Below are 121896 nucleotides of genomic sequence, written 5' to 3' on the forward strand. Positions count from 1 at the left end.
TTATTTAAGTGCCCATTAAAGCGGGCAACTTTCCTTCCAAAACAGAACACACATTCAACTTTAAATTCCTTATTATGTCTTAACGTAACCTCCGCAAAGTAATCTACTTTTATTGCTCCCCGGATCTGTTTCTTATTTTGTACGCAAATTGTTTAATACTTAGCACACTTTTGTTCAAAAAATAATCAAGGATTGTTTAGAAAACTCTTTATTAATGTTCAACAATTACATTATGCGAGGTTATAGAATAGCTTTAACAAGCCGAATACAATCAATGCACCTACGTTAAACATCACATTATATCCAATAACTATCAACATACAGTTGCCAAACCCCGCTTTATTGAAGAGTGATACGTTCTTGACTACCTCCTCCTCGTAGTCGTCTGGTAAATCTATCCACTCACGTTCATCATTGACTTGTTCATCACGTTCACCATCTTCTACTTCATCGTGTTCACCGTGTTCATCGTCCTCATAATCTTCGTCATCCACAAGCTCCTCGTACTCATCTTTCTTGTAGACCATGGTACGGAAATACTTTGTCACAGCGTACATAGTTAAAACTTTTAGCAATACACCTGCATAAAAGAAACTGACAGGCAGACCAAAAGAACTTCGCTATTTATACCTGTGTGTTACTTACAAATAATAATCTAGGTAAAATTTCAAATTAGCATAAAACTTCGCATAAAAGATTTAGGTACACAACATATTATTCATGTTTTAAATGTGAAAATACAAATTTTAAAAATACGTTGTAATATTAAAAATGCAGATTATTATCAACTGCTACTTTATATAACGTGAATTAAATAATAACCAGACATTATTATTCTGTTAATTCAATATATAATTTATTATGTAGAATGAATTAATAAATACCTCTATTAAATAATTTTATTTTACTACTATAAACAAAATGAAAAATATTAATTTTCACTAATGATTTTTAGTATATATTGTATTGAAAACAACTTCTAGTTTTCATTTATTTTAAATTTGCCGTTGTTTGGAACAAGTTTTTATAATTTCTTCATGGGTTTCAGCGTATTTTTGAACTTCTGAATTTTCCCAAGAAATAGGGAAAGTTAAATACTCAGATTTTCACTAAATCCAGTGTCATTACACAATGTAACAATTTGAGACCCATAGAAAATATCTACTTAAATTTTATTTGTTAACAATTTCAGGTGATTGATTCTCCAGGTAGTTATTGAAATATGCATTCATGTTGTTGAAATTGTAGTTTTTCATCGGTTCATTCATTTCAATGCGGTAAATACAAATTGTTTCATCTTTCTGTCATAATAATCAAAGTAAATACAATAATCAATGGGACATCCTCTAATGATGTGTTAGTTTTCTAATTAAATTCGATAGAGTTTGCCTGTCAATGGACTGGGCAATCGAAATGGACAAATAAGATAAGTGTCGATTATACCTGCCCACACATTAGTAGAGAACACATACTGCTGATTCCGTATAACTGTATGACGAGTGTTTAATCGGTAAACATAATTAATAACAGAAAATTCTGCCCTTTATTTTTCAACCACTCGCAATATTGTATACGCGGTAAAAAATCCTGTTCCAATAGGTGATGAATTTTTTGGAATTGCAATGGATGAAGTTGTTCTTTGAGGACTTGCATAACTGAATCACAGTTAACATTCGTTACAGCAGCACTTAATCTTCTGATGCTTATTTTTGGATTGTTTTCTACTATTTGCAATAGAGGTTCTTCGTTTGCAACAATACGACGTGTTCTGGAAGCACCAATATCAATTTTTTACTTCCTTTAAAGCAAATGCCTAGACATGTCAATAAATATTGTAACATTAGGAACTTTTCTTAATGGATATCTCTTTCGATAAATACGTTGAGTTTCAAAACAATTTGACTGAGCTTCGCCTAATACATAATCATTTTTGTAACTTTTAAAAATGATGAATAAATAAATAGTTTGAAAGAAATTATTGTAATATTAGTTTGACAGATAAAATCATAGCCGTTTAATTAAATATGTAATAAATGGCTATTGTTAACTTGAGAAATCTGTAACTTGAAAACAAAAAGCGATCGGACATTAGTATATGGGAATTGTTTATTATTTATTGGTCTTCTATCGCGTGGTGCTGTGCATTGTAGTTGCATGTTGTATATTTCAGCGTTTTAATGTTTTCCATCAGAATCTGAGAAAAATTGTAATATAGTTATCACGTCTGTTTAATTTCAGCTCATCTACCGATTTGTGAAATATTATTGTTTACACATGTACATGTTCAGTTCTGTGAAATGTTTATATAATTCCAAGCCAGATAGGACCTTGCGATTTCACGGGATCGAACTAAGATTCAATACGTTTTGTTTAAATTAAGCCTACTTTGAAACATAGTATGTGCATAAACAAAAGCATTACGGTTTGTACGATTGTGGATAAATTATTTAACATTTACTTAAAATAATTTGGTTTATATTAAAAAAGTGTAAGCAATAATTGACAAATTATAAAATAAACTCGCACCAGTCGTAATCAGTTGATCGGCGAGCACATTACTCGGCGTTTCGCGAGGGGGGTGGTGTTACGAACTCGCCGCCGCCGACCTGAAATATGGCTCGGCTGCTCCTAATACACATCCACTTGATTCGTTTATCTTTTGTTTAACAAAAACAACGCAACTCGCTAAACCGAAGCGGCCCCACCAACTGGTATTAATCAAGCAATCCCTCGGGACGCTCCACGAAAAACCACCACCAAACGCACCGTTGTGTATTTCCTGAGAAATTTGCATTTATAAGTTAAATTAAAAATTTACAAGAATTTGTTTTTTACTGGTGACCATTGACGTTTACATTTTTATATCGTTAGTAACTATTATACTTGATACTAGTTAGCTGCTGTGTTCGTACAAATTGATTATAATTCATGTACACGGGTTGTTATTAATGCGTATTGGTTTTCTGTGCACATCTGACATTAAACTGTTCTTCCGCATCAAAAGTAAATAATTATTATTATTAATATATTGTTAAATTTATTAGGTAAACGTTCGAACACTGTGCGATGGGAAATGTGCCTGCGATATCTAAGCAACTGCCTGCATCCATACTAACACCCTCCTAATTAGGTGTATTAGTTATAGTTCGGTCCCGGAGCATAATTCAGATCTTATCTGGCTTTAATTGTGTACCGTATTTTGCGGTGAGCAATATATGGTCGGGTTTTTCTTCGCCAATTTCCCGAATTGTTTGGTTATCGGATACTCCTATCGAAGGGTTGGTTACCAATAAATCTGCTACTGAGGTAGAAAATAAATGAATCATAATGTAATTTAATGGTAACAACATAATATTTTTAAAAGTATAAACTAAGAGGACAAAGATACAAAATAAAAGAAGAAAAAAAATTCAACGTATATACAGTGAATTGGCCGTTTGAAGTAGGTTATAATAATTAGAATCCCTTGTCTCATCAAATTCGAGTCAGAGCTATCGTCAGACGTCACTGGAGGACAAACAACCTAATTAAACATCACGAAAAAAGTCAGCATATTTTCCTTTATTTTCCGGCTAGCTGAACAAATACATTCATAAAGAAGCATCTCAGGACGTTCGAGAGACGAAAAGGGCCGAGGATAAAAACCCAGCTGCGACCACGGAACACAGAATGCGAATAAACATTTCATTCAAAAAAAGGAAATAATTAAAAACGTTAGTTTTCTGGCCAATGCAGACATTCAACAAGCCTCAAGTAGAACGTTTCGGGGACAAGTAATGCAATTTGTATTCAGAAATTTATTTCTACTGAATGTGCAAGCGTTTCAGAGCCACTCGTCATTATGAATTTAGACAGAAAATAAATCGAGTGATCGAACTCATTTTAATGTATTTGCTAAGATGGAAATTTGATTATACTTTTAATTGTACACATTACATTGCAAACGTCGGTTTATGTGTTATAGATATTTCAGATATAAAATAGTTAAAATCAAATATTCGAACAGATAAAAATTCTTGAATAGTATAGCATATTTCCAAAAATATCTTACAGTTTTCGTTCGGCAATATTAATTCATTTAAGCGTTATTAAAATATTGATACTTTAAACGTAGCTTGAGGATTTAACATCGGAAAATTATATTACAAAATTCCGATTGTTAAGAGACAAATGAATTTACGAGTACAATATTTAAATTTGATTATGAAGTGCACTTTATGCCTTTTGGCACAAAGTTACTTTTATTATTCGCCAACGTGGAATCGCGTTCGGTTCACTGAGCCGTTCAATCAATAAAATCCCGAGAACTATCGACATAATTTAACGAACTTGCCAAACTACTTATTTCGAACTTAAGACCAGTGTTTTTCTTTCGTTTTACGCTACTAAACAAATGTTTCATTTTATCCATATTTACCCAACCACTCTTTGATAATGCTTTATTAAGATTACATGGAAAATACGCGAGTAACAAACGTTCTTTGTTCCTTTTTCTTTGAGCTTATTTTTCTTAGTCCGCATCGCAAGATGCAGAAATAATTCTCTAGAACTGCGCGTCTTTCAAAGCTTTCATCCAAAATTAGAGTAATCAATCTACAATCAAGCAAATAAATCAAAACATTGAATACTTATAGCATATATTATAAAACATCTGAAGCAGTCTTATAGTTTTAAAGTTTAAATAATCGAAACCGTGTTAGTTTGATCGTTTCAGAAACGATTTTCTTTTTTCCATATCGTGCTGTCGACAATTATTTTTATTACCAAAGTGACTCGTCTAAGTTGTGCTAGTTTTGTGGGATAGTTACTCCCCAGTGCTGGAAAGATATAAAATGTAGAATGCCCACCAGAGTGCAATATAAGGTTGGAACTGTCTAGCGAGAATTACTTAGCGAATTTTGTTTTTACTGCGAGCTTTTAAAAGTTTTTTATTATTCAGACGATAATAATAAAATGTTTGAAACGTGTAAGTTGATTAAACTGAGGAAGTTTTTAACTGAAACAAACTTAAAATTTTGTCTTCAGCGACATTTTCTTAAACGGACCACTATGCTGTCAGCAATAAAACACAAAAAGCAGCTGATAAGTCTTTAGTACTCGACCCAACTTGCTGCAATATCGCTTGAATATAACCTTGTACGTAGACATCAAAAACAAAACCACCCATTGTATGCGAAATACTCATATTACATCAATCTGGAATTACAAGTACTTATCATCCTTCAAATTTAACCAAATGAACTTAATCTGCTTTAATATCAACGTACAAAATCAATACAAGTTCTAACTACAACCCTTCAGAATTCTCATCGTGGCTTTGTTTGAGGAGTTAATACTAGACTGCTTATTACAACGTGATTTATTGTTTTTCTTCGGGGTTTATCATTATAGTAAATCACAGAACGCAGATCAGTACGAATGTTTGTTCAAGTACCAATAAATCATTTAATATTGACTTTGGCAGCTAACTGTAGTAGTGAATTAAATAAAGCCTAAAAACAAAACTAATTATGAAGTTTATTTGAAAATAAGTAACTCTAACTATTCAATTTCAATGATAATCTTTTGCTGGAGTATGTTTCAATAAATATAAATACTAGATATAAATAATAATAATAATAATAATAATAATAATAATAATAGATTGTTACCATATTAATAGAAATCATTTTCCTAACATTGTCGTTTGAAGGTTTATATTCTGAGAGTCTCATTAAAATATTGAACTTTGGAACGAAGCAAGTTGATAAAGATGTAAAGAATGTTAATTTTATCTCGAAGATGGTGCCCCATATTAATAATTCCTGAATACATTATCCATGATCATTTTTTCTTCATAAGCAAATATCCGGCGTTGTCTGTTAAATAAAAAATAACAGAGGGTGAAACGGGATTTAACATTGTGCCAGTTAGCATTCCGCCGTCCTCCGCATAATCTTAACCATATTTTCGGGCTTTAGCCTTTAAGTGAATTTACTGCGGGCCTGCCCCACATGAATTATTAATGTAAAAGTCAATTAAGGCCGCCGCTAGCCCGAACTGGGCCTTCATAACTAACTTTTTTACGGTTATTTTCTGTTCACTAATGATATTTTATTCATTCGAAATCATAACTGTTACTTTGTTTTTCGCGGTGCGCTCATCTTATTGACATTTCGAGATGATAAATTGAAAATATAACAATAATAATAATAAAGTTTAAACTAACTGACAATAATTTATGAAGATGTAAACTTGCACAATGGAACACAAGAGAGAATAAACTAACATTTTCATCCGAAATTTCAGCGCATTTGTCGCGCCCAATTAGAAAAACCGAGGGTCCCTCGCACGTTTCAGTGCGGCAGCACAACCGCACTCTTGGCGTGTAATGACTGGCGGGGCGGCGGAAGCGGAGGGACGGCACAGACACCGGGGGTAGTAAAACAGCGTAATGCACAAAGTGCAGCCCTGGGCTACAGACTCGCGTTCTAGTGTTCCGAATGACGCGTTCCCTTCACACTTAATGCCTTAAGTGAATTTTACATTTGGGCCCTCCGTTTTTTTTTCAATCCCAGCTGGCGTATGGGGATGTTACCGCTGTTGTTTTTTCGGTTTTCGACGCACACCCGCTGTTTTTATATGCGGATATGCGGGATGTAGGATGCGCTGCAAATGTGATATCTGTGTAATTTTTTTTGAAAGAATCTTATTAGAAACGAGTATTTCTGGTTGCGGTTTTCAACCATCAGAAATCTGAAATTATGACGGAATTTTATTCATTTACAAGTAGGATATTCCAAGTAGGTGAGACTGAGCTAAGCTATGCCTAATAAGGCATTGATATTCCACAGACTCAGCCAGGCAGAGATAGTGCGCGCCCATTCATACCTTTAACATGAGGGAGCCATCCCCGGATATTGTAAATAAAGCAGATAAATTACACATAAAAAATCACGACGGACTATGGCGAACGCTATCAAAGGCAGCGCCATAAAATTGTAGAATGGGGAGATCTTGAGAGAGCATCAGCAAACGTACGGACTAAAGAGGACAATAACCAGGCATTGCACGACCACAATTTTCCTTATAATGTCGGATCCGAATAGAAAAAGTCGAAGAGCCGAGCACACGATGGGGTTAGGTGGAAATCCCATCTTCTCGCTACAGTTAATAGTTTAATGTCATGAAAACAAATTGAATATGCTTGTTACGGCAACGTCTTTTATTGCCGTTTTATGCTAAGGCTACGGAAGTATGCAAGCAGGAGTCGGAAACAATTCCTGTAATAAGTATATATGTACTTCTTGTTGATCTTTCACAAAACTGATTATAATTCATAGCTCTATAAAGGAAGACCTACCAATCTACATAATGAACAAAGGCGATGCGGAGCACATCCTGATAGCTCCAGAATTCAAAATATTAATTAGTTTAATAGAAACATTCAAGCTGCAAAGTTGTAAAACACAGCAACTAAAAAAAATGTATGCGGCCACAATGCCGTGTTGATTTACTAAGCGCGAAGATGGCGGGATATCAAAGTTGCGGCTACTTTTTCATGCGCTAGGTCCCCAAAGTCCCGCAAATAACTCTGCGGGGAATTGTATCAACTTACCGCAAGTTTCCAGTTGATAATGCGACCGACACGCCACGGTCCAGTCGCAGGGACGGAGTCTTACAATCAAAAAGTTTCCGCCTCTTATTCCGGATCTCGTTCGTTTCCGGCCACAAGTTTCACTCCCTAATGGCGACAATTATCAAGTATATTTTGCAGTTTCCAATTCAATCGGGCCAAACGGCAAACTCGGAATTATACAATGGGGTAGTTCGTTAAAAATTTTCGGGAAACTAGAGTTTTCTGATCAACCAGATACAACCTTGTAACATTACGAAGCAAAAACAAAACAGTTCCTCCTTTATATACATTTAGTTTGATTTGATGTTTGATGATACCAGTTTTCAAAATAGATTTTTTGAGATTATAGACGATTAGAACACGTTTTGATACCTTGAACATTTGTGTGCTTTAGATATACCTAATAATGTAAATAAAGGTAACATTAAAACCGACTTGAACTCCATACAAAGAAGAAATTTGATCCCATGCCCCAGTATCCGATTATTTTGCCACTTTCCAACAAATTTCAACTTCCAAAAACCCTGGCTAACACAGTTTATGCGGCTGGTATATTGATACATCCCCCGCATATTGAAAGTAGATTGTCGTTGTACATAAACACGAGGAGGCAAAGTGTATCGGCCCATAATCGATATCGCAAAAAGTCGTGGTCTCGACAAAGAACCGACCGGGTCCATAATACCCCGTAAAAACCGATTATAGAGTCTGTGTGAAGTAAATGGTGTACCGGTTGCGGTTCGAAATGATCCTTCTTAGTGGCTTTGACGGTTAAAGTTGTTTTCGAAAAGAGGCCTAGACAATGTACTTTATTAACTCGATTTTAAATCGGAGAGACTCCATTAGATACCCTCTTTATTCTATTATGCTATAATTAACTTCGTCGTAAAAAAATAAGCCTATTATATAATACCATCCATACCAGCCTTACAAAAGAGTCATTGTCTGGCGACTTTTTCCTTAAAACGTATGAAACAAAAATAAAATAAATACTGTTCATTTTTATTATCAAGACTTTGGTTGTTCCATTTTGCTGTCGAAATTGTATTCATTCGAATAAAGACCAACAAAAACGGAATTGGAATCTCGCTTTAACTCGCCCAATTGTCCATATTGAAAATCTTTATTTATCCTGGCCGAGGCGAGTGTCAGAAGTCTAGCAATGAAACGGTTGAGATTGGACATTATTAGGGTGTCCTATCAAAAGGAAATCTGAATCCTGGGGAAGCCATTGGTGACGAGCTACATCATTATTTTCGGACAATGAACGGCACTGTATGAAATTTCTGACAGACATCATTACCCGACGCCAGCTCTCGATATTTTGCCACACAAAAATGTTGTCACATCTCCATGGAAATGGTTGCATAAAATGATGCTGCTGATGGAAATAAAACATTTCACATGCACATTATTAAATATTCATCAAGCATGAAAACTCACTTTAGGGCAACTTGACTACTTAATTTATGGCGTCGATATTTCAAAATTTTATCCAATCGTTCTCGCAACCGCTTTCCGACGAAATTTCCTGACACAAATGAGAACGGAATTTGCGTCCCCTCGGCTTAAAAAAAAAACCTCTCATCGAAAACTGCACAAAACGGAATCTGTGCTCCTTTGACCTCTTGTTATTAATTTTTCTCGCTCCGACCGCAGTCGCATGAATAAATCCTGAGCGACAAATCCTGACCGCTGTCCGCAGACTGAATATCAATCCCTATTTCGTCCTGTTTCCCAAGGATATGCCGCGACCCTTGTTATCGACAGATCGGGCATCTTTCCCGGACGAGATTCGGGATTTAATCATTTACGAGTGGACGGATTAATAGTGTATCCAAATCGGACGTCGATCGACGAACGAATTTATGATAAATAATTTTATCCGAGAGGATTGGAAATTTCTATTTTCAGAGATGGTTTCATCTTTTGTTAAACTGGATTTTGATAATTTTAGTTCTTTTCATTACAGTTTGATAGGAAGAATATATGTACATAAACGAAATTAGAAATATTACATTATCAACAGAAATAAATTTTAAAACTATATATATATATATACTATACTACTATATATATATATAAACTAAATTTGAAAATAAAAAGGTTGATTATTAGACGTACAAATATAAACGATACTTTTCCATTAATTACAACAGCAACATGTTATTCGGTTTTGAATTAATCTGAAAGGTTCATTTATTTGAACAATTAAACGTTGGAGTAATCGCAATTTATTGTCATTTTTAATGAAAGCAATTACTGTGATTTATTTTGTTTTTAAATGCTTTTAAAATATTAATGGCGTCCGCCATGTAATTCACATAATAAAAATTACTGCAATTATTTTTTCGATCGATAGAGTAATTACGATCGAGGTTTAACAACCATTCGGACGTTATTTAAATAAGCAGCCTCTGAATCTAATACGCCAATTATAATTGCAGTATCGATTTAAACGTTCGTTATTAATTTATCCCAATTCGTATTTAGTAACATTTTGATAATAAATTTATGCAATATATTTTAGTAGAAAAATAGACGTTTAAAATATAAATAAATAAATAAATTGTTTCAGCATAATATATTGATTTGTTAGTTGTAATGAATAAATTTTTAGGCCATCATATCAATATTATCAAGTAAAATTGAAAATGCTTGTGCAGAGTATCGCTTCAAGTAAAAGAGCAAGTTTCAATTGGTAATTTGAGTTGAAATGCAAATATTTCTCTTTGCCATTTGAATTTGCTTCAAGCAAGGAAACGAGTTCTCTTATTGATGTTTTGCAATGAGTCTTAAATTAACTTATCAATGCAAATAATATTGAATTTTTTAACACTCCAGTTGTTGCTTAAGGAAATATTAATAATTTCTCTGAAAAAATTCTATACATTTTTTAACTTTTTTTTTCAGTAATTTAAGAATTATTTAAATTAACACAAAATGAAACTATGTCATATATGATAATTGTGTATGACAAAAAATATATAAAATCTTAAATATAATATATATTATAATGCGGTGTTTAATGCAATTTTTATATATAAATATTTAATAATAGATTAAAAACAAAAAAAAAAACAAGATTTGCTAATACATTTATAAACTTTGTAATTTTTTTACTAAATCAAAATATAAATTTGAAAAGATTTTTTTTATAATAAAGCTTTCAAGGTTTTTGTGTCAGTTTCTTCTCAATTTAATGTTATTTTTATAACTTTAATTTATATGAAAAATACAAAAACTCTTTCTTACATATTTTAGAAAAATCATGATGAGCTAAATCTGTAAATCATATTATTTTTTTCTTATTTGAGCTATTCATCTAGATAAGAATATATTTCAGTTTTACAAATTATCTTTGTACTTAAACTAACATCCAAAATTAAGAGCAATCTCGATTGAGATAAGTGATATTAAAAAATATATAAATATCATAATTCTGTTATGCATCTAACTTAGATTCAATCAAATAAAGACTATGACAGAGTTAGAGTTGAGAAAATTTCCAGTTTCGAAATACAATTTCATCCGCTGTAATTCTGTTTTTGAATAGTAGGAAATTATTCTTAGTATTAAAATTTAAATTATTTTATTGAATCTCACACCACTTTTAGTGGAAAAAACGGATCATTGCACTCGAGGGAAGAGAAAAATAATAATTAATTAAAAAGTCTAAATATTGCTGGCGGCTAAAAACTTAAGATACTCCTAAAAAATGGTATATAACGTCATTAAAAAATATGAAGCAACACACGCAGTTGAAAATGCAATAAGAAAACGTTCTAACAAATAAAGAAATCCTTTTATAGACAGACAAACTGAATAGAATCATTAAAAGAAATATTTTCTTGACTTCTAGGTAAATAAAAATTTAATTGAGTCATACAATATCAGCGTGTCTAGTAGAACAAAACTTGTTAGGATGTATTTCAGTAATGAAACCATTCGTATAAAAAAGGAATATTCTAAAAGGACTGAAGTTTGCACAAAAATATATAAATTATTCTCCATAATTTTAACGAAAAGTACTTTGGAGTCATGAATCTAAGTTCAGTAGAATAGGATCAGATGGTGTACAATATGTGTGTCTTTCTCCAAATAATATTTCGACCCCAAATACAATAAAAAACTTTGATATACGGTAGACGAAACATTGGACTTCCTATTTTTGCATGGTATAGGATTATTATAGAAAATTATTGGTAAGACACCATTGTATAGATAAGTAATGGAACCATTTGCCAACGATAATTTACCAGTTACACAGATTTTTATGCATAATATTGATCAAATTATTTGTTCAAAGTTATTTAAAAGATAATCACATTGAGGTTCTCGGTTAACCAGCACAAAGTCCGGATCTAAATTCAATGGAAAATTTATGGAACTACATGAAGTCTCGATTAAAACACCAAAAACCTTCAAATTTAGATGGAGAGTAGTTAATTAATTTCAAAGAAATTGAAACACCAAGAAAGGGGTGTTCAACTTTAATAATGTTTTGGTAAAACATAGATGTATAGAGGAGTAAACTCATGTAAACTTATTTTTTACCTTACTCAAATAAATTTTGTTATTTTAAAAAATCAAGCTATTTGGTAATGCTAAAATACCTGGAGTCCAAGTTGCGAAATTTATCGCCAGCTAAGTTAATTTGAAATAAACTGAATTATAGAGGCGGATGTTTCATTTCGAAAAATCGGCTTATGATGGCCTTCAGACACAGATTTTCGACAACTAGATATTTGGCTGATGAGTAGTTAGGTGAACAAGGGCATGTTGTAACAGTTTACCGCCGGATAAGGTCATTTGGACTGCAGCATTATCGGCCCCATCTTTTGCTACCACTGACCGCTGAACATCTAAGACAACGACTACAGTGGAGTAAAGAGTCGCCTTCTCTGATGAATCCCGATCCTGTTTGGGTGGTCAAAACGGGCGAATAAGAGTCAGACGACGTCGGGGAGAAATACGTCAACCTCACTTTGATGTTGAGCGACATGTACACCGAACAATGAGCGTTATGGCATGGGATGTTATTGTTCTTTGAAGCAGGTCACCTTTAGTCTTTATCAGAGGCAACATGACAGCGCAACGTTATCTTCAGGAAATAGTGGAGCCGAATGTTCTTCCTTACCTTAATCGGCCCAGGGATCCAATATTTCAGTAATATAATGCTCTAACCCATCTTCCCAGTGTTCGTTTAAACTTTTTTGAAGAGACCCATGTAAATCTGATGTCATGGCTAGCCAGATCCCCCCACCCTTTCACCCATAGAACATGTTTGGGATATGATAAGTAGAAAGCTATGAAATTTACCCCAGTCCCCACGGACTTGGAGGATCTAAGACATGAAGTACAGGTAGCTTAGGATACTATACCTCAAGAGGAAACAGACTATCTCATTTAATCAATGCCAAAACTTGTTGAGAAGTGTTTAAATAGCATCGATAAACCAACACATAATTAACTAAATTATTAAACATAATCTTTGATATTTAGTTACCAAATTTTACTGATTTACTCCTTGCTATAACATCCATGTTTTATCAAAACAATACTAGATTTGAACACCAGGGAGGGGTGTTACAATTTCTTTGACACTGAGTATATATAAATTTCAGAAATGTTCCTTTGGTAGTTTTATCAAAATGCGGTTTGCGGTAATAATCGTTTTAAAAAAATTGAACTCAGAACACTTACTCTATATCAATTTTTCTCTATCTGGTCTGAAAATTCTTGTAATAGCAATTTGGAACACTCGGTACATATAAAAGTTTTAAAATTTTCAAAAAAACTTCAAAAAGACAAATAAAACTTTCGAATTTACTCAAACGATACAAAATCGAATTAGTTCCCATAAATACAGACGGCCGCTTAAAAACCATACATTAAACTTAATTAAAATATAAAGTGGAGGCCGGGTACTGAACAAGCGAAACAATCGCACATTGAACCATAAATATGTCTGGGACAGGGGGAATTGGGGTCCCAGTAAATTGTCCCATATATATGCAGGTCAGTTCCGCGTTGTCATCTGGCGGAATTAAAATAAATGCACAAGTATGTTGTAGGAACGCGCCGCTGTACAAATATTTAATAAACGCAGTTTAGCACTGTACATACACTGTGTACGGCGCAGCCAATTCGGAAGCCGGACACGAACCGGCAAACAACATCGATTGCACTCATGTGAAAATGATGCGCCCCTAATAGAAATCCATGCCTAATTTAATGCTGATACTTTTGTTACGAACGTTTCGATGTATTCAATTTTGATGTTTACCCTTTTTTTTTTCAATGTTTGCCAAACTGTTTTGGGAGCAAGCCGTTAAACTTTTACAGCGCGTTGATAAATGCTAAATTAGTTGTTTCGCTCACGGTTTTGTGTACATTGGAATTATTTCCTGACTGTTAATTTGTGATGGAATTTGCTGACGGGTTCTTTCGTTAATATTAAGCGCGCTAATTAATAAACACGAGTTAACCTTTAATTATAATCCGGCCTCGACTGATTGTAAGCCGAGTGTCGCACGTAATTCAAAAAACAGTCGCGTACAAGTTAACACTCGACAGTACAATTGAAAATCCACCTAAATTCGAGTTAATTATTCAGAAATATGGCCGTAATCACTACTTACAGCTACGCCACTAATGAAACGTCTTGTTCGTGGGAGATGTTCCCAACAATGCTCCCCAGTTATACTACTTCAACGGCGAAATATTTCTGTGAATGTGGGCACAAGTGGTTCAGTCGAGATAAAAACATACGGAGAGACGAGGCTTTGTCTATTGAGTATGTGTGGGGAGAGCTGTCGCCAAGATGAAATTATAACTGGAGGACACTCAAAAAATGGATGGAGATGCTCGTGCTGCTCATTATCCATTTATGTTTATTGTGATTTTGTACATTTTTAAAAATTATTCTAATGGTTATTATCACATATCGAAATTGTGTATGTATGAATTACTCGTCCAACTGTACTCTAATCGTTACAATCGGGTGAAAAATAGCATTACAGATGATGAAACTTCAAATTCCACGCTATTTCTAATAACAGTTCATTTCAGTATAGTTTATTCAACTATAAACATTTTTATAATTAAATAAACTATCGTCTAAAATTGAGACATTTGGGATATTGATTAACAATCATCAAAAATTGCATTGAAATTGAATCTCCACTCAACGATTTTTCGTACGTTCGAAACGAATTAATTGAATTCTACGGACATATTCATCTAAAGCAGGGGTCGGCAACCTTTTGACAGGCAAGGGCCTATATATAATATAATAATCGAGTCAACCATCGATTCGTAATCTAGTCAGTCGAACAATCAAGATGTTTTTGATTATTCGAATCAAATACGCACACACGCGAGTCGCAGTCGAGAAGATTTTACTCTATTGTATCATTTGGAACGTTTGCAAAAGAAAACCATTGAATACAATCGAGATGTTCGAACAATCGAAACAATCAACTAAAACTCTCGGACTCTTCCGTCACTAATTTTTTCCTTTAAAAACCACTGCTTCAAATATTTTAAAGTGTGCTTCGGGTCATTATTCTGTTGAAAATAATGTTTTAGTGGCATATTTTGATCTGAATATGGTACCATATTGTTCCTCAATATTCTTTTATTTCGATGGAGAGGATCTATTCCAAATCCCGATAAGTAGCCCTATACGATACTTTGGATTATCCCATCTCTACTAACCAGCCCAAACTGGGATTCATCACTCCATATCACTTGTTTCCAATGATTTAAAGTCTGAAGTTTATTTTCATTTAAGTTCTGAAAGAAACATTAATTCCAAAATGTGTCTCAAGTACACTTTTAATTTGCTGAAACACAGGAAAGGATCTTTTTTGGATAGGATAAAATTTGTTTATCCTGCAACCTATTGGTTTTATTTGTTCTTCCAGTTTTATTTTTTCCTTCCACATGACCAAACCTTGAAACTTGTTGTAAAACATGCGTTACAATCTATTTATTTAGACTCAATCGTCGACCGATACTGACTTTTCATTCACTGGATTGAAAGAACGATACAATCCGTGATTCTAATTCGGAAGATAATTTCGTTCCGCGAGGCTTTATATTAACACAGTTTACTTAGGTAATACTGTAAAACTAAAAATTATTGTAGATTTTATAGTGATTAGTGACACTTAGTTGTTCTACCTTTTGCCAGCCAAATATTTAGTTTTTTTGATTTGTAGCCACCATTTAATTTGGGAAACATTCACCGTTTGTATACAGTTGTATACAGTGTATATATAATTTATATATTTTTAAAGTTGAAACTTCTCATGTACGTATTTTTAAAGTTGCTCTACTTTCTGCCAATACAGTATTGTAGGTTGAACTTGCCTTTCATTCATTAATGTATTGTATAGTTAGAAGATTTTTTACATTATAACTATCTATCTGTACCTAACACATCTTAACTTATCCGAATTTAAAATAGTTGCTGATACCAAACTACTTAAACTTGATGTGTAAAATAAGATTGCAAATAATTGTAACCCAACATATCAGGATTAAACAGTTGGTCCCTTGGGTATATGCAGGAATACTAAACGTTTAAATCAAAATAATAAAACCCCGCCATTTACAAATCCAGTTAAGTCACGATACGCTAGTATACACACTAAGTTATACGGCATGTGTTCTATGGATTGACACGCTAGAAATCTGCGACAATCTGTCCCATGCGGGTCGTCGTATATCACGGGTTGAATAATTAAGAAATTAATTAATCTTAATTGAGTTACGGGACAAGAGACCGATTCTAATCGTGAAACGTAACACGTCACAGATCGTCTGCGACCCGATTTAATTCAAGAAATATCTCGACTGGATTGTGTGACTTTCATTAAAATCGTCTAATTAATTTAAATAATTTGGCTATATATCGCTCGGGTAAATGTTAAATTAATGCACAAGGTTCTCTTACAATTGTAAGATCTCAACTCAATCTCATTGTCTTCGTATTAGTTAATTTCTATTTCTACCTTATAACATCAGAACAAGCAATCTTTTCTATGTCATTTTAGAACTCTTTTTTTTGTTAATCATGTCCTTTTCTTCTGAGAAATTATACAATAAATATAAAAATCATCACGCAAACATTTATTGAATGCCATTTGGCTGTCCATATGAAATTGAGAAATTTTTCCTAGAATAAACTCATTAAAATACGATACGGCATTAGGCAAGGTCTCGAGCCACATATTTAGCAATTTTCCAGCACATTTGGCAGTATTACTTAAAACGCGTGTAATTCAACTTTTCACACAACATCAACGTTGCGAGAACGGCATCGTGTCGTGCACGTAACATGGCGTGAGAGCCGGCAATGACGCTCGGACCCAAAAAAGACCATACCAATTTGTAGAATTGGCTCAGGAAACATTGAATTGCTGACCATTGTGGCCGTTTCGAATAATTTATCATACCGCTGGAAATAATAAACCTAATTAGAGTGAATAGAGTGTTGGAATTTTATTACTGGAATCAACAACAATCGATTTTGAGATCTTGGTTACGTGATGAATAGGGTGGAAATAATATTGCAAATTCAAGGGTTGCTTCTCTTCATTTAATTGCATCTACAACAATCACATTTTTTGTCAAAATTAGTTGGCAAGTTTGAATACCATCTAAAATACAGTGTGACTCATTAAGATAATATGAGAAACATTGGTGCAACAGATGACATGACACGATGTAATCTAATAGTGGGTTATTTTTTAAAAATATACCCGAAAATATTTTTATGGTGTGAAAAGAAGATAAATTTATTCCTAATTATCTCACGTTTTTAATTTTTCAAAAAGTTCATTGACTAATAATCAATAACAAACTTTTCATATATTTACTAATTTTTATAATCTAACAATTTTTTCCACATATATATTTCACATCTACAATTTGTGTAAAAAATAAAAGAAAAAAAATTGTCTGTTACCTACCATAAAGAATTCGTTAATTCCTACTGCTACTGCATGATCTTTTTTTTAAATCATTTAAACACATGTCGCAACTTTAACACCTAAGAAAGACCTAATACTTCGTAAAATTCTGGAATATTTTTTTTTTCGTTTTCATTAGAGAATAGAACCTAACCCGGTTTGATAAAAATTGCGTTACCTATCCACGATTTACTTTATTTAATTGCAAAAGTCTATGACAAAATTCCGTATCATCTAAAGTTTGAAAGAAATATTTGTTGATATCAAATACTTAACTCATACCCCAATGAGCATAATTTACTATTGAGTTATACATTTCTAAACATATTTTAGAAGCAATAACATGATTATAAAAATGTAATACATTATTTCATTGTTTAGCTGATTAGAAGTAATAAATTCGTTAGAAAAATGTTATTTTTAAAACCGAGACTTATTAATATAAAATAATTTTTATAAAAAATACAATATCTGTCTGTTTACTGTCTCTATCTATCTTTATTATATGCTATTATTTATTAAAATCGAGTTGACAATAATGATAATTAAGATTAAATATTACAAAAAATTACAAAAATGCCTTTTTTTCAATAAAATCCTTTCGTGGGTTTCAAGAACATTTTCTGATCTATGCATGGACAATTTTTTAATTGAAGCGAAATTTTGATAAAATGTTATAGGTAATCGTGGATGGTGGTCTGCTTAGGAAATAGGACAGGACAGACGCTGAACAACAACGACGAGCGGCAACAAACACATCCATCCCATCCCATTACACATTTCCGAACGCATCCCCAACATCCTGATTAACTTTAATAACGACTCATCCGTGCCAATTGCCAGAAAATTAACAAAGCGAGCCCCTCTCCTACCCCCGGTCGTATCAGAGGTCGCTCTGACCACGAAATTTAGTTAAGCCAGTGGATGGATGTTGTGGATTATTTGCAACTGATTAACGTGTACGGTTGCCAGAACATATAAAATGGAGCGTTCAATATTATCCATGTATATGCGTAAAACATTAAAAAGAGATTAAGCGGCATCGTTATAATATTACATGGATTCCATCATGATTATCAGTTTCTAATTAACCGATTCCTGTAACCTATTTATTAGCGCATCAACAACCGGCCTTAGAAATTAGAAGACGGAGCTGCCTCCACCAAAAAGGTAATGGTAATCGGCGCCGGGAGATTCAATTCATTTCGTGCTCAATTTAAACCCAAATCCATTTAATTAAGACGACGTACTTTGTCCTGGACGGAAATAATGCTTTTTGCATCTTAATAATAAATTATTTTCCCTGTAAATTGCGCTTTCAGTTTTGCATCGGCTACTAAGGCTTTAATGACTATTTAATGCGGGCTTTAATTGCATTGCAGTTTTCAAGTTTTTCTGCTACAGGATTTAAACTTCTCCTAAATTTTATTTCGATTTCCATCGCTTGAGGAATTTTAGTCCTTGAATTACTTCTAGTCATATTTACTTTTAATGTAAAAAACTTTCTATAACATAAACACAACATATTTAAATTCATTTATACTAAACAAGTAATAATTTTGGTATAAGAACATTTAATTTTAATTTAAACAAAGCATGGAAACATATCAATTGTTGTGTTTCGACACAGAATCAATTTTCTAAAACAATATTTGTTACAACTTGCAAACACATTCAATATCTAATGTGGTCGATGAAACCACATATCAAGGATGCTGAACATAAATAATACACGATCAAACTCGTAAACTTTAATGAGACAATCAAAATGGCTATAATAATACCTCCGAAATCGACAAACCAGTAGGCATTAATTAATAGAATTATGATGAGATAACTTGATTTCAGTATAAAACAAACCGCAAATGAAAATCAAATTTACATAGTGCATGGTGAAACAGCATAATAAATAAATGTGGAGTTTAGTTCGTACATCGTGGAAAGTTCCCGCTCCCGAGTCGCTGGGGAAATAAGATTTTTAATAGGTACATTGGACTGGATATTAAAACAAATATTTTGCAATATGCAAATATAAAGGAAATTAGTGTTTAACGTCAAGACATTATTTCCTTTTAAGAATAGTTTAGCTAAAGGAAATAACTCGATCTCTGTAACAACACTTTCGAAAAGCAGGCTTTAAAAATTTAACAAAAATCAGTCGTCGAACAACGATCAGAATAAATAAAACGCTGCCAAAGGTAAATTCAACGTTTAGGTAGTAAAAGAACTTGAATGGAGAGACATCATTATTTTTCAAGAGTTGCATAAAGTCGATTGAAATGATTTTAGATTTCACAAAGCAACGGGTATCATTAGTTTTGACGAATGTTTATAGTTGAGTGGCTGCTGTAATTTGAGTGAACCCTCCTGAAATAAATAAATATAATGTAGGTACTAAACTCAATAAGTTTTGTTTAAAATTTCAGTGATAATTCACTTTGATTGCGATTTATATATTAATTCGTTTTCCATTTATGTCCGACGCATTCTCCATATTTAATTTGCTATTTTTTCTCATGGAAACATACATTTTAATTAATTTGAACAATGCTCATACAATAAATTTTCGAATACTAAACGCATACAAATATTATGAAACATTTCAATTATTTCATATTTGCCACTGTGAACTGCAACAATTATCTATCTGAGTCGTGCACAGAATGCTTTCAAATATATGTTTATATTATTTACATAGAGTGCAAATTTAAATTTGCACAGGCACAGGTCATATTTCATGCCCACAATGAAATTATATTCGTTCTATTACGTGACCAATAATGGTCAACGGCGGACAAGAGAATTAATATTAGTTCATTTGTGTCTGCTAGTTACAAAACTAACCACGAATTATCAAATTTATTTATTAATGAATTATTTTGTTTTATACAATTTTCACTTCATCTTATTGTAAAGTTATTATTTTAATATATTAAAAGCGTCATTAATCAATCATAATCCATGATAATTTATTTTTTATTATTTGTGATTTTTGAATATATCTTTAAAACTAAATGAAATAAGTAAAACTAACAATTATTTAAGGACTTTTAAAACATTTACTATTCTCTGCCTTCTTACTGACAAAAAATTGTATTTACATTTTGTCATTAACAGAACCTATTAAGTTTACAAAAATGTCAATTATGTCTGAAGTTTTTATACACTATTGAAAATAAGAGAACACTACACAATAAGAGAAATATTAAACGTAATGTTATCTGTCAAATATCTTGTAGAACTAATGAACTTAATAAAATTATAGAGTATAAGAATAGCAAGTCGGCATATAAGAGAGAGAGCCTTTTTAATGTGAAAATAATGATAAAATCAATTTTCCAGCAGCGGATGTAAGACAGACATAATTTCCTCGAGTTTATTTTTAACGTCTGCAAACTTATCTCAGATGCTAAATTTCCCTTTCTCTATTTTTATGCTAGATAGCGATAAGACAGGTCGGAATTCCTTCCAAACAAAGAAGATCAAGCGAAAATTTATAGTCTAATTAATATAAGAAATATAACCACTTTTTTAAAGTAGATAAATCTATTTCCTATAGATGTGATTTCATAAAGTTCAAAAGACAAAGAAAGCAAAAGATGAAATCAGTTATTACATAGTGGTTCAATACATCCTCCCGCAAATTATAACTACAAATCCATGCAAATTATACTGCATCCATTGTTTATGCATTTAAATTGAGTTAATCGTTATTCTCTTCCAATCCTAACTACCATTTGATTGAAGGATTATGTGGTAGCTCCGTTTTAATCATTTCTCTGTTATTTCAATTAATTGGCAATTCTGTACCAAAAATAAATCTAGGTTTTATTTACCGGTTAAGATTCCAAAAAAAAAAACACACTTAGCAGTATTATTAAATTAGTATAAAAGCAAACTTCAATGACGAAAGTTATAATATATTAGAGGATTATCTTAAAATCCTTAAGATTTGCACTTTATATTCAGCGCGTGTTCCAACATGTATTCCTTTCAAGTCACTTTCAGGCAATGTCTGAAACGCTTTCAGCCGAACTAGTGGATAACTGAAAGGAACACAACAGCACGATATAAAAAACACTTCCGAATATTATCCAGTAATATCCTTATTTATTCATTTTATACAGTCACCGCCTGCATTTTAACCATAGTTTTCATCTCAAGCCACGACAAAGGATGAATTTAATTGTCCTCACACCTCTAGTCGTTCGCCAGTTTCTTCCTGCACACACTTGTTACAAAGAGCCCGGGCGTGGCAATTAATTTCAGTCATAAATTCCGATTTCAGCGGCTGCGACCTCAAGTGCAATTAGAGCGGAGCATTCGTAAGTTTCCGGGGTGCGAAGAACTGAACACCAAATTCAACTGCTTAACGGGGGTTAACTGGTTAATTAACCACGTGGCGGCGCGCCGAATCACCGGGTCCGTCATAAAATCCGGTACGGTGCAAATCAATGTTATTAGAAATTTTGCCAACATATGAGAGCCATTGTTGGTGGTGGCAAACTTAAAATTCAACCTTTCTTTTATTAGATGCAACGTTGTTATTTTCAATCGTTTTTATTGGAAATTTAAATGGGTAAGTATTTGTATTGTTATTTCTATAATTTTTTTATATTTATTTACAGAACATCGTGTATAACATCGACTTATATTATTTTTTTAATTATATAAAAAACAATTTCAACTAAGTTTTAGCAAAAAATATGTGATGAGCAACGTGAATTTTATAATTTCACAACACAGTCTTTCTAAGTTATTCCTGGAATATCCATATATGGGAGTATGCATGTATATACTTTATAAAAAACCTTTATACATTTTATATTTTCAGAAGGTAATCTTTCAAAATAGTTATATAGGAATGTTCAAAAAATGAAAATATAGATTACTACACAGACATCTAATATTTATAATAGATATTAAAACATTAAAATTATTATTATATTTACGTCAGTAAATAGAGGAGGAGAGCGGGATTACACATATTTTTACACTCTTTACAACTTTACGCTATTTGTTTTTATATACATTATATGAATTTTATTTGACGAATATTTTACGAATTTTATTGAATATCTTTTCAGAACTCGACAAAAATGAGCTTATTTAAGAAATCTTATTGTATAGTTGAACGTACGAATGTTAAAGGTACGTATAATTAATTCTACAATAGATAAACTACAGATTGTAGTTGAAGTGTGAGTGAATCAATTTCCTAAATTCAAAGACAGTCTTTTATCAGTAGCAGTTTATTAAGGCAACAGCTGCGGAGTGTCTTGGCGGGTCTGTTGAGCCGGACTCATTAGCAGTAGTGCGCGAGTTTGTGGAACATTCGCAGAATACGTAACAAGTCTGCATATTTGACCCCCTCGCTTCTACACGGTTAAATGTTCAGATACTCTCCTTTGCGTCTATCAAATGTGAGCAATCGCATGTTGCGAATACTAAAAGCAAGAGCCGGGGAATTGAGGGCCGGCCGCCCACTTTTTTGCGGATTTTCCATGTGCCCAAAAAGTATGTGAACCTGATTTACATCTGCAGACAACGAAGTGAATATTAAATAGATTTAGATGGTTTCCAGTTGGAAAAATGGGATAAAATCCAGGACTTACGCACGTGCTCAATAAATATTGATTAGATTCCGGCGATGTTTCTTGTTTTTGGCTCATCGGCAACGCGTTATCGGGGATTGTCTGTGTTTACTGGCTGGATTGCGAGAAAAATTGTAACATTGCCCATATATTTACCTAACCACTTATTGGACGATAAAATTTAATCGTTTGAATTGGGAATATCCTTCAATCTCCTTTAAATCCTACAAGGCAAATTCCCAGTAAACTAGCCAAACAATTCGGTGGTAATTCGTATGCGGCCATGGCTATTAGGCAAATATGGCTTCAGAAATGTGTTCGATATAGGTCTGTTTGGCGAATAATTCATAATGAACAGATTTTGGCCCCTGTTACTCTGCCACGAACGATTAACCAGACATGAATTGTTTAACGAAACTTTCCCCCAACCGGTATGCCAATACACTCTTCATAAATTTATAAAGTGCAACGTAAGGACTACATAAAAATTTATAATAATATTGGGTGCCTATTACTTAGGGCAATAAAATCTCAACAAAACAATTATTTGTTGTCTAAAATTTGCAAACAAAATAATTTATATAGTATATTAAATAAAATTACATTTGTAAACATTTAGTTATCAGCTTCTTGTGGTTAAACTTAATCAACTACCATGTATAACAAAACACAAACGTTAGTTTTCGTTTGTATTTGCAATGAAATGGTTTAATATGCTCTCCTTAATATTTTTTAGTGTTATGTTAGGATCAGTTTTAGTACAAGATATGGATACTGACGGTAAGAGAAACATTTTATGAATTCGCCTCTAACGCATTGCTGCATATAGATTATCTACGTAAACAAAAAATATGGCTTGTATCTGAGGAATGTTTGGAATGTATTTGTAAACAAAGGACTGGCTGTAAACAATCAACTAATTTTACTAATCCTGAAGAAACAAGCCTTGGACCGTTTAAAATCACAAGAGAATTTTGGAAGGATGCCGGTTCTTATACACTAAATAATGAAGATCCAAACGACGACAAATCCTTTAAACATTGCGTGAACGATTTCTATTGTTCTGGCGTAACTGTACAAGGTTATATAAAAAGATACGAAAAAATGGTAAATATTGGTATTTCTTATTTAATTTTGATCTAGTTTGTACACTAAATTTTCAATTGTTTTAGCCTTGTTTTGGTAGAACAGAAAATAAAACGTGCTCTGACTTTTTAACAATGCACGTTCATGGACCATCAGGATGTAAGGATGAAAACAAACTTTATGATTGTGACTCTATAAAATAATATAAATATCTATTTTATTATGTATTGAATATTATTCTATAATAACATCTATACACAAAATAAAAATACATTTGAGTATCATTAAAAGTTGCATTACAGTTTGTCTCATTAGAAATTTTAGAAGAGAAGAGTAAGTATGTATGATAGACAGGAGTAAATAAAATATATTAACTTAAATGTTTTAATTAAGTTTACAAATAGTTTTTTTAAATAATTGTGATAATCATTATTTGAAATAACAATTTATTAATTCTTGGTGACATATTTCTCATATATTTTATAAACAAATTTAACTGATGAATAACGTGTTTTTTATAGGTCAGTTCAGAAGGGTTAGCTTCATATTTAAATTTTATCAGGAGCATTTTTAAAAATAAAATAGAAAAAAGTTGCTCCAAGATGGGGCATTAAACGTACTATGAAATTTGCAAAAATTTATTTTTTTAATCAAATGGATTACAGAAAAAATTGTCAAATATATTACAATTTGTTTTATTTTTCAACAATGTTGAAATACTATTCTATATAAATATAATAATAGTATACTTATACTAAAACTCGAAATTCACCGTTGAATTCAGCACATTTATCATATCATTTTCGTATATTCAAATCTTTTTTATAGTTTAGTAAAAAGAACTTGAACAATAACACAGGTAAATCTTGTAGTTTTATTATTATCTGTATGATAGAAATAGCAATCTTAAAATGAAACTATGTTTTTAACATTTATATAGTCCTTTCGAATTATCAAGTGTTTTGGAAAGGTTGCTAGCTCACCATTACCGTTATAACCAAAATTGTACAAGATTTTATAAAAGTGAAAATTAACTTTAAAATTATGTGACAATTTTTAATAATTGTTTTGTGCCTGGCATTGAAGGAGTTGATAAAAAGACTTGTTCAGAATTTTTAATGATTCATGGTTATGGATATAACCAGTGTAGTAACGATAACTTTTGAGGTTTTAAATATTAAAGAGTTATTTATTCTATAATATACAATCATAAATTGAAACTAAATTATAATAGTATACTAATTCATATATAAATTCTATAGGAAATTAAGTACCTTTTTACTCCCCAGGGAAACTTAAAATTACTAAGACAATTAGTAAGCTCCTACAAATTTTAAGGCTAGTGTAGGGGTTTATCGTTAAGCCAAACATGCGTATTATATTATTTAAAGTAAGCTTTGTAACTGAAAAAAGGCATTATAAAAAAGAAAAAACTTTCATACCTCTGAAATGGTTCATTTGCTTACCCACATTTATTAAGACTTTCCGATTTTTTCCTTGAAAGTACATTACATATAAAGATCATCTTGAAAATCATTTCAAAAATTTGTATCTCAGCTTCTATATAACTTCATATAATGGCATTATTCTCTGTGAACTCTCAACTTTCAAGACATATTATCGTTAAACTTCCTTCCGGCTTAGCTGCAAGCTTCCAACTAAACAACTGCATTAGCAAAATTTACCTGTCTTCAAAATGCTCTCAAATCTACAGCTTCCAAAGTATAGGATTAAATAACTGCTGATATTTTTGTGGAAGTGTATTTTATTGATTTTTTCCTTAATTGTCTCGATTTCGTTATTATACGGCCATCCAAAGCAGATCGCTTTTTCAAAAATCTTTTTTCTCGGAACTTTGATTTGTTTCAGATTTTCAAGGAAGTTAGTCCATTATGTTCCCAAAGAGCCCTGAAAACTATGGTATCAACTATGGTATCGAGCTTGGATCCGAGTTTCAAACATCCCGAAAATTGTGTTACATAAAATAATGTTTGCGAATAATTTTTCATTTGTCTAATGAATTATTTGTCTATTTTCTAGTCAGAAATCTAAAGCTGATTTAATTATTTCATATTACTGTTATTGCTGCTTATTTAAGTGGCGTATAAAGTAAATATTTCACGTTTAAAAGCACTGCAATCAAACCTACATTTTTTGAATTTCAAAAAATTTTCCAGTGGATCCGTATTTGATCAAATCAGGCTCAAATTTTCAGGATCATTTTTATTTCTGATAAAAATCGACGTTCAAATCGGTTACCCTCTCGCGCACATATATATTTATTTCAAAAATATATATTTATTTTCAAAAAATCATACATAAATATGTTAACAGTATAACATATTTTGCAAGATTAATTTGCGTTCTAGAAATTAAATGCGCCTTACACGTAGACGTTATGCGGCTGGCTTTCATTAATTAAATATTAATATCGGCCATAAAAGTCCCATTAGTTCGGAAATAGAAACACAACAGAATACTCTGTCTCCGGACTTTAATTAATTGTCGCTTTTGGAGGCGGACCTCGTGGAATTTATCACAGAATTAAAACATGAAATCGGGCGGGCGCCCGAATTATAATTGATGCCCGTTCGCAGCCATTAAACTGCCGAAATCAAAGTGTGTCCCATGCCGACTAATTAACTTATTAATTTATGGACGAACGGCGGCTAGTTTTTTAATTAAATTTAGATGTTTTCTTCGGATATTTCGCTGCCGAGTCGCAAACTTTAAAGCACTTTATAATCCCCACTAAGATTCGATGTTTATAAACCCGGCCCCTGCCTTTAAAAGCAAAGTTTTGTTATTTTAAAGGGCCCCCACTCCAATAATAGGCTCCACTGCCAACCAGTGATTTTTCCTAGATTACGTCTAAAACCACGTAATTTTCGTCAAGCACTCACGCAATATTTAAATGTTTCACTGAATAATTAGAGAAAATCAAATCGTACTTTAATATATTTAATTTTAATAGTTGTTTTAAAATTCGTGTATAAATATGAAGAAGTAAAAAATTGTGGGCAATGTTTTGAGTAAAATCTACATCACAAAATAGACACATCATATCTGTTCATCTTAATATTGAATATTTGGAAAGTAATGTGGTACAACCTTTGAACTTTATGACTATTAATATCCAAAGTATGAACGGCATCAACAACTATTACATGAGCAAAATGAGAGATAATATGACCTGTTATGACCCTTTCGTGGTCATTATGGTGCCGAGTTTATTCCGTATCTACACCATAATAGCAACTAGGACAAAACTAAGCTGGAATGTCTGATAAAGAGTGAAAATTGCTTGTTCCATAGATAAATATGTGCATAAAATGTAACATTTAGGTTTATTGAGGATTACTAGGAAAATGTTTATAGTATTTTCAAGAAATGTATATGCTCCATTAATGTTAAAAATGTTCAAGTTTCAGTGGACAAGTAATTAGAGCGGCTACTAAAGTTCCAGCAGATAAATTTGGTCTCCCATTCGAAAGACCCAGTGCCGGTAACAAGTTGTTACCGGGGTTGTTACTAACAACCCCCGTTCACCGCACATTAAAACCAAAACGTGCATAAAACATAACGTACCGCATCCCCGTAATCATGTTTCAATCAGGAGCCACCCCAGGTTCGTTGGACGGACGGCGCAACCCCCGATGAATCGGCGTGTGTGTAAATCCGCTCTGCGGCGTAGTACAAACGGCCGTTCATGCCCATTGAACACTTCGGTCTGGTCCGGGGCACAGCACCCTTGTTCCCTTTAACGATTTCGTCCCGACCCCGGGACGCTGGAACAATGGGGCCGTTTTGCTAATGTGTCTAAGTGATTTAGGTCCGCGCTAGTTAAGACGGTGGCTCCAACGTGTTAATTACAAGATTTATGGATGTTTGTTTCGGGCATTGCAATATGTTGATTAATCATCATTGCAAATGGTTTACGCTTGATCAACTTGTTACTTCGGATGCACGATCTGACACCGGCAACATCATGTACATGCCATACGAAAATAAACGTTGAAACTCCGAGAACAAGCAGAGACCAGATTCACAACAAGCCCAAAACAAACTTTCTCCCACTTGTATCTTATTTAGTATTTTAGTTTAATTAAATTTACGAACAAGTTTTCCAATCACTATCTAATCCCTTTGCAAAATAGGCAATCTTGTCCTTTGCCCATTCAGTTATCCCCCACGCTTCTTAGTTAGGCGCGCTCCTTGACTCGACTGTTGAGAAGGAAACTTCTGAAGAGTTGGCAGAGTTTACTGATAGTGGAGCGAAGTTCGCGGAGAATTTCCTCCTAACTACATTCAACAACATGTTAATTAACCTGTTAAACCCATCTAATCCACGACTGTAATCTTGGGTGGCATTTGTTCGTTTTTGCATGAATTATTACGGAAAGGCGACAAATTATACGTGAGCCTCGCATTAGAATTGACTGATGTAATAAGAATGAGAACGTTCAATTTTGTATTATACTTGGATAAATGATCAGAAAGGAATAAAGCAATATTTAATCGTAATTGGAAGAAATTATACTGAAAATTGTAAGTCAAGTAACATTTTCCAGGTTAATGTAATGTGTTGAAAAGCTTTTAGAAATAACAATAATATAGGTAACGTTTTCCCAAGTTTGTTTGAATATTTAAAACTCCACAGGAACTTTAGAAATAAAGATAATCATGCACAAATGGAAGTAACTGAACAATGTAACACTATTAATACTAATTTAAGTATTTTTATATGCACTAATATTGATATACTTTCATTTTTTTATAGTTTAAATCCTATAAGTAAAAATTATTCAGTGTACTTAACTGAAACTAAACTAAAAATTATACTACGATAGTTTATACTTATATTCTGTTATGTGGCTTTGTCTGGCAAAATAATTCCCAATCTGGATTTAACTCAACGTTGTAAGCCAAAGTATTGCGTTACGTATATATGAAATAGATTCTCGTATTTCTATACTAGGGTTTCTAAAAACTTTGCAGTGTTAACAGATTTTAAACAAATGAATATGATGGGAATTAAGGGATTTTCAATTTACAGATATAAAGCGGGAAAGTGACTATTTTAATTTATTTTCTTTGGGTCAGCAATTAAATATTCCCTACAGTAAGCAGGGTATTTTTTGTCCTGTCCTTAATTACAGGAATATTAATATCAAGACGTTAGAAGGACCGACAAGAAGAACACGGACGGACAGCGTCGTCATGCTGGTGGCATCACGACGATGAGGGATGTTTAGTGACAGTGTAATATCTCGAAATCAAGGACTCCCTCCCGATGGTGTGGCGTTGGTGCCTAAAAACAAAACTGGGTTTAATTAATGACTTTCTTAGATAGCCTCAATTAAGTGGTGTACGTCACGGCTTGCTGACTTATTGCTTAATTAAGCTGCACACCAGACCACAAATCACTAACCACCGACGGGGGTGAAAAATGAAGGAATAACGGCCATAATCACTTCTTGCCAGGCCGAGATCTTCGCATCCGTTACCACTATATTGTCCGTCAATATTTCTGAGAATTTAGACATATTTATTATTTCCTTATTATGATCAGGTTACAGAAATATATTTTAATTTTAATTAGGAATTTAGAAATATTTAGATAAAAATTATTACCTTAACTTCTTCAGTCTTACAATCTTCTGTTAACGCGGACAATGTGTAGTGAGTTGTAGGTCTATACGTTTTGAACGATGCTAGACTGAACTTGAAGATTTTTGTCGATATTATCGCGAGTTAATTAAACTTTAAGGTCTATTAATAAATAAAGTAAACTTTCTGATTTTAAATAGCAGCGCAAATTAAATAAAAAGATCTTGAATATAAAACACATTTCTATATTTTGCTGGTACACATAAAGCATATAAGATAAAACAAAAAGGAGCAAACAAAAGAGAATGACAAATGCAGTACATCGCCGTAAATCCAAACATGTATCTTGTTCCATTCTCTCATATGGTGCAAAGTTTAATACAGCGACGACATCATAAACGTGAATGTGTCCTGTGCAGGACGTTCTTCACCATGGCAAACGGCTCATATCAAAATCCATTCAAATATTAGTCCAGATTTGGGAATGTGTGGACGTTTAACCGCTTCAGTCTGATGTTTGTTGGGCTAGAACAAACACATAAGCGTCTTTGTATAAGGGATGTAATACCGATTTGAGTACTGATTTTGAGCTTGGTGTTTTGTTGTCGTCGTCGAAATAATTTCTTGTTACAATTTTCAGTGTTCTCAATATCTCGAATAGGTGTATCATTACCAAACCGGCTAATTCACGTTACTAAAACAATATTAAATACATTACTCGTTAACCACATATTGTTTATCTGATCTCACATGTCGGGCCCGCTAAAAACAGACGGACGCCGCGCCGTAATTAAATCGTCGTAAGAAAGAGAGGAACGCGAACGAGCTCAAAGGAAAACCAATTTAATATTAAACGGGTTCGTTTAAAAGTTGCGAGCAAAGCAAGTTAAACAGTTAGTTCACAATCGGATCCGTGAATGCGTCGTTATTAAATGAGGTCCGGCCGAACTACTAACACACGCGGTAAAAACAACGGCAACACGGCTACAAATCAAAATCCCTTTCCAATTAGTAAACGCCTGAGTAACGAGTATTCGAATTGTGGCACGGATGCCGGAGGATTAATTCACCGGATTAATTTAACAAGATATGTTATTCACGGCAAACAACGGTTTAATGACGCCATTTGTAAATATTCAAATATGTTTTTAATGCCGCACAAACGGTAAAAACAATGGGCAATGTATTCACTTGAGTCTGACACTTTTATTAAACCACAACGGAGATATATTATTGAAAATTTCTAATGATGTTATAAGATGTTCTTTTAATATAAAATTTCTGTTATACAAGTGATTCACAATAAATAGCCAATCTATCGGATTCATATAAATCCTTAAAATAACATACAAAATTCCTGCTGTTCTAAGTCTTTCTTAAAAAGGAGATACTACTATACTCTCCTTTACATGTACGTGACCTATAAAGTTTTGCGCTTTAACAAAGTAATCCTTAATTTTTCTAATCCTTTATTTAAAAATTAAAACAATTTACATATTTTTTTTTAATATAAAAGAGATACTAGATTAATTATTTATTGGGTATTGTTGCACTGTGCAAACGCCTACGTCTTATATCATTATAATAAAAAATATATCTTTAAATATTTAATAAAAAATTACAACAGTGCTCTTTCTTAGTTAAGAACAAACAATGCATGGCACCACACGATAGAGGACCAAAAAATAATAAAAAAATTCCCATACACTAACTTTAATGGGCTTTTATTAAATATTTAATTAAACATTTAAAAATGGCTATGATTTTATTCCAAACTAGATTATCGTATGTTTTTCTGATTACCTACGTGTTTAGTTTTTCATCGTTTTTAAAAGTTAACATAAATGGTTCGCTATACTTTTATATAATACAGGGACTTGACGACAGGGTCAAATTTTTGTATCTATCGAGAGAGATATCCATTAAGATAAGTTCTTAATGTCTGGACGAAGATGGCTGCTTTAAAAAAACAAAAGTACATACTGGCGCTCCCTGAACTCGTTGTACTGTTGCAAATGAAGAAACTATGTTGCAAATAGTAGAAAACAATCCAAAAATAAGCTCCAGAACATTAAGTAAATCATCACGTATTGGAAATATTTTTTACAAAATAATGGACAAAATTTTCTATCATTAATTATGTTTATTTATATTTATATTATGTAATATGAAGTATGGGTTTACTGTTTATGTGTGGGCAGATATAATCAACAATTATCCTAATGGTCCATTTCGATTTATATGCTATCGATTTTTTTTAGAAAACGGGCTGAACAATTTATCAGACCATGTACCATTGATTATTGTTAGAAGAATGTGGCACATGCATGACGGCGCATCAGTGCAAGAGCATTTTTACAAAGAAGATTTGAAAGTAGGTGGATTGGTCGTGGGGGACTTACACCATGGCCAGCTCGTAGTCCCGATCTTAATCCTTTCGAATTTTCATTTTGGGATTTTATGAAAATTGAAATATATGCCGTAGAAATAAATAGTGAAAAGAAATTATGTCTGCAGATTTTCGAACATATCTCAAAGATGTCGTCAATCATTAACATGAAAATGGGAAATATGTGTTCAAGAACAAGGTCACCAATTTGAACACCTTCTGTAGAAATGTTATTTAATTAAATATTTAATAAAAGCCTATTCAATTCATAAATAAAAAAAACTTCCATATTCTGAAACTTGAAAACAAAAAGCCATCGGACATTAGCGTAAACAAATTTTTTTATTATTTTTTGATCTCCTACCGCATTGTAGTTTGTTCTCTGTCACTCTGTATATTTTATTATATATTTTTATTCCTTTGGAGTGTAAAAAGTACTAAATTTTTATTATTATTGACTGTTATTAATATAATAATAGTCAGTCCATAAAAAAACTATATAAGTCAAATGTATATAAACTTCAATTCAACCAGTTATAACTAGATCCACTAAAAAAATATTATGTCAAATATTTTAAAAGTTATTTAAGAAAAACCTATTTTTAGCAACATGTTTCTGAGATGAAACTTCAGGAAAAATTTCATAGAAACTGCTTTATTATTTTGATACATTCTATACGAATTCACGAGATTTTTCACTCAATAGTTGGCTTATCAAATATAGTATAGTGTTCAAAAATGGACCGAAATAATTAAATAAATTAGTAGTAGATATGTGTTATATAAATGCTTTAAGCGTCAGAATTAATATTAAATTCAATTTAAATTAAGCGGAACACAGTGTTTTAATAAGACAGAGTATATCAAATACCTTTCAATAAACAAAATTCGCAATTAAAAATGAATACATTTAGAATGCAACATTGCGAAATGTTATTTTAATACATTTACACAACAACCAAAGTCTAAGTAAACTACATTTATGCGCATACAAGCAAACAACTGGCAAGGAAAAAATAGATGAAAGCAGGTCGACTTTGGATACGGTAACTCGGTGGGCTAATGTTACCACTAAAACATTTTATTGTCGCACAAGAGAACCAAGACAAATGAGATTCAACAGAGTTTTTCTCTAAAGTTTTTGTGTCTCGGCAGCGAGGTAAAAAAAGTAGAGCACTACTCTCTGGTCGCCGTCCCACTTAGGGACGCGGAGTGTGCTTAGGAAACAAAAGAGCGTGGCGAAACTGAGTTAGGGAATTTTCAGGAGATGTTTTTCGTGTAATACATCAATATGTTCCGCATTGTATCGTCGAAGTTCAAAATAAGTTTGCGCTGATTCCAATATGTCAGACAATAAGTTCATTGATTTGTTTGATGGTTTTCTTTCATATCGTAAAACTGATGCAAGAATTACAAATTTTTTATTAAGCTTAATAAGCAAATTAAACTTAAATGAATCATTCATGAGATTAAATAAAAGTTTGTTACAGAATTAAAAATCACATTTTTCTATATTAATATCTAACGATCAACCAGTTCACCAAATATTTGAAGATATCAGATAGTGAATCAATTAATTATTCACAATTTAGTGCTTGGTAAAATATCTTTTAAAGTGTCTAACTGAGTGAGCGTTAACTCACTATTTGATATTCTCCATTTTTCAAATAGAAGTTGAAATTCTAGGACATTGATATTGTATTTTATAGTTGACTTGATCAAGAGAAATATAATTTTTAATTTTTCCACAGACAGATAAGCAATACTTTTTTGTAAAATACTCAATTATTTGAACTATTAAACAAAAATATTACAGTAATGTGTTCAAATTCAGTGCGCCTCAGTATACCACATAATCATTCAAAAAAGTTAACTATTGTTATACTTAATAAAATAAAATATAAACGAATTTGGAAAGTTATGTAAATTTGTTAGAAATATCCCTTGTGTAACTTGATATTTGGAAAGTATAAAAGGTGTTGTTTACATTATCCTTTTGAAATTTTTTCTATATTGTCTAGAAAGTTTCACAAAATTAGTTAACGTCATAAAAGCTCGGGTTGCGTTCATAGGTATAAGCAGGGCCCATTAGGGCCCATAATGGCCGGACCGAAAACTTTTAAAATCGTTACACTGGAAGTTTCTTGCGTCGTTTTTAACTGCCTCTTTTTAAAAATTCAGTGACCTTAATAGTTGATCAATTATTCACAACCATTTCTTAGTACCCTTTACGTTTTATATTTATTCAACACTTAAAAAATATGTAAGTAGACTTTAACTTTAGTTAATGGATTAAAACTAAAATTTATGCGACAATTTACTTTTATTTTATTACTGAAATCTTGATTTTATGCCTATTCTATTTTAATAAAATGCATATTCTATTTTAATAAAACTTTCATGTGATTCTACCTTTTTGTACTTCATTAACTTTTTTACATTTTTATCAAGCGCAATAAATATATGTTTTTTGTGTAAATGTGTAAAATTGATTTAATTTGATTTAAAATAAAGCAAAGTGATTTTAGTGTTTGTCAAATAAATATTTCCGGTACACAACTCTAAGTAACCACCTATAACAAATTTATTAGACTGCTTACTGAGTTGCAGGCACTTGGAAACGATCAATCCAATGAATTGAAAATCGCATCTGCAGTGAGTGCAACAACAGAAGTTGTTCAAGCACATTTTTATGTCAAGACCGAAATGAAAAGAAAAATAAACCATCTAGATGCAATCCAGTTTAATGTGCTCGCAATATTTGTTGCCTGGAAATGCTGAAACAATAACACGAAGTTATAAGACCGCGCTTTTTTCTATTTTCAGTTTTCAATGCGGTGACGAATTTTATGCGAAAGTGTTAAGAACTCAGTACATCTCATATTTCATTTATATATGAACTCAATAAACATTTTAAGTACATATAAGATAAAAGTTTAGGAGAGTGTAGTGTGCAAAAGTTTCACGTACTTTAAAGTTCTTTGGTAGTTTACGTTAGCCAGAACTATTCTCTGAAAACTCTGTTACGGTTTCATGGAAAATCTACTTCGCCCTTTTCAGCATCTCTCAACATATTATTTTCAGAATATAAAATTTTATATATTATTAAGAGCTCAGCTGTACAACGTCAGGGAATATGGGAATGAAACACGGCTTTTGTTTTTCTACGTCGGGTTCCTATCCAAATATTTTGTTCCCATACAAAAAGTGCATCTACAAAAATGTATTTCAAAAATGTGTTCATCAAATCCGCCTTGTAGACATTAATCAGATCCATTGTTGAGACAAAACTAAAAATTACGCTCAATGAAAGATTCCCTTTGTTAGTTGCGAAACGTCATTAAATTCGAAACGAGTTTCGTATTATTTAACTAGTTTTTGTTTACGTGAGACAATAAATCCTCCGATAATAAATTAAAACGTCCAAGCACATAATTCCAAAACCGCAAAAGCGCGCTCTTCGTTCATTTTGTGATAAACTGTCAGAAAAGTTTTTCAATTTTATAAACCTGTTAGAGCTTCATCAGAAATTATAAATATTTGCTCCGTGATACAAATAGTTTATATATTTTAATGCGTGCTAGTCGATAAATTATACAAGTTCAGCATTTAAACTTTATTAAAATATAATACAACGAATTTAGAACTGGATTTTACGATAATGTGAAGAGCAGCGAATACCACACATTTTGAAATATTGTGAACAATGCGGTTTACATTAAACCATAATTATGTAGCAAGTTTTCAAACTAATGTGGAAATTTAATTTTACTTAGTACTTTAATTAAATTAAAATTAATTTCGGTCGGTTGTATTAAAGGCTGAAAGTTACACCATTTCGAATTACATAGCATTATTTATGTGTTTAATTATTAAATATCATGCCACTTATTTATACGGCGAGAACACTTTATATATCTATTTCTTGCCAAACTTACTTAATTTGTTATTTAAATTTTCATTATAATTATCTTGTTTGTAAAATTAAATATTTTTAATATCTTAATGCTTTTTGCTATAAATACTTTATTGAACATTTTAGATAAATATTATATATAACATATATTTAAATGCAAAGTATTTAAAGTTAACATTTTGATATAATTTTATAATTTCTTTGTATATGGCAATTTTTAAAATGTATTAAATTAATATGTAAACCAGAATTAAAATTTTATATAGAAACATTTTGTACGAAATTAGATCAATGAATTTCGCGTACGTCAAAAATTATTAGAGAAATTAAATATATTATGAAACAAACAGATGCAAAACTAATTTAACACAAAAGTTGTATTTTCAAATAGAAGAGCTTTTTTGTACAGCGTTTATGGCAATTTACTACAAAAATATATATTGGGCATTTTGTAATCATTAGCACATATCGCAAGCGACAAATCAAGTGATCCAAAAGCTACGGTAAGTTTTGGAAGATAACCTGCATTACTGTTTTCACGTTAGCGGATAATAACTTTTTTCACTAGGCGTATTGTTGGTATTTCAAAGCCCCATAATTTTTCAACTGAATCGATCGTGAAGTAAGAATGTATTTTTTTTTTTTTTTTTGGGGCAGAGAGGGGAAAGTGTAAACCCCGGGTGCCGATCCGGAGATCATGACCAATCGGGAACCATATGTGCAAGCACATATGGGGGAAAGGGCGTGTATATACATACACGGGTGAAGTTGAACCAGAAGACAGGACTGACAAAGATGCCAGCCCCCTGTCAACTGGTTCCCGGAAGAACAAGCCCAATCTGAGGAAGGTCCTAGAACCTCCCTGGGTGAGGATTGGGCTTGCAGTTGATCCGTCGGCCTCCCGCCACCACTGGCTTGTGTATATATATATATATATATATATATATATATATATATACACATAACTATCGGTGACATAGAAAACTTATTTATTATAGTTTTTTTATTGAGAATATCGTGTCTATATTACTTTCGATTTTAAAGGAGTTATCTATAAAAAAGTTCTTGAGATGTGTCCCTCTTAATGGACTATATTGTAGAATAAGATGTAGAATGTAAACCACGTCATTATAAGTGCATTTATTATTCGAAGTGTGGTATTTTATATTAAATTTAATTTTTAACCGAAAAATGAATAATAAATGTCACTGTATAAGGTTTTTAATCCGACAATCCTTGAATGTGAATAGAAGAGAAATTAAAGTGAAAACCAACATTTATTCTGTTTTCTTTGTAAATACGAAATGCAGTTTTGAAGTAAATTTAATTTTAAGTTTTTAAATAAGTTAACATTTTATGTTTATTTTAATTTTTTTCTTGATTATAGATTTGTTTATAAATATACAATTTTATAAAATTCAAAAGCATAAAATGTGTCATAAAATGTTTTATAGAAATATTTTATGATGTTAAACAGGCATTAACAGTTAAATGTTATTTTTATTACAATATTATGTTGAATTTAAATTTATTATTTCTTTACAATTTCCAAGTATGTAGTAAACAACGTAGCCGTTTGTTTTAATTATTCACACAACAAACCTCGCACATAAAACACGGCAGTGTCCTTCCGTTGTCCAATCTAAATAAAAATGACCTCAAACACTTTCTGCACATTTTTTATAATTGGAACACGTCTGTTATCATGTTTTTCATTATTTCCCAAATTAAATGGAAATGCCGCCAGCGCGACGCTTTTGAATGCAGATGAACATTTTAATTATTAAGTACTTATGTTTCGCTACGTGTCGTCTGTCTCTCTGTCTGGTCGTTCGTTTCGGCGAACCGACACTCTTGCTTCACTTTACAAAAGCTCCACACATATTTCTGTAATACACTGCGTTCCATTACAAAGTGTTGAAAACATTAATTTATATTACCGCCGGCAAGATTGATGATAAGCCTCCACAAGTTGAAACGTATGAATAACTTTATTCATACGCAACAGAATGGGACACTACACGCGACCCATAAATTTATTGAAACATGAAACATTGCTTCCAAAGTTAGTTTTTCGTAGTTTAAAAAGTTCCATTAAACTGTCTAAAATAGTTTGTTCAAGTTGAGAATTGTAGGGCATATACAGTTAACGACTTGTTAAACATAAATCCCCAGATTGAGAAAAAAAAACAAAAGCATCGATTCAGTAAACAGATTATTGGCGAAACGAGTTTAAACGCAATATGAGGCTCGGGACATCAATTACCAAGATCTATAGTCCGACTGAGCCTCTATTCAATTTAAGGAGATTTTCATCGGTACGTGCGGTGTGAAGGCGCCTTAAGTCCTGATTTATGGCACCGTGTTAGGACCAATTTACCTTAAATATTGATTGTGGACTCTGGAAGAAATTGGTTGTCTGGATGCGTGGCCTGTTTCACACGATAATGCTTACGTGACAAACCTGTAGCAAAATTAATTACGTAACACGGAACGCGACCGGTCAGACGAGCTTTCGCTTGTGTCAGGAATCGGGAAAGTTTCTTTTCGGTTTCGGTTCGATTGGCTGTTAAATTATTTATCGGCTTTGCGCCGGCTAATTGGTTAATTGTTTGGAACCGACCGGTCAGAATCCCGAAATGTTTACCAGCACGGTACTGAAAATTTATTAGTCCTAACTCACCGATCCAGTTCGTTACCGGACCTGTTAACAAGTTCGCCGTGACTGGGTGATTGAACTGTTAACCCGAATACGTCTCAGACACTGATAAACATTTTATGAACGACTCGTGCATGATTCTAATGCGTTATTAATAATATTATCGAGAAATTTCCGTTTGCATTGAAAGTTCTGCATGTCTACACTAAGGTGACCAAATAATGATTCAAGTCACGAAATATATAATGTTAAAAAATAATTTTATTTAAAATAATGCAATTTATGTGTATATAATTAAAATGTTTTTAAAGAGCTTTCAGCGGGATACATGTGTATATGAATAACATTTTAATTAAAAAGAAAACAGTTTATAAACTAGTACATACTTTTTTAAAAAATTGCAGTAAACGTATCTTAATTTAAGTTGTAATTTAAATAATTACCACATCCTAACCCTATTCGTCACAAGTTAAACACATTAACCGCAAGTACGTAACCGGTAGTGACACATCCGCCATAATTTTAAATATGTACATATCAACATTAGGTTTCGGTTTATCATGAATCAGAAGCTATCGTTGGTAAAATGAATGTTAAGTGGAATCTTGAGCTAAATTGAAATTTTATTATTTTACAATTTTCTGGTTAAATAGTGTTAAGAAACTTTTTTAGCGAATATGTCAGGACACCATAAGGAGAAGGCTAAAGAAAGACAATATAACACTGTACCGTGTCGTAACAGGTCTCTTATTGACTACAACATATCGAAGGGATCGACTGAATTTCGCTCGAGAATGCATTCATTGTGGAGTCATATATTGTTTAATGACGAGTCTAGATTTTCTTTAAATAGCGATCATCGTCGAAGAAGAGTATATTGACGACTAGGAGAACGATGCGCTCATTGTAATATATCTGAAACTCTTACTTTTGGGAGGATCGGTAATGGTTTGGAGAGGCATTATTTTGCACATACGGAGCTGGTTGTTATTGGTGGAGAACGGCTGATAGGTATATAAGGGAAATCATAGAACCTCATGAAGACTTTATTTTTATGCATGACAATGCTCGTGCTTCACACTGTGAGAATTGTCAGAGGCTACCTTGATGTATTGCCAAGCTATAAGTCTGATCTTAAATTCTATTCAACATCTATGGGACCATATAGCACTTCAACTACCATCAAACACTTTAAACCAACTAATGGAAAAGATCATAGAAGTATAAGGCGACAGTGTTACAAGATCATTAACGCACGTGGTGGAAATACTCCATATTAGTGTAAATTTAATTTTATTTAATTAACACAAAGAGGGTGCGGACACCGATCCGAAAATCATAACCAATGTCAGACATACATGAAAACTCATAAATGGATGACAAAAAGATATGTATGAGAGGCATACATGGGTTTACTTAACCAGAAGGCGAAAGGCAAACAAAGATGCCAGCCCCCTGACAACTGGGTTCGGAAGAACAAGACCAGAGGAAGATCGGAGTTATTCCTGGGAATGGATTGGAATTGCAGTTGAATCCGTTAGCTTACCGCTGCCATTGGTTTGTGGAGTGGTAGTGAGCCAAATTAAGAAAATAATATAAGAGAAAATAACATAATTATTTCAAATTTGTTAATTTTTAAAAGTATTCCATAACAGTTTAATTAAAAGGAAAACAATTTAAAAACGATTACATATTTTTTCATTCAAGTTCGTTTTAATTTGAGTCATAATGAAAATAATTATCACATCCTAATGTGATTCACTACAAGTTACACATTAACGCACGAAAAAAGTAATTGCGCATTCACCAAAATTTTAAACACACAAAATTTTATGCTTAAATAGTCTCATGGATTGAGTTTACCACTACCTAAGGTTTCAGTTAACTTAAATATGCTCTAAAGATTCACATTATGTCTTTTGAAGTGGATAATTTAAATTATTTTAACCAGTACTATTATTTGAATATTTGCAGCTTCCTGTGTCAATATTTTACATTTATTTTATTTTTTATGTATGTAATAGACATAAAAATGAAGGGCATTCCATTTTGATTTCGAGGAAACGCGTAATGTTGATCTGAACACATTTTATTCGGTGCATTTTATATAACATCGGAAAAAGGAAAAAAAATTGCTGCTATAATTGCAATTTTTGAACATGGCATCTGAATTAAAAATAAGTATCCTAATTGTACAGTGTTTCTTAATGAGTGATAAGTTGCGTGTGGAATCATTATCGAGAAACTGATAATGTCAATATACGACATGGAAGTGGTCGACAACGACCTACGACCAGAAGAGAGACTCAGTCACACATTCTTTATATCTAGGATTCGTGCAAATGTTGAAATCACTGTGTGTCTACCATCCCACAGAGCATTAGCCAACCACCACCGTGGATTGTCTGTTCACAGATGAGTTTAGGCACACACTCGGATATCTGTATTAGAACATGATGAGAAATATCATAAGTAAAACAGGCTTATGGAGGTGTTTCTGTAAGAGTGTTAGAAGAAATTTCTTTAGAACCCGAGAAACTATAAATACTTTCGTTTTTGTAGATGACATTACCCATCTTCATCGTGCGTTGAAAAAATATCTTCAAAGACAAATTTACACTCGAAACCACCATTTTGTTAATGATCTTAAAGAAGAGTGCATATATAATTTGTATTATATTTTTAATATAACATATGTATTTTTTATTGAAATTATTGTATACCATTTTCAGGGAGTGCTTAATCCAATGGTGAAGAAGATTTGCTATAAAAAATTTGCAACATTATGGGCCAAAATTATGACATTTTTTCTATAATTACATATTTTCATGCTTTATAACTGTAAAAAAGATTGTCAAAATCGACCACGTCATATAACTAAAATATATCCAATTCGCAATTGCATGTTTAAATAAATTTTAATGTTTTTAAACCTTTTTATTGAAATTTTAATTTGCGTTTTACCTAAAATATATATCATATTTACCATTTAGCTTTTTTATTTTTACTTCCTTGCCCTACAACTGAAGAAATAATTTTACGTATTTTTATATATGTGATCATATAATTAATAATTATTATTAATGTGTTCTATTAATGTAAATAGAATAAACTAGGTACGATATTTGTCAGCACACTTTTATATGTGAGTATATCTTTGTACAAACTATTATATACTGCGTGCAAAAAAATCAAAAAAATAAAAATTGGCAGTTATAGAGACAACCGATATAAGTAAAAACTTGGAACTTTTAGTATTAAAATTTGGTTTTCATATCTATTGACACTCCGAGCAACAATTTTATGCATGTTTATGTGTTTTTTTATTATTCAAATATATTACGGGCTGTACAAGATCATGACAAAATATAAATACAATACAATTCAATTGAAATAACAATTAATATACAATCATATTATTTATGGATAGTATTTGTATTTACTTATTATTTTAATTGTTTGCGTCATTGTCATCATTAATTTCAATAATACTTAGGATTTTTGTACATTCAATTATAGGCTTATGGCAACTATAGTAAGAAATGGAAATGTGTGATTAAAATAAAAATAAAAGTATCGCGTAAAAACGACATCGATTGTCGTTTTATATTTTGTAGTTTTCGATTATTGGATATGACCATTCAAATAATAATCAAACAAAAACACTATTTCAACAACGCACAGTATATACACATTGAACTTTTCACTAAATCTATTCAATTTCACTTATAAGTATACTAAGTGCCAGTCATGAGCATGTCGGTGACCTGAACTCATAAGATTTTCCCCTACCAAAAAGTACCCAACGCGGCTAAAGAAGTTTTCACTTCAAAAAGTTTCTTTTTGTTTATTTCGTCAGGTTTATGTTTTATTGATGACTTCATTATTTAATATCGAGGGTTTTCTTCAGCATTTACCTCACCTAATTTCACAAAACAGGTGCCTGATTAACATATAGGTCGGAATTATTCGGGCTCTGTTAAGTTTAAGTGATGAATAATACACAAATGTGTTGAGATAATAACTATTTAATGAGAAACATATATGAGAAACACAAATTGCGATAATGCAATGAAAGGGAAGTCTTAGCGATATATGCACGTGGATGCTCAGGCATGTGATAAAGGCGATAGTGATGATAGTGACGAGGAAGAAGTTGGGCAAATAATAAATATAAACATATAAATTGTTTCGAAAACAGTTGTTATTGAAAAATCATAATACAAAATAAAAGGAATTGGTAGGGGAAAATCTTATGGGTTCGCGTCACCGATATGTTCATGACAGGCGCACGTGCAGTGTGCTGTGCGCCTTAGACACTGTTTGGATGGTGAAATCTCGTGCGTTCGCGTCACCGACATGCTTATGCAACTGTAGCTATACAGTTGACGTATGGTGCTGTGTATATCTTATAAGTGAAATTGAATGGATTTAGTTAAAAATTCAATGTGTATGTGCATTGTTGAAATAGTGTTTTTGTTTGATTATTACTTGAATGACCATGTCCAATGATCAAAAACTCAGTACTACAAAATATAAAACGACTATCGATGCCGTTTTTACGCCATACATAGATAATTTGAATAAAACATTTTTATTTTTTACTTTAGTTACCATAAGCATATTGTATATTTTTTAGAAGAAAATGGAATAATTGAAAGTACAAAACGTATTGTTAAAAAGAAGTATTGTTAAAAGTATTGTTGAAATTAATGATGACAATGATGCAAACAATTAAAATAATGTTAAAAATCGAGTACATTGAAATTTACATAAATACAAATACTATCCCTAATTAAAATGATTGTATATTAATTGTTATTTCAATTGTATTGTATTTATATTTTGTCATGATCTTGTACATTCCGTAATATATTTGAATAATAAAAAAACACATAAACATGCATATAATTGTTGCGCGGAGTGTCAATAGATGTGAAAACCAGATTGATGTTGATAATTTTAATTCAAACATTATGAAATTTCAAATTTTAATACTAAAAGTTCTAAGTTTTTACTTTTATCGGCAGTCTCTATAACTGCCAATTTCAATTTTTTTTTGATATATCAGACCTACTAGAAACCCAAAAAAATAAATTCAGCACAATTTAGTGTGATCATCAATTCCCCATTATTTCAAATTCTTTCATATTTTAATATAATTATTACAATTATTCCATCTTTTTTAATAGTAAAATTAACGGTGATTCTAATTAATATGTTGAATTTAGATAACACAATATTTTATTCCGTTTTTGAGCATTGTAAAATAAACAATTCTGTTTATAAAACTTACCGCGAACACACAGAGAGATTAAACCATTCCCCTGACCATTTTGTGAAAAATATATAAATGTTACGCGACCGTGTCGCAAACCACCTACATAAATAATAAATCCTTTGTTAAACAATGGAGCCGTTAAAGCCTCCGAATCAAACTGGTAGCAGGGCCGAAAAAAAAATAAATCACGTTTAATTGCGGACAAAAGTAAAATCTTTATTTAGTGGCGGGGGCGGGCGTCCGTTTCATTAAAACCAACATCTGGTGTCGGGAGGCGGGTCGGCCGCAACAATAAATAAATCACTTGTGTATTACGTATCCGTTTACACGGGGAGTTAAAAATGAAACGGGGTTAAGGGCCACGTTCGGCTTAATTCCCCACGCCTAATGCCTGAATCCGCCGCCGCGACGGCCGGCAATTAAAACAAATTGCGCCGCCAAACCGCGCGTCCACTCTTCGTTCGCGTCCATATTTTTTATTAAATCAGACCCTGCAACGGATGCCGGATTCGGTTTTCCGGGTTTTTCTTCCTTGTTTTTTTTTTTTTATTTTTTGGTTTTGGTCGTTCGAGAGCGATTTTCATATTTTGTATATCGCTTATTTATGAGGTGTGGCGGATTAAAACGGTTTGTTCGGTCTGGATGTAAAAAATTCAGACATTTAAATGGGTGGTTTTAGGAACGTATACTATAATTTCCATTACTGTCCATTTTCTCATTTTTTTAATACCATTAAAAAAGGCCAAAATTATTTATCCAGCGATGGTGTAATATTCGGTTGAAATAAAATCTGATTCATTTGGAAAGTAAAATAAACCAAACATAGAGGTAAATTAATTATAATTATTTTGTACATGGATTTTGCAAACCTTGTTTTTCAATACCATTAAATATAAAATAGAATTTTTATCCAGAATGGAAATATTTTGTTAAAATATAATTTGATATTTATTTGAAAATTAAAATAAACCAAAAATAATCATAAATTAATTATAATCATATTGAACATTTAATGATAAGCAAGTTTTATGTTAATATTATTTATAAACGTGAACTGAAACAATAAAACAAAAATATCAAAAATGGAAACATACATAAATTCATATGTATTTATCGCAGCGAGACTATTTACGACCATTATTCGTAGATGCGGAACGTTTAATAAAACTCGCGTTACTATTCGAATCGCTTATAAATATTTAATACAGCGCGCTATAAAATTGCAAAATATCAGAAATATTTGTCAATAAATTCTAATAATCGGAGTGCAATAAAGTCGTCTGACCACGTAGTCCAATAATTCACAGTCGAGCACAGATTTTCAACGGTAACTTCTGAAATTCATAACCAATAATGCAGAATTCAAAAATTTATTGTCCGCCAGTATTTTTTTGCTCGTAGCGAACGCAGAGGATCAGACAGTTGCATCTCTTATGAAATATGTCTTACTTTATGCGAGATTCTTTCATTTCCCCAGACGATTGCCGCTGTCCCAGAGAACAAAAATAAATGATTACATCCACTGAGTTATGCTGAATGGACAATCATATGCAATGCTGGATTTTATTACTGGATGCCGAATCTCCCGGTTTTATTGACATCCATCCTGCATTTATTAAACATATTTATTTATATTAAAATCGATTGTTTTTATGACTAGAGTTGTGAATTGCGTATTTCTTGTTCTAAAATTTTTTCTTCAGTAAAAATATCAGTAATCTTAACTTTAGAAATCACTATACACATGCCACCGATTTCAAAGTAAATTTTTGAAACATTTAATTCTTTGTTCGGATATGTAAACTGACGTCTCAAAATCTACGCATCCAGTTTTTCCATATGGCACAGTTCACACTTCTCATATATCTTTGAGAAAAAGGAGTACACGACCTTTCCATTAATAAAAATCTTGATGAATTACTATAAAGGTAGGCTATAAAACAATTGGCTTGTATTCTGACTAAAACATCCAGGAGTGATAAAGAATATTATTCAAATCTTTAGTTTACGATGATTTTTAAAAGGAATTTGGAGAGTTTAAGTGGAGAATTTAACATTAAGGTTCCTTATCTGGGTAGCTTTTACGCCAGAACGCCTGTGACATTATTTGTGATTGTAACGTGATACATTTACTTTTTCTTGTTACAAGATTTCCACTAACAAAGATTTTCTAAAATAACAATAAAATTCGAGACTACTTTAACAATTTCAGTCGCTAGAAATATAAGTAAATATTCGACTTTTATTGGAAGAACAATTTTTACCCTAATATAAATAAATGTTTTCCAAAGTAAATTCTTGAAAATATTTAATACTTTACTAGGGAAGGTAAAATTGTCGAAATATGTGTGATCCTCAAAATTGTTAATTAATTTTTTCAGAAAATGACTTGCTCAGCAGGTATTTGATCATTAAAAATAATCCTCTTAAATTTTCTTTCTCTAATTAAATTTAATATTTAAGAAAAAATATTTAATTTGTAGATGAATGTGAACAACGCGACCAAAAAGATATCGTTAAATGATCAGTTAGTAGATCGAATACGTCTTTGAACGTGTTTGTGTTTGTTATGACGTAAATTTACATTTTCTTCTTAGGATTGATTCCAGTGGCAAAGATTTTCAAAAAATACAATTTTTCACAATATTATAAATAAATAAAAGTATTTAAAGAACATTTCTGGAAGCACTTACCGGGACTTATGAGTAAAGTCATGAGTTGAAAGATACGGAATTTCACAGACTCTTCACTGCTTCGTTCTTTCTTAAAAACTGCTCCGCTTATACTTTTGATAATCAAATAGAAACAAATCCTTAACATTTGTTTATAAAATAAAATAGTCAAAATAGATGAGCACGTCGCATCGGTCCATCGATGAAAATGATGACGTAGCTAACACGACCTTCCTAATATTGGAGCATCCTCGCATCTTCTGCAGTTTTGCAATGATTCCTTTTACACTGTCTGAAACCAATGTAGCAGCAATACCAGCTCAAAATATATTCGAAGAACTATGCCTAAATCAGACGTCTAAGGGACCTTATTTAATTTAACAAAAACACTGTTACGCGGCACAGTTAATAATCACTGTCAGGTCTGTTACCTACATGTCTCTCAGGCCCAGAACACAACAATCTAAGCCTGCTAATCAGGAACCTTAAATACAGCCTACCATGCAGGGATCTTTAAAGATAGCCTGCAAAGTAGGGACCTTAAATATAGCCTTATATATAGCCTGCCAAGAAGGGACCTTAAACATAGCCTACTAAGCAGGGATCTCTACACATGGCCTGCCACGCAAGGACCTTAAACATAGCCTTCCATGCAGGGACCTTATCAATCTCATTAAACAAATCTGTTCATAGCTTATAGAATTTCCGTATCTGGCCAGGTTCGTAACTGTTCATGCGCTGCTACTGTAATCCTATCTCTGCTATCAATCCTTTTGAGTGCTTTCAACTTCCCTCCATTCGATAAATGACTATTTTCAAGAACAACTTTATCACCAACAGCGTATGGTATTGCCGGTACTCTTTTCTTATTAAAGTTTGTAATTATTTTACTAGTTACTTCACACACGCGACTATGAGCTTGTTGCCTAAGTGCTTCCACATTATTGGTCTGTATTGACATACTACTTAACAGTTCGTTAGTTGCACTTACGTCGATTTTCTCAAACATTAACATCCACGGTGCGAATCTAGTTGATTTGTTCATAGTTACATTAAAATCGTCCTCTATATCAGGTAGCACTTTTGTCCATTTATTCTCATTCAGAACAGCATGCAACGCATTAAACAAACTTCTCACGCGTTCCACTAGATGAAGAACATTATTTATGTCTTTTTGCATAAGTATCTTAACAAACTGGCGTCTATATGTAGTTCAGTTGATAATTCCAGCTTAAAGATGTTCAAAATCGGATATAAATTAATCGTTTCATTAAATTTAATAACACATTTTCATATTCATTTGTCCACTCAAAAGTTTTTCCCTTACATAACAATGTAGATATCGGAGTTGTTAAAGTAGGAAAGTTTTTCACAAGACATATCCAGCCAATCCTAAAAATTGGCGAACACCTTTTACATCTGTCGAAGCTGAAGTTTAAGCGAGTAGATCAACTTTTCACGGATTAGTCTTTACAGTACCGTTTTCAATCACAACACCTAAATACTCCACAGATGTTTAGAAAAAGTTACATTTTTGAATATTAAAAACAAATCCGGGCTTCGAAAGGGCTTCAATGACCTTTCTTAAGTTCTTAAGACATTCTTGAATGGTTCGAGGTAGGGTACAACACATCATCAACATAAACAAACGCAATATCGTCTTTAAATCGTCCAAGGACTTTATCGATGGCACACTGTATTAGCAAAATTTTGCCTGTTTTCAAAATGAAGATGGTGAACTATGGTTTCGAGCTTGGATTTATACATCATCAAACACCACAAAAAATATCAGCAGTTATTTAACCCTATACTTCGAAAACTGTAGATTTGAGAGAATTTTTAAAACAGGGAAAATACAGTGGTTTAGTTAGAAGCTTCAAGTTATATATATTTTTGCCTTGAAAAGAAACCTGTTTGAACGGAATCTCTAAGTTATATAGAAACTGAGATACAAATTTTTGAAAATGACTTTTTAAATTTAAAAAAATTCTCAAATGGCCGGATTTACATATACTTGTATATATTATTGATAAAGTTTCAGACTCTATACTGACTAAGTTTTGGAAAGTTTTTTGTTGCACTTAACTATTCCGCAACAATGACAAAAATGAAATTTTTTACATTTTTATTGTATTTATGTAAAATTACTTTTTTATTTTTATATGACTGATGCATGTTATAAAGATTTTCAAGTTCGAATAATTTCCTAAGAAAATGCAATCGACTCTTATTGTAACTATTCAAGCAACTTGAATAAGTGTAAAGCCGAAAATGTCTATAAACCTTTATTGCGGTTATTCTATAAAACATATGACAAGACGTTTTTTAAAATTTTGTTTGGAAATTACAAAAATTCCATCTTTAGTCAAAATATTTTGGGAAATTTATTTGATTATTTTCTCATTGATGAATGAACGGACGAATGAATCTTAACAAGAATATCAAGAGAAGTGAAGCTTAAGATCATAGACCAGAAATCGTTGTTTACACAAAATTTATGTAATACGTACTCAGACAATAGTAAATTGTAATTTAATATAATGCCGCATTTACTCAACAACTGGTGTTCTTATATTTTAAATTAGTTTGAACTTACAAAGATCAAAATTGTAATTTAATTTAACAACTAAATGAAATTATATTTTAATTATAAGAGCTTGTCATATAATTTTCAAAATTACTCTCTATCTTCTTGTTAATTTATCAATATACAATATATATATATATATATATATATATATATATATATATATATATATATATTACATAATTGTACTATTATATACCTTTTACTATTACATTTAGGACGAACTAATTAATTTACAGAAACAAAGACAATCACAGTGGATATTAATGTTTCAAATATACTAGTATATGTGGACATATTTTCAATATCAGAGCAATTTAATTACATTCATTTTGAACTCATATTTTATTATTTTACCTTTTATTCATTATTTACAAATCATGATCTCGTGCTTCTTAACAATAGGCAGTTTATTAAAATTCCATCCTTTATTCATAAATTATGTCCCGTTGAGCATTGTATAAATAGATTTGATTATAGCTATTCATGCATGAACACACATAGTTAAAGTGATTTGGAATAATTATTACCCTTCTAAAAAATACTTTATAAACGAAGATGAAAAAAAAGAGATGATGACAACTTCTCATTATTTCGGCAGAAGTTTAAATTGGTTCCAGCGACTGCACAGGTAATTATTTAATTAGTTGCCAATAAATTAACTACGATATAAATTACGAGTTGAAAACTTCTAAATTCTCACTAATTGGAAATTAATTTAGTGCCCGGGTCATTAATAACGTAGCTCAATTAAATTATTTCGTTCAAATAAAATTCACAATACATCTTTAATTAAATGCTAGAGTTTGAAACCATATAATATACCGAAATTGTTGAAATATATAACATAATAAATAAAATAATTAAATAATAATTCATAGAAAAATAAGAACCTAATTGATGCAGTAAAGTTTTTTTATATTCGCCACTCAGCAAGAATATATCAATATGCAATGATTTTATCGGCCATCGTATAGATTTATGCTGCTATTTAACTCATAAAATAAATCAATGACCAATGTACCCTGCACCAGGAGTCTAATATTGAGCTGTAAAGTTAAAAATTGACCAAATGACACCTGGGACTTGTGACGTTCCGTTTTTATTAATGCCATAAACCATTTTACGTTCTACACTACATACAGAGCACCTAGTTAAGAAAACCTAAATGTTTATGGTTTGGGTGTTCCTCTAACGAACTCATTAGCAGTTTTATTTCCGGTGGTTTGCTTATGTGGTCCCATTTTGCATTCTTTATTACACCTACATTCGAACCAATTTGGGTTTTGCCATTTTGTAATATTTTGTTATCGCTAATGTCTTTCGTTTACATTGTTTTGCCAATCAGTATTTTTCTTGTTTACAAACTCCATAAATGTTCATAAACAACGTAACATCTAGCAGTTTGTTAGCGTACGAATCAAATTTGTTATCAGTCCTGCTGTGGATGTTGACATAAAATAACGGTGTTTACACAATACATTGATATTATTCCAGGTTTATTAGCTTTGTTTTTCTTTCAGCCAAAGCTCAAAGCTTACTTATTAAGAACATTGTTTTTTAGTTCTTTTCAATAACGTATTATTTTTTTGTCGTCTGAACAATAAAAACATTAATTTGAGTTGTGTATCAAATGTGAAGTTTAATTAAATGACTTTTTACAGCTATTACAAAATAGAAAAAAGAACAACAGTAATTAGAACTGATAAATAGCATATTTTTTGCAATCTTAATTGTATAGTAATTGAACAATTTTAATATTACTTTGTTTATATAAATTAATCTTTTTTATTTTTAAATTTATTTATTAGTTAAAGTTATTTCGTTTTATTAGTATAACAAGCCATGTACACATTGATATTATTTATTACTTAATAAACTTTTATTATGAAGTAAATGGTTATTTTATTTAACGACGAATTGAAAGGTATTTTTATTAAAATCGGTAAATAATTGAACTAATATAATTTTATAAATATTATTAATAATATAAATAATATTTGATTTATATATACAGCTACATGCAAAATAATAGTATTGGTCATATATTTGATAAATAAATTTATCCATTTTAAATAATTATAACATTAAATAGATTATAACCATGAAAATATATTAGATAGACCCTCTCTAATAAAAACTTGTGTTTCTAGATACATTTTATTTTACTCCACTTATTTAGTTAACCAAAATAATAGCGTGTGCGTTGTATTTTGTAAACTTCCTTGAACATTTGTAAATCATAAAAAGTAAGTGAATTTATTTGTGTTAACTGAAAAATTTAATTAACTTGATATACCCCAGAAAAGTGAAAACAAATTAAAAAATTAATTTCCGATGGAAAAACTTGTTCAGAAACTGTTGCAATCTTTTGCTAATATTATTAGCCCTGATATGGAAACAAATAGAAAAGACCCTTGGAAAAAAATGAAAAACTACTAAAGCGCAAGACAGGCAAATAATCAGGCAAATTAAAGTTGACCTGTTTACCTCGTCAAGACAAATTCAAAAGGATTTGTCACTTTCTGTTAGCACTAGTACAACTAAACGACATCTTCTGAGTGCAAATCTTCATGCCAGAACATCAAGAAAAATTCCACCACTTCAGAAAATGCATATTCGTAAAAGGCTTCTTTTTGCCAGAGATCATTTAGACTCAAAATGGCGAATAAAATAGATAAATAGTAAAATTATATGGTCTTCCAGGTCCCAGAAAATATGTAAGACGACCACAAAATATGGAGTTTCGACACAAAAAAAACAGTAAAGCATGGTGGATTATGATTTGGGTTCGTTTTTTCCTATTATGGCATATGCCCAATATTTATACTTCCTGAAGCTGAAAAAGAAATGCCTCTGGGTTGGGTTTTTATGCAGAATAACGATCCAAAACATACCAGTCGTAGAGCAAAGCAGTATTTTCATGACCAGAAAATTAGTTTGTTAGAGTGAACCTCTCCATTTCCCAACCTTAAGCTCTGGACGAACATTAAAAAGACAGTATATAACGAAAAACCAACAAATAGACCAACTCTGAAATGTAGTTGAGAGAACATGATTATCAATTCCAAAAAAACGTTGTCAAAATTAATTGACTAAATGTCGTGTCGATGTGCAAATGTTAAACAAAAAAAGCTTATGCAACAAAATATTGATTTTATTATAATGTTTTGTTATTTAATTTTTCAATATTTATCTATTTATTTTATTTTATAAGTATTATAAGATTGCTATTTTTTGGATCATTAAATTAAGTGTCGTTAATGTATTTTTCTATTTATTAATTATAGTTTGTTTGTTATACAATTTAAATTGTAATTAAATTAAAAATTAATTAATTAAAATGTATTCTTATGATATTTACAGTATTTATATTCATTTGTTAGTCAACAATTATATTTTAATTATGTTTTGCAAACAGCTGTATTTCTTAATTAAATAACAATTCACACATATATATTTAAGAAATATATTTAAAAATGTAACTATTAATATTGATCAGAATACTGCGAGCATAATTATTTCAATTAAGTAAACAGTTTCAAGTTTGATTCTGCCTTAATGAATACCAATTAGCCAACGATCGTAATTTAAAAGTTTCGCCCTAATTGAGTGCCATAATGGAAACTAATTCAATTTCTGGTAATTTGGCATTTCAATTTCCAGTTTATTATTTCAGCTGACTGTAAAATAAGCGGGGCGAAATAAAGCAGTGCCGTATTGGAACTTCATCAGTATCAATTAAACTTTTCATAAATAAGGAGCGAAAATTTAAACAATAAAACTGAGGACCTTAATGATTGCTTTCAAGGGTCGAAATTACATTCGTCTTGTATACGTACAGTATGTCACAATTGTATAGTGGAGGTTCTCCCTCAATCAGACTGTCTTTTATTCAACCCCCGTAAATGACGGATTTGACTATTAAACCTTGGTCTCCTGACTTAACATGACGAATAATCAGAAAAACGGTACGATTTAGTTTGATAAAGTGTTGTCGCGCAAAAACTTATAAATTTCCGCGATTGCTTGTAACAAAGTAACACTTTATTTAACTCTTCCAAACAGTTTCCGGCAACTTTAAAACGTGCGGTCTTCCTGCGCCTCAGCATCTTCACGTATTTTTATTTAGTTTCCCCGGTTTAAATGGTATTAGTTCTTGCAAAGAATCTTAAACTGGATTCACTTTGTGTAAGCCATTGATTCCTGTACGAGATTTTGCCTTTGTACGGCGAAACTTTTACGGATACACCCGTTTGGTCAGTTCCCCATTTTTTAAAACGAAATTTATACGCTTTGGTAACCGGGAAACATTTCTTACTTGTAAAAACATTTTTGTTAATTTCCGTGATATACTACAGGGTCTTTTTATTTATATGTTATACACACGGGAGTGGAGAAACGGTGGAGAAGTTATGATGGTTAGTTGTGGGACTAAACGATATTTTCTAAAATATCATATATCATGCCACAGCAAAACTGGTTCATTGTTTTTTTCCATGAGACGTTTTAATAAATCCTTCTACAATAGGGGAGATTTCATCCCAAACAACCCAAACCGTGATAAATGTGATACATGAAATTTTCAAGCACTATTGCTCTAAGCAAAGAATAAAGTACCCCCATTACATCGTTAAACACATGGATGAAATTGCCACGTGTGTTTGAAGTGCTTGTATCAGCACTGGCCATTAGTTTGTAATAAAATTGCCGGAAATTATACTTAAATATTGACTCTTCATATCATGGTTCGAACAGGGTTAGCTGCCAACATGCAAACTTTTATATTCAATTAGCCATTGCATTGAGTGCCAATAAAATGTGCACACATTTTACTCTGCCATTATTAAAGGACAATATGCATCTAAAATTTCGATGTAACCGTTAAACTTCGTCATTATTGCCCGTTTTACTGTTATGTATCTATTTTGCAGATGATGATGGCATCTTAATTATTTATGGCAGTTGTAAAGTCTTTTGTTTGTACTCTTTGCAATAATATCTTGCCACTTACCGTAAAGTTTTTATAAACGGAATTGGTGTTAAAACAAAAGTCAAACATATACCTTAACAATGTAAAGTTATACAATTTATGTTCAAGTAATTATAACACAGTTCAGGAGTGTTAAACCATAATGTAGTTTTCAAGTAAGTTAGTAATTAATTACAATAATTGTTGGATGTAATTGTAAGACAAACAAATATTTCATTATAACAAAGGAATAAAATTGGACGTTGAACAGTTTTGGCGAAATGAATTGTCATTTGACCTCGTAAGTTAGCGACAATTAAGATTTTAACACTGTTGAAAAGTTTGGAAAAGTTTCTTAATTTTAGAAAGCTGGCACTGAAATGAGCGGGCGACGTAAGGCTAAAATACTTAAAAATTGTCTATGGATAAACTTAAAATTAAAATGATAGTTGAGGCATGATTAAATAAGTTTCCATAAGCTTTTTTTAATTTTCTTGATATAATTAATAGAAGTTTCAGTCTGTCCAATGTAATAATTGTAGCGTAAAATTATAATTGAGACTCAACAAAATAACTTGACTAACTCCAGAGTTTTCTGAAGTTCTTAATTAAAAGCAAACACTACTTTCATTCCAGAATTTATTTTCAGCAAAATGCATGTCATTACGGAATTTCAACTGACTTTCTTGTTCATTTGTTCGTTTCTCCTGCACCGACAAAGCGATTCTATTCTTTCGCATTTATCCACTTTGTTTTGTGTGTGCAAATTGTAAAATTACAAACAGATTTTCTGCCGCTTTCCTAATTGAGATTTTTCAATAACTGCGCCTACTAAATAATTATTCACCCGAATTTATTAAACTTCAGTTTCTAGCCGTTTCACAAGGAATATCGTTTATTTCGAGAAACTTAGTTGTAATTATACATCATTTTTAAGTGTCTAATATCTAATTTCTCCATTTACGCATTCAGTTAAACTCATAAATTTATTAAGTGGTTCTGTTTAGATTTAAATTCGGTTTATGACAGGCAGACAATTCGCTCCAAATAGTGGCGATAAATTTTCAAAAGCTTTTAGCAAGTCATACATATATTATATTAAGTACGGAGGGCATAAGTATGGAGTGAGTCGTGCAGTGAGTTTGGAAGGTAATAAATTCCTGATGTGTATATTCAGTTAATTGTGAAATGAGATAATGGAATAGAATTGTACCTCTACCTCTCGCGTCACCGGATTAAATTATACTCATACGCCATTTAATCGTTCTATTATAACCGCTGCACAACGCCGAAACGTCAGATATATATCTTCCTGCTTGTGCGAGATGCTATCTTCCTCACCTCTTAATTGTTATTGCTTTTTAATTTGTTTGACTGATTTACTGGAATCTTATAATTACAAGTTTTAATACTTAATATTAATAGAAAAATAATTGAAGAATGTAAAATTGAAGAAAAAGGAAAAGAAAAGGATAAAAAATATAAAAGGTGTGTGAACTTAAAGATACACGTATGTATAATCTAGTTGTAAGCCATGTTTCATAATATCCATTTAAAAGCATTGAACCTTTGAAGTTATATGTTAACAATATTGAATCTGAGGAAATGGGGACCGGTCCATACAATGGAACTTCTCCGTTATGAGGCACGTTAAAGAAAATCTCAAGCGCTGGGAATCTGGCGAATATTCATGTTGTTTACTTCCCAGTAATGCATTCATAAAGCACGGCATTTACGAAAATTGTGCATCTAACGTTATATATTTTCAATTTCGTCCAAACCTTTTGTACTAGTCGAACAAAGTCTCTGCAACCTTTTTGTATTCTTTGCCGGCATGTCTTAACTGCACATTTACGAGGAACGTCCCGGAATTCCAAACTGCAGAACCATGCAACCGTCGAACGTTCGAAACATTTCATGCATTGACAAACTATCGACAGCCCGGAGAGTGCTTCAAGACGGTTAAAACATTGTCGGATTTCCTAGAAATTCTGCACGTTAAGAAGTAATTTCATTACGTCGAGCTCTTTTCCTAACTTTTCTAATGTTATGACGTACAACTTCTATGATTCACCAGTTAAACTTATTCAATTCATTTTAGTATGCGATTAAGAACAACAACTTTTAAATTCAAATCTAAAGTCCTTAAAAGCTTAACACAATTAGTCTGCACACTGAAATTTACCAATGGATAAACATAGTCGCAAAAAAAGTTGCGAAACAATTAGTAATCATATTAAAAATGAAATGGGATCGTGTATCTGAAGACGGTATCGCATTAATAAAGCGACGGGCGCGATTACATCGATGCCCGTTTAAAAGTTGCGCTCCGGGCCGGTCGGAAAAACAGATTCGGGTTTACGTCTCAACAAATTACTTTCTGGACATCAATGGACCGACCCGGGATGAAAAATCACCGTTTCACTAGATGTAGTGATACGAACAGACCTCTATTCAAATGGTAAACGGTGGCTCCATAGTTTTCGTTAAATTTTTTTTTATGCTGCTGTTTTGCTTTATAAATATTTTATTTCTTTGATCAGACGTCCAAAAATAAAATTATGTGTCTTTAAGAACATTTTATTGTTTAATATTAAGGTTGTAAACAACAAGATAAATTATTTTATTCGTATAAGTATAAATGAACAATTTTTTCAGTTATTTTATAATCTATATATATATATATATATATATATATATATATATATATATATATATATATATAATTTATATAATGTATTGCGTAGTTATGAGAAACTCGTAGGACACCAATGCGTAATAATTAAAGGTAAATTATTAGAAGTATAGAGCATAACACTGGTCTGCAATAAAATCCCTCTTTAAATAAAAATATGATAAATATAAGGATTTAAACATATTGAATCCAGATTTGGTTCCCATTTTTCGCTATCACATATCACATCACATATTTTTCACGTTTATGTATTTTTTGTCTGTGGTTCTTAATAAACGGTGTTTTATTTAGTTCGATCGCATTTGAAAATATTCTTCAATTCCTCTCGCACATGCAAAAAACAAGAAGGAAAATTATGGGAATATGAAGTTGTAATTAGAAAAAAATCGACATTCACATTATACATGGAATATCTGTGCGGATATAAAAGTTGTAGCCATGTTAACCGGACTACAAGGAGGCTACACCAAATTTTGTTATTCTTTATAGGAATTCGACAGTCGTGCAAGGAATAAGCACTACGTAGTAAAAAATTGCCAAGAAGAGCATATTTAATGCCTGGAGACAAGAATATAAAAGAAGAACTTTTAGTTCAAAGTGAAAATTTTTTTCTACCACCACTACATATAAAGCTAGGTCTTATGAAAAATTATGTAAAATTCATGAACAAAGGTGACGAAGGTTTTCAATGTTTTAAATTCCTCGACTCAACGATGCGAAATTGAAAGAAGGAATCTTTATAGGTCCCCAAATGCGAGAGGTTATGAAGGACCCAAATTTTATAAGCATGTTGAATGAAGCTGAAAAAAGAGAATGGACCACTTTCGTTGAAGGGTCATTCTTGGAAACAAAAAGTGAAAACTACCAGGAAATCATTCAAGAACTTCTTTCTTCTTACAATAGCTTTAAAATGCAATATGTCTCTTAAAATTCATTTTCTACACTCACACTTAGATCTTGGAGCAGTTCCCGATGAACACGGTGGAAGGTTTCAACAAGATATATTACACATAGAGAGTCGCTACAATGTGAAATGATCAGAAGCAATGCTTGCCTATTTTTGTTGGTCGATTCGTCGCGAAACTCTAACAGAAAATATAAAAAGGAAGAAAACTACAAAGTGAAATACTAGTAAATAAATTAATTAATGATTTTCTAACAGATTTTATGTATCTAATATTATATTAGTTATAAGAAAATTTAAATAAAAAAAAATTATTCGTGGTACGCAATTTTATATATTATATTTCTATTCAAAAATATCTAATTTATAATAAATAATGCATAAAATCAGAAAGGGAGAAAAAAATGTACACCAGTGTGGTTATAGGGTATATATTTGAACGACTTTAGTATTCATTTCACTTTTGTTAGTTCGAAGGTATGTGAATTTTAGTCATCTAAGATTGTTACATAGAAAATGAATTATTGGTTCCAATTACCATTCGGATTTGTATCGACTCTCAGAAACTTAGTAGCAATGTAATAGCATTTTTAATGAGGAATAATTTGACCCCCATTCATATTTATAACACAACATGGGTACAATTGCTAATGGCGATGCAGTTGTTCAGTCTTTGGTTCTGAGTATTAGATTTAATTGTAGATCTATTATATTGTTATAAAACTTTTGTTTTATTTTCATTAATGGTGAAATTTATTTCTCTCCAAACCGTAACGATATTTATTTTAATGGGAAACCTCGATCTTGAACGTAAATTCCAGAATCATTCATCATTTAGGACTTTCAAAACGACATGGACGAAAAGCAAATTCGCCTGATTTTCTTCTTCCAATTTAAACTACGCCGAAAAGCTGCCGAAACAGCTCGTGACATCAATAACGCGTTTGGCCCATGGATCACTAATGAACGTATGGCACGATAGTGGTTCAAAAAATTCCGCAAAGGGAAAGATCATGGTGATTGTTTGGTGGTCCACAGTCGGTCTTATCCACCACAGCTTCCTGTTTACCCGCGAAACGATTACGACGGAAAAGTACTGCGATCAAATCGACTCATGTGCCCGGCATTGGTCATCAGAAAGGGACCAATTCTGCTCCATGATAACGCTCGGGCGCACGTTGCACCACCGACTCTGCAGAAGTTGAACGAATTGAGCTATGAGACTTTGCCTATCTGCCATACTCGCTGGACCTGTCGCCCACAGACTACCACTTTTTCAAGCACTTCAACAACTGTCTGGGTGGGAAATGCATTAAAAACCAAGAGGATGTCAAAAACGGCTTTACTAGCTTAGCTTTGGCCTCTAGTAGGATCAGGGCTGATCTCTTTGCAGAGGGTTGAGGTTGTTTTTGTTTCTGTTTGTTATAGTTTATGTTTTAGCTTAGTTTTTGTTTTATTTTGTTTTGTTTTTATTCCGTATAAGAGTTAATCTAACTGCGATGTTTGTTAGTTAGGTTCGTTAGAGTTGGCACCCTGTATCTTGATGTAAGGATACAGGAGTCATGTGATGTAATTGCACCCGCGGCAAGGTGCATGAGATGAGGCACGAATATTTGAGAAGGAATCAAAGTTTTAAAAAGGTCTTCAACCTGTAAAACCGAATCCCTATTGCAAAGAGGGCGCGTAGGTGGTTATAGGTTTGGTGGGTAGGCACTTAAGGCCAGTCTCGGCATAAATAAGCCTATTTCTAGATGGCAAAAACATATTGTTTCGAATGGTTTTTATTTCGATTAATAAAGTTTATTATAAAAAAGGTTATGGTCTTTTAAAGTTAATGGTTAAAAGCCAAGATTATGTTTGCATCAACCTAATATTATCAAAATAATAACATTCTATACATATGTATAAAATATTTAAAGTATATTTAAGTAGTATACAAATACACAATGTTAATGTTATATGTTCATCATAATTTTCAATATTAAAAACAATTATTTAATATATTATAATAATAATAATTAATATAATTTTATATTTATTAATATTGAATTGCAATATTCTGTTAATTCCATTAAGAATATATTTCATTGAAAATTCGTAGAGTTAAAATATATGATATTTCAATAAAACAATTTTACATTTTAATTAAATGAAGAAAATAAAACGTACAATAAATATGTATTAAATAAAATTGTTATATCAAATTCTGAACTAATCTCAAATATTGTTTGTTATCATTAAAAAACGGTTCATTATAATTTTTAGAATTTTGAAAATCACAGACTTCCAAACAAAAAAGTTTTTAATTTCCCGTATAAATTAATTAAATAGTTCACAGTTTACACTACATAATTCATAAAGATTGTTTGGAACCCCAAAATCACCATTATTTTTACCCAAGCTAACGCGGATGTTGTGTAAGTATACATAATTTCCCTCCTTTTCATCGTTTTTATTAAAAGAAATGATTTCATGACTCAGAGATAAACCCAAATTAGACACATGCCATCAAATGTAAACGCAGTGCGGCAGTTTTTGAATGATCCGGTCGCACATGTTTCGGACATATCACATGCGACAAACCGACTGGTCGGCGGTGCATTATTTTATTAGATCGGCGACCGCAGAGAAACTGCCGCCGATACGTTACTGGAACATTAATTTCGCACAAACATTATTGTCCAATTTGTTTATGGCATCGGCGTGCACGCGAATACTATGCAATTCCGGCGATTCCGCTCTCGATTAATACATTTCGCCAGCGTCGGATGTTCCTCTGTTTGTATGTTCGTGTTTTTGTTTGGTTTCCAATTGGAAATTTGTTTGGTTTGGTGCATTGGGATTTTTGTCTTTTTGATTGCGGTCGTGGCAATTCTTGCTCAAGTATCGTAAAGTGTTTCTCAAGCTTTCTCAACGTATAAAGTTATATATTAAAATTTTAAATAATATATATGTCCACCACAAAAAATTCAAATCAGCAGTATGTTTAATGAACAAGGTTATTCCAAACGTGCATTTCTATCAAAAATCCATCGAAACGAACGATTTAAAACCGTATATTTTATTCCGAGTGATATTCGGTAAAAAACACGGAGAAAAGTAATTTTCCGTTCGTGCCAGGGGCAATTTTGGAAGTTATGACAACTAGAAACGGGAATATGAACGACAAGTGGAGAAGAAGTTTACAATGTTTCAGATGTGTTTGAAAATTTAGGGATTTGCATTCGTGTCAGAATCACCGGAAATTGAAAATATCCAGAGATGTTCTGAAAAGTCGTCCAACTCGTTCGCGGAGTGCCTTTCACACAAGTCAAATTTCGCAAGTATCAAAAGTTACAATACGAATATTGAGGGATTATAACTTTTGGGGAAGTTTTAAATTGCGCCGGCCTATATAAGGAAAATAAATCATTTTCCTTGCGCTGACTTTAGCCCGAGGAGACAAATGTCGGGGATAAAGAACTTTCTGATTGACTCGTGCCTCATTTTAATTTGTTCTTTCATCCCTTAAAACCTCTAAAGTGACGAAATCCATCAACTTCTTAATTACCCATCAGAATCTCAAACAATTTAATATAAACAACTTATTTAAACAGTTCGAATAATAAAATTTTTGTCGGTTTAATGATCATCGGTAGATGCGAAACACCTGGAAGTTTCAAAAACGGCGATGATAACACCGGCCACCACTTTAAATTAACAAGGAGCAGTAACGGACCACTTAAAACTTGCGAAGAGTAATTTTCAGGATCGCACTGCGTATTTACTCAAACGGCGAGAAAGTTGCCCTCTTAAAGCGATTGCGGCAATAAAACAAATGCAATTACGCAAGAGTTTGTCAGGAAGTGGGGTAAAAATTGGCAACGGGAGGGAAGCACAAGAATCACTTATTTCTGCATAGTTTATGGACGGATACTGAGAACCGAAAAGTTTCGGTAGTAATTCGCGTTTTTATTGCTTTTAGATGAGTTTGCAGGAAATAAGCTTCGTCTCTGCTAAATTGCGATTGAATTTCATTTCATAAATAAATTTACAACCGTAATCACGTACTGATGCCAAAAGGGATGAGCGAAGTGCATTTGTTATTTGTTTTATTTCGAACAGCTTTTCATTACTCTATCTATTACAAATATAAGACACAAATTTATGCTGTGTTAACAAAAATTACTTTTACATATTCGTTAATAAAATTAAATAAATTAATATAATTTTGCTCTATATATTATCTCCCATTGATTGATTTTTTCAATCAGAATTAAACTGAATATTTTTCTGTTATTTTAAAATTATGGTTCATTCGTGCGTAAAAATTTGTTGAAAATGGAAATGTAATACACGATGGCATAAATATTAAATTTCAAATAAATTTGTAAATGTGTTGTTTTTCATTTTTATGCAGTTTCTTCCGCTTCTTTTCCACTGTACCATTAAATTAAATTCAACATAGTTCGTAATCAATCACAGCAGATTTCACGCAGCATTATGCAATTTTCCATGTTGCAGAGTTAATAGTCGGACGTCGCAGGACACGACACTGTCCAGATACTAACATGTTGCCGGGCTAGTAAATTAAACAGAAACAATCATCATTTATCAGGTGGCCGTGTATAAAGGTCTGCTGCTGACAGTCGTTTTACTGCATGACATCTGAAATGAACATTATAACTTGATAGGCCTGCGGATTAATACCGAACGCACACACGGGGTTTTGATGTACCCTTCACGCCGCGATCGCACTATGAACCACTTTGGACATCGATCGATTGTTAACACAGAATCGTTGTCAGCTAATTTATTGCAGACAATAAAACTCCTGAAAACAATACACTTCATCCGTTTTTCATATTTGTTTTAGCGTTGAACACACGGCTAAAATCACAAAATCGCGTAAATAACTGGTTATTCACCCAAGGAAAAATTCTAAATATGTTATAAAGCGAATACAATTACGAAAATCCAACAAACAATTTATTGGTTGTGAGACCCAGAAGCTATTCGTACAGGAATTGAAAATTGTAAATCAACAGTCCGTTTCGCACTTGTTTCTCAATTGTGACCGTGTGTCGACCCTCCGACGTTATTTATTTCCTATTTTTCACGGACGGAGACTTGATAAATTATTTACAAGCGCGATCCAGTCACCTGTGAATAAGTAACCCCGAACGAACCGCCTTCTTTCTACCGGACAGTCATTGTAAAAAGCAAGTTTTTAGGTGCTTTTCCGTGTTTCGCTGTTGAAAATGGATGTCGGTTTTATTTTGTCGAAACGACAGATAAAACGCAAATCAAAGTTACGAGTTGATGGTTTTAGACAAAGGTCTTTTTATACTAAAAACGATTTATGGGGCCTAATTTATATCTAGTTTAAAACTTCTATTTATATTTTTTTTAAATAAATTGTTTTTTATTGTCTCACATTTTTAATGTTTAATGTCTATTTATATTTAAATTATTCTATATGCATAAAAAATAAATTGAAATAAAAATATGAAACTTTATTCAATTAAAACTAAAATGAAGATAAACATTATAAAATGAAGATAAACAAACATTATAAAATGAAGATAAAAAGAACGTTTTGGTTGAAATCTTTTTTTAACACCAAATATCTTTTATTCTGCCAGTAGTCAATTACGGGAATAGTTTTAATTCTAACAAAACATCCAATGCTATCTTGAAGTTAGGCGTATTTTACAAAAAAGTCGACACAAAAACAAACACAATCACATAATTCTGTCAGTAGTATATGTATAGGAGATATAAAAAATATTAATTTGTACTTATACATAATTCCAAATTATCGACTAACTTCATAACTAAGCAATTGTTTATTTAGTTAAACGATGATTATATAACAAGGTCAAACCAAACAGAAATTCGAGTAACAACGTTTCGTTTTTAATATATTTTTTACTACTTGAGAAAATGGACTTTTAAACGCTCAGTCATTTTATATAAATAATTTTAGAAATTAATGTAATTACAAATACAACTAAATTCATTGGTGTATTATTAATGTATAAAGAATATATAACAATATCAATTTGAGAACACATTTATGTCACATTTATGCATAAATGTTTTATCAATAGTAAAGACAATGGCCACAAGACGGAATGTTTTAGATACAATCATTCACAATGTGATTTGAGTAATACAAAGAAATATAAAAAATATAAATTTTATAATGTCTTATTTAAACAGAAATTTTACAGTTGTGATTCCATCGTGACTCACACAAATCGACAAGAGAGAACGGCGTCTTGCAAGTGTAACAAAATATGTTCTCTTCGACAATGTGTATTTCCTTAAAATGTCTGTACATCTCGGCTCCTGACGATAATTTGATGTCGCAGCAGCTACATCGATATTTAATAACAGGAAATATTTTATCCATTTGACTCTTTGGAATTTTATGGTCAATCAATGAGTTGAGATAAGTGAATGAAATGTTGGGGCGTGTTTTGTCCTGGAGCGCGGTGAAGTAAACGAGGCCCATTTCTGTCTTTGGGATTATCCATTCACAAAATCCAATGTCCGTTTTCGTTTGTGTCCCGCTGATGAAAAAATAGGTTATTTACATATAAATACATATGTATAAACTTACTTTGAATTGGTCAAATTTTTCACTCTTACGTAACTGTGTTTGCCAATATTGAAAGTAATCACAGTATTTGTAGCCATGGTCCCATTTATGTTTATATCAGCGATATCGAGTAAAAACTCATTCAATATAACTTTAATGTCCTTTAAGAACTCATTTCCAATACCATACTGAAATTGTAATCTTTTCTTGTTTTAAATTTAAAATTATTACATTTTATACCTACACTAGACACATAATGAGTCAATGTGTCAACATATTTTATACAATAAGCTTCAATGTATCGCAAAGTATAAATATCCCTTGTCAACTGTGGTTTAATTAATTCAACACTGTCTAAAAATTCAGGTTTTTCATGTTTCATAAAAGTTGTAGTTAAACCCAAATATCGTTTATATTCAGTCACGTTTTTTCTAGTAAACATTAGTTCTGGAGATTCAAATATCACTTCTACATATGGCCAGTTGTCTATCCTATTAAGTCTTTTGTTAGGTCTACGTTGACGATCATTACAACTTATAAAGACATTGTCTGAAATAAGGAATAAAAAAATGTTTTATATTTATAGTAAAAATATATTATATGATTATAGAAAATAATTACCTGGACTAGTTAGAGAATCTGTAAATGTTATGCTGCTTATCATGGCAGGGTTACAAGTAATATTTATAATGAAAGGAGCAGTTGTATAATGTGTTTGTGTACTACGTTTGGAAGTCTCTTGACATTTTTCCTTCTGTATTGCATCTATCACAGTCTGATATTCAGATTTGCCAGTATACAGTTTCAAAGTTAAGAATTGTTTCAATTTGTCAAACCACTCATTTTCAGATAATTTACCTGAAAAGTACTCTCTGCCTTTTCTCCAACCTGGCCATGAATTGATGCACACAAGAAATAATTTAATTAAAAATGGTTTTAAACTTTGCTGACAACGATCATAGTCTATTAATAGATCTTTTTTAATAATTCTGATAATTACTTGTTCATCTAAGCTAATTTCCTTCCTTTGTATAATATCAGAAAAACATTTTCTCAAAGTGATTTCATCTTCATTAATTTCTATACTTTGGACGCCTGTGTCCATTTTACAACTGGCACTAGTTGCACCTACATATCAACCATATAATATGGTATTGTATGATTTTAGCTTAGCTGTTTTTGTTATGATTTAAATTTATCATGTTTGTTCATCAGTTCTAATTGTAGGTTAAGAATCGCAGTGTTGCCAACATTCATCCCATTCTCAAAAACCACTTTGTTTATTTTTATTTGGTTGGCGTCAAATATAACCTAAATTTAGATTCAACAACTTCAATCACTCAAGCAATATTTTTGTTTAGTGTTTAAAAAATATGATTTACATTTCCAGTTATTCTAATACTTTTTTAGATCTATAATAAACTTAGAACACCAACAAACTGTGAAAGATATGGAGTCAACAAAAGACGAAACACAATTAAAGTGTTATACAAAAAATATTGAGGTATACAATCTTGAGGAGTGCTTCAGAGCGATACTCGCAAAGAAACCAGTTACAATATCTGCAGGCACAGCATACAAAATAATAATTCAACTGTGCAACACACCTATAACATACGGAGATCACAGATTAAAATCAATTCTACCTTACATGTTGATGCACCACATGACGATCTGGCCAGGTTGGCAAAAAATTCTCAAATATAAATCGAACAACTTAGAATTTAATAAATCACTTGATGTGTTCAAGAATTACCTCACATATAAAATTAACTATATAATCAAGAATGACTTCAAAAAGGCTTTAAATCAATATCTTAATGATGACAAAGCCAATAAAGCAGACAAACCAACATCTGATTCTTTCACACAAACTGAATGTCAAATTAAGGATTTTTCTCCATATACTATTGTTGTTAACACACCAGCAGATTGCATTTCCAGATTGCTATTTAGTGATGGCCCCGATGGTAATTGATAATTATACCAATGTTACAAAATGTATGTAGCGTTGTGTAAATGATTTTTTCTTTTACAGAAAAACTTGTTTTAAAATATCATCAACAACAAGGTTGGTCCAACCTAGATGTCAAAATAATGTTCAATTGGCCTCATATTTCTGTTAAGTTTTCAACTTCAGAAATAGAAATAAGAAGGAGTAATAAACACCAATATGTACGATATATATCACTACCTGCATCAATTAGGCACACAATGAAATCTGATTTTATTGAAGAGGTAGACTATATTGATGAGAAAAGACAAAGAAAAGCATACACTGTGAATCTCTTGAAGGAATACTGCAGGAAGTATGTAGAATCATACAAAAGACATGTTATAGAGGTAGAACACAAGAAAACATTGATTAATCATATTGTTAATATCATTCTTTACAGACACAAAATCCAACACTTAGTGAAAATATGTCAGATTGTGAAGAGTTTTTAGCACAATTCTGTATGGACATTGAAGAAATAAACATCAACCAATCATTTGCATCAAACACATCAGTTCTTTTCAATATAAGCGGATTTTTATACAGCAGAAGTAAAAAGATGAGAGTAGAGTGAGTAAATTTTCAAAACATTCTAAAAGTTAAATAATTTGAATTGTACAATTGTCTCTTACAGAAACAATGAGCCTACAGTCTGTTTGTTTGAATATTTAACACCAAAAGTTGAACTGAGTTTAGTTCGTTTCTACGGCGTTGTGACTGACGAAACAACAGGTGTATCTCAATTTAGGACATTAAACAATCCATCTATGCCTTTCCTTAGACCTACGATGGAATATAACTGTACTTATTGTCGAGTCAGGTTTTTAAGTAAAAAAACTTTAATGGATCATTTATACCAGAAACATTCACCAGAACCGTCAATGGTCTGCAGCAAATGTGCTGTACAGTTTGATGTTGTTAGTCTAGCCAGAAACAGGTGGAAGCATATTTGTAAAGCTGATACAAATGAGACTACACAAGACGACTCGCAGATATCGCAAAATAACGGAATTTAAAATTCAACGGTGCTTTATTTTTCATTATAATTATTTGCACAAAATTATACTGATAATTGGTGTACAATTTTTATTCTGAAACAATCAACATTGTAATATTAAGTGATTTTTATGTTTATGTACATCACACTGTTTAGTTGAAACACAATGTTTATGTGTTTGATTTTATTTTTGAAAAATATTAAATTTTCATTCAATAAACATTTATATGTGAATATACATATATGCATATACAAGTTTATTTCTTTCAAAAATATAATTCCGCTTCCTATTTTTAAACAGTTGGAGTTGTCAATTGAAGATTTAACCTAATACACAATTGGATATTTTATTGGCAATAAATCAATGAAATATGTCTTAAAACAATAATGTTTCAATTCAAAAATATATTTCATCATTTTGTGTCGCAAATATTGTCATTTTGCATTACAATTTGAAACACGTTTGTATGCCTTCAATTATAAATAATAATAATATATTTTAAATTTAGTTGGAACACCAAGTGGATACATATATTACTGCATATTTGTACATTTCATTTATTTATTCTCTTTTATTGCATATTTAATGAAATATCAATAAAAGTTTTTGTTTGTTAAGATTAAAATATAGTAAATTAAAAAAGTTCCATAATCCGTGTCGACATATTTTAAAACATTATACATGTTCTTCTATCGCTATCAAATCTCCGACACGCAACAATATTATCGAAAGACGCAACAAAACTTGTTTATTTATCATTTTATGAAAATGATATTCTGTTGGATTTTTTCGTTTAGCTATTTGCAGTTAACCACCAATGGTCATTTATATAATCCAAAGGGTCCGACTTTCAGGAATTTGTCTATATTATGTCTAGAAAATATAGTTCGAGATCATTTTCATTCGACAAACACTGATGGAAATGCAACGCATACACTATTACTAACTATCATGGTTTCACCTAACTTAAGTTCTCCAGCTTACGAAATACAAGAAGGTAAAGTAATATATTATTTAATAAATTAATTTAATAAAAATATTTACATTGTTTCATTATTTTACGTTTAGGTGTGTTAAAGAAAGTCAACAATTTAATACAATTTCAAATTGAAGTAATAAATAACAAACGTACAAGTTTTGAAAGCTTTTCTGCTTGTGAAAATTGTCCGGTGGGAGAAGGTGTGACACCAATATTTAAGAGTTCGTTCGTACCAAAACCCGAATCGAACTTTTACGTTATAGTTATAGACTCATATAAGTCATTCGAGAAAAAATTCAAAGCCCTAAAAAGTATAAGTACTTACAACTCTCATGCTCAATATCTTATCTTCTTCGCAAAAATAACAGGAAGTTCCATCAATGTTATGAAAAAAATATTTGAATTACTTATGTCCAACCTCATCTTTGAAGTAATTATGTTGATACCTCAAAGTATTACACTATTTAAATTATACAAATTGAAGTACAATGTTGAATACCCAGATGAATGCATGTCAATTTTGAGTTACACCATCCTTGATGAATGCCAAAACGGTAAGATGTAACTGTAAGTTAAACGGCTGGTTCATGGAATTTTTAACTTTTAGGTATAATGGTAAATAATACACATCACTATTTCACAATACCGTCTAAAAAATTGTTCGATAATTGTTCAATCAGAGTTTTAGGAATGCCTTACGCACCGTATGTTATCGATTCTGACAACGGTGTTGAAATAGAGATCTTGAAACAAATTGGCGACTTACTTGGCCTCCATTTTAAGGTGACTGTTAATAAAGAAGCTGCTGGATGGGGAGAGTTTGAAAATGAATCTTGGACTGGTGCTTTGGGAAACATTTCCAGAGGGGAGTTTGCATTAGGAGTGGGCAATTTAGGAATTGACTACAAGTATCTGAAAGATTTTGACTTCACCAGTCAACATGGTTCTGAGCATTTAGTATGGATTGCTCCTATTGCAGAGTTTGTTCCTAAGTGGAGAACGTTGTTTTTAATATTTCCCATGGAGCTTTGGTGTTGGTTTCTTGCTAGTTTCCTGATAACGGGGTTTATCTTTTATATTTTCTCAAAATTTACTAAAGAAAATCAGAGTTATAATACGTTTGGAAGTAGCATGTTTTCCGCATATAGAATTTTCATAGCGGTTCCTGCGGTTTTTCCTGACAAATATATTGTTAGAATATTTTTTATGGGTCTTGCAATACTTAATATTTTTATAGGTACTATGTACACTTCTGCATTAGTATTTTATTTGAAAAATCCTGTGCGTGAATTTCAAATAAAAACAGTGAGTGACGTAATAGAATCAAGATTAGATATTGGAGGCTTGGAAAATTATAGGGAATACTTTGAAAATGCGTCTGATACTGATTCAAATATAATTTACGAAAGATTTCAAATTGAAAATGATTCTGCAGTTCATTGGTTAAAATCTGTCGCTGTTGATAGAGATACCTGTTCAATATTCAGTCAATTATTCGTGCAATATACCCTAGTTCAAAAGGATAACATATTAGTGGACTATAGAGGTCTTCCTAAGATATACATATTGCCTAAGGTACTTTTGCAATATCCGTTGAATTTTATTCTTCAGAAAGGTTTTCCATTAATACAACAATTTAATCGTATTATAGAACGATTAAAAATGTCAGGAATTCTCGTAAAGTACTACAAAGTATATATCGATGCAATTAACAAGATGAACTCAATAAAACATAAATCTGACGTATCTTCTTTACAAATTGAAAATATTCAAGGACCAATTTCTATATTAATTTTTGGATATGTACTTGGATTATTGGCTTTTATATTCGAATGGATATGCTACAAATGTTGTCAATCAAAAATTAATGAAAGAAATAAATTGAAACGCAAATAGTAGAATAGATAATTAACTGTGCACATTTTTGCAAATATGGCATGTGTAATAAATAAAATTGTGTCGTTCTAGTAGTATTATTGTGGATAATAAGTTCATAAATAAGATACGTTAATAACATAACAAATAAAGTTTATTATCACAAAATAATCATTCAATTTTTTCGGGTATGGACGTAAAGTAGTTCTGCAAGGTTTTATTTCTAAACATAAGGACGGAAATGACTGATCCCAAAGTGGCACCAATCCAGTATACCACCATGTGTTCTACGAACGTGTTGCCTTCGCAGCCTAGTTTCAAAGAAGTTGCCAAGGCCGGATTAAAATAACCACCAGAATAATTAAAAGCTGAAAATAATTGTTTTAGAAATAATATAAGGAAGATAAAATTATCCTTACCTATTACGACCATCATAGTTGCAAAAAATGCGTCGAGAACTCCTATAAACTTTGCATTGGCCTCGCTCAAAGTTCTTGATGTAATTCGACACATAGCTGTTCCCACTGCCTCTATTATTGCTCCAGTCAACATGTCTACCTAAAGAAATAGTCAAATAAACAACAACCAATAAAACAATTTGATTCTTAATTATCAAAATATTATTAATAAGTGTATGTTGGTTTTTCCGTTACATGACAAAAATTGTTTGTCACGTTTTCGGATACACCATTAATTTAGGCCCATTCGCTATGCGATTAGACAATATTTGTTCTAATCCAGTCTCAACAGAGCCAACAACAACACCAACAATAAACATAAAATTCACCTGTAAATCTGCAGCGCAATCTTCAAATGCCTTTCCTCTGTGCGTCTCCACCAATTCTGTAGCCCAAAATAATTGGACATATCGGAAAGTGACCAATCCACCAAGTACTTGAGACAAAATTATCAAACCCACCGTGGAAAAATTCTTAGTGCCTTCCAATAATTCTTCTAAAGGCATATAGGGACATGCTGATGATTCCTCCCAGCAACTCGACCACCAAATGGTCAATAGGAAGAGGTACAGAGCGTACGCTTCAATGCCCCAATTGTCTGCAACTGAAATAAGAATAAGATAAAATAATCATATGTTACATACAGACAATTTATATAATATATATAATAATACTGTTTGTGCTTAATATTGACGTGGTCAGTTTATGCTGTTGTTAGCTTTCTTGATCATCTAATAATTATTATATTTGGGAAACTTTAGCTTTTAGTAGCTAATCTAATCTAAAAATTACTAATTATCAAGAAGCTTTGATAAATATAACCTTGAATGGCTAAGTTTGTATATAAAGTTAATAATAACTAAATAAATAAACTATATCTTACCTTGATAAAAGGTTTTTGTTATATGAATGGTTTACAGTTAAGCATCTTAACTTAAAATGATGTTTTGGTAACACGTGAAAGCAGTACAGTAAAATGGAAATCTGCGGAGGCAATAAACTAATCAAAATCAGCTAGACTGAATTATTTTGTGGTATACCAAAAGTAGCCTCATCGAGTATAAACCTATAATAATTATCTTAATCAATGAATAAAATGATGAAAATACTTTCGACGTGTATAAAATGTAATTAAAACATTTTTTTTATATTGTAGTTAAATTTCTTAATCATCCAACAATTGACATTGTCGAACGATCCTTACTCTTAACTATAATTTTGGCCCTCATTTACTCTAAACTTATCAAACGTCACAGATAAGTCTAGTCTGGAATGGCCAGACAATCAAAAAATAGATTACAACCAATTTGTCACTTACCGGTGTATTTACTTTAATTAACAGTGTGGTATGTTAGTTATGTATTGTAAAACCCAGAACTAGTTGGTGCCACCCTTGCAAGCAATGGAAGAGAAGGGCAATCTGCGGAGGCAACAAACAAAAATTACGGCAAAGCTTAAAAAATCGTTCACTTAGAACACTAACATAAATTAAATCATCATATTCGTCTCAAAAAAGATTACCTATAATTAATTCGAAGCAAGAGGCGCACAGTTCTAATGTGGCAATGAATTCCAGCACCAGTATTTTGAAGAGATTATCACTCAATGATTTTTTTGCAGCTTTTCTGAGCAAACTGGCCAAGCCCAGAGTTAGGATAATAAATGCGGTTGATATGAATATAGGGTTCACTCCTAAGATGTTCTTTTTCTTGCTGTAACAAATTACATGAATGAATGCATTTTTCAAAAGTTTAAATTAGAGAGATGAATTTAAAGATACATGTTGTTTCAAAAGGTATAAATTACTAGTTCAAGAACACATAGAATGTTAATTTAGCTGTAGAAAAATATTTACCTATAAATTATCTCATTTTATTTACATAATTGTGATGTTCTGGCAATGTTTCAAGCTTGTATTAAGGATGACTATGCTATGGACTCTGTGTATTTTTATACATATGAATATTGAAAGTATTTCAATTTTTGTTACGTTTTACATGTAACACTAAAAATTGAAATAATGAACTAGAGTTCATGACGTAAATTGCGTAGAATATGCAGATTATTCAACGATTTTGATAAATTACCGTTTTCAGATAAGAGCAGAAAAAACAACTTTATCGCTGTTTTAAATAAAATATCAGGAAATGATTATATTGAATTAAATTTTTGTCTTTGAATAGAACATTTCTAACAATTGTATGTACTTACCTCCATCCAACGACACCGAGGCTCTTGAACACCCTCCATATTCTTCTTGGCAGTGAGACGCTCATCTTAACTGTCGATTATTTAAACATATACTTTTTTATACAGATTTAGTTCGTTATTATCGTTTCGAGCTATGAGTGACGACACATGTTGGACTCTGAGAGATATAAGAGCTGAGAACAAATCGAAAATATATTCTCATGCCAAATGACTTCCTGGGAGAACGCGCTAAAAATAACGTAGCGTCTGGAGGGGCCGATCTGTCTACTGAATAATGCAGATGTTTCTGCAGATCCTGATTGTTTTACTCAATTAATTAACAATCTTCCAAATCTATTGAAAAGAAATACTGTTCAACAGTTACAGTTATCCAGAAAAATATAATTATATATTTATAAATAATGATTTGAATTATTTTGTATAAAATTTGTTGACGTATGTTGGCCAATTATCAAATTTGACTACATCCCATATGTTTAAAATTATATAACGTGTAAAAATATTACACTTACCTTAAAACACTGATAGGTGCCATATCTTTAATTGTTAATAATTTAAAGCTATGAGAAATTGAATCATGAAAAAAATGGCAATGTTATATTTTATTTAAAAGTTCAATTTATTCGTACTCCGAACGTTAAAGCATATAGTGTTTTGTAGTATATTATTAGACAAAATTTATTCTTTGGGGTTTCTGGCCACAACCGCCAAGTAACAGAAAGCCCCGCAACGTGGTACTGGCTGAGCTGCCAAAAATGCTCCGCCGTCTGGTGAATTTTCATATAGCATGGGCATTTTTCCACCGGTTCCGTCTTTGTTGTCAAACGTGACGTCTGGATCATCAACTCCGACGCCGGGCTAAAGTTTTTAAGCCCAATTTATTGCTAGGAATATTTTTTATTATTTTTATACTTACCAAAAGGTTGGAAATGTTGGGCAACGGACTGGTGGGAGGGTGATCCGTAAATGGAGCTTCCAGGAAACCACGCTGAATGTTGCTGATCAAATAATACATGAAATCGTTGCGGAGCTTCATTTCTTGCACGGTTCTGTTGCTGGAGGCCAGTTTTCTCATCCATCGCACGACTTTTTGCCTGTCTGTAAAAAAATACAACAATTGATTATTGCTTTTATATATTATGATTGATACCTTCGCATTTAGGCAGATTCGATATGGCATTTTTCGCCAAGAACATGTTGTAGTTGAAGTCATAGTTCAAATCTTCAGAGTTCAGAGACATACTGGTGATTTAAGGGAGACGGAGTTTTGAAGTAAACACGAAAATGATTTTGATAGTATTGCAGTTGTCAAATTATATCTGGTACCATGATTTTTATTGACGAAAACTACTAGATAAAAATTTGCGAGTTTCAATTATTTGTTGATAAAATTCTTAACTAGGTCAGTTATGAATTTGTCTTTAATTACCGATTTAATTTATATCTTGTTTAGTTAAATTAGTGCATTATAATCTAACCAAATATTTAAAATTGTATTGCTTAACCACAAAAGTAGTAAATCATCACTTCGTACGCAAATCGTCTGTAAACAGTGATCGAGATAAGTTTTTTTTATACATATACATATCAGATAAATAGAGTGAGTTGATAACATCAATTCCACAGAAACAAGTAGCATATTTCTATTACACCATTTGTTCCGTGATTGTGAAGATGCAGTGCGAGGATTTTTTTCAGTTTTTTAAGCGTGTTTGGACGTTTTTATTACAGATTACGTTCCCGCGATACAATGAAAAGCGACATCTAGGCTCAAACAGGGTTAGTGCATATTTACCTGCATATTATTCAATTATTCATTCATTTAGTGTTTAAGAATCCTATTAATATTATATAAGTATTATTTTAATAAACTGAAATTTACTTACTATACTGTAGGAGTTGTTATTAAAAGCACTGATTAATTTTTAAGAACTAGCAAATCATCATCAATATTCCTAGAGCACTACATAAGGAATAGTGACTGTGTACTCGACAGGTTTAGAATGAATAAAAATATATCTTGAAGGAGAATAAACAGTCGAGTGAAGATAAATTTTGTATATAATAATACAAGAAGAATAAATTGTTGATTGTTGATTTTGTATATAATAATATTTAAGATTTACATTTTTATTTAAATATGAATATAATTATTCCAAATAAACAAGCATAAACTAAAATTATCAAGTTAATATGTTACAAAATATTTTGCTATTAAGCATATACAAAAACCTAATTCACTTTTATTATTTTTGTTTTTTATTTTAATTATTAATTTGAATTTTGTTAGCAAATGAAAAAAATTACGATGCTGGAAATAATTGTACATACCTACAGCGCAATAGGGGTTGCATATCAACAAGTGTTAAGCCACCAATCCCGCAGCATTCACGCCGAAAGTGACGTTTAGTTTGTTAACAAAGCTTCATTGGAGGTTATAAACGGTATTTCCGATTTTATGTGCATATTAATGTTAGTTAAATTCGTAAACGCCATATTTTGATTTGAACCCTTTGAATGTGATCCAACCTGTTAACTAATCGTCCTAAATACAACCCGTAAGTAACGAACACGATTAAATGTTATTGAACTTACCCATTGAAAAATGACTAATACCTACATAAATACCATAACAGTGAGTAAATCGTTTTCGTTTCAGGACGTCGAAAAATCCGAAACGAACATGCCAGCCGAGAATTCGAACGAAATCCGCGCAAAAATCGCGTACAATGGTGAAGTTTTAATCACCTACATTGATCAAAACATATCTCTGGAGCAATTGTGTCAGGAAATGCGGGAGATCTGTCGGTTTTCCCAGGATCAGATATTCACAATGAAGTGGGTGGATGAGGAGGGTGATCCTTGCACCATTTCTTCACAGAAAGAACTTGATGAGGCCATTCGGCTCTATGAAGTCAACAGGGACTCTGAATTGACGATACATGGTGAGTTCAGTTAAAATTGGTGATTGGGAATTATTATTAGCATAATTATATTTATCTCTGAAGTAAGTAGTCATGGAAACTTATTGATGCTAACTATCATATAATTACTAAATTAATTTCTCTAACTATTGAATGACTTCATTACCACAGTTTTATATGCTATTATTTTGGTCAATACAGCTTCGATAGCCTGTGTTTAACCAAAGTAATCATGACTAAATGATTCTTTGCTTTTTTAATGTATTATGAGTTTATTTCAAAATTAATAAATTTCCTGACTAGTTGTAGTCAGGGTTTTATATATGTATTCAAATAATTTAATAGATTTATTTGATAATTCTCATCATTACTAAAGAGATACCTATTTTCGTTTTCGCGATTATTTGAGATGTTCCGTGTTGCGATTATTTTTTGTTTGCTCTTGGTAAGTAAAATAAAAGATTAGATATTTGAAAATGTTAACATTCTCGTGAAATGATGAATTTCAGAGTAACTCACAGAGTATTTTTTGTTTAAATAATCATCAATTTAATTTTAGAAATCTCTTTTTCTTCTTTTTTTGTTAATAAAATTAGTTTATACACTATTTTATTTTAGAAATATTTCTGTTTGAAAATTATTTATTATGTTTAATATTTATTATTATGTGTTCATTTAAATTTTGTGTAGTGTATATGTTGAATAACTGAAATTTACATCAAAGTAATGAAAATTAATACTTTAAATTTTATTTTTATGGTGTAAAATTTAGAGTAATGGTTTTAAAGAAACACATAAAAATTATTTTTCTGCTTAAATGGCAGACTTATAATTAATTTAATAATATATAAAATTTGAATCTAATAGTATGATTTATGTATCAATAAAACATGTTTATTATATGAGAAACACAATGAACACTGCATCCATCAATATATAATAATAATTGTAGTTAAATTACGTTAAAATAAGTATTAGCTGCTGACCTAGAAATTCAATTTGACGAGTATTGAAGTAATTACAAATGTAATTTAAGTATCGGTAATAAAATCGAGGCGTTAAAATTATTAATAGAACTGACAAATAAGGCGATTAATTTTGCGAAGCACGCCATAAAATGTAAACGCTAACGACAATTTTATAATGCGTTTAAACGTGTTTATTAAATTCGTACTATGTCAGTTCTCACAAGAAACGATCTTAAAATACATATTCGTTTTTATTACTGTCGTCTTAACGAAACGAATTTACAGTTACGAATTGTATGGGACGTATTTCACATTAAATTTATATTTCAATATGAATTTGTAGTAAAATTTACGGATAATGATGCACAAAAAATTGAAGAAATTCTGCGAAATGTATAACTGTCCACTCGTATGTTTTATTCTGTGCGTTTGTAGTTTTATGTATAAGCAATTATTCCTGGTTCATGACTGAACAAATGATACTCGTATAAACCATATTAATCATGCAATGTAATATCAAACAACATTTATTCTCTATAAAACATCGGTTCGGAGATGAGTTATCGACCAGACAGCGTAATGTCTTTTGCGACGTACACAGGGTTTGAGATTACCTGTCCGCAATTTATAATACGCCTCGTGTCCCTTTAATTTCTGCGTACAGAAAAACCGCAACATCTTTGTGAAAGGCAGCAATAAATACACAAAGGCCTCTCTCACGCCATATAAAACTCCATATAAGTTTTAAAATTCATCAGCTCGTCCGCCTTTATCCGGGCTCTTGCGAAGTCTCTATCAGTCCGTTCTGACTGAGGGGGGGACTGGACCCCCACAGAAGTTAGGTACACCTCCGCGTCGAGGATTATAAGATAGAATGGTGGACCGTTTATTATTTATGAAACTCATTCGGTGCAGTTCGTGGTGGTTCAAGAAACTGCCCGGATCAGGTTGAATAATTGATTAGACTTTGATGGCGATATTCCAGGCACCTCCCTGTGCACGCAGCTGTGGGCCAATTGATCCCCAGTTTTGCCGAACAATAGTATTATTACCGTCAAATTCTGACCGAGCCAATTTATCACACTGGCCACCGATATTTAAATAAATGCGAGACATAAATCAGTGTACCGAACACAAAAATTTATTTGGCGCATTGTATCAATTCCAAATGCGCGGGCAATTAATAAACGAATGGCGCACACCTGGTACATACCCAAAAATGGATTTAATCCCCGCGGCTAAGTCCCCATCTGTGTGTTGAACGTTTTGTTTTTACCACTTTTTTTACATATTGATTTTTATTTAAGTTTTAGTATTGTATGTTGCAAACATTTCTTTTAGAATCAATTGTTTACATTGATATAAAGTAGCAAATAGTAATTTATCATATAACAAGAACGTCGTTTATTCAAACGGTGATGAAATGATTGAATGTGTTTGATGAGTTTCATATCTAGTATGAGAAAACTTCTTTGTAACCAAGCATTTGCTTTTTTGAAACATGATTGGAAATTGATGAGTTATTTATTTTACCTCACATATACTTTTTACTTTTGTTTTAAATTTCTAGACTGAGATTCATGTTAGTTAGGTTAGCACGTTTATTGTCAATAATTAGTACTTTGCTTACTTAGCAAACTACTAATAAATAATTCATAATCATTTTCGCTTAATGAAATATCAAGTATATTCTAGAAGTTCATTTATTAATATTATCTCAACGTATTAACGGTAAAGTAATATGGAAAGTTTAACATTGAAAATGTAAGTTTATTGTAGTTGTTAATTACTCTAGTTAATAATCACATATAATATTTAAGTTTCTGAAATTAATTTGTAAACGCTAGTTATATATATTATTGATATACATCAAAATAATAATTTTTCCATTTTTGTTAGTTGAATATTTTAACAATAAAACCGTGATTAAGTACATATCTAAGAGCCATGGTTTTTATGAAGTACAGTCTAACGTCGATAACTCGAACAATAATTTGTGATAAAAAAAATCGAGTTATCAAGACAGAAAATTATAAACTTGTATTTATCATGAAAGTATGATTTAAGTTAGATATTACAAGATACTGGTAGAGTACACAACTTATCACAAATAATATTTTGAAACCTATAAATATGTAATTAATAATACAATCGATATTATTATCGTGTATTATGTAATGTTTTTATTTTAATGCAAAAAAACAGCTTTTTGTATGTGACGAAAGGATTTTGTATTATCATTTACTACGATTCATTAGCTACGATTAAACCGTTCCAGTAAGCTTTGTTTATATTTTCATTTTTTACTCTCTTCGAACAATCAAGTTCAATTACAGTAATAATTGACTGCCTATTTTTTAAAACAATGCCTATTCTATTTACTGGAATACCATACCTCACAGCTACATCTTTCTTACGCGAACCATTTTCCATTTCTTTTATAAGTTTAAATTTTTACGTTTAACATACATGTCAAGGTTAACAAAAGCCAACGTAAAAAATCTGACAGGGTTTTGTTTACTTATAACAGCATACCACAGGATCACACGAAGCCTAGTACTGAACTACCCTAGCATTACCATGCTATAAAGCAAAAATTCGCCTTATCGAACGTTGCACCAAATATCTAGTTCTGAAAATATTCGAGTAATCAAAGTTCCAGTTATCAAGTAAAAATTACATATTTTAACCTGACCGATTTTACCAAACAATTTGCTTCGAGTTATCAAAAATTCAAGTTACCGAAGTTCGACTGTATTATAACATAATAATGTATTAATAAAATTAGACGCACAAATGTTTTCATTAGATTTAAATAAGATACCATTTATTTACCATAATAATAATTTTTTAAGGTAATATTATCATTATTAAACATGTGCCATTTTGAAAATATCATGACGTGTTATTGAATTCGTATACCGTATATGTAAATATACGAATTCAACAATGTGACATAATAGACAGACTTAAAGAAGCAGTAGGTTAGTCAAAATGTAATTAAAAAACAGATTTCTAATTCAGAAATTAAGTAAAAAAGAGTATTTATTACGACGTTTTACAATTTGCATTACTAGTCAAGATAACTAAATATTTAATTTATAAGTAAATGGAGAATTATTTCAACTTAAAATGCTAGTTGTATTAACTTACAAACCAGCTAACTAACTTCTAGGTTTTATCATGTTTTTTTCTAGTTTTCATAATTACACTAATTATCTAAATTATTTAAGTATGACTCGTTAACGTAATTAAACTCTAAACATCTGATAGTGTGACACATACGTGATTAGTATAGTCAAGTCATTACATCTCGACCTGGTAAACTTCAAATCGACCTCGGAATTTATCGGAGACGTATAAAAGTATATTCGCCACCTGCAAACCATCAGTGGTTTCACCTGCGGAAGTCTACATTTCAAACTATTCCTTAGCATCATATATTGTTATTATTAAACAAATTTTATGGCAACTATCGTTTTTGCAAATCGTGGTACGCGCGAATCCCCACGGATGTCTCGATTGCATTTGCAGATGGTCGCACATCTAACGTTATGGTGTGCGGGAGACTTCCTCTCACTGTCACCGCGTAAACCACGATTTTTACTTTGGCAAATGGACTTTAAAGTTAGCGGAGCGTGGATGATCTTATTTATTGTGGCTTTTATGGGCTTTACGGCTTACATGTTTGCGAACCACTCGATAAACTTAATTAGTGGCTGATCTCCGGATTTTCTACTTTGGGGCATTAACCATTTATGGTCGTGTTTTGATGTCAGACACGGAAAATTGGTTCTTCCAACAGCTTTATTATAAAAGAAAAGGAATAAAACCGTGAATTACACACGTGGACGATAAAAATATATTGTTCCCATCAATAAGTTACGTTGAAAATCGGCTCCGGCAAAAGAATCTCCCGGGACAACGTTAATTCCCTCCTGTTACAAAGGTGGAGATTAAATTTCGGAACGGTAGGGATTAGGACGAGGTTTCTGTCGTTACGAGCCAAACGTCACATCGAATACTGATTACAAATTGTTACAAATGTAAGATCCCATCTCCGTCGAGTTACGTGACACGACAATGTACTACAAGATATTTAACGTTGAACGGACATCGTACCGTTCGCAGCCCGGTCAATCCTAAAGTTATTATTAAGTTTAAATTGCGCAGATTGTGACTGGGCTTTTAATTAAGCCATTAAGATAGATGGATTGTATAGACTATTTGTTATTTTATAAATTTATTACAAAACTTTAAAATAAAATTTTATTTTAAAATGAAACGTAATTATAAAAGTTATCAACTAAATTTCGACCCTGTTTGTGCCTTGACAAATAATTTAAAAATATTAACTTCAGTTGGTAAATTTGGTATATTAGTTTTTCTTGATTTATTAACAATTAATCTAAAATTTTTTATAATAAATACATTTTTTTTAAAGAGATTTTTGTTTAAAGACTATTTTTATAATAAAATTGATAATTTACAAATTTTAGTGTATTGAAACTACATTCATCCGTAGAGGAAAAAATAACTTACAGTTTCTTGATATCTAGGGTTTACTTTAAATAGAAAAAAACTCTTTTTATAAAAACTTTGGTTACTTAATACCTTGTTGACGTTTTTTGTTTTGTTAATACACTAAATATGTTTTATAATAAACACTTTTTAAGAGAATATTTTTATAAATAAATAAAAAAATAAAAAATGTCTTCTTTTTAACCACATCCGTGTACATACATATTTGCTTTCATTTACATTTATTAACCGATTTTTTGTATATCGATTATTTTAAATTTAGCAATAGACTAGGTGCAATCAAATTTAAGGTAAACGATGACTAATTCTAATCTAAATACATACCGTGATGGAAAAAAGTATGGATATATATTTACTTGTTACAAATGTTACTTACTGTTTTCTGTAGTCTGTTGCAAATCGGAACAAATCTAATTTATTGCAAAATCGGTTCATTAATCACATTGATCATTATATTCGCATGTTTTTACTATTTTTTTCTAATAAAATATCAATTTCCCGAAAAAAGTATGGAATATTAATATTCATAAAAAATTAACAATAACTTAGGTATTTCAATGTTTTGTGGCATAACCTTTGGCTTCTATGTCTGCTTCGCATCTTTTAGACATCTCTGCAATGTGTCAACAGAAATTTGTTTCTACTGCTCCTGTATGGTTTGCTTTTGATGCTTTTTGTTCTGCCTAATATTTCAAAAGATGCTCAGTAAGATTTAGATCAGGGAACTGAGATAATCATTCAAGCAGAGTTAAGTTTTTCATTAGAAACCACTCTTTAATAATATTAGACGTGTGTCTTGATGAAATATACAACGAAGTGGCGTTTCTTTCTAAGCAAATGGAAACATGGCGTTTTCCACTATGTACAGGGGCAACTTGGGATCGAGAAAAGTATCCGCAAACCATAATGCTTCTGCCACCAGGTTTAATCGTATAATGGTATCGTTGCGCCACTGACTGTCTCACAAATTTTCTGCCATCCGACCCAAACAAATTAAATTTACGTTCGCCCCTCCAAAGGACAGTGATCCATTTTTCCTGAATCCATTACTAGTAGGATTTTGCAAATGCCAGTCGGAACGCTTTGTTTTTCTTTAATGGCAGATTTTTTAACTGCAACTCAAAATTATATCGAAATTCTTCCGTGATTTGTCTTGGAAGTTTTCCGTCGATTTTTAACACCACCTTGAGTGTGGAATTTGCACAAAATCTTCGAAACAGCACTGTGAGTTATATGTAATGTTTCTGCCACGTCACATTACGTTCGGCCACCTTCACAAACTTCAACTGCTCTTTTTCTAAATTGAAGTAAAAAGTAAACGTGTTTGGGCATTATGAAGTTGAAACTGACGGAAAATTTTAAGAACTAAAGTAGAATTGACCGCAAATAAAATAATATTCCATACTTCTTTTCAAGCCAAAAAAAGTATCCGATAAAAAGATCTAATCAAGAAGTGATGAGTAAACACAGCGAATTTGTTTAATGCCATGGATATGAAAAATCCTAGGGGATAAAAATCTAATTTTTACAAATACTTTATATATTTTCCTATTACAGTAGGTATGTAATTATTTTACAAATTTGTGCTTCGTTCGAAATATGTCGCTTACAATTATTTTATTTTATCTGGTCTCAAGTATCATAAACGTGTTTGTGTTCTACGTTGTTATAAGCATTTGTTGTATATTTTTGCTCAAAAATCCGGTAGATTTTACCCAGTTGGAGAAATTCTACGCCAACCGTCCTACGTTTTGGTTTAGTAGCTTGAAATTTTTGTCAATGTGCGTTATTCACAAACAATGGAGGCGAAGGATCACATTACTATTGTTTCCTGATCAACATTTCCAAATGGTTGATTGTTTCGTTAACCTCGAATCAATGTATGACACGTACGCGTTTATTTCCCAAGATTAGCAATTGTTTGTTGACCGATGTGAATACGTGGATGGCACATGAAGCATCCATTGTTCCCGGCGTTCCGTGTTTATCGGGAACCCAAGACGTATTTATGGGCTGTGTGCATGTGTTGCACCCCGTTTATCGGGCCTCGTTTGTTCGGCCTTCTGTTTTCAGTTACATCGCACACCGAAATAGAAGCCGATCGACACCTGTTCATCCTTTCAAAACTCCCGTTTTTAAGTGCGGATTCGAATGAAGCAATCGATATCGTTATAAATGTTGTAGTGGTAAATATTTTTTACAAAGAGGATGTAAGAAGTAACTGTAGAAATTTAAATATTCAATTATTCCCGAACAAGGCTCCGCATACAAATGACGGGCTTGTGTGTACGCGCACTGAAGTTAATTTCAAGTCTGCATAAGTGAATTAAAAATATAACAAAATGGTTTGGATATGCCGAGTAAATCATTGAATGCATAATTTCGGTTTATTATTTCGTGCTAAAATTAATTTTTGACCTACAAGTTTACTAGCTGCCTTAATTAATTATTAATTAGTTCTATGGGGCATCGATTATATTATTAAAAGTGACTAATAATTAATATCGGAAAAGAATAATATATTTCTTTCTAACAAAAATAATTAAACCTATATTGACTAATGAAGTTTTTTATTATTTTAAAATTTGTTTGTGTTTGATCCATTTGGAAGAAATCTATAAAATGTGATTCAAACTCAACGTATGTAAGACTGTTTTTCCTATAACTATGTGTTCTAAAATGCACCTCGTTCGAACTACAGTCACACCAGAAAAATCGGTTCTGTTATGTTGTAGTTACTATTAAGGAGTACATTTTTTGAAAATTTAGGTGCCTTCGTGTTTAAAGATATTCTAATTATTCTCATATCTAAAATACTTTCATTGAATAAAATTTTACAACGAGAAATTTTAATTTTCATCTTGTATTTTATGTAAAAGTCTAAAATTCATTCTTTTGTATATTTTTGATACAACTATTTTTTTACAAGAAAATCGTGAAAAGCAAAGAAGAGAATTTTCAAAATACTGAACTAAACTAAAAATAAAATTACAATAAAATTCCCAGCAGAAATACCTAAATTGCATTGTCTATATTCAGTTACTTTTCTCCTACATTCATTACTTTGTTAAAAACACTAATTTCTTAATTACCCTTAATAACTTTGGACTATTTGCGTGTGTAAAAACTAGGGACAGAAACGGTTTACGATCACGTACTTTCAAATAAAAAATATAAAATTTTGTCTTTTGTATTTTTTTGATGCAACTAATATCAAAGAAGAAAATCTTAAAAAGCAATGGGGAGTATTTTCAAAATAATGAACTACTAAACAATTTATTAATAAATAAAAAATAAAATTATAATAAATATTAATAATTATAATATATGTCCTCTCCTTGCTGCGATACTACAACCTTCCATTTTTCTTAACTTATAATGTCAAAAATGTTCTAAAATGCTCGGAGAGTTTGTGGCAAATATTTATATTTTTTGCAATTTTTTCATAAAAGATTAGATATTAAAAAATATACCAATTTTTTTTAGATTTTTTCATATCCAACAAGGTAAATTTAGAATTTCTCATAAACATAAAATTTTGACAAATAGAAGTATATAACCCCTCCTAAATCCCCCAAAACTAAGTTTACATTATTTCTGAAGAAAAAAAAATAATAATAAAGGGGGGGACATTCAAATTTTCAAATTTGATTCGTAATTTTAGCTACAATATCAAAAAAATCGATTTTTCAGTACTACTTTGAATGGCTAGAATTCGGGGAGTACGACTCATGTTCTTGGAAAAAGTTTTATTTTGACTTTTACTGTTAAAATATATGTCTATACATCGAATTTTGAATCATCCTATATAAAATTTTTTAAGACTGAAGATATTAAGAGATGCTTTTTGAAGATTTGTTAATAATTGCAACAAAATGTGCAAATCATATTGCACTGTGTGTACTTGTTCCCAACCCATAAAACATTTACATCGCGCATCAGTCAAGTAAAACTCGGTCTAACCTAAAATTAATAAATCTCCCGGGTCCTGATCTCACCACGCGCCCAGCCCATTTTTACCGATTAATCCAGAAATCCAGATGGGCAGGCGAAACTCCTCTAAAAAAAACGACGTGTACGTGCCAAACAGTCTCGGGGATCGTCTGGAAAGCGACCCGGTCCGGTCCTGGATCCACCTTTGGATTTTCGGGCCGGTTTATCGATCTGAGGGCGCTACAACGGCAGCCCGGCCTCTCGCCACGCTGTTGCCTTGTCTGTTAAGTTCGCCTTGCTTTGGGGATGGATTAATTGCTTCAATCAGCTGTTATATACGTTGCAAGCAATATTTCATTTATTAGTATCTGGAATATTTGAATTACTTATAACTGGAGTGGTTTGTTGTGCAATATTACAAAATTGAATGAAAACATTAATATTTCAGGTAAATTGGATAATTCGTGCTGGATACATTTGGTGGTATTTATTCTAGAAAGTACTAAAAAAGTAAAAAAAATGCTTTTCAATTATTAATATTACAAAATAAAATTTCATAGAAAATTTATGTGTAATCTTGAAACAAATTGTTTCAGTTTAATAACAGTAATTTCATAAACACTTCTTCTTGTCCTTTTGATTCCAAATTTTAAATTATTAAAGCAGCAGTGCACAAGGTAAAAGTGCGAATTCCCTCCCACGACTGGAGTGTGGTTTTCGTGCGGGAGCGGAAAATTCCCTCGGTCGCGTCTCCGAAACCCTGCGCCAGTCCTCCGGTTCGCAGGATCGTCGCAGGTTGCCCCAGTCGGTTTGGCAACAGCGTCCGCAATGCTGCTGGCATATCCTTCAGTCAGTGTGGTTGGCCAGTGAGACTGCCTGAAATTCACCTGAAAAACTTAACCTCCTTTTCAATAGGTAGACAGTCCCGGTTCTGTAGTTAGGATCCGTTTTTTGTGTCAACTTCCGATTTTTTTCGTTCGGTTCTTGAGCAGATTTTGGAGTCGTGCGTTGCCCTGTTCTACTGTTGATGTACAGTGCGTTGGCGAAACGTTTCCCTTCGGTCGGCCGTTTCGTGCGAATAATTGTTGGAGGCGACTGAAAAAATTGCCAGGTGAAACTCGTTATTTAATGTTTAAATTGTAGTTTAAGTTAAACAACAGGTATTTTTGCTAATTCTTTGAGTCGGACACACTAGGTTTTTTGTTAAGGTTGAATTTTCGAAATACTTGATGATTTATTGAGGGTTTTCATGACCTAAGCCACTTTCATTTAGAGGTAGATCTTACAATTTTTATTCATTCCATATATTGTTTTGTGATGTTTCTGTAGTTGTAATTGTGCTTGGTTTTTATAATTACTATGTTTAATTAATTTTATATTATGTTAATTTAGTATATTAACCATATTATTGCTGATCATAATTAATTTTCCCAATGATTTGAAATGTTTGTAATTAACCTATTTATAGTTAAATATTCACAGTGATTTTTAGGAGAATTTTATATTTACATTAAATTAAAATAATAAATTTACTTAATTATTTAATTTATTTCAATCTTTAATCAATTAATCCATCTTGCTCTAAATTAGATCAAGCGAGGAAAGTTGCGATTCCCAGCTGAACCACCCAAATTGTATTTTCTATATCTTGTTACTTTTCTCCTACGTAATTCATTATTTTGTTAAAACACTAATTTCCTAATTACTTATAATTATTTTGCACAATGTTTGAGTAAAAACTGGCGACAAAAACGGTTCACGATCGCGTAATACTTTCAGATAAACGATCTACCACTGTATTATAATTGCATTCTTCCGCACGAACTTGTATGTATAATTAATAAATTCGTTTTTACAATATAATTAAGTTAATTAATAAACCAGACGGAGATTGGATAATTAGGCAGACAAAAAATGTGATCGCTCAAAATCGAAAGGAAATTAATTAAAGGCCGAATTTTTCGGAGGAAAGGACACCGATTAAATTTATATTCGACACTGTTAAGTTTACAATTATACAAAATTCTGGCTTGCTTGATTTATTTTAGTTTAAATCAATAATTTAAATAGTAAATCTATTTTAAAAGTTTAATTTTTATCTATTGATCTGCTTTTGCCCAGAATAGATTGTTTGATTCATTTGATAAATGCGATTACACAATTGGCAAAAATTATTTACCCTTAACAAAGATTTTCCACCAGGATAATGTTGTAAAGTACAAGCCTCAACTAATCCGGGATAGATTTATTTGAAGAAAAAGAATTTGCAGCCTCAAAGTTCGAGTTAAATAGTCTTGAGTATCTCTTGGAAGGATTTACATAGATAAGATCACATAATAACGACTAATAAAGATATTTTTAGGTCTGCTTTGTTATTTGAAACTGTAGATATATTAGTTAGCAATTAAATTTCAATAAAAACTGGACAGATGGATATACCTTCGTTATTGTTGATCGTTATCAAATATGTCTCTTAGGGAACAATAATAAATAAGAAACCACAACAATGGAGTATCTCACACGAAAAATTACGGAAAGATATTTCTCGGTTGAAAACATGTTTTAGTCGATTTCTGTATCGCTTTGAATTTTACATCGCCTAAATAATGATAGCGTCGGGTCAAATGTAAATATCCAGCCGGTGTTTTACGGTGAAGTTTTACGGTTTTGACGCGTCCTAGTTCTCGCACATTACACCTTTTTGTTCTGTACCCGTTTCCTCGAAAGAATGACGATAATAAAATGTTTGGATAGGACATTTGGATAACCGGAAACATCTAGAACGAAAAGGGCTTCGCCTCGCCGACGGAATGAGTTCCACCGGGAATGATAATTTTTCTGACGTTATGTTCGGACGATACTACATTTCCTTAACGTAAAATACAGCAGCCGGCTCATTAATACACGCGCGACCACATTTATCTCTTACACTTGACGTTTCCTGCTCGAGAAAAGTCGAATTTCGATGTCGCTCTTTATTTGCGAAACGACAACAATATGAAAAATGTTATGGACTAGAGTTACGAGTGGTACAAAAAATTTAATCCCGCCAAAACTGCACGAACCCGAATTTTGTTGGCATTATTTTGACGTTGAAATATCGTTCCATAAATTTTATTTGATGGATGATAACGATTGTCGGCATTCTTTACTGCCCTTTTAAAAATGTCCGGTTAATGTGCAATGATTTTTAATGCTCGGAACGCGGACCTTGATTGAGGGAATGTATCAACAAAAAACAACGGATCATGAAAAATTGCCCGTTGGACAAATGACTAATCCTGTAATCCCAATTGCTCTTAAATATTTAAGGAACATTCTCTCTCACAAATATGGTGGATGCGCGACTTATTGACATTTTTCTGGGGCAGTCTTTTTCATAAACGTTGAGTTGTTTTTTGACATCAGTTACAGAACATTTAGTGTGGCCTGTTTGAGATAAAAACTCTCCAATAACCTCCTTACGTATAGCTGAGGAATTAATTAGTTCCTCAGATTATGAGATACTGATTCATTAATTTATTTCTTCTTATCAACTAACAACTAATTAAGTGTATTTCTTAGTGCTAATAAGACCACAAATTCAATTTTGTCCTCTAAATTATGTTCACTAATGTCACCATATTTAAAGATATTTTAATATATAACATTCTAATATGTTTTTTTTTAATATATTCCCTGAATTAATTGATCGGAAAAAATTAATTTATTAGTAAAATGTGACTTTTAATTTATTCCCATAGACTTTAATATACATTATTTTTGTGAACCAAAATAGGTACAATGGACATGATATGACAAGTCATTTCCATCTTAAATAGGCCACACTGTACTTAAATGAGTACAATGAGTGTATAAATGCTTAAATTTTGAATAATTTTTATGTTGTAAAAAAGAGCTAAATCGGCTTATTTGACCTTTCTTATCGTTGTTTTAAAAATCAATAAACCTTTTACGGAAATCCTCTTAATGAACTTTTTACAGTATTTTTAATTGAAAAAATTTGCACTTAACGGTAAATCAACTCAATAATATAATCACCATCTGTAGAAATTATTGGCAAAAATACCTGTAGTGATTTTACCCCTTATTGTTTTATCCTTTCCATTGCAGATTCGCCGGATTTAACAATCATTTCAATCCAAAAAACCCTAACCACTAACAAACAACTAATCCAAGTAAAACGATAGAAAAAATGCGCGCGTTAAAAGCACACCTATGCTAAAAACCCGACTGTAGATCCCCAACTCACTCAACTGCCCCCCATAAATCGAACGATACTCAAATCGGTATGGCGTGGGGCTACTGGAGCGCTACCACGGTCTCGGACCGCGGCCGGAGCCCCAGAAGAAACCAGCAACAGAATAGTTCAGGTCATGCCAGCCATCAGCAGCAGAACCATCAGCAACAACAGCAGCAACAACCGCAGATACCAATCACTGTCGAGGAACGGGCGCCGGTCGTGACGCAGGCATATCCGATGGCGATGGCGCCCAACAATAACGTGCCGATGGTTGCTGAATTCGAAGATCTGCACTCGCAGCTGAGCAGGAGGCCCTCGCTGGATCTGGGGTCGATGGGACCGCAGGGAGCATTGGCAGGTACTAGAATTGATTGTGTGAAGGGGTTATACGAAGGTCCGAGGGCTTGGCAACTATTTATCAGTTGAAGGAGTGTTCTTGATGGAATTGGTAATGTCTATGGTTGATTCGTATGTTTAGAATGGATAACAAGTAGTAACAAATTGAAGGTGATGTTTTAATCAACGATTATGATGATGAATATTTACCTTGAATATATATATATATATATATATATATATATATATATATATATATATAAAAATTGTACTATCCCTTTATTTCTTATTTTTTGTTTTCAATTGATTTGTAACATATATTTAATGCCCTAAATGTACAGCAATTTATTAGATAAAGAATATTATTGACTTTTTCATCTCATTTTTACACTTTTTATTGTAGTTTGATGAAGTTGGGCAAAATCATTTTCATTCTTGAAACTTGAATTTTTGTTATTTATTTTATATTTATAATTATCTTAAATAAATAACAAGTAACAAAAACATTATTATTAACGTTACAAAATAATTAACTTAAAAATTTCAATTTAAATAAAAATAACGATTTAAACTAATAATAGTTTACATAATACGTATTTATTTTATATATTTTATTAAGGCACGGATTATTATTTTCTTAAGTTTACAATATTATTCTGAATTTTCGTTCTCCGGAATTACAAATGTTGATTTAGATACATTTCTATTTATGTGCCCCTGTTTTGTAATTTTCATATTTAATATCTTTTTGTTCGTTTTTCGCATGACAGAGACGATGAGTTTGTAAAGCCAGTGAATGTATTTGAGCTTTAATTTATTTTATGTATACGAACACTGTCGACAGTTTTTTAATTAATTTACAATTTCATACCAATTTTTTTGGATGTAATACGCTTATTTGTGCAATTTTAATATAAGTACAACATACAAATAATTAAAAAGAAAATTAACTGCTCTTTGTCTTGAAAGCAATTTTTAAAATGAACATTTATTAGAAAATATTGTACATTCGAACCCTTATGATAAGAAAAATATATTTAATTACAATTTAAAAAGAATAGGATAAGAGAAGTACATAAAATAAAACTTTAAATTAATATAGCAAAATAGCATGGATTCTTTTAATTTAATCACTTGGCTGTCGCACTTTATTATTATGTATAAAATATACGTAGAAGTTGTATTATTAAGCTTAGAGCTATTATCATAATGATTAACTACATCGAACAATCCATTTTGCTATAGCACCACTTTAAATTTTCATTAATAACTTTAAAGTTAAACAGAACTTTAATGAAGATCCTTGGAATTGAAAAGATTTTTGTTTCTTTAAATAAATGAACAAAACGGTTTTCAACTTGCTTTAAAATATCAGTTTAGAAATTCAGCTTCTTCATTAAAGCTTACAAGGAACGACCTCTTAGTACCATTACATTCCTAACATTAATAAATTGGCTTCCAACTTCTTTCTCATGATCGATCGCCAAAATATTTAAAATTAAAATTCATTGTACTTAAAAAAACAATCAACATAGAATAGTACCGCAACAAGTTCATAGTTCGATAGTTGCCGCCTCGGACGTTCCTGCTCCCCATTTAGCCGCCAATAGCTTGCCGCCTCCACACACGGCCCCACTTACAGGCATCCTGTGTGCGGCACACGGCAGTCGCGGCCCCGGCGGCGGTACCCTGTCGGCCGGCAACACGCTGACGAGGGTCGGTAGCCGGCACACCGCCGTCGAGTACGCCGTGCCCCATCACTTTCACCATCACCATCACGCCTACATCGAGTACCATCACCAGCAGCAACTCTCGTTCTCCGACGACGATTCCAGCTCCGAGCCGGGATACGCGACAGGTTGGTGATGGATGTTGTGCCTTTCCTTCGATGTTTTCGTTTTAGTGCATTTTTGCATGGCGATTTTTTACTTTTTTATTGTTAATAGCATGGTGCATTTTGTAAGGTGTTTTATGTTAGCAAAGAATTGATCAATTTTATTTTAATTATTAAAGAATTTTTAATTGAATTGCATTTTATTTTCGTCAATATTATTTTTAACAATTTGATATTTGATGGGTGATAAACCAGAGTTTATATGACAACTGCGTTTTTCAGTTGTAATACGTTATGAAATATAAGTGTAATCATTTTTCTTTCATAATTTAGAATTGCATGTACTGAATAAATAATTATGAATTATGTAACTAAAGGTATCAACTATACGTGATCTTCTATCTAAACTGTAGAAGTTTATTTTATTTCAACGTATATAATATCGTTGAATTACTTAGATCAATAAAATTTCACAGTTTATCTAGTTCATAATGTGTATGAAGATATTATGTTCTACTCTACTTACGTAACATCGTTAAAATGAATATTTAAAACTGATCATCATCAAAATGTGACAATAACGAAATATAATGCATTATATACAGATGTGTCAAAAATGTATAGTATAAATACTTTATTCGACGGTGAATAAAGTTTTAGGGAGTAAGAATGTGAAGATGATAAATTTAAACAAGGTACAAATTGCTGGTTTAAAATTTTATTAACATAAATCCAATGAATAAAGGAAATAATTTAAAAGGTATTTCGTTCTTTCACAAAGGTTATTCTCCCAGGGCCAATTAGTTCAATAGTCCATAATTTTCCTCGTCTTGTCAAAGTAAATTTTCCAAAGTTTAAATGGAATAATTTTCCAGTCAAAGCTGTTTAATTACAACAAGTAATAAGAAAACTTACTTAAAATCATGTTTACATAAATTGTTTCCTAGTTTAATAGTGAAATTTTCGATGGAAAGCGGCTTAGCCAACGTCTGAGAAAATTGCGTCTTGCCTCAGTTTGTATTTTGATTATGAGCTTTAACGCGAAATCTGTTTAGACTGCATATTAGTGGAGTTGGAGTTTGTGTTTGGGATCCCTGAAGGAATTAAGTTTTCATGAAGTGTGCGTGCGAGGAGAAGACCTTAACTCGCTTAATAAAATCTCCAATAATGGAAGCGGAAAGTTTTCGCATGAGTATTATGTTCAGAAATTTATCACACCTAGTTACAGTAATTTTGCAATGTTTATTGTCTTGTACCAAAGTTTTCCTTTAAATTTAAACTTCTACCCAATCTTCTAAAGTAAACACGTACCATATGCATGTACATTTTAGTTAATGGCATCGGCTACACCTGATTCCTTATCGGTTAAATAGTTAAAAATTACAGACCTCTCAATATTTATCAAAGCCATTAAGGAAATGCAGCTACTATTAATAGTTACAAATGTGTTCCAGTGCCATAATGGAAATTGTTTACACGCATGTATTCGTAATTGTTCCATCGCATGCCATTCACCGATAAAAAACCTTTTTCTTCACCACGTTCCAATGCGGCCTTTCGGGATACGTATTGGATGAGTTCCACTTACTTGAAGGAAACTATATCAATTAACCTGCGTGAATCTTAAGTATATACGTTTTGTGAGAAATAAGACAGTTCCAGCCGTGTGGCAATCTCTGAGGGTTGTTTTTCTTTTGCGAAAGTTCCTGGATAAATTGACTCCTTTGGATAACCAAACTTTGTTTCACGTTCTCGTTAAACTTGATAGTGTAATATTGTTGCCTGAAGATTTTTTGAGGCTGTTAATCATCCCCACAGAAACCATAAAAAAATTACGCAAAATATTATTTCCAGGCACGGTCGAGTCATAATTTAAAACACGCTTTCGGTCTCGTTCATTTAATCACCCCCACAACTATCAATCACTGTTAGTGCCGCGAATTTTAGTTCGGCAACGTAATTGACGGTGCCCATAGTTTGGACGGCATTCAGTCCGGATGGTTCGCCTCCCTGACTTTCTGGCACTGTCAACGGCACTCCGGTCCGATTGTACTCGGCGCAACGGGAAATTGAGTTATGTGCCGACTTTGTCGCTGCGACAAAACTGAATGGCCACTCCCGTGGAATGAGATTCGACTACTTTTTTCTCTCTAAAAGCGGCACCAAGAGCAGATCAGATCTATTTCGGTAAATTAGGTCAGAGTTCTATTGTGCAGTTTCTATCCAATAAACCTAACTTTTTTGTAACGAGAATGTTGCAATTTAACATTTTATACTGTCAATAAATTGCACTTTGGAAATACCTCATCTGTACATTTAGGATCAGTGTCAATCACTTAAGACATTTAACTGAAGTTTTAAATTCTAACACGGTATCATTACGTATAAATTGTCTTCTACAAATACTTTGAGATTACGAACCGAGAGTCTACAAACTTAATGATTTGCCACAACTTATTTATAAATTCTAACCACCAGAGTAAGTGCTATTAGATAGCAATTTTTATGCACATTCAAAAGAGGCACTTTTCCGCAACAAAGAAGCCAATCGTAGCCAAGCAGTTTGATTATTAAGTGCAACTGTTGTCTAAATCATTTTTAAACATCCCCAGGTATTAAAGTTTGAGTTCCGGTTAATTTTGCCGAACATAGCAAAGGAACTTCTATCGGTCATTAATTTGGTAATGTTTTTCCTTTTGTATTACTAAAAACTTGAAAACTTGAAATGAAATGTTTGGTCTTTGTTATGCTTATTGTAATTGTTTAATGAAGTTAAGTTTTACTCAACTGGGCTCTGTGACATTAACTAAAAGCAAAATGTTCTTTATTAATAATTCCAAGTAATCTGCCACCCAGAAGGAATATCTAATTAACCATGTCTCATAAATTCTCTGCTAACGAGCAATTTTTATGCACATTTAAATGAGCTAACTTCTCGTGGTGTTACTCCAATAGCCGTAATAAAATTGTTTAATATGGGGCAATGTTTTTTATACTCTTTTTCGAAATAATGAAGTGGTTTGTTTCAATTTTTATGTAAACTTTTGCTTCTTAAAACTCGATTTTTCACACTTTATTACCATCCAGTCTTGCAACTTATTTAATTTATCACAAAGCTTAGAATTAAATTTGTAAAGCTTTTTTCTATTTGCCTTCCGCCTTCTGACCTTTGAGAAATATCCACTTCGAATTACATTAATGTTATCATGTATCTGATATTAAGTGTGGCGAAGAGTAATTTTTAATCATGCCGACATTTTGAAGACGTCATCCGCGAAACTCGGCCGATTATTCAGAACGTTGCAGACGAAACTTTTTCGCTGTTCGCTAATTTAGTTCTGGGCGTTTCGAAAAGTTATCTGAGAGAATGGACGATGTTTACAGCCATGTCATCTTGCTTTGAAAGCCAATCTGGCTGCGTTGCAAAAGTTTTCGGTGTCCTTTGCTGGTTTAAAGCCGAACTTGGTCATGATATGAGATGGGAAGTTAAGTTTTTAGTCAGGACATATTTTATTAGTTTTGAAGTTAGCCTGTTTGGAATGTGTGACAAATTTAATTATGGTGAAACAATTTCATAGTTTCAAAAATATTACATTATCCATTAACACCATATTAAACATACAACTTTGTGTTGCTCTGTAACTTTGAAACTGCTTCTGATGCAGCAAAGATGATTTTTTTTAGTACATGATAATGAAGAAGTGATAAATTTCTGTGGAACTTGATACAATATACCGTGAATTGTTTTTTTTAAACAAATAATTTTATCGAAATACGAAGTTATATGTTTATATTCATTGTAGTTTTTAATAACACGTTCACAATCGAACAGTTTTGGCAAATACGAAAACACACTGTTAAATTAAATACACGTAAAAATTCCACCAATTCATAAATTCAGTTTTGTCAAATTGTAAAAACTCATTTTTAATTAAAACACGATCCGGTTTGCTTGTTCTGTTTTTTTAATTAATTTTAACTGATGATTTTAATGTTTGGTGCGTTGTACGTGTTTTATGTGTGTTTCGTGAAGGCAAATGGACTGTTTCTGGGATTTTAATTGATAGAAAATGATTTTAAAAATAAACTTGTGTTGTTGTTGTTTTCTTATTGCATGTATTTTTTTAATAGGTGTGTTTTTAATAAATATTTATTTGTTTTTTAATGTCTTTCACATTTCCAATGAATTTTTTCAAGTGAAATACAAAAAAATCTTTCATGATATTTTTCAATTCCAATTGGTAGAGATGGGAATACTGGTTCCACAAAAATTGTGCCCTCCAAGCGACCGTTCCACAAAAATACCGCTCGTGGTATTAAAATACAGACACATCTCTATCAATTGGTATAGATTTGGATTATATAAGAGGAGCTGCATTCTATAGTCGAAGCCACGTGCCCGCACATATATTTATTAAAAACTTGATTGGACATCATATTCTCCTTTCATCCATTAATTTGTATGATATATGGTAGATAATAGTCTTGAACTCATTAAAGTTTAAGAAATTTTTTTTTCTTAAATCTTTTTCTTAAAATGTCCTCAGATGTGACTTTAGGAGGAATCATGTGCTATCTGTCTGTTATCTAATAAAACGTTCAATTTTAAATATTATCTGACAAGCATTAAATTGTGAAAACTAATGTGTTAAGTCAGCAATCGAAATTCTCATATACTTTTTTCAATGATATGTAATTTAATGTAATAGTTTTAATAAAATTAATGTGTTAATCTTTTTTATATTTTGTAATAGATGCTGTACATAATTTGTTATGGTCTCTCCTTTTAGGAAAGAAGATTCACATCATTATCTTAAATTTGTTTGGTAAAACTTAATAAATTTAGATAACTGCCTTCTAAATAATAATTACTTTGACTCTATTAGATAAAAGTCTCAAATTTCCAGTAAGAGATTTTCTGGCATTCTTCCATAATATCCCTTATCTTTCATTCTCGATCACATTGCATTTCTGCGGTTCTCCTTAAACACCGCCACTAAGTTCATCACAATAATAAATGAATAAACATTTGCGTAATTGAATTGTGTCGGCGGCACTTCAGTAGGCAGTGCAGCTTCCTGAAGGAATTGTCCTGCGAGTCACTGTCTAAACCTATTAATTATAACGAAGACCCGAGTAATGAGGAACTGAAACAAGCGCATCCCAGTCTATTTATATACCCGTAATAATTTTTCGAGTCGCCTTGTCGTCCTCGTAAATCGTCCCGTGATTTTTCGCCGTCTTAACATCACGACTAGCGTAGGTACAAATAAATTTGTTTGTTGCGAGCGCAGCCTCATTGTTTCAGTTTTCCAGCAATAAATCAGCGAGAAGACGTCCTTATTAAGTCGAGCCGTCCACCTTGTGTCGAGTTCGGGATACATGGAATATAAAATGTTGACTGGCATTTTAGTTTGGAAGGTTTTATGTCGCGGAAGAACCATATGGCATTCTTTTATAGGAAACAGCAAATAACATGAAATTTTAAAGCTGTGAAATATTTTGCTGATCTTTGTGATAAATCTGCGTAGTTAAATTACAAAACTATAATTTTTATGAAAGAGTGACATCTGTTTCATCCAACTTTATTATATACATCGCTTATTCTGAAATTTTTGTCAATATAATAAAAAATATGCTAAAAATTGCCATTTAATTCTACTACTAATATTCACCTTCCTAATTATCTAACAAACATCTCGGTTGAGTTATGAAGCTCTAAACCGTTCTTTGTGCCGTCTCACAGGCTCAAAATCAGGAGGGATAAATCATAAAATTTGCTGATTTTTAACTGGATCCTCGAGTCGGTCGGTCTGATACGGTGGCAAATGCCGGTAGTTGGCGTCCGTAAAGGTGCCATGACTCTTCTTTTATGTCCATATTAGAAAGACGTTTATCTTATCTTCACGCTGGAATTCCCTGAACCGAAATTGGAATCTCCGTAAAAAGTCTATGAAGTTGTTAATATATCGTGTTCCGGAACATAAGGGCTTTTAAGAATTCAATATGTTTGATGTAATTAATGGTGGAATTGCTGAATACAATATTAAAAACCACTAAATAAACATTTTAATGCGAAATTCATGAGTTATTGATTTACTGTTATTAACAAAATACAATTGTGTAATATAATATTCAAAGGTTTAATTAAATTTCTACTCTTAATAAAACTAGAAACATTTTTATTTTAATAGAAAATATAATTTTATCATGCATGCATATTAATTTACATTTGTACTTTATGAATTTATATTTGATAAATAAAACTATTACAATAAATTATCGTTACATGTGAAATCGTTACATCTGAAATACAATGCCCTCGAGTAATTAATGAATTTTGTTGAAATTTGTTATCAAACTAGTAAAACACAGTTACGTCAAAAACATTTTTTGTTAATAATAATAGCGTTATCTAATTACTCTAAATTGATTGTCATATTATCAAAATATTTTATTTATAATATACTTTGTAATTCCACTAATAAATTATTAAATTAAAATTACAGTAATCGACGACTGTATCGAATATAAGTTTTTATTTAACTCTCTTTATTAAATAAAATTTCCTTTTTAATATATTATTATTGTTATTATTATTATTATTTTATATAGGATATGTTTTTCGTCAATTATTTTTAAGTTTGTTAATATAACTTTGTAACACAATTTAATTTAAAACCAGAAATTTTTATTTTAATAAAGAGCTCAACAAAACTGTTTCGTTCAGGCAACCCAGTGTGCACTCGACATTTTCGAAATCATTCTTAACAGCATCTCATAGAGGTATCCTTACGGACGTTTGGTACTAAGGTTGAGTACTTTTTTTGTGTTTGCTGTAAGTTTGTATCTTTATGTCCTAGAGTAAAAATATATTTAGTCAAAATTTCTATTTTAAGACTTTTGTTTACATTTTCGGAATTAATTTATTTGAAATATATTTATTATCAAATTACTTTTTTATCAATCTATCGAAACATATTTTTACTGATTTTACTTATTAAAAAAATTATAAAACAATTTAAAAAGTTTAATTTAATTTTGTATATATCCCTTGATAATAAATTTGACTTAAATTCTTTTTAGATATAATTAATTTTCTTTTTATATTTTACGAAATATTTTACTAAAATGTATCTGTTGATTACTCATAATTAATAATATATTTATTAATAAATATTTGGCATTTTTAAGGTAATAAATTATCATTTTACTAGAATTTCGAACAGTTATCTATTATGATGACTCATTAAATTGTATTATTAAGGTTTCTAGTAGGCCATCATTTAATTAATAAACAAAAATGTTGCACTTATAATAAAACATTCGTGCAGGTTTACAACATCTAGTCGAAATACGTGCAACCTGGTTTAGAATATAGAGCAGACATTAAAGATAAATTTCGTCTGGGTCACGTGTTACACCGTTTGAAATCTTGTTACTGGTGAGCGTTTAATTACATTACCAAAACCAAACTCTCTGCATAGTAAATTGTTTTGAGTATCTTGCTTTACTTGACCGCAATGGCATTAAATTATTAATCAAGGAAACTGCCTGTTTGCGTTTTTTCTTCAAAAATCTCTTAAATCTGCCCTTTTAACATTAACTGGCGGGCACGTAATAATATTACATATAAGCACTATCACGATGCATGGCTTATACTTGTTTTGCCTGTTAAATAAATCACCACATTAATTACTATAATTTACTCAGGGTATGTGTGTGCAATTTTTATAATTAATTTCTTCATGAACGTGTGCAGATTGTAGGCAATCCGTATCGTGCCTTACGTACCTTGAGTTTTAATTAGATAATTATTTATAGTCGTACAATGTATGGGGTCCTTATCGCCGCGTCAAGAAACGTACAGCGAAAATATATGATGGAGATAAAATACAAACTTCGTTTCGTCGTATAATGCCGTGTTTAGCGCTGCTCGAAATAAAATTTCAGCAGCGAAATCCAGTTTCGATCCGGTGTTTTTTTAGCGCCTTCAGGAACGAAAGTGCACCTACCTAAGATACTTTTCACCACCGTAACGTCTATTTAATCCAGGACGTCGGGGGAGCGACATTTTCGCCCCGGTTTGCCGCACATAAACGGGAAATGTATTCCAGATAACCGACGCCGGATCCGACAGACCTCGGGCGTTATAAAGTCGACGGACCTTAATACATGAAAAAGCCAATTTGTGTCTGATGGGCCACAATAAAAAAACGATTTGATTTTGGCCAGGGGATTTTCGATGCCTTTGTTTGGACGTCGCTTTTATGATCGTGTTTATTTCGAGTAGCTTGTTCCCGGATTCGGATGTGGGTGCATATGGAATTTTTACAGTCAAAACGTAAAATGTCCTTTGTTTCACAATAAATAACGGGTTTTATACATAAATTTTGATGCAAGATTCAATTGGGACCAAACGCTACTTTTTACTTAACAAAAATTCGTTTATTTTACCCGGTGAATGACATCTGTAAAATGTTTGTGACTGGTTCCTTATTTGATAAATATCGTGGGTATGTTTCCCGTTCGTTTCCTCCCTTAAAAAGTCCTTTAGGACCGACCGCGTCGTTTTCTGTTCGGAAACTCCGGAAATAAATTAAAAAGTTCCGACAGCATGGTCAAGTCGAGGCGTTCGTATACGGCCAATTTCGCTCGGGTCTCGAGACGCAATTTGTTTCAAGTATAAATAAGACAATCGTCCGAACTTTGGCGGATGGTTTTGTACTTTGAGGAGAATAAAATACGTCTCGTGGCGGTGCCTTTCGACTTGTCATCGGGTCCATGTGATTCCTGTTGGCAGTTCAATTAGGGAAATTGAATCTAAAGTCGAAAGTTTCGGAGAACGGCTAGTATGTGGATTGGGGAAAAGTTATTGGCGACCGAGGATGAGGATATTGCGAAATTTAATAAGAGCCAATTGTTGGATTAGTCGGGAAGTTTCATTGGTAGGTTCTACAAATGTTCTTTGAAGCTTGGTTCGATGGAAATAATCAACTCTCGGAAATACTGTATGAAAAATATATATTTTGAGATATTTCAGATTTTTCTTTAAAATTTACTTCTCTATTGTTTCTTTTTTTAGATTTATAAAATAAATTTTATTTTGTAATATTAAAAATTTATAGAATTTTCAGTGTGGTCATTATTAATCCGCATTATTATTTCTTGTATTTGATGTACACTAAATTCAGTGAAAATTAATAAATTTTTCTCAATTTTTTATTCCACCTGATAATATTATAAACATCAGTATATCGGTTTATGACATACGTTGTGTTTTTTCTTGTTTTTTGATGTAATATTCAGTAAACCTGAATTATAATTATGTTTACAGGGATACTACATTGTACTTTATATGAGGTTATTGATAAATATTTAACTTTATTTAATAAAATGTTAAATTTAAATATACATAATAAATAAAGTAGTTTAATTTCTATAAAATTTTTAAATTAAAATTTTGTTATCTAGAAATATTATTTACATAACTTACACAAAATAATAAAATGAGTTAAATAACTAGCTATTAATAATAAATCATCACTACGTGCTCATAGTCACAACTACGTATAATTCCTAAATATGTCTTCTGATCATAAAATGTGTATTTTTAACCATCATATTTTCTCATCTGGTTTACATCTGTGACAATTTTCCCAATAATAATCGTAACATCCCCTATATTAGTCATCTAACCATCAAACTACCTCTTTTCCGACAAAAGCAACAGCAACATCAAACTCGTTCCAGTTCGTCTCAGTGTCGCCACACAATATAAGCAGCAAGAACATTTTGATAATTTTGAAAAAAATAACAGCTTTTTTTGTAATAATTTTCACAATCAACAGCAACTAATTTATCAAGCTCAGATATCACGTTATCATTTTAATTCAGTCCACGATCGCCGCCTGATTCACAATCAGTTTCGGCCAAACGCGATTACATCTAGTCGTTATCGTTGTTTGCGGAACAAACACGAAAAAAGAACCGGGTCAAATGTATGGTAAATTGGTGTCGTGAAAATGTCGGAGTGTTTGTGAGGTGTTGCGGCCTGAAGTGTTGTGAAAATGAGCGGAAAATCGTTGCCGTTCAGGCTGCTTGAATCGGCTGGACATTGTGCGATCATGTACTCTTATTTGCCCGCCTCCGTGTTCGATTTGAAGCTGACCGCCTCTCGATTGCCGTTTTGTACGTTGGTTTGTTTGATTTTCAGAGGTTTAACTGGCAAGTCCTAACGATGCAGTTTTGTGTGTTTGAGAGTTGTAAAAACAATTTCATGTTTCAGTGTGAAATAAGAATATTGCTATAAACAGATTATACATAAAACCATTGCAAATAAATATATTTATTTTTTATATTGTCGCTAAGCTAAAATAAAATGTGATCATATGAACACCACTTCGAATGTTTAAGAAGTGCTTTCTTTATAATATATCGTTTATTTATAAGTAATTCAAAAATAATCACAATTTATTGAATTAAAAAATTTTTGTTAAAATATTTCAGTATTATGCAAATAACAATCGTTATCTTTATTTTTCATATTACTATTATCAAATGTAGGTATCTAATGATCAAGTGTCATTTATAAAAAGTTGTAAACAATTCCAACGAAATATATAAAATTTGTTGCTTTAATAAATACTCTTTCTAAATGAATTTTATTAATTTGTTGAAAAATGTTTCGATGTCAGTTTCTAGTGAAACTTGTAAATTATAATATAATTACCATATATACAGTGGTGGGAAAAGTATGGAAAATTTATTTAATGTTTTCCCTAATATGTTTCAATTTAATTTATTTAATATGTTTAAATTTAATTTCTTCACTCCAAGAGACAGTGTTCTATGACAAGTGGGATTTTAAAAATGCTAGACGGGACACCCTGCTTTTCTTTGGCAGTAGTCTTTTAACTGTAGCTCGGCCAGGTAGTACCGCATCGGTAAGGCGATTTCTCACTGTTCTGCTACTAACATTTAGATTAAATTGTGCCGGATTTTCTCTGTGATTTTATAATTTTTTTCTGTCTTGGGAGAGGTTTTTTGTTGGCGTCCCGGCTTTGATGATTGTTGATTTTCAACACCACCTTGAGTGCGGAATGTTTATTTTTTTATTTAATGTTTATTCCAATATTTCATACTTTTTTCAGTCAAAAGTCAAAAACGTATCCGATAAAAAGACCTAAACAAAAAACGGTGTGTGGCAGTACCGAATGGTAAACACAAACTAGCGAATTTGTTTAACATTATTACAACAGATATGCAGAATCCCAGGAAATAAAAATACAATATGCCATACTTTTTTCACCATTGTATTTTCAAAAATGTCTTAAATTTTGTAAAAATTTGTGTATGTTTAAAATTCTTACCTAAAAAGTAATTAAGAATAAATAAGTATAATCAATTTCGTCCAATAAAAATAAAATTTAAACATTGTCCAGAATTTTATTTAAATTATAATAAATTTATTCGAAATATATTGAACAATTTCTTACTTAAAATTGGTTTGTTTTTTAATTGTCTTGTTCATTTTATTAAAAAATATCTTGCTTGTTTTATTCAATTATTATACTTTGTATTCGATAACATAAAATTAAAAAATAAAATAAAATTGTTCAATTATTCTTTCTTCAGAGGAGCTTAATATGAAAAATTGTGTAAAAATCAATTGTCAATAAAAATTATTTTATTTATTATTTTTTCAATCCTTTAAACATACTAAATTAATTAACAAACTACATAATACAGTTTTTTCAAGAAAAAAAATCCACTAATTGTGTAATTCAAAAGTATTTATCACAATAGAATGTTGAAGTATGTCACTTTGTTTTTGGTACGTTGCATTGTTAAAATAGCTTTATATTTTTATTTCATGTATATTGTGTATATATTTTATATTTAATTCTCATATATATAAACATACTTTGTCGTTTTTGTCCAACTTAATAATAAAACTTAAACTCTTGTAATGTAATAATATTGCTATACGTTTTCTTAGAAGTAGTACAATTCAATGTTTAAATAACATGTTAAACACGAGTAAAAGCAAAATAAACCCTTCTTAATCTTATCCAATATTATGAAAATATTTTAATACTTTATGATGAATACTTTATGCTGAATTAAAAAAATATTTTAAAATGCATTATTAATATTTACAACACGCAAAGACGCGTTTGAAAATTCAACGCATAAATTGTCTAAGCATCTCTTAGCTATAGAAACGATCAAGTGACAAACGTTTTTGACATTCGGAATTTGAACATTTAAAAGTTTTATTAATCAATCCCTTTTTTGAGCACGTTAACAAGTCGGTTATCTATGCACAACATGATGTCTAAAAATAAGTGGACTGCGATCGGACCTATACGTCCCGTTGACTTCATTACATCATCGTTCGCACGCGAAAAGAACAACTTTGGGTTTAGACCTATGTCCGAATACGGGAAGCCAAACATCAGTTATCTCTTATGTGAGGAATATCGCAGGATGTGGTTCAAGGATCGGGCGCTCTATGAGAAATTCAACTATGCCAAGCCGGAGACTAATCCGAATGCAATGTCGCACAGTAAAAAGGCGATCGAAAATGCGAAGTTGACAGGAGTTACACCTGGTCTGAGCATGTCAGAAAGAAAGTATTTTAAGAGAGGAATAATACAAAAATGCATGTTATACAAGAAACCGACTAATTTCGATCTGTTGGAGATGCGGAAGAAGAGTCGGGACCATGCCATATTCGAATCCGTCAAGAGATACAAGACCCGCTGCGACCATAAGAATCACAAAGCCTAATCCATTTATTGAAAATTGCGATTTAATAACAATAATTTTTAACTATGGAATAATTAATAATTGTCAATAACTCATTAATATATATGCATTTAAAATTACAAATTTACAGTAAATCTGAAAATGGTAAATGTATATCTGTGTATGATTGTGACTACATGAATTGTTTAATATTTATTACTTGAGACAAATAAAATTCCAATATATAGTGCATAAACACGAGTAATTATTTGATTCATATCGCGGATTCACCGGTACTATTTACGCAACGTTATGTACATTTGACTCGCATGGTAGTAATTGTCTATCGAAACAGATAAAATTCGTTTATCTTATCGCAATGATTTCCAGAGTTAAGCCCCTCACTTACCAATGCCTGAGTCAAGTGTAAATTGCTGAAATTTATTTTACCACATAAATTGTCACATGTAATTAGTGATGTTATGATATGTTGAAATGGAACTGTATAAAATGGAGGAGTTATTTAGACTGTTTATGTCCACAGTGTTCCCAAATGCTCCGCCGCAGCCAGGAATGCCATGTCAGGGAGAGGACAGTAAGTACAAAATTGTGTTAGTTTCACGTCTCGTTTTACTTTTGTTTTAACACTGCGCCAGTTTACGTTGTAGTAATTATATTTTTAATATGAGAAAATTGGTGGTAAAGGTTGAACGAAAGTAAAGCGATATGATGCCCGGAGATAAAGACGATAAATCATTTGTAACAATTTGGCTATTGATTAATGATGTTTTCTATTACTTAGTCCTTGGGTCGAGTTTCTACAATTTGGCAAATTTTGAAATGATAAACTTCATGGAATTGATAAAAAATAATAAACAATACAACAAAATAAAAATCAAAATCCAAAATTAATATTTTAATGCAGGGTCATATTATTTTATTGTGGATTAAAGAAAACATCTAAATTTCTTTAAAACATCTTATTTTTTTATAAAATTACTTTTAACGGATAAAATTTATAAATATCTTCGTATGGCCATTTTCGAAACATTTAAGTGTATAAAATATTTGATTTGGTATTTTATATATTATTATTATATATATATAACAATATGATATTAGAAATTATTTAATACAATCGAAACTCCACAAGATATCTCATGTATTGTTTTACATTTCTAAATTTTTAATAATTTTGGAAAGTAGTTAATTTATAGATGACTCATCGTTCAATAAGTTTTCGGTTTAAATAAGAAAAACAATTTTTTTAGAATTTCCACTTTAATCGTTCTTCACGTACGATATATTCATTCCAACACTGCTTTTCGATGCCCTTTATGTAAAATAATTTCAAAATAGGGTTCGGTTTCGACAATCACTTCTTCAACCAAATTTCTTTCACTGGAGCGTCTTACTCTGGAGAGTACGGTGGGTGGGGAAGTAATTCAAAGCGTATTTCATTCCATTTAATCATTATTATCATCAACTTGTGTCTTGGTAGAACAGCACTTTTCTCTTTTGCATGTCGGGTCTTTTTTCTTAAATTCTGCACTCGATCGATCCAATAATGCTAATAATATAATATTCACTATTGATAGTTTTGCCTTTCTCAAGATAAATTTTTCAAGTCGACTTTTGAGTTTTTAGTCGCTTTGGATGACTTTCATTCGCTGCTGTCCACACAGCTGACGATCTTCTTGATTCAGATGTGTAGTAGCGGATCCATGCTTCACGCATTGTCACAAACCGACGCAAGAAATCCTTTTTATTTCGCTTAAATAGCTCCAAATAGTTGTCTGAATCATTGACGCGTTATTGTTTCTGGCCCAGTGTGAGTAAACGTGGCACCCACTTTGAAAGGAACTTTCGTGCTCAAATTTTCGTTTAAAATTATAAAGACACTACCTTTAAAACTATTTTGTGGACTTTTTATGTTTTCTGGAACAAGTGAGGATTTTGAGCGACCAAAGCTTTCAACATTATCTGTGTTTACAACCACCGTTTAAATTCAGCATAGTCAATAAGTGTTGATTTCCCTGGTGCAGAGTTCTCATAATGCCTAACAAGCTAATGTTTGGCTTCAACAGTATTTTTCCACATCAAAAACAGTGATTAATCAAAACACGAAATTCCTTTCTAACCATTGACCTAAAAATTACAAAATTGGAGTGACTAAAACCTCTAATAACGGTCAGAATGTCTTAAATTTTTGACATATACTGTTCAAATGTTAGTCAGGAAATCATGGGAGTCTGTCAATAAAATTACCATATAAGTATCAGATCGAGAAGTTGTGTGTTATATGATATAAAAATATATAAAAAGTAATTATTTATAAATTATTAATGATTTTTATCAAAATTATTTGTTGTAAGCATTTTTGAAATATTTTTTAATTCACTTCAATATGTAAATTTAAATATTAAATATTTAAAACAAAGTGATCCAAGCCGGTAATTAATTTTTACAATATATAATTTGAAAATTAAGATATTTCTGAAACTGATTTGAGATAAGTAACTGTGTAAATAAATTACTATTAATTTTTTTTTTTGTGAAAAAGTACATTTGCTGATAGTGGTTTCAAAATCAAGTGCAGACATATTGAATCAATTTATTTGAACTGTCTGCAATTGAATGGTGCAAAAGAGTGGCGAACAAACTTTAACAAAAGCTCGGATAATTTATATGTATTATATATCACTGTGTATTTAAAAAATTCCGCTGAAAGCCTCAACGTTTATCTCAGTCCGTGTCCAACCCATTTACCATTTATCTCATGAATTAAAGAATCCGCGTCAAAACGAAATGACTAAGCCGAACGTCGGTGCACGATTCAGTTGTGTTTGAATGTTATGCAGCAAAATTCGAAACGTTTCGGGCACGTGTCGTTTTATGTAGGAGCTGCATTTTCGACGAAACAAAAGGTGCGTCTCTGACCGCGACGGCTGATTTAATGCGGCCCGAACACAAAAATAAATGTGAAACGACCCACGGACAGGCAGAAACGTGCAATGCAATTGTTTCGTCCCGGGCTTCGCGTTGGTCGTCCTATTTTTGTCCCGGTCTGTATTAAGAGTATCAAAGTCTTTTTTTATGTTTAGAAAAACTGTCTAAAAATTGCAGTTGCATTGAAAGTAGTCGCGGTTGCACATAATGCATATTGATTCAAATGTTTGCAATTCGTTTGGCGTTAATTGTACATTGTGTTAGGTCAGTTATGTCGGGCGGATGATAATGTACTTACATTAGCAAATGTAGGTGTCGGTCTTAAATTATAATTTTGAACGCGATGGATTTAATGGACGTACGTACTCGGCAACGCGTTTAGTGTTAATATTGATTTGGATTTGGTTGTTATTTGGGGTGTTTCGTGATATGTTGTGATTGTTGGTTGGGTGGCACGTGGTCATAATGATTGTGAGGCAGGTTCTGAGAAAGTTGCTCTTTTGCACCAATCCATATGGTGAAAAGTTTGGTATGTACTTACCGTTTATCAAATTTTAATAGCAAACATCTGTAAAGTATCAATAAAAATTAAACTTTTGCGATTTTGTTTATGGAATTTAATAAATAAGTTAAATATCATACAGGGGAATTCATTTTTATATCATTCATATTTACTCTTTTAATTAGTATGTTCAACATTATGTCCTACAATAAAATGTTTTTAATAATAAAAATACATAACAAGAAAAAATAAATTTTGTTCTTAAACAAGCACATGATTTTCTGTGACACACTGCAAAAATTTTGGTATTCCTCAATTTTTAAATGAATACAATCTTATCTAGAAATATTTTTATAACAATTGCTAACAAATATCTATAGAAAGTAATGTTTATGTGTGCGATAAGATAAAATAGAAGATTTCACAATGTTCTATTTAAGATTATTTTAAGAAAACCTCAATCAATATTATTGTATTCATCCTATGTTTCTCTCATTTTCAGAATAAAGACGATATTTTTTATTGTGTTCGGAGAATGTTGCATTTAAAAAGTTCTCTATCAATCATCTTCCAACTTTGAGACACTTAATAAATGATAAAATGCCTGAAATTCTCGTAATTTTCATTTTTCTTGTATTACTCACTGAATGTCAGCTCTACTTCGTCTTTCCTTTCTTTTTGGAACATCTTTTTATTGGTTGAATGGAGAATTTGTAAATTTAATTATTTTTTCTTAAATAGTAATTTAATAATTGATTGAAGGCATCAATATTTAAAAATGCACATGGTCATTTTACTAAACCAAAATGAAGAAAGGAATTATTAATTATATAACTGAGTAAATTTATTAGCTTAATTTTGTTAGAAACATAAGCATACATTATTAGAATCTATCGAGTCTGAAACTCTAATTCAACCCGGAATTATGGAAATATCAAAGAGAAGTTCTAAGAAGATTAGACAATTTGAATTTCAATGAAGCTGCGTTTCCACATAGATTACCAAATTTATATTATCCACTCTGGAAAATACAAATGTATATAAATAACATAATTTCAAAACTAAACATACACTTTTATACATGTGTTCAAGAAAAAGAGTAATAAATATAACCAAATAAAAGAACGCCATGAAATTCAAGTTTTACATTGGACTGTACGACTTGAAACTTTTATCTCTAAAAATCATAATGTTCAATTGAATTCAAATGGAAAACTGCATTTCCTTCGACATGCATGCGTATTTTTGTAAAACCAGGAATATTTATTTTAATAATGAATGTCATTATTCTCATTCCTTTTTAATTTGAAATATGGCAGATCTAAAAATATTTTAAACGTTTGTTACTCAAAATGGAACAATTAAATCCTTATTGGTATAATTTTACATACACATAATCGATTACCTTTGTTCAGAGAGTCATTTTTCACGGATACCCGACCACAACGACCGTAGTTGAAAAGTTTCCCCCGTCCCGCATTATTTACGGGCTGTAACGTCAGAATTACCGTACATTTAATATGATAACACGGCTCACGCATCACGCCCACTGCTGATCAATTTTTAAGCGTATACGAAAAATATTTTGCTTCGTTAATTTGGGGAAATATAAGGGGAGTACGTGTCGACCGATCTCGTTTGTGCCTTAAGCAAAATCGATTTGACGAATTTCAGTCAAACAATTTTTACTGCATTTCCTCTATTTTCGACCGCATTCTGATTTATTATTTCTAAATTACCATACCCCCGTGGAATTAACATACACATACACGTATCGGGCAGAGGCTTGCGTTTGCAGATTTAACCGTTTGCGCAAACATCCAAAATGTGCATCTGCAAGTTAAACAAACCGAACCGGTATCTCTCCCGATGCTTCGACCGCGATACGGGAGCCATTAATCATTGGTTTTTTTTCACTATTTCCAGGAAGTATCTACAGGAGAGGTGCGAGACGATGGAGGAAGCTCTATAGGGTGAACGGCCATATTTTCCAGGCCAAACGGTTTAATAGGGTGAGTTTTGTTGTTGGTTATTTTATTTTTTTGGTGTATTGTTCGAGAGTAAGTTTTGTGCGGAAGCGTAACTGGTTGTAATATGAAATATGGCCATGTGACACTGGAAAGTGGATATACGTTTATTCTCCCGGGGATTTATGCGGATGTTAGTGTCCATTGGGGCCAAGGATGCCAGATTTTTAATTTAGATAGGTGGATGTGGTTTTTGTTTGGTATTAGCCCAAATTTCCAGGTCAAGGCATATCAATATTTTAAAACTTAAGCTCTTTATTACTCAAGTAATTTGATTAAGCGATAGAACTTAACGGATATTAGTCCCATTAACAAGTGAAAGGGGGATTCTAAATTGGACAAAACCTCTGGTAATATTTTAAGTACATGTATCTACCATATATATGATATGATGACAATTTATTCTTCAACACAAGCCCTTATTGTAACTTAATTTTATATGTTTGTTCCGAAAAGTTTAAAAATTTTAATTAATAATACCACAAGATAATAAAGTAAAGAAGCAAACAATCAAATAAGACTTTCCAATATAATTTTTCTTTGAAACATGCAACGTAATTAAAAACTAAATTATCCCTTCATCAGTCAACAGTAAGATACTTAATACCAAAAGTTTTATTTAAGTATAATTAGAATATCATGTAGAAAACACTTTAGCACTAAAAGTTTTTATAATTTTAAGCAATCTATTAATCTTCCCTAAGTTTACTGGAAGTTTTAACAGGCTTTTCTCAGATTAAATATAAATGGCGCAGTGTCCTACTTATTTCCCCAAGACTATTAATATCCGCTAGAATTTTGCAACTTAACATGTGTCACTTGAATTATGCACTTGGTGTAACACAACACTGCAATTTAGCAAAGCAAAGTCTAAAGATACGATCACATATGTGATTATCCTAATTGAAGTTAAAAATGCCAAAGTATAAAAATTACAAAGTTAAAACAGTAATGAACCCCTTCGAGGCTCAACCCGGCAAATATCCATCACGTGACCCACGTGAGATCGTGCGGAGTTGAAAGCTTCACTCCCAACTGGGACGCGCACGTCGAAATTCAGCCACGGTCCGCCGCTATTCCGTGATGTTAAGTAGCAAAACTCATTAGCGTCCCGGCGATGCAACCGTAACGCAAAGTCGAAATAAACCGGCCAAATCCAATTTCGGACGAGTCTGAATAATTGTGTGCGATTTAAATGGACGTGTTTCATTTTGTCGGTGCACGAGGATTGTTTACCATTGAAAACATTAAAAAAGAGTTGTCTGAAACGCTGATAAATTTATCGATTGGTTCTGACTTTGGACAGCTCGCGTGGGCTTCCTGGAAAGCCTTAAAGTACCTTGAAAGGTTTTAACTTCTTTGTCAATGTTTGCTTTTTTATCTCAGCTTCCTTTTCATTTAAGTTGTAGGATGTGTGCTCTAATTTAGAGACTAGAATTGTTTTCTCTATTGGAACAATGTTGCAGTTAACTTAGCGGAACAATTGAAACAATACGTTTCTTCAGTAATTTTTAATGCTGTCAGAACTCAACTTTACCACTTACGATAATTACTTGGCTTTTATACAATTTTCAAACATATTTCCACAAAACTAACTGGCAAAATTACAATTGTTCTCTTACTTTTCAAACTCATAAATTAAAATACTTACAAAAAGGAATCTTTAAATTCATAATAACTTTTTTAGCTTCTTTGTTTGAAAACTTTAGAAATGAGAAACTTTGCGCTACCAACTTACTCTCACTATACAAGAAAATTTATAAACGAAATTCTAAATTTACCATTGTTAATTTCGTTGTGTAGAGAGCGTTTTGTGCGTTCTGCGACGACCGCATTTGGGGCCTGGGACGGCAGGGCTTTAAGTGTATTCAGTGTAAGTTGCTGGTGCACAAGAAGTGCCACAAGGCGGTTAGCAAACCATGTACCAGCGAACACATCGAGGCGGCGCCCAGGGACGACCACAATGGGGATGCGCAGGCCGCTGGCACGCCCAGCAACGACATGCTGCAGGAAAGGAGGGAAACAGACTTACCGGAACCACCGCCAGATGTTACAGGTACATGGTTCTTTGTCCAGCATATTAGGGTATCGACCGAACTTTTGATGTTTTGTAGGCGAATCGGTACCGGTCGAAGATCCGAACAAGCCTGACGACGGCGAGCCGGGTTCGCAGCGCCAGTATTCGCTCCAAGATTTTGAGCTCATCCGCGTGATCGGTCGCGGATCTTACGCTAAAGTTCTGATGGTCGAGTTGAAGCGTACGAAGCGCATCTACGCCATGAAGGTGATAAAGAAGGCGCTCGTCACTGACGACGAGGACATCGATTGGGTGCAGACGGAGAAGCACGTGTTCGAAACTGCTTCCAATCATCCGTTCCTCGTCGGCCTGCATTCGTGCTTCCAGACGCCGTCGAGACTGTTCTTTGTCATTGAGTTTGTAAGAGGTGGTGACTTGATGTTCCACATGCAAAGGCAAAGGAGATTACCCGAAGAACACGCTCGGTAAGTTGTATTTCCTTATCACGACGAGATTGAACTTACATTTAACATTAGGTTCTATGCGGCTGAAATATCTTTGGCGTTGAACTTCCTTCACTGCAAGGGTATCATTTATCGAGACTTGAAGCTGGACAACGTTCTCTTGGATCACGAAGGTCATATCAAACTAACAGATTACGGCATGTGTAAGGAAGGAATACGACCAGGCGACACGACTTCAACCTTCTGCGGTACTCCGAACTATATTGCTCCAGAAATTTTGCGCGGAGAGGATTATGGATTCTCAGTTGATTGGTGGGCATTGGGTAAGTTATTTTATTGTCTTTTAATTAAATATTGTTGGAAATATAATTTGCCACAATTAATTTGAATCCGGCTATTGCAATTTGTATTAATTTATTTTGAAGTGCACGTGTGCGGTTCTTCAATTATTTATTAATACGGACATAAATAAAAGTACTTCATGTGGAGAGTTCGCAACGCGTATGGTAATTTTACACAGAATGAAATTCCATCCAGTCCCACTTCTGCGTACACACAATGTAATTAATTTGAATATATTATTCAGGAATTTGCTTACCACATGACAAATATGAGGCTTTACATCTCAATTTACTGGAGGCAGTAAAGTTGTTGCTCATTATCCCTTTTGCTTATAAGCTCAACATTTGCTAATTTACATACGGTCTTTAGCCCAGTTGTAAGACTGTGGCATATACAGTCGTTTTTCTAATAAAATATGTATTATTATTATTTAGGGGTGTTACTGTATGAAATGTTGGCCGGTCGGTCGCCGTTCGACATTGCTGGCGCATCCGAGAACCCCGATCAGAACACGGAGGACTATCTATTCCAGGTTATATTGGAGAAGACAATTCGTCCACCGAGGTCTCTCAGCGTCAAAGCGATCAATGTTCTCAATGGCTTCCTCAATAAAAATCCGGCAGGTCGACTTGGATGTCGCAGTCCCGACTCCTTCCACGAGATCGCCACTCATCAGTTCTTCAAAAGCATCGATTGGGAAATGGTAAGCAATATTTGTACTACAATTTCATCACTTTGAAGATAAATTAAATTATCACACATGAACAGAAACTGACTTTCGATTGTAATATAAGTGATTAGATGAACACGCTCTCACTTCAGCATCTCTCTAACCCGTGAAACTTCCTGAACACGGACCGCAGCAGCCTAACGACGTTCCTCAATTACCTGAAATCCATCCGGTTCGTTGCGCTGCAGGTCATCGTTACCCACCACCCACTCTCTGAATATAAAACCCCCACACTTAGGGGGATGGAAATTTGCTTCGACGTTATTAATACGGTTATACAAAGCCGTTGCAATCGATGATTAAGCGTCTGCAAAAGATTATTAATTTTCCTTTATAAGTTTGCATTTTATATAAAACCCATCATCGTTTTCCTGTCTAAAGTTAACTGGAGTTAAATGAACATCAAACTGTTCTGAATTCTTTTGCAGGATTAGTAACTTTTTACACGTTGTTTCAAATTTCCAATATTATTTTATACGTAAAAGTTACGTGTTTGTATTCGAGAACTTTCGGTTACCGTGATTTACAAGAATCCTAAACAATCAAATGTTACTCAAGGCGTTTTTTCTCATTCTAGTTGGAACAGAAGCAGGTGCCACCGCCTTACAAGCCGCGCCTAGACTCTGACAGGGACCTGGCGAATTTCCCGCCGGAGTTCACCGACGAGCCGGTCCATCTGACACCGGACGATCCGTAAGTAGACCTATGTCCATTGTTTACCGGGATTTAAGGTCGGAATATCAGAAACCGGTCATACTGCGACCCGGGTCCGGTCTGATATTAATTGGGAAAGTTGTTATGTGTCGGTTATCGGCGATTGCGGCTTCGAATATGATGTAGATATAAAGGTTTTTATGTGTATTAATTTTGGAATATTCCTTTATTAATCTGTTAAAATATCATTAATCATAAATTGACCTTATTATGGATAATACCATTACGTGGATTATACTAATTTATACATTTTAGATATATAAAGTTTTAAGAGTAGTTTGGGTGTGCCGAACACGAAAACATTCATTTTTAATTTTATTTAAATTTTTCTACATTTACATCATACATTTAAAAATGGTATATTTGTGTTTTTGGATTTATAATAAAAATGTAAACATCGCATCCAATGGTGCACAATCCGTTTAGATTGGATGAAAAATATCCTATAAATATAGTTGACAAAAATTCAAATTCTCTGCAATTTCTGCCTTTTTGACTTTTAGTCTTGATACTATTTTTACTTTATTCTATAGATTCAATTCGATTTTTCAATTCTGTAACATAAAGAAGAAGAAAAACTGACATTTGAAAGTACTGCTAAATCTACATATTTTTCGTCCTGAACTTTTTTTTTGAAATAGCAATAGCCGACAATTATATGTTTCTTTTATATATTCTTCCTATTTTCGTCATATTTTGGAGAAACTTTTCAAGTTGTTAATGATTTTCAATATCTAGAGTTTCTGAAAAGAAATTAGAATTGAATATTTTACTTTCTAAGTATCTATTAGAACCTGAGTTAATATTTTTGAAACTTGTTAACAATCTCCTACAGTGTGAACTATTTTTAAGGTTCATTAAATTCATTGTCATTCATTGTTAGACAATGTATCGATCAAAAATACTAGTCATGCTATCGCAATATTTTATCGATATCATTGAAATTATTTCAACTCATTTTTTTCCTATTTAGTTTGTCGAATAAAGGAAAAATATTTAGCAATAAATTGTATTACTACTTATTTCTTCTTTTTATCATAACATTTGTATTTCATGTCTAATCTTGATATATTTTAAAATATTTGTAATAGAATAAACTATCGACTAAAAATGTGATATTGAAATTATTTGTTAATGAAACAAATTATTTAAATGATACAATTGTTGTTAAGCTATTTCTCATTAGATTCAAAGGAATTTGATACCGTTGGACGCGTTATCTAAAGACATTTTTAAGAATATATTATTCATCTCGGACTTGTCTTACATACTGGACGTCCGTTCAAGTAAAACAATAAATCTTAAAACACAAATCCATTTTTTAGACGAATGTTGTAAAATTAGAAAATATTAATTTATTTTTCATGTACTCAAAAAAAAACACAAGTTACCAGTGTATCTTATAACTGCATTGTTTATGCAATTTATTATTTCTATATACATTTAGATTCATTCTATTGTGTCATTCTATAAAATAACGTGGGGATTTGTTTGGACATTTACTATCGTTTCAATATGTATATATAAATTTATTCTCGATTCTAAAAATGTATTGCATATGAAAACCTGAAATGACTAAAAATATGGAACGTGTATCATGTCAAAGAATCCCACAACAATAAATATCCATGTGAATTTAACTGTCAGTTGTTGCATTTTATTGTACGTGTAGACAAATAGGAAAATCCCATATCGATAATACATATCAGAATTTTCGACGTTTTGATCATTTTAATGAAAAATATTTGTATAGAACTCTAAAAATAGATAATTCAACAGATCGATTCGATGCATTCACTATTGTTGAGTGCGCAGAGTTAAACAATTAAGAACGACCGCTAACGCTCTTAATTACTATTGACAGAATAATTAAAGGCGTGGAAGGAGATTATCGTCTTTATGATCTTCCTCGCGCAAACATTGTGGATTAAGATTGAAATCTTAAATAGTTCAATATATTAACCCAAATTTTGTAGTATTAATGAGTATACCTACCTACTAAAATGTTTGTTTTGAAATCGTAACTAAAAGGTAACCATAAAATTGATACAGCTTTTAAAATAATTAACGGTCTGTCTGATTTAGACACTGTGAAGTAATACATATTCCAAACCATTAATTTTGGTTGCAAAAACCATATATACAATTACTTGGGTTAAATTTGTATTTGTAGTTAGCATTGTAGCTAAATGACCACCATTTCACAAAACACCCTCATTAATCAAAACCTGGAGCGCAGTCAGTAAAATGAACATCCTCAAAAAAAAACCTAGTAATTCGGAACCGTGAATATAAATGGAGATATTCGGCGAAACTGCCGCAGAAATTGCTGTTACGGCATGAAACATACGAACAGCGGCAGCTTGATTAGGACAGCCGCCCCGCGACGCACTCAGGAATTTATGTCCGGAGAGAATGCATCGTCGTCGTCATTATATGTAAAATTAACGTGTGCTTCGTCCGGATATTGTCGGTGGATAAATTCACAGAAAACTCAGCTTTTCGAATTAGAGAATGTAAACGGCGTCAATATGCTCCCTGCAATCAACACCCTGCTTTATAACAGCCGCAATTGTCGTTGAGGGGAATATGCTGTATGAAAATTAATGCTATAGTCTGCAAATATACTTCGAGAGTACAGGGTGTCCCAAATTGGTTGCCTTTGACTGTTACGAGATCTTCCAGACAGATAAACTAACTTAAGTGTAAAAAAATAATGTTAATTGTCGCAAACTACATTTACCATTCCTGAAATATCTACAAATAATATTGTCAGATATCAAAAAAAGTATAATAATTATCTTAAACACCATAAAGAAAATTATAGGAATTTCCAGTATAATTCTAAGTAATCGATAATTGGTCTTAGAATTCTTGCCGACACGGAATGCCGTTCGGGCATGAGACGGGTAACTTCGGATAAGAAAAACCTGAAGGCCAAATATTTAGTTCGAGTTATCAAGATATTCAAGTAATTAAAGTTTGAGATGGCATTGCCAACCAATTTGCTTCGAGTTTTTGAAGTTCGACTGTATATCTGTATATCTGATCAATTTCGATATATTTAATATTGGCAGTAAAAGATAATTTAATAAATCATAATTTAAATATATTTGAAAGGTTAATGATTGAGGGGAATTTGTTGTGGTTTCCATTTGAAACAAAGATGTTGCACATATCATGTCGAAAGTTTAAGAAGGTTAATTGCTAACATTTACATTTACATCTTTAAAATCTGCAAAAAATATATATCAAGATGGAATTTGCGACATAACGTTTAAAAAAATTGAACTTTGGACCATAAGACGATACTTTCTTTCCAGGCTGAAAATACTGGACAACTACCTTCAACATATTTAATACATTACGTGTTTTCAACGGTTGACTATATTATATATTTGTAAAGTGGCTGTTTTGTCTATATCATTTACTAAAATCGAGTTCCATATTTTAGGCGTGTAATCGAGAAGATCGACCAGTCGGAGTTCGAAGGCTTCGAGTACGTGAACCCGCTACTGATGTCGCTGGAGGACTGCGTGTGACACAACGTGCTGTGCGCCCTACACCCGGACAATTTGCCGCCGCCGCCCTTGGTTCGCCATCCGCCGCCCTTGTTCCCGCCGCCGCCTCCGCCGCCCCATCACGAACTGCTGGACCGGCCCGACGACAAGATGATGCGGATCGATGTGCGCCCGCCCGGCGGCAAGTCCCTCCTGCAAAATATATTCTGCCTTCCTCTAAACTAGACAATTGTATCCAGCTAAGCGTAGACGGAACGGTAACCGCGAGGAGCCGAGGATTGGGCGGCGTTGTTGATGATTTTAAAGTGAGATCTGTTTCGAATAGTCAACAGACAGTCGAATTTGGTATGGTTTGTACCGATCTATGGGCTCGGCTCCTTCGCGGACGTTTTTTTAGGCTAACTATCGACTTATATCTCACTAATTAATATGTTTTGATTGATGATGCTGTACTATGTACGTGCATTTTTGTATTAACTTATTTTACCCCCAAGTTTCTCGGTAGTGATCGACGATGTCACTAAGATATCTTCGTTCGTTGCCGTGAAAAGTGTTTATTTACTTTTAATTTCTTCTCGTATTGTAAGTTTCATATGATTATGCAGTTTGACATTCCAAAATAGACCTAAAATGACTGATATTTTTGATATTTTTCGTTTTCCTTCGTTATTTAAAGAGGAGTTCTTTTTGTATATTCCGTTTTTAACACTGATAGAAAAGTTAATGGTTACAAAAGCTTAAGTATTTATTCGAAAATAGGGTTCAAATTCAAAAAGAGCACTAATAAATAATCTTGATTAAACATTGTTACATGTGTTTCTCTTAAACAAGTATATAAATTTAAATTAATTAACACTTGACGGTACAGATTTTTCCAATTCCCTTGGAGGGTATTTTTATCATTTTCTTGATTCTAGTTATTTGTATTCGTTAATGACGAATTCTTCCGGGGGAATTTTAAAAAAACATGTTCTATTTGTATGTTATAAAAATAATGAATATGACTAAAATTGAAATAAATAATGTTTTATTAAATCACAAATGTAAATTGAAAGTAATAATGACTGGTAGTCAATCGCAATTTTTAAAGATTGAACATTTTGTATCATACGTTATCAGAAGAAGTTATCAGACTATATAAAGTTAGTATAGCAGAAATATATATTACTTGCTTTAAAGAAATTGAACATGTTTGTTGATAGTTATGGTATTTTTTAGAATATATAGTTTTAAGCATTATTTATGAAGTATATTTTCTAAGCTGATTTAACTTAATCGGGAGTATTATTTTTTACATGTCTTACATTTAAGTTTACCAGTATATTATTTGAATCATTTATAATAAAGATCTACTTAAATGTTACAGTGAGTTTTATTTACTTACACCAGAAATCATAATGAAATATTTAATATTAAATTTGGTTGATATTGGCCAAAATACTATTTATAATGTAATAAGATATCTTCGCCTCTAAGAGGTTTAAAGGTCCGGCGACGAAAAGAAAACAACGTTAGCAGTTGCAGGTGCAAATCTGAAATAATTCTCATACTCATATATACAATGTAATATAGATATCTTCGTTTCCTAGAGGTTTAAAGGTCTGGCGACGAAAAGAAAACGTTAGTGGTTATAAGCGCAAATCTGAAATAATTCTCATACATAATATTAATAATAATAGAACAAAGGAAAATTTTAAACGTATAAGTTTTTTTCAAATTGCCTCTACATCTGCTTGAAAAACTCCGATACGCGATGGAAAAATTCAAAAAACAATTTTGCTGAATAGAAGTCAATAAACGTAGTACCAAAAGAACTTGTTAATACTTTTTTTTTAAATCCATTAGAAAGACTAATATAAACATCAGCAAATTTTGTGATGTTAATATTTGGTTTCTTTTTAAGTCCGTATTATTTGAATACAGTCCCTAAACATAAACATCATCATCCAACTACATGTTGGGTGAATATTTTTGATTTGAAGTTAATCCAATTATTGAGAAAATACACAAAATTACTGATGGGCGAGTTCGAGGTCTTGTAGTCGATTGTTTTGATAGTTCAAACATCTCGATTGTATTCGATGGTTTTCTCTCGCAGTCGATTCAATCCAAGACAACAGTTCAACTCGATTGTGTTGAACCATTGGGATGGTTCGATGCATCGTATTCGGTTGCAACTCAACAACTCGCGATACGAGTCCAAGAGGTTCCAAACGATATAGTCGAGTAAAATCATTTTGATTATATCGCTTACGTTTACGTACCGTTACTCACTATGCGTTGATGTGCCAATTTGATTAATCGATTCGCCAATCTGCGAATGATAAGGATTAATGCCTTCGGTATGATTTGTTGTGTGTCAATTTGTGCTGATTCTTCGAAAACGTGGTTTTTGGACAAATCATCAAAGAAAAGAACACGCAGCAGCGAACCGTCAAAATTCCATATTCTTTTCACAATACGTTCGTTCATAGATCTCCAATAAAGAGTAGGAGAATATTAGGATTGACATGGAAAGATGGCATTATTTTTATCTTTATGAAAAATATTTGTCCGTGTCTTTAAAAGTAAAGTGGAAGAAATTGATTGCAAAAATGAACTAAAGAAAAAATAAAATATAACTTATTTAAAACGTACAGAAATTGCAGATAAAAGGTATGGTCTGGTTGAATATAAAAACTTTGTGTCGCATGTCATACGAGTTTGTAGGCGTACTATGAATACTACGTACCACGTAGGATACAATGCGTTATTTCGTTAATGCGTTATAAATGGCGAACTGCCTCATCGGAACTCTTCAGAAATCATGCGCTGGAAAAACTTGAGACTATGATTTCAGTTTGCGACTTTATTTGTTCAAGTCAACTGTTAAATACTTTTATTTAGTTATAATATTTTTAAAAATTACTTTTTAAAAAGTAATAAATAACACACAAGCGATGGATAAGTTAGTCAATAACAGACTAAACCATCCATGTTCCACTGGTTGAATCAAAGGAAATCATCCATGATTGATTACAAAGTCATTGCACTGAATCAAAATAATTTAGGAGCCCGACTACGCCTTACTACTACCAGAACGATAAATATGTAGATCAATAACAAACTGTAATTACATCCGCATCAAATGAATTACAATTTTTCTTTTAAAATATTTGATTTTATATAAACAAATCCTGATAATTTTTGATGAATAAGTACTAGTAATAATGAACATTTTAATTAAATGTTAAGTTAAAAAAGTGTATATGGTATGACGTATATAATGTACCACATATGATACTTTTGCATTTGCATATAATTGAAAATATTGCAAACATTGTTTTTTGTGAAATGTTGCGGTTTGAGTAGTTGTTAGTGCCATTTGTGCCCATAGATTCATTAAATTAATTCAATTTAATGTATACATTCTTTTGAGATTCAAGTTCTCGACTTCATCTTGATGAAAAGATGCTTCTTTATGGCTGATCCATGTTCCTGATTAGTGTGTTCCTTGTTCTGTATTTATAACTTCTGTAAATAAATGATAATGTTGCGACGATGATTATGAGAATCATTGTTGTTATGACATTTGTAGACATAGAATGATTATAAATTTTCTTCCATATTGTATTGCCCAATTTTTCATATAGGTAGGCCTGAGTTTCGGTACACACTGATTCCATTATTTACGTTGGCGGGGGTGGTATGTTGTGTGTTTTTGTTATAGTTTAGATGTTTAATGTACAATGCTATCACATGAACTAAACCAATTTCTCTGGGAGTAAGAATGTTTTTTTTTTGATCTTATAGTTCCTTCCATATAATGGCAATCACAGTTCGAAATACAATCTTGCTGGTAAACTTAATCAATTATTCAAGCATGCTGTGGCCTACATGTTTATTGCTGCCTCTGATACGGACGGTTGTATCCAGTGTGAAATGATTAAAATTTGTTGGTGTCTCCCTACATAATGAATTTTCCATTTTGATGGAGGTTGGTGTTACTTTCATAAGGGCGAAGTTGTTAGTTCCTCTAACAAGAAATT

At 32.0% G+C, this 121896-nt stretch overlaps 5 protein-coding genes and 1 long non-coding RNA gene across 6 annotated transcripts; 3 read left to right on the forward strand and 3 right to left on the reverse strand.

The window, feature by feature from the left end:
* Positions 1 to 23879: 23879 nt before the first annotated feature.
* On the forward strand, positions 23880 to 24552 carry LOC126266525 (uncharacterized). Its single transcript, XR_007548854.1, has 3 exons — positions 23880 to 23975; positions 24025 to 24302; positions 24368 to 24552. It is a non-coding gene; the product is annotated as an uncharacterized LOC126266525 (long non-coding RNA).
* Positions 24553 to 63446: 38894 nt separating this feature from the next.
* On the reverse strand, positions 63447 to 65751 carry LOC109596022 (uncharacterized). The gene is made up of 4 exons (XM_049964713.1): positions 65174 to 65751; positions 64797 to 65101; positions 64574 to 64740; positions 63447 to 64523 (listed from the first exon to the last, which is right to left on the reverse strand). Exons 1-4 carry the CDS (start codon positions 65655 to 65657, stop codon positions 64163 to 64165), a joined length of 1317 nt encoding a protein of 438 aa, XP_049820670.1. The 5' UTR covers positions 65658 to 65751; the 3' UTR covers positions 63447 to 64162.
* Positions 65752 to 65892: 141 nt separating this feature from the next.
* Positions 65893 to 67788, forward strand: LOC109596023 (uncharacterized). The gene is made up of 5 exons (XM_049966253.1): positions 65893 to 65907; positions 65963 to 66522; positions 66591 to 66895; positions 66949 to 67118; positions 67183 to 67788. The coding sequence occupies exons 2-5, from the start codon at positions 66003 to 66005 to the stop codon at positions 67562 to 67564; spliced, it is 1377 nt and encodes a 458-aa protein (XP_049822210.1). The 5' UTR covers positions 65893 to 65907; positions 65963 to 66002; the 3' UTR covers positions 67565 to 67788.
* Positions 67789 to 70536: 2748 nt separating this feature from the next.
* LOC109596020 (aquaporin-11) lies at positions 70537 to 73276 on the reverse strand. The gene is made up of 5 exons (XM_020011473.2): positions 73070 to 73276; positions 72380 to 72570; positions 71188 to 71462; positions 70820 to 70958; positions 70537 to 70768 (listed from the first exon to the last, which is right to left on the reverse strand). Exons 1-5 carry the CDS (start codon positions 73132 to 73134, stop codon positions 70572 to 70574), a joined length of 867 nt encoding a protein of 288 aa, XP_019867032.1. The 5' UTR covers positions 73135 to 73276; the 3' UTR covers positions 70537 to 70571.
* Positions 73277 to 73652: 376 nt separating this feature from the next.
* LOC109596028 (uncharacterized) lies at positions 73653 to 74391 on the reverse strand. Its single transcript, XM_020011480.2, has 3 exons — positions 74220 to 74391; positions 73986 to 74167; positions 73653 to 73927 (listed from the first exon to the last, which is right to left on the reverse strand). The coding sequence occupies exons 1-3, from the start codon at positions 74308 to 74310 to the stop codon at positions 73748 to 73750; spliced, it is 453 nt and encodes a 150-aa protein (XP_019867039.1). The 5' UTR covers positions 74311 to 74391; the 3' UTR covers positions 73653 to 73747.
* An 887-nt stretch (positions 74392 to 75278) lies between these two features.
* LOC109596030 (atypical protein kinase C-like) lies at positions 75279 to 119231 on the forward strand. Its single transcript, XM_049962032.1, has 12 exons — positions 75279 to 75627; positions 75729 to 76014; positions 89550 to 90037; positions 91658 to 91873; positions 105147 to 105197; positions 109980 to 110065; positions 111884 to 112136; positions 112195 to 112582; positions 112634 to 112884; positions 113338 to 113606; positions 114211 to 114326; positions 117802 to 119231. Exons 3-12 carry the CDS (start codon positions 89728 to 89730, stop codon positions 117887 to 117889), a joined length of 2028 nt encoding a protein of 675 aa, XP_049817989.1. The 5' UTR covers positions 75279 to 75627; positions 75729 to 76014; positions 89550 to 89727; the 3' UTR covers positions 117890 to 119231.
* The last annotated feature ends 2665 nt before the right edge of the window (positions 119232 to 121896 follow it).

The sequence above is a fragment of the Aethina tumida genome, chromosome 1 (genome assembly GCF_024364675.1).
Source record: "Aethina tumida isolate Nest 87 chromosome 1, icAetTumi1.1, whole genome shotgun sequence".
In the NCBI taxonomy this organism is placed as follows: domain Eukaryota; kingdom Metazoa; phylum Arthropoda; class Insecta; order Coleoptera; family Nitidulidae; genus Aethina; species Aethina tumida.

What these genes read in the sequence shown, in the direction of transcription:
- LOC109596028 (XM_020011480.2), bottom strand. Translation starts at nt 74,310, where the DNA reads ATGTCTCTGAACTCTGAAGATTTGAACTATGACTTCAACTACAACATG. An exon ending in GAATCTGCCTAAATGCGAAG is followed by an intron (nt 74,168 to 74,219) that starts GTATCAATCATA and finishes ATTTTTTTACAG; the next exon opens with ACAGGCAAAAAGTCGTGCGA. An exon ending in CCAACATTTCCAACCTTTTG is followed by an intron (nt 73,928 to 73,985) that starts GTAAGTATAAAA and finishes TAAAAACTTTAG; the next exon opens with CCCGGCGTCGGAGTTGATGA.
- LOC109596023 (XM_049966253.1), top strand. Translation starts at nt 66,003, where the DNA reads ATGGAGTCAACAAAAGACGAAACACAATTAAAGTGTTATACAAAAAAT. An exon ending in ACAAAAGACATGTTATAGAG is followed by an intron (nt 66,896 to 66,948) that starts GTAGAACACAAG and finishes CATTCTTTACAG; the next exon opens with ACACAAAATCCAACACTTAG. An exon ending in AGTAAAAAGATGAGAGTAGA is followed by an intron (nt 67,119 to 67,182) that starts GTGAGTAAATTT and finishes TGTCTCTTACAG; the next exon opens with AAACAATGAGCCTACAGTCT.
- LOC109596022 (XM_049964713.1), bottom strand. Translation starts at nt 65,657, where the DNA reads ATGGACACAGGCGTCCAAAGTATAGAAATTAATGAAGATGAAATCACT. An exon ending in AGATTCTCTAACTAGTCCAG is followed by an intron (nt 65,102 to 65,173) that starts GTAATTATTTTC and finishes TCCTTATTTCAG; the next exon opens with ACAATGTCTTTATAAGTTGT. An exon ending in TGACTCATTATGTGTCTAGT is followed by an intron (nt 64,741 to 64,796) that starts GTAGGTATAAAA and finishes TTACAATTTCAG; the next exon opens with TATGGTATTGGAAATGAGTT.
- LOC109596020 (XM_020011473.2), bottom strand. Translation starts at nt 73,134, where the DNA reads ATGAGCGTCTCACTGCCAAGAAGAATATGGAGGGTGTTCAAGAGCCTC. An exon ending in ATTGCGCTGCAGATTTACAG is followed by an intron (nt 70,959 to 71,187) that starts GTGAATTTTATG and finishes CTATTTCTTTAG; the next exon opens with GTAGACATGTTGACTGGAGC. An exon ending in AACTATGATGGTCGTAATAG is followed by an intron (nt 70,769 to 70,819) that starts GTAAGGATAATT and finishes AATTATTTTCAG; the next exon opens with CTTTTAATTATTCTGGTGGT.
- LOC109596030 (XM_049962032.1), top strand. Translation starts at nt 89,728, where the DNA reads ATGGCGTGGGGCTACTGGAGCGCTACCACGGTCTCGGACCGCGGCCGG. An exon ending in TTACCCGAAGAACACGCTCG is followed by an intron (nt 112,583 to 112,633) that starts GTAAGTTGTATT and finishes ATTTAACATTAG; the next exon opens with GTTCTATGCGGCTGAAATAT. An exon ending in AAAGCATCGATTGGGAAATG is followed by an intron (nt 113,607 to 114,210) that starts GTAAGCAATATT and finishes TTCTCATTCTAG; the next exon opens with TTGGAACAGAAGCAGGTGCC.